Consider the following 144,179-nt stretch of genomic DNA (forward strand, 5'->3'; position numbering starts at 1 on the left):
GGCGACAGTCCCCGTCCTATCAAGTGGGTAACAAGGTTTGGCTATCTTCTAAATACTTGCCCTGCCATCTCTCACTAAACAAACTCAAACCTTGGTTTTTAGGGCCAATCAAGGCAGTGCTCATTGTAAACCCAGTGGCCTTCCGACTTGAGTTGCCGCATTAATGGAAGGTGCATCTTGGCTTTCATACCTCTCAGTTGAAGCTCTATATTTCTGATCCCTACCACCATGTTTTTTTCTCAACTTCCACCAGTCTTGGTGGACGATGTTCCTGAATATGGGGTTCAGGATATTTGTGACTCACGATTCTTTCAAAAACGTTTTCAGTTTTTGATATATTGGAAAGGGTATTCCCCAAGCGAGAGATCTTGGGAAGGTGCTGTCTCTGTTCATGCTCCCATCCTGGTTCACTGAATTTTTGCCAATTACCTGATACGCCCGGGGCCTCTGTAGGGGGACATACCCGCCGCTCACTCCATTGCCTCCCTGGCATCCTGCATACAGAAGAACATCCTAAACACTTACCTGCAGCCTGGAGAGTCTTGCAAAGGGGCCATGGAAGGACACTCTTTGCCTCGCTTGTTGGGTGGGCTGGAGGCATTCCTCTTCTTGGAGGCCATATTCTTGTTCTCTGTAGTTTCTTCTTCCCAGAATTTCTCAGGAAGTGTTTTTATTTACCAATCCATCGTGGAGGCTCTATCATGTATTCCTACCACCATTTTCCAATCCATTTTGAAAGACTTTGCTTCTTTCTCTATGTCACTTCCTGTTTTTGGGTATATAAGGGGCAGAACTATCTTTCTCTTTGCTTTGCAAAACTCCTTGATCCTCCTGGTGTCTCCTCGCTCCTGCTGGTGTTTCCTCACTCCTGCTGGTGATACTTGCTCCTGTTGCAGTCCTGGTCTTCTGCTATCTTTACCAGTCATCATCAGCCTCTTGGGAGTCTGCAATCGCCATCAGAGTCTTTTTTTCCTTTGTGGTTTTTCCTCTTTGGTGATCTTTCTGGAGGGCACTATCTGTATTGATGTTCCACTGTCGGCAGCAACATGTCTACCAGAAGGAGTCACCCCTAACTTTGGCAGACAAGAAAAGTCAAAACCTAGACTCACAGATTTTTTCATCACTCCAAGGCTGGGAATAAAAATCTGTCTGCTGAGGAAACTGACAGCTGCTGTTAAGACTTGCATTGCTGGCACAGCCTACATCGACTTCAGAACTGCCGTTGCACAATGCATCCTCCACATAGGCCCCCTCATCTGTCTTTGACAGCAAGCTTGAAGACGACGTTAGACACTACATCGCAGCACCGTGGCTCCTTGGAATTTTGTATCGCCACAACTCCTCAATACATCCCCGACTCGGAACCAACGCATCCTTGCAACACTCCACAAACCAGAATTTAAGGTACTCCGCTCAGCGGGCTTACTTGGCCCCTGCAGCTGTCCCGCGCTCCATTGTGGTTGGCCCGAACTTGTGACTTTGCCCCAGGCTGATGCAACCAGATATCAACAGTTGGCGCTTTATGCTTTTTGGCGCTATTTTGTTTAAAAGCTTTCAAACTTAATATCTCCGGTCCATATTATTGGATTTTTGTCATTGTGGTCTTGTGTAATTGATTAAAAACAACTCTAATTGGCTAACTCAATTGCGGCCCCCTTTTATGGTGTGCTTTCACAGGTGTTACTGTTTGAAGGGTTGTACAAATACTTTACACATTTCCTCTGAGTAAGCCTGACTGCTCTATGCCAAGTTATCTGAGGGTTGAGCACAGGATCATCTAGGATTTGATTGTGACTTCACCCTGAGAAGAATTGTAGTTGTTTGAGAAGGGTTTCACCCCCCTCAACTAGTAACTCCATTTCTTACAGCACCACTTGAAAGGGACTGACCCTCTCATCTAAAGTAAGCAAGTAATAATAGCAGGATGCCTCACTCATGCTACTGCGGAAGACAGCGGCCATGTTCTGGGAGTCTACAGTGTGTGTATTTAGAAATGCCCTGCATGCACAGACGTGTTTATAGAGTAGTCATAAGAGCGTTGCCAAGGCAACCCTCTTTTATCGCACCAGAAAAAACCACACTGTGGTCGGTGTCGTGTGTCACATTCAAGGAAGATGACAATGAGTAAGTGTCTGCCCTGTTCGAAATAAGAGATTGTTATCTGTTTCCCGTCCAGGAACCTAGGGGGGTTGTTCAGTGAGGAGGTGAGCAGAGATGGCCGTGTCCGTCTCAAGGCTGCCAGCTGGCTTTGCATATCAGGGTTCGATCCTGGTGCTCAATCAATTTCTTAGAAAAACTCTGCTGACTTTTGTAAATAAAAAAAAAAAGATGAATCACACTACTTCAACACTTTGTAAGATCTGTGGCCAATTCCCTAAAGGATGTCCGCACACTTCCATGCAGCCCTCTGCCCTCTCTGCACGCAAACACGGGTCATTCTGCACATTCGAAAAATGTATTCCGCAGACTTTCACAAAATAAGCTTTCACAATTTTTTTGCACAGATTGAAAATATTCGATCATTTGTCAAACATACCTACCAATTAAAAGTTAAAAAAAAAAAACTTTTCCATGTACATCTCATGAATTTGACAAACGTTAAAAAAAATCTGTTAAGGATGTAGAAAATGTAACTAAGATAATTGTGGGCAAATTATACTCTGACTTTATGTTTTTGTGTAATATACTCCGGCACTACAGCCACAAAGTTCTGAACTTCGCACGGTATGGTAGCACAAATGTTTTTTAACCACTTCGCCAAAGGGGAATCCTGAACTTTTATATGACATTACATGTGAAAAACAATTCAACATTAATTTGCGGGGCGTTCAAAAGCACGGGGCAAGTGCTTTCTGACATGAAATTATGGCTGCTGACTTTATTTTATTCCGCATGTTATACCAAGATCTCTTATACCCGTAGACTGCACGCTAAAGGCAAAGGGTCACATATATGATCTCATTGCGCCGCTGTAGTGTCACTTTTTCTGACGCTCCGGTGGGGCAAACCTTAAAATCGCACCTCTGAGGCCACGCAAAACCACTTTGCGTGGCTTGCAATGGCCTCATAGATATGGAGTACGGCAACGTAGTGCAAATGGATGCGTTGCCTCAATCTGCGCTAGGGAGGCGTTCCATGGGCATTGCGGTAGGTGTTCTCGTGCAACACCCATGGATTTTGACGCTTCCCCAGATTTACAAAATCATGTAAACCTGTGGATGTGCCAAAACGTTATGCCTCCCAGGGGAGGCGTAACGAGGAGACATAGCTTTATTTCCCCTCATTGTTTCCTCTTTCCATATGTGCTGCATTCTGCAGCACCCATAGAAAGAGGAAAAAGACTCCCTATATTAATTTTGTTCAGGGAGGTGCCCCTTCCTGAACAAAAACTATCCATAGTGCAAGGGTGCCTGCATTACTGCTAGGCTATAGAAATGACTCAAACACTGGGGGAAATATTAGATGAATACGGTGCCCTTTCACTTTGACGTAGGGCAGCGTAGCAAGATGAATTACTGTACTGCCCTTTGCCAAAACTCTATAAATGAGGCCCAGATTTACCAAATTCTCACACAACGCAATGCAGCAGCCAAAAATGCTGCGCTGAATTGCGTGAGGAGAGAGCAGGAGAGCGGCATATTTACAGAGATATGGCTCTCTCCTCCCCTCTCCCTAGCGCCAGCGAAGAATGGTGCTGCAGAGCGTGACACACACACCATTGCGCCTTTGTGCGAGCATGTGTCCATGAGTCCAGCATAGATGCTGTACTGGAAGGGTACCATTCCAGTACAAAATAATATCCTTAGACTACATTTAAAACTTTTCCTACTTTGAATGTTTAATGTGCAGTGCAGCACACATGCACAGTCGGAAAAAAAGGAGATATGAAAAAATTTCCCCTTTTAAAACCTGATTTTAAATGGTGTTATTTTTTAAGCAAAACCCTGTCTCACATTTTTGGAACGCCCATGTACCACCACTTGGCACTAAGTAACGCAAACCAGTGCTAGGTGCTCCTTAATGTTATTTTTAGGCAACTTTCCAGTGCAAAATGACTTTTGCACTGCAAAGTAAATAACACAATAAAACATTTTGAGCTGGTTTGTGTCATTTTTGTGAAGCGTACCCAATGCAAAATGTTAGTAAATCTACCTCTAAATGTGCAACTTAGGGGCTGATGACGATGTTGGTCGGAAGGGCATCTGAGGACCTGTCAGAGGCGGACCATCCAACTGACTTGTTCTTGGATGCGGTTCTTCTGACCGACGCATTATGATGCCCAAAACAAAATTGCTTACCGACTGACTCGGTTACTTCGAATCTGACTGGATATTCCAACCGGGAAGCTTTCAGAAAGCCACTTTCGAGTCCTAAACCACAGCACACAACGAAACATCACAGGGCAACAGAACTTCAATGTACTCACAAAAGTATGTCCACAGAGAAAAAATGCACTGGCACCATGCCCGCACCTACATGCATCAGTTCCCCAGGAAAAATACACATATCTGAAATGCATTCAAAGACAACCACATCTCATGTCATAGGAAGTCACATTGCAGGAAGATACACCATTCATCCTAATTACCTTGCCATTTCCAAAACACCATAGCAAGAAGCATATTATCTTACCTGTATACTTTGAAATAAAACAACAGCATGTAAAAACCACACTGGAAAATAAAGTCAAATTATATGGCTGATCTACCAAGTACCAATACAATGCATCCACCCAATCAGATGGAAAACCTAGGCCTAGCTTGTTTACTATCTCACACCTCACTTTACCTGATGCATCAATTGGGGACAGATCAACACATATCTCTAAACAACAAATCGATTGCTACAGTCCAACCTGACCTGCACTCCCCCATCAGCCCAATCCCACAGTCCCACATCATGTGCCCTGATGAGTACAGCAGTGTTTGAGCAGGTATCCACCAAAGCCTACGTCCACCATCATATCAGCTTCACTGCAGGGCACGTAGCCAGGGCATCATAGAGAGACACAACCACAATGGGATGGTGGATGTCTCATGAATAACAACTTGGGAAGGATCCAGCACAGATCCAGAGCAGGACTCAGATTGATGAATCCCTTACATACAATCCCTGCCATGCACACAGGTCTGCTAGCACACACACCGTCCCTCAAATGCATTATGACGCAACTATCTTGGGGCCCCAAATGCTAGCCAGGCCAGGTTCACACACCCCTGGTGGACCCGAGCCATTCACCCACCACAGTTCACTCAGGCCAGCCAGCAGGGCATGGGATAGGATACCTACCTGTACAGTCAGGACATGGTATCAAAATGTCCCACTTGGAGTTACAGCACTCAAAAAGGTACAAAGTGATAACAGTCCACACGGAGCAGGCCTCAAATCAGCAGGTACACAAAGGATGGTTCATCATCCAAAATCTTGGTGAAGGAAGACACACCTTTCCAAACTAAGACAATTTCTCACATACAAAAGACAGAGACAGGGAAATGTGTTTTCTGGCGTTTGGCACAATGAATGTCTCTGCACACAAGTAACAAGAATTTTTCAACATCAAAAACAAAACCTTACTATAAGCTCATTATCATGTCCTGGACACAAGTTGGGATGGATTATGTTAGAAATGGGATCTCTGGTTGGCTAAGGCTTGCGCCAATGCCAGGCAGAGACCACCACTCTAAGTCAGGGTTGGGGAGTTACACGCCAAGATAACCCCTGCTCACCCCCTTGGTAGCTTGGCACGAGCAGTCAGGCTTATCCCGGAGGCATTGTGTAAAGAGTTTGCTCGCGCACACAGCAACAACACCCTAGGCCCACCACAAAGGAAACTCCACACAAGGTTATATATAAAAATAGCCTTTGTATTATAATAAGCACATTAGATAATAATCACACAATGTACACTGTGCTAACTGGCACTGGGCAGAATTTACAGGGGTCTATTTACACAAGACAGGGCCAATGGACCACCGTCAGAATCATCACAAATCACCAATTGTAAATGTAGAACATAGAGTAAATGTAGCGCACAACCAGTAACTACTGGTAACGTTAGGAACTTAGCATGAGATCCTGTAATGCAAAACAGTGGAGGCATAAATCACTTTGCGCATAAACCTCCTTAGGCATAAAACTATATTATGCCCAAAACCTCACTAGCATCACATATCACGCAATAGGCATTACAGTAGGCATCACAAGTGTAAAACCCTTGAGAAGTAAATGGACATAAAAAACAGTGTGCCCCAATCGGGGGCACAACGCACTGAATCTGGCCCCAGGCCAACGGGCCTCTCACAGGGGCTGAAGTGCCCAATGTCCAGAATTTCTGGGCTGGCTGCTCATGCAGCAAAGAAAAAGCGTGCAGGGGCACAACCTATACGCTGCAGCTGCCCACTAAGTGCTGGGCAGCTGGGAAAATGAGTCTGGGCACCAAACGTTGCAGCTGCCTGCGCTCTGGCAGAGCAGCTGTGGAAATTAGGCCAATAAACCAGCTCTGGCACTACAGTGCCTCTGGGCCCCGCTCTGGTTTTTTTTACACCAATTATGGGCCACGTTGCAGCTGCCCACTGCAAGGCGGGGCAGCTGTAGAATTATCCACCAAAGCCTACGTCCACCATCATATCAGCTTCACTGCAGGGCACGTAGCCAGGGCATCATAGAGAGACACAACCACGGTCGAGCAAGATGGCGGCCGTGACCTCGGCCGAGTGAGGCAGCGTTTCGCTCCGCTGGACCACAACGGACACCTGAATAACGGCACTACCCCGAAGAACTAACATGCTGAGAAATTGAAAGATAACAGAAAAAAGAAACGATAAGTGCTCATGGCCTTTATCTCTCACTTGGACATTGTTAGATTTGCTCTATCATCAAAACTGCAGTGGTTTTGGCGGGATTCTCGGCGTTTGGACCCTTGTGTATCCTGCCCGTCGTCTCCGGTCCAGCCTCCCTTTTCCAAGACTTGCGTGTTCTCTTCAGTTTACTCTCTGACTCTGGGGATGCCACTGAAAGCAGCCTCTAAAGCGGCAGCCTCTAAAGCGGCGGCTATTGCTTCGAAACCCCGCAGCTCTACCCGTAACGTGCTGGATGCAGACATGAAAGGTTCCGGGACCTGCCGGAAAAGTCGAGTGCCGACTGTGGACAAATCCTCCTCTCTTGATCAGGTAACTTTAACTACTATGTCTTCGGTATCCGCTAAGGGGCAGACACTACCTCACATTTTTGTCAAGCTTGGAGCCAGAGAAAAGGTTCCGAGGTCAACCGTCCCCCCCAGCCCGGGCGTTGCTACTGTTCCTGTACTGAATCTTAGTGGTTTGGCTGGTAAGGAGGGGGTAGAGCTACAAACATCTAACGCTCCGACGCTCTCCCATTCTGCTGCTGCTGTTATTGGTTCTGATACCTCACAAAGGTCTTCTTCTTTGAACTTTCCTGTTTCGTCCCCTCATGGTGTGACAAGCGCAGTTCATATAGCTGCTCCCGGGGACTCATCCGGACCTATAGAACTAAATAATATCCAAAAGGAAGCAACGCTGACTCCAGGTCCTCCTGGTGCTGCACCTGCTCTGGGCCAGTGCATTCTGGGTAATGTAGTCCAATCCTTCAATACATCTCCATCTGCTACTCTGGAGCTTCCTATAGAACACTTTCATAATGCTGGGGGGTCCGTAGTTAGTGAGTCAACAGAGAAGTTCTACTCAGTATCCGACCATTCACTGTCTGGGGAGGAGGACGACCCCGATCTTCAGTGGTCGGACTATGTTAGCGAGGCAGCCGACTGGCGACTCAGCGAGACTTCAAAGGATATGGTCGCTGGCACAGTGCGCAAGATCCCTGGTTCTAAGGTTTCTCTTCAGCATACTAAGCAAAGATCACAGGGTAATCCTCGAGAGGATCAATCTCAGCTTAACTCACAGGAACTCCTTAATAACAGTGGAGGGGACTCTTTTGAGACTCCGGAAGAGGTCTCTTTGGTGAGAATATACCGTATGATAATGTCGCATAGAGAAGCAACTAAGCAAGAAAACGTACGAACACAAGGTGTTTGCCGCAAATTGCAAAATTCCCTCCGTCGTGTTATTAAGTCCTCTGTTGAGACTACTGCAAGGGTTGCGGAAGCTGAAGAGCGAATTTCAGTTCTTGAAGATACTGTAGCAGCACAGAAAGACCTAGTTACTGAGGTCAAAGAACAGCGTAAGGATATCTTATGCAAACTCTCCGACCTTGAGAACCGGGCTAGAAGGAATCATTTTCGCGTCCTGGGGATAGAGGAAAATATGGAGGGTGATGATGTCCGAAAGTTCATAGTGGAGCTCTTCACTGATGCTTTTCCAGAGGTCACACAATGGAACTGGAACTTAGAGATTCAGAGAGCACATCGTTTTCCATTTACAAAGAAGAAACAGCCTTCTGCCAGCGCTAATAATCCCTATCCTCGTGCCATTTTGGTCTGCTTTAATAACTTCCTTGCTCGTGAACGTATATTTGACTTAGCCAGACCTAATAAAAAGCGATCTGCCAAGGGCTGCCAATTTTTCGTCCGTCCAGATCTTTGTGCAGAGACAGTCGATCGTCGTTGGCATCTGCGGCAGCAAATTTCTTTGTTCCAGGCGAAGGGGGCTCAGGCATTCCTGCTCTTTCCGGCAAAGATAAAAGTGATTTACAAGGGCCAAACGAAGCTCTTTTTCTCTGAAATAACTGCCAAGGAATTCCTGGATTCAATGTAGCTGTAGTTGTATTGTCTTATGTTTTTCTTTTTCTCAATGATGTTCAGGATCATTCCCCATTTGTTATTCATAAGGGAAAAATTGTAGGCTCAGCGGAGCGTGGGGTGACGCTTACTCAACCATCACAAGGACTTCGCTCCTGTGCTCCGAATGGAGGGAGAGTGGTATGGGGGGGGCAGTGGGTGGGTGGGAGGGTTCAGCAGGGTAGGCGAGGGAGGCAGGGTGGGTTCATCGGGTGGTGGTGGTGGGAGGAAGAGATGGCTAGGTTCACTGATACAGATTCTAAAATCAGGAGTATTTTATTGCATCCAAGATGTGGTCAACTCATTTATTTTTTAGAATGGATTACAGCAATACATCTCATAAAATGTTTAATTTATTTGTCAGATGCTTTGTTTTTTATAATGATCAATGGGAGGTTCTAGATTGACGTGTGCAACTTGGAATATCTGCGGGCTTAATGACCCTAAGAAACGCAGGATTTTTCATAAGATGCTACAGATGATGCAGGTAGACCTAATCTGCCTGCAGGAAACCCATATCCCCTGGGGTAGCAGAGGCTATCTTAAATTTCCGGGTTATGATCTAGTGGCTTCTACCCGACAAACTTCTACTATCAGGGGTGTAGCTATCATTCTAAAGATTGGGGCTGGGCGGGTTAAAAGGATAAAGCAAGATAACTCAGGCAGATGGTTAGTTGTAGAATTGTTGGTTAATAATTGTTTGCTATCTGTATGCTCAATATATGCATCCAATTTAGATGACCCGCAGGCTCTGAAGGATTTAAACTTAGAGTTAGCTACATGGCCACGCCCATTGATATTTTGTGGGGATTTCAATATTAATATCCCTAGTCAGCAAGACATCTTAAAGCACAGCGCATATATCGGCCGGAAGCCCCAAGTATATAAGGTGCTCCAGACGCTCTTGCTTGAACATGGGTTGGTAGATCTGTGGCATTGTAATCATCCAAAAGAAGATGGGTTTACTTTTTATTCAATACCACACAACAAAATGGTCCGTATTGATTTTGTTTTTATGTCTACTGAAGTTCTAAAGCATATCAAGATCCAAACCAACCCCCGGACTATATCTGATCATAACCCTATCATTTTTAGTTTTCCATGGGACCGTCCCGCTAATCAAATCAGACCATGGACTTTTGACAGGAAACTATTATTTGATAAACTATATCAGGAACGTTTATTGGTCTGGATCCCGGAGTTTTTTTAAATTAACAGCTTTACAGCATCAGTCGTCACTGTCTGGGATACTTTCAAAGCCGCCTTGCGCGGCGAAACCAAGTGAATTGCGTCTTATCGATGGCAAATAGAACAACAGTCTATTAAAATTAGAACAGCAGCACTTCAACAAGCAGAGTTAGACTTAAGTATCAACATTCGGAGGGGGGAGGTTGTCATAACAAGTCAGAAATTGGTCGCTCTAGCAAAAGCTAATCTGTTGGAACCTTTCTATGAGGACTTAGCAGCCAAGTATTTTCAGTTTCGATCCTCAATGTACGAAATGGGGGAAAGGGCTGGAAAGGTCCTAGCAAAACGTTTACAGCAAAGGCAATCGCTAGTCAAATTCTTAGGGTTAAAGATCAGTATGGTATAATTCAGGATACATCTAGGGGTGTTGTAAATGCTTTTGTTGATTTTTATTCGATTCTATATGCAGAGGAGCCAAGTATAATCGAGCAGCAACAAAACCGGTTGATACAATTCTTTGAACATCTTGATACAGAAAAGGTTACTACTGAACAGAATCTAATTCTTGCAGAACCTATTAGTTGGGAAGAATTCAAGGCTGCTATAAAATCCCTATCCAACGGTAAAGCCGCGGGCCCAGATCTTATTCATCTCGAATTTTATAAGTCCTTTTCACATTTATTTAAGCGGCAGTTATTAGAGGTTTTTCAACTTGCCCAGACGGGAATCATCCCTGATTCCTGGCGGCAGTCGATAATTGTTTTGTTTAAGAAGAAGGATAAGGATGAATTAAACCCCGCATCATACCGGCCTATAGCGCTAATAAATACTGATAGTAAAATCTATTCAAGGGTCTTGGCTCTTCGGTTAGCTCAAATAATTCTTCCCTTAGTTTCTGTTCGTCAGCATGGGTTTATCCCTGGCAGGGATACGACCGACCATATTAGGCGGGTTATAGCTCTTTTAGATTGGGCTAAGGTGACAAACTCTTCCCTCGGGGTCATCCTGTTGGACGCCGAGAAGGCATTTGACAGGGTCTCCTGGGGGTATTTGTGGGCTGCTCTCCGTTGGAAGGGTCTAGCGCCGGAATTTATTCAGGCTCTGCAAGCTTTGTATATATCCCCAACCGCCAAAATACGTATCTCAGGGAATGATTCGTGTTATTTTCCCATTACTAGGGGCACCAGACAAGGATGCCCCTGCTCTCCTTTTCTCTTCGCTTTATTTATTGATCCTTTCCTGTCCCTTATAGAAAAATCTCAAAATATTTCACCAATTACTGTTCATGGAATTGAATATAAAGCATTGGCATATGCCGATGATATAGTTGTACTAACAGATGATGTCGCTCGGTCTTTCACTGCACTAGAGACTCTGGCAGCTCAATTTTGCTCTATATCGGGCTATAAACTAAATATTGTAAAGACGCAAATCTTACAAACACCGGCTATGCCAATATCTCAAGTTCCTATCTGTACACAGGCAACATATTTGGGTATACAGATTTCGGCCAATGTTGAGCTGATTTCGGATTTAAATTACTCCTCTGTCACTGATTTGCTCCACAACAGGTTAGAAAGATTGGATCATCTCCATCTTTCATTATTCGGACGCTGTAATATCCTCAAAATGCTTGTTCTTCCTAAATTTTTATATTTATTTAGATCTATTCCACTTTTAATCTCTAACTCCACTCTAGTAAGAGCTGAAAGGATATGTCAAAGGTTTCTTTGGGCGTATCGTAAGCCGAGAAGGGCCGCCAAATGGACCTGTCTCCCGCAGGATCGCGGGGGGTGGTCAGTCCCGAATTTAACATATTACTATTGGGCAGCTATGATCCAACATTTTGCTCTTCCGATACTAGGAGAGACTGCTGAGATTCCTCTGCATTTAGCACCATCTATATATTCAATTGCATTAGGAGATGCCACAAAAGGAATATTAACACGCATTCTTGAACCAAGCTATTTTAAAAAAACTAGATTTAAGGTGGCGTGGGCATTGTTTGCGATCTGGCAAAAAATACGGCGTCATTTTCACATTCCTAAACTTAATTATTACACGTCATTAAACGCCTCCGGATTACTCCCAGTAATATTTCAAGAAGGGGTAGCCTCTATTTGGGCTTCTCAAGGTCCACGGGATATTGGAGATCTTGCTGATTTTGGCCTGATGTCTTCCTTTGTGTCTCTAAAGGACAAGTTTCGATTAGAATCTAATCATTTTTTTAAATATCTACAATTCAGAAGTTTTCTTGATAAAAAACTTTTGCTGAACCCAACTTTGTTTGATAAAATTGAAATTGTGGAATTAGTAAGAAGGAAGGTAAAAATTGGGTTTTTGTATCAATCTTTTCTGTCTAAACTTCCCGATGACCTGCCCGATCATAATGTCAAATGGGCGATAAAATTCGGGGTACCCTGTGTTGACTTAAAATTTCCATTGAAGATAGCTAGGTCCGTTCTGGTATCTGGTACTCTTCGTACCCAAAGTTATATGGCCATGTTCAATCTCTATCATACACCTGCAAAACTGGCTAGATGGGGAGTGGTCAGCGGGGGTAAAAGTTAATTGTGTGCAAGATGCAAATTTCCATCTGCAGATTCTCTTCATATGTTTTATGATTGCCCTGAGTTGTCACTCTTTATTAATCAAATTGAAATTTTTCTCAAGCAGATTACCCAATCTCCAATTAAAATTTCTGCAGAAATGGTAATTACAGGTTATCAATATTCTATGGCCCCTGAAAGATCAAGATACATGCAGGCTTTTTTGTTTATCGCAATGGCAATGTTGAGACTTTGTATTACATCCCTCTGGATAAATCCTGAACCGCCTACCTTTCCTCACTGGCAAGCTAGGATGCTAGCATGGTTCAAATTAGAGACTTCTGTACAAAAGCTCAGAGGGAAGAGACGACGTTTAATTGCCTCTAAGAATTGGGCGCCTTTTGAAGACTGGTTGACTAACTAATAATGTATTTTTGTTAATGTATTGCTGTTTATCCATATATTTCTATTTGTTTATTGTTTAAGTTTTTAATTAATAATGTTTTTCTTGGTTCTGTAATTTTTTATTTTTTATTTTTTATCTATGTCTGTATGATTTTTGCTCAGTGCCAATCTCTTTACCACCATCACGGGATAAAATAAAAAAAATATTTAAAAAAAAAAAAATTTAAAAAAGAGAGACACAACCACAATGGGATGGTGGATGTGTCATGAATAGCAACTTGGGAAGGATCCAGCACAGATCCAGAGCAGGACTCAGATTGATGAATCCCTTATATACAATCCCTGCCATGCACACAGGTCTGCTAGCACACACACCGTCCCTCAAATGCATTATGACACAACTATCTTGGGGCCCCAAATGCTAGCCAGGCCAGGTTCACACACCCCTGGTGGACCAGGGCCATTCACCCACCACAGTTCACTCAGGCCAGCCAGCAGGGCATGGGATAGGATACCTACCTGTACAGTCAGGACATGGTATCAAAATGTCCCACTTGGAGTTAAAGCACTCAAAAAGGTACAAAGTGATAACAGTCCACACGGAGCAGGCCTCAAATCAGCAGGTACACAAAGGATGGTTCATCATCCAAAACCTTGGTGAAGGAAGACACACCTTTCCAAACTAAGACAATTTCTCACATACAAAAGACAGAGACAGGGAAATGTGTTTTCTGGCGTTTGGCACAATGAATGTCTCTGCACACAAGTAACAAGACGTTTCAACATCAAAAACAAAACCTTACTATAAGCTCATTATCATGTCCTGGACACAAGTTGGGATGGATTATGTTAGAAATGGGATCTCTGGTTGGCTAAGGCTTGCGCCAAAGCCAGGCAGAGACCACCACTCTAAGTCAGGGTTGGGGAGTTACACGCCAAGATAACCCCTGCTCACCCCCTTGGTAGCTTGGCACGAGCAGTCAGGCTTATCCCGGAGGCAATTTGTAAAGCGTTTGCGCGCGCACACAGCAACAACACCCTAGGCCCACCACAAAGGAAACTCCACACAAGGTTATATATAAAAATAGCCTTTGTATTATAATAAGCACATTAGATAATAATCACACAATGTACACTGTGCTAACTGGCACTAGGCAGAATTTACAGGGGACTATTTACACAAGACAGGGCCAATGGACCACCGTCAGAATCATCACAAATCACCAATTGTAAATGTAGAACATAGAGTAAATGTAGCGCACAACCAGTAACTAATGGTAACGTTAGGAACTTAGCATGAGATCCTGTAATGCAAAACAGTGGAGGCATAAATCACTTTGCGCATAAACCTCCTTAGGCATAAAACTATATTATGCCCAAAACCTCACTAGCATCACATATCACGCAATAGGCATTACAGTAGGCATCACAAGTGTAAAACCCTTGGGAAGTAAATGGACATAAAAAACAGTGTGCCCCAATCGGGGGCACAACGCACTGAATCTGGCCTCAGGCCAACGGGCCTCTCACAGGGGCTGAAGTGCCCAATGTCCAGAATTTCTGGGCTGGCTGCTCATGCAGCAAAGAAAAAGCGTGCAGGGGCACAACCTAAACGCTGCAGCTGCCCACTAAGTGCTGGGCAGCTGGGAAAATGAGTCTGGGCACCAGCGTGCCCCCTGAGCCCCTCTCTGGGACTCTAAGTAGAAATGAATGGGCCCCCAAACGTTGCAGCTGCCTGCGCTCTGGCAGAGCAGCTGTGGAAATTAGGCCAATAAACCAGCTCTGGCACTACAGTGCCTCTGGGCCCCGCTCTGTTTTTTTTTTACACCAATTATGGGCCACGTTGCAGCTGCCCACTGCAAGGCGGGGCAGCTGTAGAATTATGTGAGCCCCAAACCTGGGGCTCAAAGAGAAGTAGACTCTGCCCCTCGTTGGAGCGGCCCACTGTTCCTGCGGGGCCGCTCGGTTATGCAGGCACCGGTCCTGTGCCTCGCTCTTGCTCCCCAGGTCAGCCCCACTCACCGGGACTCCTTCCACGGGGCTCTCCCTCTGGCGGCTCTTCGGGTCTCCGGGCTCCTCACTCGGCAAAACAGCAGCATGCACGGGGCTCTCTTTTCCACATGAGAGCCCCGCTGTCCACCGCTGCAACTTCCGCCCGCTGGGGGCGCGATGCCCCACCCACCGGGGATGCGCGGGGCTTCCCTTACCGACGGAGGCGGGGTAGGCTCCCGCCCTCCGTCCGGACTCCTGGCTTCCTCTTCTTTTCCTGCCACAGGAGCGCAGGGTAGACTCCTGTCCGCTTCCTGCTCACGCTCCGCCCGTAAGCAGGCAACGCCGACTTCTTCTCCTGGGTTGCTGCTCGTGGTGCCGGCGGCGATTTCTTTCCTCCGTCTCTGCCAGCAATTGTGGGGTGGGCTCCCGTCTCAAGCGAAGACCCTGAGGGGTAGGCTTCTAAGCATACAAAGCGGGGTAGGCACCCGCCGCGAAGGCACCAATGCGGGGTGGGCTCCAGCTCGGTTTGGTTTTAAACACAAATGGGCAGCAAATAACGCGGGGTGGGCACCCGCTCGGTTTCACGGCCCTGTGGGGGAATCCCCACGCCGGGATTCCCTCGTGTCAAAGGGCAGGTCCGCGCTGCAGAGCACACCCGCTCCTTCTCCGCCGCCCTGAGCAAAAGCGCTCTCAAGGAATAAAAATATAGCGCTCCCCAGGCGCTGCAGTACACAGTTCCAGGGAAAAATGAAAAGCTCTCCCCAGCAATAGAGAGCGAGCGCTCTTTCCAATAAAGGCAAAGTCCAGGGAAAGTCTTCAGAATGCAGGGGGGCAAAGGCTGGACCCAGGGGCCAGCTCACAGGGCCCTCCAGCAGGGAGGCAGTCCCCAGTGGCGGTCTCTCCTTGCACCCAACAGCAGCAGGCCCCCCTCAAGTTAGGAACACAGAGAGAGAACCTTTTCATGGGGTCACAGCCCCTTCTTATATACACATTTCCTTTGTCTCAGGCTGCAGGGTTAAGGAAAAACCAGATGCAACTGTTTTTGGAGCACTTTGTTGTGCTCAGCCCCTCTCCCCATTCACTGGACAGGCTAGGGACATCAGTCGCACCACAGGGGGCGGAGCCAGCATTGTGTAGGGAAGGCCCTGCCCTATTCAGGTCCCAGGTGCACTCCTCCCACCCATCTGGATGTAAATCTCCCTATTCACCACTGGGGCAGACCCATCCTGACTCCTGGAGCCAGGCCCACCAGCCAATCACAAGCCAGACAGTCACTTCACATTTATTACACAGACATGCCAGCTTCTAGAAGTGTCACTTCTACACTAGACACAGTCACGCCGCACACATCATCGCGCAGCATTCAATCTCACGAGTTCGCACATACCAAACTCGACCCTGCACTCCCCACGCATCAGGAACTACCATGGACAAGCACATTCCCTATGCATTCCTATGGGAGGGCAGGTCAGTCTCACTAAGGACATACACAGCGCGCACGCACTTTCCACTGGGACACAGTGTAAAAGCGCCTAGAGGTCTAAAACCACTTACACAACATAGGGAAAGGCTAGGACAAATGCAAAACGTTTTGGGGGTGGACCTGCCAGAAGGGCCAAGTCCAACAGATTTTAATCATCTTTCATTAAGCAGGCAATGCAGATTTGGTCAGAGGGCCATAACAAACATACATCAATGAGTCAAGCATACCACAACAGGAGCATATGGTACAAACAACAGGATAAACATAACAAGCTAGAACAGCACAGAGGGATCATGTGCATTTAGTTGGTCAGCCACCCACATACCTCACAGGCCCCACATGGGGGGTGAGACCGGGGCCTCTAGTACAATAGCCATTGTCAACAGTTGACGTTGCAGCATATTTTAACTCTAAAAGACACCCCTACACGTGAACAAAGGAGGAAATGTCATGCAGACAGTCTGCCTCACATGACAGAGCAGCTGCCTCATTTATCCATGTCTGGAACACTTCTGATAGGTCCATGACCACGTGTCTGAGACCCTCACCCTACAAAGGCCTACACCCATCCTGTGGCTTTTCATGTAAAAAATTGTCCAAAAGCGTAGCTATTGCAATCTTTTGGATGCATACAACTCACTCCCGTGCTGCGCAGTAGCCTCAGCCCTACACCATTAGCGAGTTGCCGCGCACAAGTGTTGCATTCTTGGGACTGCAGTGAACTAACAATGCCTGCAAATGGACTGGCGTGTGATGAGCATTTACAAATTCATTCTTTCACTGGATAACTTCAAAAACATCATCTGCAAGAATATCCCTCTCTGCATACACTCTAATGAAAGAAGGTTGAACCAACCCCTCACTGGGCCAAGTACATCTGTAACTCACAACGGAGGTTTGGAGCATACAGCCATGTCCAGAACATATATATCAATTACAAAATAGGTGCACCACCAGTCTCCAAACTCAACCCATGAAATGCAGGGTGTGGGTTAGTGGCCGATGCGCCGAACCAGTGTCTGTCACTCTCCACATGTGTCCCATCTCAACCATCAGTGTGCCATGTGGAAAGAAATGGACATCTACAATGTCATGATCTTCCAGCAACTGGACAAAAGTATTGTGCTCCCGGACCCTGATTAGGTCCCCCACTAAGCTCAATCCTGTGTCTCTCCATGCTGTCAGTCCTTCTCAACAATGCTTCAATGGAAAGGAGCCAGGACGTGCAAAATAAGAGACAAAGAATACTGGATCATGTCCCTCAGTAGCCACGGGCCCAATACCCAAAAAACACACTTTCACCAGGCTGTCAGCTCCACAAGGGAGCTGTGCCTCTGGGAGCAACATTGTTCCAGCAATCTCATGTGCCCTGCATTTTGAGAACATGCCCACTTTGTACAACTGCCTACCAAACAAACTTAACACTGGCCATATCCGTCCTTTTAAAATGCACAGCCTTGACAGCCTTCGCTTTGACAGATGCAGCCTACACAGAGCAACACTTGTCATGCCACTATTGCAGATCAACCATCGCAGCATGGTGTCAAATTCCCAGGAGGTGGCCCCAGGCACAGCCACCGCTACGTGCTGGCAAAAACACAAGGTGCGGGGGAATGTTACCTCCTCAGGAATGAAATACAGCCTTGCACTGTAATTGGAAGAGTCATCATAAAAACCGTCTGTGGATGTAATGTGGATATGACCCTGCTAAGATTCACACAATGAGAGAATTTGCATCATCACAGTTACAGATCCACAGTACCAAAGAAAATGAAGGTTACGCATCACACTCTGCCCATCTGCTATCACCTCTTGTGGAGGATAATCCACACAGAGGTCAAAAACACAACACTTGGCCCAGTTAACACACAAACTTGACACACCCTGCAAATTGGATTGTCTCACACATACATCTGGAATGACCCTGCAGATAGACTGAATATAGAGCAACATGTTATCTGCATCAATGGATACTACATGTACCTCATCGCCCAGTAGAACTCACCATGGTTAACACCCCTGAAAAATGTGTGGGCTAGTGGCTACATTGTCAGGGCAAAGGGGAGTTGGGAAAGGGGACAGCCCCGATGAGTGCCCCTGTACAATCTAAAAGAGGGTGACACTTGACTTGGGCAGTTGGCTTGGCATGAAAACAGATATGTATTGTTTCAGCTGCCTTGCTATATCCAGTTGTGACAGAGTGGCAAACATGTATACACAATCAATGGTAGTGTATGCTTTTACCAATTCTAGCACCAAGCAGGCTACGTAGGCACACCTCCCACGGACCAGCTACAGCACACTATTTTGCATAAGAATGTTAAGCATAGAGATCTATCGGGGATAGAATCCTTTTGGACACCATGCACTAGATGCTGCTGGTGTACCAGCAGGAGAGGCACCTCTACTATACTAAGGATTAACAATTCTTTGCAAGCAGGGACAGAGGAGTTTGTGGCCATAGGCTCAGCTAGGTCACTGTTGGGTTTAAACAATGTACACCGAAAAAATTGCCACATGGATTGTGTGTGTCTCCAATCACTCAAGGTGGCCCAAGAGAGATACAGTCTCCTATGTTCAAGTACAAGCTCATAGGCATTATCATGACTGGGCAGGAGGATGTTCAACGCATGATTGGTTAATGTGGCAGTGCGCAGAATCACTCTGAGCATCTCTTGTACCAGCCAACGGGCTGTTGATCACTGCACGCTCTGCCAGAGCAAGTACAGGTAGATTCAATCCAGTCAGGAATCCGGAAATGTCTACCTTGCGTTCAGAATAGGGGGGAATGTATAGGACACAACAATACACTGTGAAGGATTCATGGATGGTTTCCTGACAAGTGTGCATCTGGGGCAGGTGATCCATAATCATCAACATCTGCTGGGTTGTTGCTTAGCAACATAGGAGGCAGGGCAGGAGTTGCCCTGACTTATATCACTCTGTGTGCATTCTAGCTTGTCGTGTTGCAAAGTAAAAGCAACACAGTTGCTCAATCAGATGGGTGTGGTGTGATTGAGCATCTGACATCATGGCTAACATCACAGCCTGCAAATGGACCATAGTCTATTGATGACCTAGTGATGCCTCTGTATACAGCAAAGACCTGGGGAGATTGGCCCTAGACAACACCAAAGTCCCCAACCCCCAGCCACTCAATACTGCTTTCAGTGCTTCCCACTCCAACCACCTAGAAGTGGCTGTGTCTCAGTCATCAGTGAAATCTTTGGAGACAGTATCAGGAATGAGAAAAGTGCACTGCCAAACAACAACGTAGGATGCAGTCACCATGTGTGGACTGGAGGGCGCTGCACACTACACCCAATGTGTACGTGCATTGGGTAATCTTCTGAGAATGTTATTCACAGCTATTCTGCCTCTAGCTCCTCAGGCTGTAGTGTGAGCTGCTAACAAATAATTCCATTCTAAATGTGCAGATTGTGTACTGCAGAGTAGTAGGAGTACTCATGCGTCTCAGGACGTAAGATCTACCAACAGTGTTGGAGGGACCAGTGCGCAGACCATTGTGTAAGATAAGCTAACTGCACTGGAGAGGATGCCGGGGTTGGGGGTGCCTAATCAATGGCTCTCGAACACAATTGCCGTTGCCGTCCTCAAGCCAGGGGATATGGGTACTGTTGGACCAGTCAGCCTTGGGGTCGTCTCCCCCTACTTTTTTGCCCTTGTGCCTCCCATCTTCACCATACCTTTTTGTTGGACTTAGGCCTCTGGGCGCCTCACCACTGCTAAACAGTGCTGAGGTGCAGTTGCTCTCCCCTTAAACATTGCGACGCTGGCATATCTGCCACAAGCCCCTTCTACTGCAGTGAGGCTTAACCCTCCATAGGCTAACATTGGGAACCACCCATATGGGATAATTTCTGACAGGGACCTAATAAGTCTGTCATGTTTGGTCTTGTTGATCTCGGGCGGGGAACTCTTTCCAATGATATATGGCGTTTGGGCACTACTCCTTTAGCAATCCCACTTTTCAGAAAGTAGATATTTTCCTGCCTACACTTAGTCTGGGGACTGCAGATTCCCCCCTCCCATCTACACACTGATAGCTGCCTGGGTTGGGAGGTGGGAGTGGTGATTTGCACCTTCTCCCCTTGAAGGGGCTGTGAATAGCTGCCCACTGTAGCCTTAACGTCCCTGTCTCTCGTCACTATGACAGCCAGGTCAGGGAAGGCAGGGAACATCCCAGAACTCCCTGGACTCTTCCAAAAAAAACCTGCCCCATACCCTTCCAGAGACTTCCACCACCTTCCAGTAACTAGACTGTAGGGTATATAAAGGAGGGTCCTGGCCTCACAATCTCTGCTGGAGTAAGGACTGCTGCGCCAGGAGGATTGCCACTTGTGAGGAAGCTTACTGTTCCCAGGAACTGCTGCCCCTACTTGCTGAGCTGCCCTACTGCCTGCTGATCCTGCCCTGCTAGGGAGAACTGGAAGTAACACCCCCAGAGTGTCTCCACCACAAACTGCTGGGTGCTCCCCTACCTGGTGGGGGATTCATAAGGACCACCACGCTTTCTTCATTGCCTGAACTGCTCTGCATCACTGGGTGTGTGAGGTTAATTCTATCACCCCTAAACCACCGCCGCTGCCCAGGACCGAACTGTGCTACATAGCGCTGTGGAAGAACTGAAGCGCTGGGATCCTGAAAATCTCCACCGCCGCCTGGGGCCCCTGAGGCACTGTGAAACGCTGTGGAAGGAAAGCGCTGTGCCCCTGATATCGCCGCCGCTGCCCGGGACCAGAGGAATGTGCAGTATATATTAAGTTCACTGCTGCTGGCCCGGGGTTTGATCGCGCTGGTGTCCGCTGGCCCGTGACCGGAGAAACGCGATGTGAGGCGATTTCACCGCCCCTGGCCCGAGTTGTCAGCTGCCTGCAAGGGGAAGTACTTTGTGGTTTTCCTTCATCCCTGCATGGAAGTGTGCGTGTGCCGGTGACCAGAGGGGCACCGCAAACCACCGCGAACCATCACCGCCACTGGCCCGAGTTGCCGGTACGATCACCCAAAGTCGCGCTACACGGCATTTCCTGGTTGCGGCAACCAGGATCATCCCGAGATGTGCAGCCGTCACGGAAGGAACCACCCAGCAGGACGTCAGCTTCCCATCAGCGGGGGGGGGGAAGCCACACCGGACCCCGGGAAGTTGTTCCGATTCCCCCCCCCATGTGGTGCCAACAAGAAAGGAGAGACTCTGGGCGGAGGATCGCCCTGAAGCCAACCGCAGCCTGAGACCGCCCCCCCCCAGGTAAATGCGCGCCCGCACCTCCAAGAGCCTCACGGGGTTCTCGCAGAACTACGGATTCCCCTGACCTCGGGCGCTTCGAGTGTGGGAGCCCCGCACGGAGTGATTCTTGTCTGGGGCCTTTGTGCAGCAACGCTGACTATGGAGTCAGCTGACTAAGAGGCACCGCCATATTACAGCTCATAACAGCGCTTTACTTGGTTTAGGACCCGGTTACACCGTAAAGTGTCCTGAGCCCCAGAGACACAGCACCGGCACTAAAGGACCATCTTATTTTGATCCTGAACTGTTTCCCTCATAACCTTCCCCACGCTTGAGCAGGGGCGGCCTTAGACATGTGCAAGCTGTGCACCTGCACAGGGCCACCAAACCCCAGGGGCCACCACGAGGATTCAGATACAATACATATTCGTGGCGGCCCCTGACAGGGATTTGGCGCATGAACGACTGAGGCGTGCTAAATCCAATGTGATGCACGCTGAATGGTTGTTTTTATACTCTTTTCCTTTCTGACCCAGTCTCGTCTTTGTGTGGGGTTGGCCTTGTTTCGGGCTCTTCTGGTAGGTCTTGTGCTTGTTTAGAACTTTTTTTCCAGGAGAATCGAGCTTGTTTTAATAGTCCAGATCTGGCACCTTCGGAGGCTCGCATGCGCGCACATGCGCAGTGCCCGCGAGTCCTGCAGGGAAGGGGTTACAGAAGCACCACGCATCACTGGCGGCAGGAGGGGTGGCAGCACCCGTGCCCGGCGTGCAGCGAGCAGCACCGAGACCGGCCGAGGCCATGCACCGGCGCGCCTAGAGACCCTGGGCTAGAAAGGCCGCCTTGCAGAGGATAGCATGCCAGTGTGCAACCTTTGGTGCCAGCTGCGAGTTGAGCAGCCCGAGGGTCAGGGCATGGGGAGGGGGAGTGAGGAGGTCAGCGTGTGCCACTGCAGAATGAACCCGAGGGAAGGTGAGCCATTGGACGAGGGTGTGGGGAGCCCTGGGGAGGAGGGCAGATCAGGCATAGGAATGTATCACAGCCCGTGGGGGTGAGGAGCCGGGGGCATGGGGAAGGTTGGGTGAGGATGTTATTGTAGATGGTGTGTGCTTTGGGTCTGGGTGGAGGTAAGCCATGTGAGGTGGCGAGCTGGAGGTATTCTGGTAGTCATGGGAAGGGAGGGCATGATGAATCGTGAGAGAGAGCCTCTCTCTCACGATTCATCTCTGAGAGGGCGCGGGTCGGAGAGGTGGTCACCGTGCGCCATGGGTAGGGAGTGGTACAGATCGGCGCTGTATGTTGAGGGAAGAGTGAGTAAGGAGTGAAGGGGCGGTGTTTACTTGTGGCTGAGGGGAGGCATGGTGACTTTTGGAGGTGTAACTTGGGAGGCACGGTCGTATTGGGGGGAAGAGGAGAGCAGGGTACGAGGTGTTAGACGTAATGTTAAGGATTCATTAAAATGATTACAATTACTTATCAACAATCATGAAAACAGAGTATGAAGCTGATACTTGTGATCTAATGAGTGGATCTGCCTGCACAAATCTTTTAAAACATCGAGTGTTCGAATGTACTTGGCATTTGGTTATGTCTGTTTATATGGTGTTGAGGCAGACATGAAATGCAAGCACCTATGGATGGACGCCTGGAATAGGATGGCAGTGCCTACCCATGTTAACTCAATCTAATGCCCTTTTGCAGAGACCTTGGTAGGAGACTGGCTTATTGATCATTTCTTTAATTACATTCCAGTGCTTGTCATGTGACTAGCAGAGAAAACTAGTTTAACTAGTCCTCAGTTTGCAATTGGTGAAGCAGCCTTCTCTGTCCATACTAGGGGCATAGTTACCATTGGTTCAGCAAGTACAGTGGTACTGAGACCCAAAATCCTCAGGGGCCCATTGAACCCTGATAATTGCTATATTTTACTTCCTGAGCAGCAGCCAAAGGGGCCATTTTCCTTGCTTATGCCACGGCCCATGGGGTCGTTGGTACGCTGTGCAAGTGATTCGTACGTCTGCTTGAAAGTTGTCTCCTGACTGGATGTTCCTTGCACATTAATTTTGCTTCAGTGAACCTCTAGTGCCTTTTCATAGCCTTAGGACTCACTGTAATTAATCCTTTTTTAATAGGTGCTCTGTAAAGCGAGCAGAACTGGTTGCTGGAATATGGCACTATACAAGAAACCTTAATTAAATATATTGTATTTTGTCTTTTGACAATGTGGTGAAGTGGACGAGTCTTTGGTTACCTGTAGGCTGTCTTCAGGATCAGTTAGTGACGTACTGAGACAGGTCTCTGTGTGCCATGATTTCAAGGTAGCTTACTCTCTTCCTGCTAAGGTCACTTCCCAAATAGATCATGAACTATTCTCCAGGCTCTACTGTTCTCAGTGGACTGAGAAAACAGACCTTGTATGCCAAGTCACATGATCTACCCTATAGTTTTATAACACTCTTCAAATAAACCTTCCATATGTGGCTAGTCCTCATAATGTGTCATACATGTAGTGGGAAGGGTAATTACTATCAATCAGTCAGGGTTTGTAAAGCTCAGCTGCTTCACACATAAGGGTCTCGAGGCGGTGTGGGATTCATGCTGCTGGATCATGCTGCTTGTTGGTTGAACAGCGAGGTCTTGTGGTCCTTCCTGAACTGCTGGAGCGATGGTGAGGCTCTAAGGTGTAGGGGGAGGGTTTTCAGGTCTTCACTGCCATGTGGAAGAAGTAGCGGTCTCCACTGTTTTATCAGCGGCTGCATTGGGTGGCTGCTAGGGAGATGGTTCTGGAACATATTTTCCTGGTAGGTTGGTGGAAATTCACTCGTTCATTAAGGTATGCTGGTCCTTCATTGTGTAGTCCAGGGAAGACATGGCTTGGCAGTTTGGGCTGGATTGTTCCCATGAGGCACAGGGTCAAGGCTGATTTGCATATGGCCATGTCTGAATTGGGGTGGTGTGGTGAGCAAAAAAACGATCGATTTAGGCCCAGATCTCTGTACTGGGGTGAATGTATGACATTGTTCTGCATTCTGTCCATCAACTGTTGTTTTTGCAAGAAAATAAAAATGACACATCAAAATCTTTCAGCAGCCGCCACTGCTGATTGTCTTCTTTTTTTCCCTACCCACTGCTAGCCTCGCCCGCTGCATTGCAAGCAAAATGAAGAGAATTCGAGTACACAAATCTGGTTATTCGAAACGAAAGAGAAAGGTGGCTCAGCAGGCTTTCGTAGTGTCACAGGAAGGAGCAATCCTGAACTTTATCACCCAAGGGAAACCTAAAGATGGAGAATCCTCTGGCCAGAGTACTGCTGATGCACTCGGTAAAACAGGCGCTGACGACCATAAAGAAGAACAAAACAATGATGATATCCATGAGAAGAATGATACTCATGAGCAGACCAATGAAAATGAACAAGGTGACTCTGAAATTGATACAAACATGCAGCAATTACCAACTCAGGATAAGGATTATTACAAAAGACCCTCAGACAGAGAAACTGAAACATCATTCATCGGTCCATCAACATCTGGCATTCTGAAGGAGGTTCAGAGTTTACAGACGGATGATGCTGGTATTGAAAAGGAAGCCAAAGAGCAAGACCATGTTACAGACCCGTGTTCTGAATATGATTTATGTGATTGGAGGGATCCTGCTTTGTGGCCGAACTCTCTTACGGACGCGCAATGTGTTTTTCTTGTTGAAAGGGGTCCCTCCAGAGACCCAGATTCTAAAACAAAGTATCCAAGTGATGAGCACTCAAAAAGTAAACGTTGTTTTTCTGTTACCATGTTACTGGTCATCTAACGCCTTTTCTGGACGTTTTATTAAAACACCTTCCTGAGCTCCGCCCCGCCCAGACCCCCTCTTCCGGGGCCCCCTACCTGCGCTCCCTGCACAGGGCCACCATGAGCCTAGAGCCGCCCCTGGCTTGAGGCAGGGAAAGTCCTTGCACGCGTTTTCCTGTGCTGCAGACCTGAGACTAAACTGGGAACCCCACAGTCTGCCTAACAGACTCACTTACCTTTGCCAGTGACTTTCTATATGCCTAGAACTAGGACTGAACTCCTACTGGGGCTACAAGTGTATTTTTCCTTCCCCCATCACGGACACGGTCAGCAAATATTGCCTGTAGGAGACTCATGATATATTTGTGGAATTTACTGATCTGACTTTGCCTAAAATCTAGATAAAGACGTTTTATATTTTTATAAACACCGGTGTAGTGTCTTTTTGTGTGTGTTTTACTGAGTACTGTTGGTTTATGTTGCACAAGTACTTTACATATTGCCTCTGAAATTAAGCTTTCCTGCTCTGCTCCAAGCTACCCTGTCGGAAGCGGTGGTCCCTACTTGGACTAGGGTGCATACCCCGGCCAACTAGAGACCCCGGTTCTAACAGGTGCATTTTGTGAGGATGAGAGATATGTCCAGAATGAAGTCTGCTTTGTCCACATTTGGTAATGAAACACTGCCCCCTGATCTTCAAAAATATCGAGGTCCTCTACAAAGACATATTGCCTTCAGGCTCCATGACAGTGTCTAATGGGCTAAATGGAACCCTGCATGGACCCACACAAGGGCTACCCTTGCGAAACCAGAGTAGAGGATGCAAAAATATTGGCAATGCAAACACTTATGGAACTGGGTCTAATGTTCCGGTGTCACATGTGTCTATTGTAACAGTGCAATGTTTTTTTCCCTGTGCATCCAGATATCATCACAATGCGTGTATCTCCCTTGGTGTCCCCATACATCTGACATTCAAAGTCGGAATGGCATGAGTAGCCATGTGTGTGTAGTGTACTGAGAAGTGTGGGAGGTGTTTCAGAAGTAGTCTGTCCCCAAGTGGACCGCCAACACACATCCTGGAGTTTTCACTTTGGGGGGCAATGGCCCTCTAATCAATGGACTGCCATTCAATTTGTTTGCATCATGATAATAAAATATGAGCACTGCACACCTCCATCACAGGGCAGTATCCAAGGGAAAGAATGAGCAATCAGTGACAACATCTATCTACAAAGGGTAACTTGGCACTTATGCCCACACACAACTCAGCCAAGGCAAGGCAAGGCTAGCTGGAGGCAACGTGTCCTGTGATGACAATAGTTTTTGCATATGCCAGTTGTTGGAGGGAGGACCACCGGGGGGTCGGGGAGACTACTCCAGGGCACCTTCCTACCGCGAAGTTATAGCCGAGCGCCGCTGAGAAGCCTCCTAGGAGAGGTCCTTCTCCTGTGATCGTACTAGGCCCAGTAACACCACCACACAGGACTTCGTATCAGTTGCTTATCTCAGGACTTTATCAAGGGTAGCACATTCAATATATTTACAGCGGGATCGAGTGATCCAGAAAGAGTCTCAATGTCTTTGTAGGGACAGGGTAGCGGGACAGTCTTAGTACCAGCCTGGTACGGAGAGGCTCTGCGCCAGACCTTGCGCGCTGGTCTCAAAGCAGCTCGGACGTGGGGAGCCGCGACGGTGTCTGCAGGGTTCGGGAGGTATTTCCGCTTGGGTCGAGCCGCGACACAGTCAGCAGGGCTCCGGTGGTAGGTCCGCTTCGGTCGAGCCGCGACGAGGTCAGCTGGGCTCTGATGGTAAGTTCAACAAGGTCGGGCCGCGACAGCGTCAGCAGGGCCCCAAAGGTTCGTGAAGGTCTTTAAGCACGATGGAGCCGCGACGTCGTCAGCAGGGCTCAGAGTGTGGTTTCAGGATGAGTCTTTCTCCGTGGGGTCAGCCGCGATCCGATCAGCAGGGCTCTTGACTCCGGGATACAACTGCCGTCTTGTTGCCGGGTCGCCCCAGTTATAGGTCTGGAGCCCTTTGATGTCCGGACCCTTGCGCCCGGGGGGGCGGAGAGGCCGGGTTGGGAGCGGCCAGATGCCCAGCAGCCACCCTCAACGCACTCAACACCGGCCGACGCCCAGAGTGCCACCAAGCCACACCACGTCACACCCACGGACCCTTCAGCTGCCACGCCTGCAAGTTCTCCTGCATCCGGACCTGCCTCGCACCAACACCCGCCAAGTCAAACACCAGCAGCACCCACCTCAAGTGCATCCTGCTCAACACCCGCTCCGTCCACAGACACGCCATCGAACTCTGGAACCTCCTAGACGCCACAGCCCCAGACGTTGCCTTCCTCACAGAGACCTGGATGAACGCCTCTTCAGCTCCCGACATCGCCATCGCTATCCCAGAGGGCTACAAGATCGTCCGGAGGGACCGAAACGCCAACCAGATGGGAGGAGGCATCGCCATCATCCACAGGAGCACCATCCGTCTCACGACCAGCACCGACAACACCCTGACCAGCGCCGAACACCTGCATTTCCAGATCCACACCAACCCGAAGACCACCCTCAGAGGCACCCTAATCTACCGACCCCCTGGACCACGCACACAATTCAGCGAGGACATTGCCGACTTCGTCAGCCCGCATGCCCTCCCCTCCGCTGACTACATCCTCCTGGGGGACCTCAACTTCCACCTGGAGAACAACAACGACCGCAACACCAGCACCCTGCTCGACAACCTCGCCAACCTGGGACTCAAGCAACTGGTGTCCACCCCCACCCACCTCGCCGGACACACACTCGACGCAGTCTTCTCTTCCAGCACAGACATCGACTTCAGCCACGCCACTGAGCTTCAATGGACGGACCACAGCTGCGTCCACTTCACCTTCAAGAGAACGACGACCCACCACCACCAGCAACAGGCCACCCGCAGAAGCTGGAACAAGATCTCAGCAGACCAGCTCGCCACCTCCCTGAGCCAGCACCCTCCTGCCAGCTCAGCGAACCCCAGCCAAGCCGCCGACAACCTCACGAAGTGGATCAGCAACTGCGCGGACGAACTCGCCCCACTGAGGACCCCGCCTAGCAGACCCGGCAGCAAGAAGGCCCCATGGTTCACCGACGAACTCAAGAGCTCCAAGAAGAACTGCCGAGCCCTCGAGAAAGTCTGGAGAAGGGAACCGACACCGGACAACAGGACCTCCTTCAAACTCGCCACCCGGAAACACCACCAGCTGATCCGCGCCGCCAAGAAAACAGCATTCAAGGACCGGCTGGACAACAACGCACACAACTGCAAGGAACTCTTCAACATCGTGAAAGAGCTTTCCAACCCCAGCGCAGGAAACAACGACATCACCCCGTCGCAAGACCTCTGCAACTCCCTCGCTTCATACTTCCACAACAAGATCGCGGACATACACAGCAGCTTCAACAACCAACCAACGCACACCATGACCGAACAACCGCCCCCCACCACCACCCTCCACGCCTGGACCCCGATCAGCACCGAAGACACCATCCGCACGATGAACTCCATCCACTCCGGATCACCGACCGACCCCTGCCCTCACCACGTCTTCAACAAGGCCGACGCTGTCATCGCACCCCACCTGCGAGACATCATCAACACATCCTTCGACACCGCCACCTTCCCTGAGAGCTGGAAGCACGCCGAACTCAGCGCTCTACTCAAGAAACCCACAGCGGACCCCACCGAACTCAAGAACTACCGCCCCATCTCGCTCCTCCCGTTTCCAGCCAAAGTCATCGAGAAGACCGTCAACAAGCAGATGGCCGCCTTCCTCGAGACGAACAGATCCCTCGACCCCTCACAGTCCGGCTTCCGAGCCAACCACAGCACCGAGACCGCCCTCATCGCCGCCACCGATGACATCCGAGCCCTGATGGACAAGGGAGAAACAGCGGCCCTCATCCTCCTAGACCTCTCCGCGGCATTCGACACGGTCTGCCACTGCACCCTAGTACGGCGCCTCAGCAACATCGGCATCCAGGACAAGGCGCTGGAATGGATCATCTCCTTCCTCGACGGAAGAACACAGAGAGTCCGCCTTCCACCGTACAAGTCAGAGGCCTCCGAAGTCATCTGCGGCGTCCCCCAAGGATCATCTCTGAGCCCCACCCTCTTCAACGTCTACATGAGCCCCCTCGCGGCCATCGTACGCAAACACAACCTCAGCATAATCTCCTACGCCGACGACACCCAGCTGATCCTCTCCCTGACCAACGACCCCGCCGCCGCCAGAGCCAACCTGCACGAAGGGATGAAAGAGGTAGCCGAGTGGATGACAACCAGCCGCCTGAAACTGAACTCGGACAAGACGGAGGTCCTCATCCTGGGCTCCTCACCCTCCGCCTGGGACGACTCCTGGTGGCCTCCCGCCCTGGGCACCGCACCCAAACCGACAGACCATGCACGAAACCTGGGCTTCATCCTGGACTCCTCCCTCTCCATGACCAGGCAAGTCAACAACGTCTCCTCGGCGTGCTTCAACATCCTACGCATGCTACGGAAGATCTTCTGGTGGATCCCCACCGAGACCAGGAAGACCGTCACCCAGGCCCTCGTCACCAGCCGACTGGACTACGGCAACGCCCTCTACGCCGGTACCACCGCCAAGCTCCAGAAGAGACTCCAGCGGATCCAGAACGCCTCAGCCAGACTCATCCTCGACATCCCACGAACCAGCCACATCTCCGGACATCTGAGAGACCTTCACTGGCTCCCCGTCAACAAAAGAATCACCTTCCGCCTCCTCACCCACGCACACAAGGCCCTACACGACCAAGGCCCGAGCTACCTCAACAGCCGAGTCAACTTCTACGCTCCCAAACGCCACCTCCGATCAGCCAACCACGCCCTCGCCGCCGTCCCCCACATCCGAAGAGCGACTACAGGAGGAAGGTCCTTCTCCTACCTGGCCGCCAAGACCTGGAACTCCCTCCCGACCGACCTGCGCCTGACCCAAGACCACCTCTCCTTCAGGAAGAAGCTGAAGACCTGGCTGTTCGAGCAGTAGCGCCCCCCCCCCCCCCCCCCCAGCGCCTTGAGACCCTACGGGTATGTAGCGCGCTTTACAAGTATCACTGATTGATTGATTGATTGAGAGGCGCCAGGCCCCAGAGAGCTGTGGGGCGATCGCACCTAGGTGTGGAAGGACGGTTGGGGGTCCAATCGATACTGCCCTCCGCCGGGAGTGGGAAGGGTCCACGTGGTATCCCCCTGGCCAGGGGTTGGCGCCTCGATGTCGGGCCTCGCTGGGACCGAGGCCGGGTGGAGCGGGGTCACGTAGGTGGTTACGTAGAGTCACGTACAATCCAAAATGGAGGAGCCCCGAGGTGCATGGGACCTCGTGCGGCTTAGCGAGGGGGAACAGGACCACGCCACAAGGCCAGCTCCAACACGCGTCCCCCCCAGCTGAAGGCAGGGAGAGTCACCCATCTTCTTGGGGGGTCTCCTCGCCGAGGCGGAAGAATCTGGACAGGCCGTCTGCATTGGCGTGGTCGTTGCCGGGCCGGTGCTCCACGGTGAAGTCCATCCCTTGCAGCGAGATGGACCATCGCAACAACTTGGGGTTCTCGCCCCGCATTTGCATTAGCCACCGCAAGGGCCGGTGGTCAGTTTGGACTCTGAAGTGGGTGCCGAAAAGGTAGGGCCGGAGCTTCTTGAGAGCCCATACCACAGCGAAGGCTTCCCACTCGATGGTGCTCCACCTCTGTTCTCGTGGCAGCAGTCGGCGGCTGATGAATGCCACAGGTCGGTCGAGGCCCTCGGTGTCCATCTGGGAGAGGACCGCCCCGACCCCGTACTCCGAGGCATCGGTCTGAACCACAAATTCCTTGCTGTAGTCAGGGGCCTGTAGCACAGGGGCAGCACACATGGCCGCCTTGAGGGCTTCAAAAGCGGTCTGACAGCGGGGCGTCCAGTGCACCGCCTTGGGCTGTTTCTTCGAAGTGAGCTCCGTGAGGGGCCCCACAATACTGCCATAATCCTTAATAAATCGCCGGTAGTAGCCTGTGAGGCCTAAGAAGGCCCGGACAGCGGTTTGGGTTGCGGGGGGCTCCCACGCCTGGATGGCATCGACCTTTAGCTGGAGGGGCGCCACCTGGCCACTCCCCACCTGGTGGCCCAGATAGGTCACAGATCCTTGACCGATCTGGCACTTGCTGGCCTTGATCGTGAGCCCGGCCCTTTGGAGAGCGGCCAGGACTTCTCCGAGGTGTTCTAGGTGCGCGGCCCAGTTGTTGCTGAAGACGGCAATGTCGTCGAGGTAGGCCGCGCTGAAAGCTTCTAGCCCGGCCAGGACCTTGTTCACCAGCCTCTGGAAGGTCGCTGGGGCGTTCTTCATACCGAAGGGCATCACCCGAAAGTGGTAGTGCCCATCGGGGGTGGAAAAGGCGGATCGTTCCTGGGCGCCGGGGGTGAGCTTGATCTGCCAGTACCCAGCGGTGAGATCAAAGGTGCTTAGGTAGCGGGCGGCCCCTAGGCGATCGATCAGCTCGTCTGCCCGTGGCAGGGGGTGGGCATCGGTCTTGGTGACTGCGTTCAGGCCCCGGTAGTCTACACAAAATCTGAGTTCCGGGGGAGTGCCGGGGGCGGCGGCCTTCGGCACCAAGACCACAGGGCTGGCCCACGGGCTGTCTGATGGCTCGATGACTCCGAGGGCGAGCATCTTGGCGACCTCGGTTTGTATGCAGGCTCGGACTCGGTCGGGTACTCTGTAGGCGCGGTGTCGCACAGGGGGGCTGTCCCCGGTGTCCACGTCGTGGACGCACCAGGGGGTCACCCCGGGCGTGAGAGAGAAGAGGGCAGCGAAGGGTTGCAGCAGCTTCCGGCAGTCATGGCGCTGTTCTGGGGTCAGGGTGGCAGAGAGGTGGACGCCCTCCAAGGAGCCGTCTTGGCCCCAGGACCCCAGGAGGTCTGGTAGGGGCTCAGTCGCTTTCGCCCCCATCGTCGGTAGCCAGCAGCAGGCTTAGTTCAGTTCGGGCAAAGTGGGGCTTGAGCCGGTTGGCGTGTAGGACCCGGAGGGGGTTCCTCGGGGACTCCAGGTCGACCAGGTAGGTGACGGGGCTCTTCCTCTCAACCACCTTGAAGGGCCCGGTCCACTTGTCCTGCAGGGCGCAGGGGTCCACGGGCGACATGACCCAGACTTGCTGGCCCGGCTCGAACTCGATGGTCGAGGCATTTTCGTCATACCAGCGTTTCATGTCTTCTTGGCTGGCTTCGAGGTTGGCTTCTGCCAGGGCCCGGAACTTCCGAGTCGGGTTCCGCAGGGTCAGGAGGTACCGGTAGTCGTCGGGGGGGCATCCTGGACGTTCACCTCCCAGCCCTCCTTGACCAGGCTGAGGGGCCCTCGGACGGGGTGCCCATACAACAGTTCGAAGGGGCTGAAGCCCAGGGATTTCTGTGGTACCTCTCGATAGGCGAACAGGAGGCAGGGCAGCAGGACGTCCCATCTCCTCCTCAGGGGCTCTTCCAGGCCCTTGATCATCCCCTTCAAGGTTCTGTTGAACCGCTCGACCAGTCCGTTCCCCTGGGGGTGGTAAGGGGTGGTGAATTTGTAGGTGACCCCACATTGTTGCCAGAGGGATCTCATGTACTTCGAAATAAAGTTCGTACCCCTGTCGCTCACCACTTCTCGGGGGAACCCCACCCTGGAGAAGATGCCCATCAGGGCCCGGCCCACCACTGTAGCTGTCACCGTGCGGAGGGGGATGTCCTCGGGGTATCGGGTGGCGTGGTCGACCAGTACCAGGATGAAGCGGTGTCCCAGGGCGGTTCGGGGGTCGAGGGGCCCCACGATGTCGATCCCTACTCGTTCGAACGGGGTGTGGACGGCTGGAAATGGTTGCAGGGGGGCCTTAACTTGACCCCCAGTCTTTTCGCTAGCCTGGCAGGTCTGGCAGGACCGGCAGTGGTGGTCCACGTCTCTCCGCATTCGGGGCCAATAGAAATGGGTCACTAGGCGGCTGTAAGTTTTGTCTCACCCGAGGTGTCCGGCGAGGGGCACGTCATGCGCCAGGTTCAGGAGGAACTCTCGGAATCGGAGGGGAACCACCAACACCCGGCCGGCTCCCAGTTCGGCGACTTTCTGCTCGCTTTACAATAAGTCATTGTCCCAATAGATCCAGTGGGTTCCCGTGGGGTCCCCCGAGGCCTGGGCGTCCGCTTGCTGTCGGGCCCCCTCGAGGGACGGGCAGGCCTTCTGCTCTTGCTGGAATTGTTCGCGGGTGGGGCCCCCGTCGTTGCGCTACTGGGCCAGCTCGGGGATCTCGCTGAGGGAGGCGGCCTCGTTGGGGGAAAGTTCGGATGGCCCGGCCTCATCGTCAGGTTCCTCCGTGCCGGAGGAGGGTGGCAGTTCTTGACCCGTAGGCTCGTCGGGGGCCGCGGCAGCAGCTGGTTGGGTGGTCATGGAACGGGTGGTGGCGCAGGCCCACTCGGGCAGCCCTAGCATCCCCAGATGCTCTCGGCGCTCCACCTGGGCCCAGGGGGAGCTCTCTAGGTCGTTCCCCAGGAGGCAGTCCACTGGGGCGTCGTCGCGGACAGTTACTTTTAGAGTGCCGGACACTCCTCCCCACTCGAAGCGGATCCTTGCCATCCGGCACAAGCTTTCGGTGTTGTCCGCGGTCCGGACAGGGCATAGGACATGCGGCAGGATTTGTTCGGGGGTCACCAGGTGGCAGCGGACAGCGGTCACACTGGCCCCAGTGTCCCGGAGGGCTTCGGCCCGTTGTCCATTGATGGTGACCCACTGCTGGTACTTCTGGGTGTTGCTTGGGATGGCAGCTCGGGGCACCATTTCTCGGGAGCCCAGGCATACGAGTGACATGGCAGCTGGTTCCCACTCGGGGAACCCGTCCTCGCGGTTTTCCGCCTCTTCCTCTCCTTCCCCCAGGGCTGCGGCGGCTATTTGTCGGGAGGGGGCCCAGCGGTCCTGTTCCGTCGGTTCACGGGGCAGGCCGGGTCGCTCGCATAGTGGCCTGTCTGTTGGCAGCCGAAGCAGGTCACTGTTGGTCGGGGTCCAGGCCTGGCGCTGGGGGTCCCCCTTCGGACCAGGGTCGGGGACGTGTGGTTGGCGGCTTGGCCTCGTGGCGGGCTTCTGGGCGGCCCGGCCGGGAATTCTCGACTGCGGTGGGACCCCCCTCCTCCGCCCCGCTAGCGAGGAGGTCCCGTGGTACTCCGTTGGTAGTCCCCCACGGGGTTCCGGGGGACCCGGGTGTTGACCCATCGGTCGGCTTCGGCGGCGAGCTTCCAGGGCTCGGTCAGCTTACTGTCCAGGAGGTGTTGCCTTAGTTCCACAAAGCAGTTGTTGGCGAGGTGCTCCCAGACAATGAGGTCGAACAGTTCGTTGTACGAGGTGACCTTGCTCCCTTTTATCCACCCTTCAAAGGCCCGGCTGAAGAAGTCCACGTATTCGACCCAGGTGGTACCGGGGAGCTTCTTGCAGTCCCGGAAGCGCTGCCGGTACATCTCGGCTGATAGTCCGTAGCGTGTGAGTAGGGCTTCCTTCATGTGGTCGTATGATGTCATCACCACATCGGGGAGATGCAGCAGGGTATCCCGGCCCTCGCTGAGGAACCTCCCCCATAGGCTGGCACCCCAATCCTTCCGGGGTACCCGATGGGAGGCCATGGCTACCTCGTAGGCTCGGAACCACTGCTGGATGTCGTCATTTTTGTAGTCTTCCTTGACGACATCCTTGGGGATATGAACCTTCGGCTCGGTTAGTGGCAGAGCGTCCCGGGCCCGGGGGTGCTGGTCTCCCCCGTTTTGGATTACAGTTCGAGTTCCTTGAGGCCCCTCTCGTGCTCGAGGTTTAGCCGTTTCTCTTCTGAAGGACTGGGTTTTTCTAAGACCCAGCGGTGCCAGGGAACAACACCTGAAACCTTCGCGGGTTACCTGTTCTGGCGTACCAAACACAGAGACACGGGACACTTCCAGCGACGTCAGAGATCAGCGTTTATTAACTGCAGGGATACAGAGGTCACAAGAAGTACACAGCGTGTAGGTTCTCGGAGACTGCTTCAATTTGCAAAAGTGGATCGCTCCTTTTATACACGTTTTTCCCATAGAACAGTATAGTGAACAAAGATTACAACTCAGTTCCCATAATAAACTTCAAAAGGGTCGCGTTCATGTTTCAGGAGGCCGGAACATAATTACAACAGTATTGCCAGTTCCCAACTATAAAAACATATCTTCTCTGCAATAAAACACATTCCATCCTGACCATAAACACATTAGGAGAAGGGACAAGAACAGATGCAAAGAAAGGACAAGGATGCATAACAGATTAGAGAAGAGTGTTAGGAGTAATAAAGGGAACTTGATAACGGGATCAGAGACACCGTGTCTAATGTATGCATGGCTGAAACAATAGACCGGCACGGCAAGATGAGCCTTGAGCGGGGCCATCTGCCTTCGTCGTGTCGTTCCCCTCGTCATAAAAGTCATACTCCAAAGAACACATGTCCCTCGTGTAAGCTTGGGAGTCCCGGGGTCACGAAGCGGACGAAGTCCGTTCGCTGGCTACTTGAGGGCAAGAGACAAAATGGATGCCGTATCTAAAATGGAACCCGAGGGGTCAGATGAACAAACCCAAAAATCAAACGAACCATACGTGGTTGCATAGCGAAACTGCGTACACCCACTATACTCGTCATTTGTGGTTCGTAGATACCCAACTCACCCATATTCGTCATCACCCAAAAAGTGTCGTTCCGTCCCACACGGAACCTCAGACGCTCCTTTTGCCCTCATGTAGGCAAGCACTAGTCAAGATCAGAATCTATTTCAATATTCATCAGATCGTTCAATTGCTGCTGGAACATCATTCTATTCATCAACGTCTCCTTGGTAACAGATGGTCGTCTTATACACGTTGTAGCACATAGGCCACATAAGGCAGGACCACACTGTACACAAAGACAACACGTGAACAGAAACGTTACAACAACTCCTACGATCATCAGAATCTTCCAACCCCGAGTTGACATCAGGCCCCAAAACCATCCTAGAAGCGTCCAATTACCTTCGTCCACGTGTATGGACTCGGAGATCTTGTGCAACTTCGAGATGGCTTGGTAGACAGTTGGAGCATTGTCAGGAATAAAAATGCAACAACTCGAATGGATAACTTTGCACACACCACCTCTATCTGCGAGAACAACATCTAGAACCATACGGTTCTGCAACGTCATGAGTCTATCCGCCTGAAGTTCAGCTGTGAGATTACCAAGGGCACTTGCAGCAATATTAGCAGTCGACTCTACTACACGTGTCAACTGTCTTAGGTTCCTACTATTAACCATAGGTCCCCAAAACGGCAAGAAACCCTTAAAGAAGTCTCCTGCTTCTTGACCGGCAGTATCCTCTTTGCTAATAACGCCTCTCACAACTCTAGTCTTGTGATAATCTGAGGCAACTGTGAAAGTCGGCGGTAAAAGATTCGCAATATAACAGGTACCCGAAAAATCACGGGGTAACCATGTATATGCGCGTTCATAACATACAAAATAAGTGCTCTTAGCGGTCAGAAAAACAGGGGAGGAGAGCATCGGCAGAACATACGTGTCAGTGCAAGCACTGTTCCCAAGTTGTGCTCTCGGATTTCGACCCATACCTTTCAAGCAGAAATTACCGAGGTGTGGTACAATCCATATTGGGGACGAGCTCTTAAGCTGTCTATCACCCACTGACGTACTATACTCAGCCTCGCTCAGATCCTTATAAGCCTGTACCTCTTCATTTGGGATAAGCGATGCATCAAAAACATCTCTATCTAAATCCGCTATCGCTATCGCCAAAGGTTTGTGATACGGCCCAGGACCAAAATTGGCAGAACGTGGCTCTCGACTGGGGTAGGAATCTAGTGCACTACGGAACATAGTTTGGAATGCTCGAGCCGAACCCTGGGAGCTGTAAGGAAGGACCAAATATGGAATACCCCTATCCATGGTATGTGGCATTAACCCACACACCCAACAATTGGTAGTATTCATCACCAACTGATGCTGATGTAGAAGTTGAACGAAGGAGTTATTCATAAATTCCGCCCGCCTAACCTGTTCATGTTGAGGCAGGGGATGAAAAGAATGTGGGGAAACAGTGGTGAGGGAGCTCAGTTTAGGAGAAGAGGTAGGTGAAACAGAAGGTAATAACAACTGTACTCCTAAATACACTCCACCCACCAATAACATAGATACAGTCAGGAACAATAGGAACACCTGAAACAAAAAGCATTTGGTACATACAACTCTTCTTAATTCCGATCTCTGCGCCGACATCCTTTCTACTTCCAACAGCTTAGAGAATACCATCCTCTACAAACCGTCCGTGACGTACTTGACGCACTTCGTTCTGAGTAGCGATTATCAATCCCCAGGAGTTCCCAGGAATCGACAAAAGTAACCGACCTAGCGTCAGAAACCTGCTAAACAGAAAGGAGTACCCGCACGGCCCTACGGTAACCCGGATGGAGAGGTTCCCTCGAAAAGTTCAGATTACAAATCTCTGAGCCGTGGGACAGCACATAAAAACTTAAAAAGAAAGGATATAATTGCCCATAATGTTCATAACATCAAAAGCAAATATACAACTAATTTTTATTAGTCCTTGAACGAAGAAAGTATCGACTTCTTCCAGGTCGAGTTTGCTCTACAAACAATTGTTCAGCTGGCGCAACAGTATTCGATGAAGCGGGCAACGAGTCAGACCTTGGGCTCTCTGCTACCGATGACTCCACATGTGGGTTTGGCAGTGACAAATCATTCCCCACAGGTTGAGCGTCGCTAAACGGCACAAAGTGCAAAGGAGTCTCAGTTTCTGTTGCCGAAATCCCAGTCCTCACCCAACCATCCGTTGGTAAGGGAATCGGTACCTTTTTCGTATGGCTGGCGTGCACCCAATTCTTCCGGCCCTCCAGTCGAACCGCAGTCCTCGTCGTTAATAAGACTTGAAAGGGTCCTACAAATCTTGGCTCCAAGTTACGCTTCCGACCAAAATTTCGGGTAACAACCCAGTCTCCTGGCCGGAGCTGGTGTCCAGGGCCCTCTGTCTGCGCCGGTAGAGCTTCAAAGACCTGTTGATGGATTAACCGTAGTTTAGTGGTCAAATCATGCAGGTAATCAATTAACATTGGATACTCAAGACTATCAAAAGCCCTTGGTCTCGGGACCCCCCAAATATTCGCAGGGCGGCCGAACACAATCTCATATGGGCTAAGCCCTACTCGAGAGTGTACGGTCGCTCTGGTCGATAGGAGAGCCAGAGGCAAGGCATCAGGCCATGATAGACCAGTCGTAGCCTGGATCTTGGAGAGTTTTAGTTTTAGGGTACCATTGTACCCTTCAACCAAACCCGCTGCCTGTGGATGATTAGCGCTATGGAATTTTTGACGAATTCCAAGACCCTTGCACACACTCTGCATTACACTTCCCACAAACTCACTTCCATTATCCGACCATACAATCCGTGGCATTCCATACCGAGGAAAATATTCCTTCAGCAGGATTTTTGCTGTGGACAGGGCAGTGTTATCCTTAAGAGGATAGGCCTCAATCCATCTGGAGAACGCACAAACCACAACCAAAACATACTTTAGGTTATTGCATCTCTCCATATGGATAAAGTCCAGCTGGATAACCTCAAAGGGACAAACAGGAGGAGCAAAATGACCAGGTGGAGTGGGAGTGCCCTTGCCAGGATTGTGCATCAAACACACCATACAGTTCTTAACCACTCTCTCGGCACACTTAGCAATACCCTCATTTCTCCATACAGGGGACAAAAACCTACATATTCCTTTCGCACTGATATGTGACAACCCATGAGCCATCGTTACAACAGCTAATACGTACGCATCTGGTAACATCCACCTCTGGCATTCCGTCAGGTCAACCCAACATCCATGCATGTCCAACTTTCCCGTACTTTCTTTCCACTTAGTCTTTTCGGCTTTAGTAGCTTCGTTCTGAATTGCTTTCACACTCTCAATAGTATTTTCACACATACCAGTCTCCATCGGCCACCTCACTGAACTCGTGACATACATTCGAGTCGCAAGATCCTTAGCCGTTTCCTTAGCAATCTCATCCGCAAACGCATTACCACGACCAACATCATCCGTCACTTTCCGATGTGCACTACATTTAACAATCGCCACTTGTTTAGGCAGCGTAAGTGCATCCAAAAGGTCATTCACAAGCTGCCCATGCTGAATCTTCGTACCATGCGATGTCATAAATCCTCTTTCTCTCCACAATCTTCCAAAGTTATGCGCAACACCGAATGCATACTGACTGTCGGTAAACACATTCACTCGCTTTCCTTTAGACAAAACACACGCTCTTGTCAATGCAATCAACTCTGCAGCTTGCGCTGAATTCTGATTCAATCTCGCAGTTTCCACAACCGTGCTCAACGTCACTACAGCATACGCAGTCGTCACATCACCATTCGGCAATTTAAAGCACGAACCATCCACATACAAAGTACCATCGGGATCTGTCAAGGGAGTGTTTTTCAGGTCCACACGACCTTTTGTTTCTTCCTCAGTTCGTAAATAACAATCATGTGGTGGCACATCATCTGATTCCATATTAATCGGCAACAATGTCGCCGGATTCAGTACATTACAACGTTTGATCTGTATATGACTTGCCAAAAGGGTCAGCTCGTACCCAGACAACCTTGCACTCGTCAGATGTTGAGTCTTTGTCCGATTATAAAGAGTATCAACTGCATGCGGAACCATCACCATGAGCATATTATCCATAACAAGACCTGCGGACTGCCGAATAGACGCCGCTGCTGCCGCCGTCGCCCTCAAGCAACTTGGCAACGCTCTAGCTACCGGGTCTAAGGTGGAGGAAAAATATGCACACGGGCGCTGCTTGTCACCAAATTGTTGCGTTAAAACACTCAACGCACAACCTTCCCTCTCGTTAACGTATAATGTGAATGGCTTGCTGTAATCAGGAGTACCTAACACAGGAGCCGAACACAATGCATCACGTAGTTCAGAAAAACTTTTCTGACATTCCTCCGTCCATGGCAAAGGAGTCAAAACATCCTTGCATGTGAGAGCTATCAATGGCTTCGCTAACAGTGAAAAATTTGGAATCCACTGTCTGCAGTATGACGTGATACCTAAAAAGGCACGCACATCTCTCTGGGTCGTCGGCACAGTCATTCGAGCAATTGCTGCGATTCTTTCAGGGGTCAACCTTCTTCCCGCCTTTGACAATAAGTGACCTAAGTAGGTAACTTCTTGACAACAATATTGTAACTTAGAAGGTGACACTTTGTGGTGTAAGTCACAAAGATGCTGCAATAGTGACACAGTAGCAGTCTTGCAAACTTGCTCAGTATCTGCAGCTACCAACAGATCGTCAACGTACTGAATCAAAGCCGCACCAGTTGGCAGCACAAATGCGTCTAGTTGACTTTTAAGAGCTTGGCTATAGATCGATGGGCTCTCACAGTAGCCTTGAGGTGCGCGTTTAAACCGGAAACTGCGACTTCCTAACGAAAATCCGAACAAATCACGACTTACCTCAGCAATCGGAATGCTAAAGAACGCATTCTTCAGATCGATTACCGAGAACCATGATGCAGAGGCTGGAATCAGAGTCAGTAAAGCTGTAATGTCTGGAACCACAGGAAACTGTGGGACAACAATTTTATTTACTTCCCGTAAGTCAATAACTAGACGGTACACGGGAGGCTTGGACGGATCAGTTCGTTTCAGAATAGGCAACACGGGACTATTACACACGTTACCTCGTGTCTCTTCGATAACATCTTTACCGATCAGATCATAAATGATCGCTAAAAGTGCCCGTTCACCATCAAGGGAAATACGATACTGGGGTATGCGTGGTAAGCGCGCATCAGCTTTCAATTGAACAACATAAGGTGGGATGCTCAGTAGGCCCACATCATTGGGACCTGTTGCCCACAAAGAGACCGGAAGAGAACTCAATTCCGGCGGGAGCTTATCGATCGAGAGATACATAGGGGAAATCACATTCTCACCCAATGTAAGCTCCACACCCGTAGGAGAGCAGTATAAAGTCGCATGTAACCTCTTCAACAAATCCAAGCCCAAAAGATTCTCACCACAACCAGTAGTCAAAATCAAAGGAGCTTCTAACTCGTGAGACCCAATCGTAAGGGGCAAGGGGCGAGAGACTGGATTGCTAACGGGGGCGCCAGAGAATCCAACGGAAACATTCGTTAAGCCAGACAAAGGCGCGCCAGGGAGTTTCGAATGCATAATGGAACTTTTTGCTGCACCAGTGTCCAACAGAAAAGGCTCAACGACGCCCAATGTGGCTACTGCAACATAAGGTCCTCTCTGATCAACCGGAACTGATACTTCTCCCTTCCTTTGTCTATGGCTGTCCTAGTAGATACCATCCGTATCAACATCATGCCCAACGTAATGGTCATCCACATGATACTGTGCAGATCTACCGGACGATTGTTCACGTCGATCGAAACAATTCTGCGAGTCTGAGGAAGTGGCAAAACGCTCGGCCTGATTCTGAGTAACTCCACGACCTCTACCACGTGAAGCTTGTTGAGGACCACCACGACCTCCTCGAGCTGACACACCATTATTCCTATCACGGAGAACCGGACAATTAAACTTCAAATGGCCCTCCCCTCGACAGTACGCACATTGATTATATCCCAACACAAAACGAGGTGCGGGAGAGTCATTCCGTGTCTGCGATCTAGAGAACTGTGATTGCGATCTATTTGGCTGTTGCGAATCATTGAAATTTGAGCGCGGAGGATACGCTTGCTGCAATAGGACCTTAGTTTTAAGATCCTTTGTTTTCTTATCTGCACGTTCACTTTCCTCCTTTTCCCTATTTTCGTAATATTGGGCCGTAGCCAATATTTGAGCAGTGGTAGAAACAGCCCATGAACTCTCAGAATTTTTCAACTTATTGCTAAGTTCGGGCAACAAGTTCGATACAAACTTATCAACAAACAACCGCTGACCACCTTCTGAACCCATGTCCTGGCCACTATGATCGACAAATGCTTCCTCGAATCTCGTAAAGAAGTCGGATACGCTTTCATCCCTCTTTTGCTTGCACGCGGACAACTTGTCCCAATTGACGCGCATCGCCGGCATAAGCATTTTCATGAGGGTAATTATCCTCTGGGGCAATTCCACAATAAGCTGCTCAGGCTTAGCCCCACCAACTTGCTGAGCGTCTGCCGCTGTAAGGGCAGCCCAATCACCGCCCAACTCGGCCGCGTGATTCTCGTGACGAATTTTCGCCCAAATCGGCTGAGGCACTACATTGCCAAACAACATATCCATATCAGCAAGGTTCATAACAGTAGCATCCACCAATTGGGACAACTCCTTATAATAACCCGCTGGATTTTTACGGGGATCAGGCAAAGTTTGCTTCACCTGTAAGACTTCCGATCGTTTCCAAGGGAGATGTATCCACACTCTCTGAAAACGGCCTGGGACAGCAGGGTTAGCAGTAGGATCACCTGGCATCCATACTGGGGGAACTTCCCGCATCGGATATTGACCAGGTTGTGCCATCCACGCTGCAGTCTCTTCCTTAAACAATGCTCGAGGTTGCACTGTACATCGAAATGATAACAGACGTTCTAGAGCTTCTCGAACCTTATCACCCACGATCACACCGGTTGTGAACCGATGCTGGAGATCAGAAACCTCCGACGGTACATTATCTACCACATCGTAATCCCACTCCTCCTTCAACGATTTACACAATTCCTCAAACACGAATCGTTGAGTGGGCGCATTAAACTGAGAAAATGTCTCAAACACTACACGCGAAGAGTATTTAACGGGATTACGTATCCATTTACGTGCCATTTTTACCAGCGATTCACGTTCCCTATCATCAGGAAGCTGACTGCGCCGCTGAGCGGCATCAGAAAGGGTCGAGCCGGGTATTGGCCCAAAAAGCGGAGAATAAAGAGTAGCAACAGCAGTCAGGAGACGACTACGAACAGAAGGAGAAGAGGAAGAAGATGCAGGCGCAACAACAGTAGGGGTAGAGGCAATAGAAGTAGACGCGGCACCAGGAGTAGTGGGAACGACAGACTGAGGAGGGACTTGAAAAGGCGCAGTAGGAAGAGAAGCCGGTAAAAGAGGAGGAACGATTTGTGGCACAAGGGGTTGCGGGAGAGCGGGAGGAACAGCGGGCTGACCAGCGGCCGCCAAAACAGCAGGTGGAGGAAGAGGTAGAATCACAGGACCCAGAGTATCAGGAGCATAGGGAGGTGGTGATTTCAACAGATAAGACAATAGCGAATCCTCTACCGCTTCTTCTCCCGACTTATCGACATTAGACGGTAGCACCGGATAACATTTATCCACCGCCATACGATGAAGTCGAGCACTAACTTCCTGCTCTTTCTCATTTTTATCTCGCTGATACTGTTCAGCATCTTGCATCACCGCAATAACACCGTCCCTTTTATTTTTCTTACTCTGTTTGATTTCTTTCTGCTTGGCCTCTTTCCGCCACAACCGGAAGGAATCATACATGGCCGGCCTAGCCTTCTTTTTAAACAGTTTAGCTTCCAAATTATCTAAAACGGCAGTTTCGAAACTACCATGAGATGGCCAACTAAGAACACCATCATTTTTAGTGTAGCGGACCCAATATTCATTATACACGATAGGACCCACGCCATGGCGACTATAGAGCTCGTAAATTGGAGTTCCAACCGGAGGTATCGGACATGAATCCTCCAGCCGGGAATCCATTCTGCAACATTTGAGAAACCCAAACAAAGTACTACGGCTAGGCATCGCGCACACTAACCGAGTTTACAAACTTCAAGGGCTATCGAATTTATGATATCCTCGCAAAAAGTTTGCGAGACCCTCGGTTTTTGGCAATTGCAATCGTCAAATAAAACCCAACAACTAAGAACCACAAATGCTATGGTACCATGCAAACAACAAAGGAACACTGGGAGCGACCCACAAAAACTTAACTGAAAGAACAATGGCGTCACCAGGAAGGCCCGTCTATCGTCTCGCCGTACAAAGGACTACGCCAGGCGCCAAAACAGGTCGACAGTCAGGGCATCAGTCCGTCGCAGCCATCAGGAGGCGGGGATCTTCGCGGGAAAAGACGTCGGTCCACTTATTTCGACAACTGGATCGATGAAGCGGGGTGCACCTTCCCTCGGAGATTTCACACGAAGTTCCTCACGATCGTCGGGCTTTGGACCGGTACCGCTGATGTCGCCCCACATTGGGCGCCAACTGAAGGACTGGGTTTTTCTAAGACCCAGCGGTGCCAGGGAACAACACCTGAAACCTTCGCGGGTTACCTGTTCTGGCGTACCAAACACAGAGACACGGGACACTTCCAGCGACGTCAGAGATCAGCGTTTATTAACTGCAGGGATACAGAGGTCACAAGAAGTACACAGCGTGTAGGTTCTCGGAGACTGCTTCAATTTGCAAAAGTGGATCGCTCCTTTTATACACGTTTTTCCCATAGAACAGTATAGTGAACAAAGATTACAACTCAGTTCCCATAATAAACTTCAAAAGGGTCGCGTTCATGTTTCAGGAGGCCGGAACATAATTACAACAGTATTGCCAGTTCCCAACTATAAAAACATATCTTCTCTGCAATAAAACACATTCCATCCTGACCATAAACACATTAGGAGAAGGGACAAGAACAGATGCAAAGAAAGGACAAGGATGCACAACAGATTAGAGAAGAGTGTTAGGAGTAATAAAGGGAACTTGATAACGGGATCAGAGACACCATGTCTAATGTATGCATGGCTGAAACAATAGACCGGCACGGCAAGATGAGCCTTGAGCGGGGCCATCTGCCTTCGTCGTGTCGTTCCCCTCGTCATAAAAGTCATACTCCAAAGAACACATGTCCCTCGTGTAAGCTTGGGAGTCCCGGGGTCACGAAGCGGACGAAGTCCGTTCGCTGGCTACTTGAGGGCAAGAGACAAAATGGATGCCGTATCTAAAATGGAACCCGAGGGGTCAGATGAACAAACCCAAAAATCAAACGAACCATACGTGGTTGCGTAGCGAAACTGCGTACACCCACTATACTCGTCATTTGTGGTTCGTAGATACCCAACTCACCCATATTCGTCATCACCCAAAAAGTGTCGTTCCGTCCCACACGGAACCTCACTTCTAGTTCTCGATGCCGTTTCTTTTCTTCGATTTCCTCCTGCAGCCGTAGTTGCTCCAAGGCTAGTTTCTTCTCCGCCAGCAGGAGTTCACCGTCCAGCCGGAGTCGTGCGAGGTCCATTTCGTGTGTCCGGACCCTCTCCCGTTCTTGCATCTCTTCGTGGGATAGGCCGGCTTCCGGGGTGCTTCGTCCCCCATCTGTCAGGGTTATGGTCGGTGGCAGGTTTCCGTCCCGGGCCGAGGTCCCTTCGGCTCGGGGTGGAGTGGTCTCGGATTCTGCCCTGGCTTTCAGGGCTTTCTGCATTTCTTCCTTGGTGCCCAATCCTGTGGTTGGGATCCCTTTGTCCTTGCAGAATTGTTTCAGTTCTTTGTGGGTGTATTCTTCCAGCCTTTCCAGCTGGAAGGTTGCGGCCACGGTTGCTTCTTGGCCGTTCATGGTTCCCTTCTTTCCGTCTGGTTAGGTAGTGGGTGCGTTACTTGTCTGTACGATCGCGTCTGGGTCGGATCCCGTCGCTGGCCACCAAATGTTGGAGGGAGGACCACCGGGGGGTCAGGGAGACTACTCCGGGGTACCTTCCTACCGCGAAGTTATTGCCGAGCGCCGCTGAGAAGCCTCCTAGGAGAGGTCCTTCTCCTGTGATCGTACTAGGCCCAGTAACACCACCACACAGGACTTCGTATCAGTTGCTTATCTCAGGACTTTATCAAGGGTAGCACATTCAATATATTTACAGCGGGATCGAGTGATCCAGAAAGAGTCTCAATGTCTTTGTAGGGACAGGGTAGCGGGACAGTCTTAGTACCAGCCTGGTACGGAGAGGCTCTGCGACAGACCTTGCGTGCTGGTCTCAAAGCAGCTCGGACGTGGGGAGCCGCGACGGTGTCTGCAGGGCTTGGGAAGTAGTTCCGCTTGGGTCGAGCCGCGACACAGTCAGCAGGGCTCCGGTGGTAGGTCCGCTTCGGTCGAGCCGCGACGAGGTCAGCTGGGCTCTGATGGTAAGTTCAACAAGGTCGGGCCGCGACAGCGTCAGCAGGGCCCCAAAGGTTCGTGAAGGTCTTTAAGCACGATGGAGCCGCGACGTCGTCAGCAGGGCTCAGAGTGTGGTTTCAGGATGAGTCTTTCTCCGTGGGGTCAGCCGCGATCCGATCAGCAGGGCTCTTGACTCCGGGATACAACTGCCGTCTTGTTGCCGGGTCGCCCCAGTTATAGGTCTGGAGCCCTTTGATGTCCGGACCCTTGCGCCCGGGGGGGCGGAGAGGCCGGGTTGGGAGTGGCCAGACGGCCAGCAGGAGAGGCGCCAGGCCCCAGAGAGCTGTGGGGAGATCGCACCTAGGTGTGGAAGGACGGTTGGGGGTCCCATCGATACTGCCCTCCGCCGGGAGTGGGAAGGGTCCACGTGGTATCCCCCTGGCCAGGGGTTGGCGCCTCGATGTCGGGCCTCGCTGGGACCGAGGCCGGGTGGAGCAGGGTCACGTAGGTGGTTACGTAGAGTCACGTACAATCAAAAATGGAGGAGCCCCGAGGTGCATGGGACCTCGTGCGGCTTAGCGAGGGGGAACAGGACCACGCCACGAGGCCGGCTCCAACACCAGTGTTCTCCTAGAGGCCTTTTGAACAAACTGTCATGAACAATATGTAACAGACAGCAAGCTGCAGCTAACACATACTTCATCCTCAACTTTCATTAGGCAACTGTTTTTTCATACTTACATCCACCTAATCTCCACATTTGTATATTTCAACATTCCTCTTGGCCTGCATAATCTCTACTCGTGCTGGTCTGACCCCTCTCACATCCACCTCAAAGTATATGCTCATCTCTCAACCTATCTAAAATACACAAGATCCTCATAATCATCCTCTGGTACAGCTATCCTGAAAACCATTTTTGCCCTCCAAGCTCCACCCTTGTACACTATCTTCTACCCAGACTCTCACAATCTCCTACTGGTGCTGCCCCTCTTACATCCACACCTACATTCGCAACACCACTCTTCATCACTATGTACACAACACCTCTCCCATTCATACTATGTACACAATGTACTGTACTCATCACCTCCTCAGCAGACGTTAAACGCATCATGTCAAATGTACACCTGTTATCAGCATTTGGACCCTCACTAATGTCTTGTACTGCATTTTTATCACAATGTGCAGAATCACATCCAACTCGGACATTCACACTTAACACCTCACCACTTCTCTCACCCAGACACTTGCATTGCTCAATGAATATGTCCTCATTCATTCGCATCTCACCATTCACTCACCATACTCTGCTTAAGTTCTACTGATAGTCATTTCACAAACTACTGCATCCACAGATTCAAACACAACATACATGAACTGGACAACACCTCACATCTCACCATACAGCACCATAACTTACACAACTGGTGTATACCCTTGACCTACATGTATCCACTTTGTTACAAATAACACGTTTAAGCTTGTCTCACTGTGGCCCTGTCACATCCACATCTCAGTTCCATGCCCCATACCTCTATTGACTTCCGCAATTTAACATCTACCTTTATCAATGACACTGCCCTGTCACAGTCACCTCTCACCATAGTGCCACAGACTCGAGCTCTCATCTCCTGTCAGACTCCAACCTTGTCTACTTGGTTCTACCTCAATCACATCTACCTATTCCTAGCATACCTTGCCCAGGCTTTAACCAGTCTTACAAGGTCCCACACTCTGATTCCCACACCCAAGCATTTCTAAAAATCTACATTGTAAGAATGAGAATACTTCACGTCTCCTATACAAGAACTGCCTTTGACCTTAATTCCTACCTTCCACTCTCATAAAAATCCTAACCTGGCCTGCTCCCATTAAGTATGAGGCTCCACACCATTTACAAAATGGAAACACAAGTCTCTCTAACCTCTACCCTTGTTAAACTAGCTCAGCCCATGCAACATTAACATTGCAAAACAGATCTGCAGCTAGGCCTCACATTCCAAGATCCACCTCCTCCCCTGTCTGTCAACTTAGTGCATGGGTGTAACACAGACTCCTGTCACAGCAGACTGGCTCACAACACTTCTGTACACTCACAGTCCACTCACCTTACCACATATAGTACAGGGCAATCCATTAGATATAACAGCACTCCTAGTTCATCTCTGTGTGATCTTGGTCAGCATGAAACATAGCTCAACGGTACTCCATTGTCATCTATGTACAAATGACAGCATACAGACAAATCATATGCTCAACTACAAATGATGTGCGGTTAAAATTGCAAAGTCCTAGCTTGTACAGACAAAGAAATTGTCAGGGGAAAAGTGTGCAAAAAACCCAACTCTCAACCATTCTCCACTCTTCTCACTCATCACTCATCTCTGTTGAGCAGTGCCATGATTACATTATGCTTGTCAGACATCAGATGTGGGGGCAAACCATAGGATTAGTGGGCATACCATAGAGTTCCCTGATGTTCATTCAGGCAGGGGCAGGTTGCAGTCACATACGTAGCACTCACAAGTGATGTAGCCACATGCCCTAATGAAGATGATGCATTCTGTACGCTGTGTGTGAGGGGTGACCACAAGGCAAGTGTGGCTTGAAAACCAATGCAGTTTTAAAAATCAACATTCCAGGCCATAAATGGAAGGTGTGTTTGTGCCTAACACATTGACATCTGAGGCCATTCTTAAGTGTCCCAGGTGAGGGGTGTTGTGTGTTGATTCTGCATCACCCTGATGCACTATGGATGTAAACCCAAGGGAGGGATCTGTCCACTTGTAGCTCATAACAGTGATAGCACACTAAAGGCAGTGCTTTATTGCTGGGCTCTGTAGTCATTAGCATTTGTGAGGCCCTGGGCAGCTAACCATGGGCAGCGTGATCCTGGACTGGCACACAGAATCCACCCTTAACTAAATCCACTCCCCACCACTCATTTTACCAACAACTGAGGTTCAGGCTGCTTGCATGAACTGAGAAAAAAAGGAAATAGTTGTGGTGCATTGTCATGCTTTAAAGCTTCACCTTCAGCAGCTGTGTCACATCAGGGGACTAAAATGGGCAATGGATGACCAAGCACACTCAAATCACATTCACTCAGAATGTACTAACAGGACTTGACATAGCCTAGCATTCTTAACCAGACAATTAGATGGACACAAAAAATACCAATTGAAATGAATAGACCTTGCCTAAATGTCTGAAACATTAATGTCACACAAAGACCATGCAGCACCCAGCTTTGTCCCAGAACAGGTAGATTAAAATCTTGGACACAACAAGCACAATACACTCCTGACATTATTGTGACAACTCCTAATCCATATGTAGCTAAGTCACATGTGTGTCACGTAACTGGTATGACTATTACAGCCTTTGGCAAATACAAACTGTCTGCCATCTTAGGTATAATGTTAGGCATTTCATATCCCATCTCTGAAACATATGCCTGAAACAACAGCATTTAGATCTTGTGTCCATATTTGAAATGCACTAGCAAGTTGCTCAGTTGGGTGGATAAGGTAGACACATACTCATGATACATATCCCTATAACAACACACAAACATACCCTTGTCAAACCAAGATACACAGTAGGTTTCATTGAAGCAACAAAATAAAGCTTATCACAATGCAAAAAACAAGTTGAACAAACAACAAAACCACAAGTCTCAAGTATCACGCATTGTGTCTTGTTTACAGTTAGCTTGTCACACATTCTCTCTGGCCATGTAGACACACTCAAAGTCACTTTTTGCACAAATACTCATTGAAAAGCTTGGACAACATATTGCAACTAACATCAGCCTAGGATAGACCATACATTCCCATACCTCTGCTTAACATACTCTGGTCTGGTGCATCAAATATATGGCTGTAGGAGCAAATGCACAGCTATGTGTGCCCCAATACAGAATTCAAAGGAACATCACATGAGCATGATGTGGCCGAAGTCCATTTCCCTAAATTGTGAAATGGCCAAACTTTCACACTCTAACTGTGGCACAAGGCCACAAGGAGACGCACATTACAATGCTAGGCACTGTACAACTCTACAATCACCGCATGTCATCACTAGCATTCTAATTGTGTGACAACCATTCATGCACCATACGCTGTATACACCTACAACTGTGTCTCTGTAAGAACTGTAAAACACTGTAACTTACTGAGACATGTGCTGGACACACACTATCCATATGATGTCCCCAAACAAAAGCAAGTTGGAATGACTAACATCTCATTGTACAGGCCCTGGACAATACAGACCACAGACACATTGGCTAACAAGAATATCTGCAGAAAGTGGAGTCATGGGAGGCAACAGGGTCGGGACACTGTCAGAATAATGCCTACCTTACACTCACCAAGGGCACAGGAAATGTATCATATGGGTCCACAGCCTTAAAGGGTATTGGCATACAATGGCATGCCACCTGTGGCAAGGTTGTCATTGGCACTAGTCTACCAGATCTATAGAAGACGTAGACATGGGTCCACCACTATCAAGTCACATACAAGTATTGTACCATTACTTTGTGTACATGGGTGTGTCCACAGTCACTACCATGTAGTCAAAGTCCATATGTATCCAGGTGTATTGATGAGACAGTTGTCTTTCAGCCCAGTACAAACATATGCATCATGCTTCTCCTAAACTGTTGTACTTTGCGACACTTGCACTATGTTGACATCTGAAAGCATGAACCATGTGGAACTGTGTTTTCCTAAACACAACTTTGTGACTTCATGTCACACTCATAGACCAAACCAATGTTAACATTGGCATCTATATCACTATCAAAGGAGAGAGAGAGGACTAGGTAGCTAGTCCGTATCTCCGGGGTTTATATGTGAGATCAAAAAGGACTAGCCTATTTGTGAATTTACATAGACTCAAGACTGTAAGGTAGGGTACAAACTATTTAGTTTGTTCATGAAGCCCTCACCCACCAACCTAGTTGGTGGCATGCTTCATCATCGGGCCCACCCAGTGACACCGAGTGTGTCCCGGGTGTGCTTCGACGCCTGTATACAGCGGAGCAGGTATGTATCTGAGTGTGCAGTGTAGTGACATGAAGGTGAAGATTTAAAAGCTATGCAGGGATCCCAGTACCCGAGGGTAAATTATATTTTAATAACTGGGTCACTGCTAGCATTAAAAAAGGCTGTTGGATGTTATAGGAATGTTAATTAGGGTTTCCTACATCCAGGTGTGGTCTACATGTTTCAGCCAGGCCTTTATGATTAAAATTGGCTTACAACGGTGGCCGCAGAGACGACTGGAGGCTCAACGCAGACACTGACCGAAAGTATCGGTCGATTCCTCTGCCGGACAACTCCATGGGGCATGTTTGGCAACAAGCCAACTAATACTCTAAGAGGGAATCCCCTTTTAACATGCAAAGCACCTTAGCGAGTGCTACACATTTCTCAAAATTACACAATCACTTAAATCTAAGTAATTTGCACCTACACACTTTGGTCCTGAGGGAAGCCAGTTTTAATCATAAAGGCCTGGCTGAAACATGTAGACCACACCTGGATGTAGGAAACCCTAATTAACATTCCTATAACATCCAACAGCCTTTTTTAATGCTAGCAGTGACCCAGTTATTAAAATACAATTTACCCTCGGGTACTGGGATCCCTGCATAGCTTTTAAATCATCACCTTCAAGTCACTACACTGCACACTCAGATACATACCTGCTCCGCTATATCCAGGCATCGAAGCACACCCGGGACACACTCGGTGTCACTGGGTGGGGCCGATGATGAAGCATGCCACCAACTAGGTTGGTGGGTGAGGGCTTCAGGAACAAACAAAATGGTTTGTACCCTGCCTTACAATCTTGAGTCTATGTAAATTCACAAATAGACTAGTCCTTTTTGATCTCACAACATTGGCATCTAGCCAAAGTAGGCACACAAATCTAGGATACATACTAGCCAAGTGCATGTACTCCATGGAACATATGCAATCCATGCTATACTAACATCATTGTATACTTACATCACTAATTACACATGAATGACAGCTAACTAGAAATCCATTTTGAGGATGCAGAAATATGAAAAAATAAAGAGAAAATGCTTTATTCAGCAAAATAAGTGTGATAGTGACCTAAGAAAAAGGCAAATGGTGAGTCCAATAAAGTCCATGGCTTCAATGGTCCACAAATATTATGGCCTTATTAGCTTGCCTGCACTTCTCCTGCAAAGGGACACCTCCCACAAAAGAGGCATCTAGGGGGCAGGCCAGGCAACAAAGGGACAAAACTAGGGAGGACTGGGTTGGATTTTGAGAGGGATGGAATCAGGAGGGGGTGGTGGGACAACTGCAGTGGTAAGGTCAGATGAGGGGGATGGGTCAACTAGAGTGGGAGAGTCAGATAGAGGGGGTCAACTGCAGTGGGAGGGTCTGATGAATGGGGGTGGGTCAACTGCAGTAGGAGGGCTAGATGGAGGGTGGGATGGGCTAGATGGAGGGTGGGAAGGGCTAGGCTTTACAAGTTTGGGGATGCGGTAATGGGAAATGGTATGTATGGGAATAGAGAGGGCAGGTGGCTTTTTGGGGCAGGATGTTTTGGGTGTAGAGGTACTGGGCTGGGATGGGGATGTATGGGTTTCTAGAGGCGGTTGTGACATGGGAGACTGGGGGGATTTTCTTTTGGGGTGGGATTTGGAGCTTCTATTTTCTTTTAGTGGGCGGGAGAGTGGTCAGATGGAGATGGCAGGGCCTTGGGGTGGATGTCTTCTTCTTAGGAGGGGTTTGGTAGGTTTGGGTAGGGAAAAGGTCAAGGGCAAAGAGGTGGTGTGTCTGGTCAGAGGGGGTAAGAGGAGAGGCAAGGGCAGTGGTTGTGAAGGGAGAGGGTTGTGAGGTCTGCGGCGTGTCTGTGGATGCATGTGTGGTGTTTGGTAGTATTACTGTGGTGGTGAGTGTGCTATCTGTCTTGTGAGTGTGCGTGCATGTGTGTTTGCCCTTGTGTCTATGTGTTTGAGTGCTGCGTGTGGCTGTTGATGTGGATGCATGTGTATGTTTGCGTACGCTTGAGTCAGGGAGGGGAGTTGAGACTGTGGATGGAGAAGAGGCAGGATGGGATGGGTTAGCTGGAGCTGGGACACTGCTGCCGTCAGTGTGGAGATCAGAGCCTGATTTGATCTCTGTAGGGCAGACATGTCAGAGTAAATGCCCTCCAGGAAGGATACCATTTGTGTTACATGATTGGTATACACCTGGAGGACATTCAGCACTGCTTTCTGCCCCACAGAGATCTGCCTCAGGGTGTCTATGGCCTCCACATTCAAGGCGCCAGGGCAGACAAGGGCAGGGGGTGAGGTGTCTCGCACGAAGGAGACGCCTCCCCTTCTATGGGGGGTGACCACGGACAGTGGACTGGGGAGCAGCTGGAAGGGTGGAGATGGTAGGGGTGGTGGTGGACTCGGATGCAGAGGATTCAGCCTTGGGTCATCCATCACCACATGGGAGTCCTCACTGGAGCTTGAACTGGTTGGGGATCCAACCGATGTTCTGTCTGACGTGCCCTCAGTGAAGCTCCCCTCACTCTCTGTGCCATTGGTTCCCTCCTGCTCAGACTCAGCACTGGAACCAGTCTGGTGAGCTGCTTCCTCTTAGTCCTTGGTGCTGCCTCCTCTGCTGGCTGTTTCTGATGCTGTGAAGAAGAAGGAAAAAAAATCAAATGAGTCGTCCATATGTTCTTGACACATACGTATCATCACAAATCTTCACAGATCAACCAACTACATCAATTGGACTTGTGCAATTATTTTTTATACAGTTCCGTAAATGCCACTGGTTAGTATAACAGTTAACCTATGCACCCTCACGCATGATGTTGTCAGCGACATTGGGTGTATCAATATCAAAAGCCACAACCACAATGTCAACTACTTCACTATGTACCAGCTCATGTATTGTCCTTCGTTACTGAAGGCCTTGTGTCGTGACATACCTGTCTCATCTAAGGCAAGGGAGTTTAGACCTCACAATGGGAATAGGAGTCATAGAATTGAATTGATACATAATATCCCTTCTGCTATCCCTAGTCATCAATTTGGAAACCATTGGGTCTAATGTTACCAGTCATATAACTTTATTGTCATATACCAAGCTGGCATAGTCATTGCATAAGTCATATCACACAGATAACAATGAATGTGCTCATTTGCCCTTTAGCTTTAGTTATTTCCTGTCTGGTCACACATCTAACTCTTATTGTGGAGACACCAAGGTAGTAGGCATAGCTAAGGTGAGAGGTACGTGGCCCACAGTCTTGTGCCATCTATGCACAGTGTTAGGAAGATGGCTCATAATGTTGTGCACATTGGAAACACATCACCAGTTTCACATGTGAACAATGCTCTACTTACTACCAAGTCCAATGACTGCATCTTCACAATGATTCAGGTGGATCACTATGCCACTGAGCCGTCTGGGTGCATCTTCTGTACATACTATTAGTAATTAACATATTTTAAAAAAAGTTTCATCAACACTGTGTACCATTCTGTCCAGACTGCAGAAGTCCACATTTGTAGAGGCCAAGTCTGAATGTCCCTCACTTCTTTTTGCCATCGTGCACACTATATAAAGCTTAAATTGCTCGTGCTTGCCATCTCATTTTGTTCAAATGCTTCCAAATGATGTACATGTGACATTTCTGAATCTAACAGTGATGCAGCGACCACCTTTGTTTGCAACAGAATGGAATGTGTCGTCACCATTACAGAGTCAGACACATGGACTCACTATTTGGAATAGAGAGAATGGAATCTTATACCCAATCTTGTGAAAGGCATGTGACAGGTGACCTGAGTTAGCAAGCCTGTGATAAGGCCATGGGATACATTGGTATACACTGAGCAACAGGACTGGGACCTAACATTGGCACACTGACCAATCAAAACTCACCAAGGTCTCAACATAGACATCACCTGCTACCTGGATGTATAGCATAGACTTTTATACTTGAGTGTCCCAACAACACCATACTTCACAGATTTGGTGTGACCACACAGAGAACAGTTCAGAAATTAGTCAATGTGCTGACACATGTTGAGCAATCTCAATATTCTTGAAGGCTATCTCCATGCACATGTTGTTGTAATGTGTTTCAGATCACATGAGCATGGCACTACTCCCACTACCCAGAACATATTATCCTCACTGATTCCAGATAAAAGGAGCATAACCAGGCATCTACTTATCCTTGTGCATATGCATCTTTTACTACTGAACAGTGGTTTTGGGTGTCTTACAATATGTAAAAAGGCCAGCAGGCTAAGATATTTCAACATGCATGGTTAGCAAGGTTGTGCAAAAATGCACATACTCACCCCCTCCTTGCTGCTGTCTGATTTTCAACTTCCCATCCAGGTCACGGAAGACCACCGCTAGGATGGGGAGCATGTGAGGGGGTCAGGGTTCGGCTCGTGCCCCTCTAGCATGGAGGTGACAGGCCTAGCTGGACTTCTGCAATCTTTTTCGTCCAGCCTCTCAGGTCCTGCCACCGTTTGCGACAATGGTAACTGCGCCGATTGGAGACCCCCATGGAGCACACCTTCCGGGCGATGATCCTCCACAGCTTGGCCTTCTGATGGGAGTTGAAATGTAAGGATGCCATGATGACAGACCCTTAGTTCACATGCAATATGTTTCTGAGTCCAAAACTGGTACACTTAGGTCATGGTCAGATTGGCAACAATGTCTAAATGGTAGCCAAGTGGCATTATGTGCAGTTCTCCTGTGTTCAATGATGACACTATCTCATTAGAACAGTGATAAGATGTTTACACCAGTACATACACTTCTACAGCAGTAGACTTGCCCAGATCCGTTATCTACACACATTGAAACTTTCAAAAAAACAGTTTAAATGCTTGTCTCTGAGATTCCTAATGCTAGTAGTGCATGGTTATTGCACATGCAATGTTATGTTATGTTATGTTAATTGCACTTGTAGAGCACGCGGTTATCCTGGGGCCTCGTGGCACTTAGTACTGGTTACCAGGGAATTGAGTGTATGCTACTGAGAGAAGAGCCATGTCTTCAAGCCCTTCCGAAAGGAGAGGAGATCCAGGGCATCCCTAAGATGAAAAGAAAGCTCATTCTAAGCTCTAGAGGCACAGAGAATGAAACTCCTACCTCCCCAATTGACTTTTTTAAATGTGGAGACTTGCACTTGTTTGGCTCCAGCAGACCGTACAATTCTACCAGGGACATACCATTGGAATTTGCGCCTAAGCAACTCATGACCAGTTCCATTGATGGCCTTAAAAACAGTACATAATGCCTTGAATCGAGTTCTTTGTTGTACAGGGAGCCAGTGCAATTTCTTAAGTTCTTATTTCATGGAAACAAATTTCGGCATTCCAGACAGCAATCTGGCCACTGCGTTTTGGACTAGTTGAAGCCTATTCATATGTGGTTTTTGGATATTAAGATATAGGCCATTGCAGTGATCCAAACGCGACATTATGAGGGCCGTCACCACTGTCTTGAGATTGCTCTTGGTCAAAAAGATCTTAATTTTTCTTATGATTCTAAGAACCATAAATATAACAATGCTGTGTGATCATCATTCACCTACTCCTCTGGTTTTCCATTGAGCTGCCTGTACAGAGGCAGGAGGGTGTCCAGCAGCATTTGATTTTCCTCCTGGGTGAACACTGGGGCCTTGCCCCCTGTACGTGCCATAGTAGCTAACAGAGGATGTGGACAGCAGCAGAGAGATGGGGAGCTGCAGGAGTAATGCAGTCAGTTTAGGCAAGTGAAGTCTCTAGGGAACCAACAGAATAATATCTAAACCACAGAGGCAGTCTTCATTCCATGCGGCCAAAGCAATAGGTCTGCGTCTGTTGCATTTTCCAAATCGGTCCGATGCATTACATTGCTTACAGATGACACGCCTACCGCGCGGTTAAAAAAATATCATCGGACCGTGAGTGACTTTGCTACATTGTCAATGGGAGGTTGCCGAGTCGGTTTCCAGTCAATGCGGACACAATCCGAAACCCACGTCTGTCACAATAACAACTAACAGCCAATGACTGCGTCCAAATTGGTTATGATGCGCCTACCGCGTCCTTTGAATAATCGGTCAGTAGGGCAGACACTTTTGGAAATGTATTTTTGTAAAAATACATGGCTGGAGGCAGCTTTTTCCTGTTGAAAAGGACATCTAACTGAATTGATCACACTCCCATAAGGATTTAACCTTGAGGGGCACATGGCACACTGACTGGGAGGCTAATACCATCAGGAAAACAAACAACTCCATTTAGCCTCTTCGGTTTGGTCACAGTCAAAATGCGTTTTTGGGGCAATACTATTACAGTCTTTACCTAGTCACTGCATTACGGGACAGTGTGACCCAGTGTGCAATATGTGTGATGTGAGACTGGAAAGGTGGTGTGTTATTCAAATCCTGGATAATGCATTTACCAAGGAATGACTATACCGTGAAATTAAGCAGCCACATAAGCTTAGCTTTGATATGTGATTTTCTAGTGTATCTTTGTGCCCCACACTGCAGCGGACAACCGCATTATATGGTACTCCTACATAGTAAATGGTTTGTGTATGTGATTGTATGTGTAATGCATTAATGGAAAAGCGCGAAATTCGAAAAACCCACCGGACTGTCCTGCTCCTGCTCCTTGACGGGGGTGCCGTCCTTTCCCTCCCGATTGCGCCACTGACTCTGTTGGTGCTCTGTTGGTGCTCCCTCGCTGGCTGAAGGCTGCCACTTCATCGCGTTGCCCGGAGCGGGGAAAACTACAACTCCCAGGTGCCCCGGCGCTCCCTGACGACATCGAAGCGCCCGGAGGCGCATAAAAGATTGCTGCTTCCCCCGCGTCGCGGGACGCGCGCGGGCGGGCGCCGGGCTAAGCCCGGGCAAAGGGCGGGCCGTCTTAGGCCGTCAGAGGACGAAGGAGGTCGGGTTGGGACTATCCCCTTATATCTTGTTAGAACCTTCATTGTCATCCGTTCTGGGGTGAGTTTTACAAAGCACTCTTTACGTAATTATCCATCACCTGTGTGAGCCATGACAAGAGGGCACTCTAAATCAAGCACGAGGGCTGCAGGCATGGGGACATTGGACAATTATTTAAAACAGGCTGAAACTGCCGTAGTGAATGAAATCGCACTGGTTGAACGCCGACTATCTCTTGAGCCCACCGGACATTTAAGTATCCCGCTACCCTCAGTTGACATTTCCTCCCCTAATGCCACACCGGCTGTATTGTATCCCCGTGTGATTCCTAGTGAGTCGATTGTGGAAGACTGCATTCCTACCGCCATCACACTTTTAAGTACAGACAGTATAGCCTCTTCACCTGTGGCCATTCATACTAGACAGTCTAGGATTAAAAATGATACTACGTTCAATGGGGGGAAAATTGTCACGGGTAAAAGAAAAGCTAATAAAAACCCTGTGGGAAATCGAAAGCAGGCAAAGCAACCAAGGACTATTACCTCTGTTTCTGGGTCGGAGCAAGTTAATTCTAGCTCTCTTCACTTAGATAGGGCAGATTCTAGTGAGAGTAGGCGTGTTAGTCCCAACGTAGGTGTGGACCAGAGCAGGGAGACACTTATGTCTAGTATTGTTACAATTATGGAAGCACATCTCACGTCACTTATTCAGCCCCTAATAGTCACTCTGAAGCGTATTGAGGACCGTATTAGTATTATGGAATCTCACCTTAGTAGTAAAGTACTTAAAACAGGCTCAAATATTGTAGTAGGGGATACATTAAGTACAATTACGGCTTCTGTAGATAACTTGTTGAGTTCCATGATTACTCCCTCACAACAACCAGTCCTTCCTGTAGTGTCCAACTGCTCAGGATCTAATACTTTCCAACCAGCTAAAGACAACTTAGGCAAGACATTAGGAAAGGAAGGGCAAATGCAGACTAAGGAGGGGGGCCCATATTTTCCTGCACCTCAGCAAGGAGGGGATTTTTCCTTACATTTACCGGCTGAGGCATGCCCCTACACCATAATCCTAGCCAATGTGCCCAAACTGGAGCGTGATAAAAAGGAACATTGGACCTCTCTGAAAAATAAGGCTCTTCACCACTTGTCTAATAAAACGGTTCTGGGTCATCATCTCAATAAGCATTTCATGATGATCAGAAGGGTACCATGGGTTGGAAAGACTGCTAAACATCTAGAGGGTGACTGTATTGTTATAAGCTTTAGATCCCCAGGGCTGGTAAATGATATTTTAAGACAGGCAGGGTCTGTGAGAATCCATAAAGACTACGTGAATATTCTCCCCTTGGGTTTCTTTTATCCTCCATCCCACATCAGATCAACGCTTTCTATCCAACCAAATAGACTCGGTCCTATCAACAACTTTGCTGTCCCTGTCTCTAATAGATTTGATGTCTTTTCCAATCTGGAAGAAATTGAGTGACTAAAGACTTGTGATCAAATTATTACCCCTGATACACAAGTTCCTGTCCCTCTAGCTGTGAAACTTCCAAATCATGTTTCCATTTTAGTAGGCCCAAATCTGGAATCACCGGGTCTTTCCTCTGAATTGATCTCCTGGAATATAGCTGGTCTAAAAATGTAAATTAGATGATCCTGCTTGGAGAGATCTAATTAGTTCGGGTGATATTATTGGTTTGCAAGAGACATGGGACACAGAGGACACGTTGTATATTGACGGGTATGAGAGTTTTTTCGTATCTGCCACCCCGACTAGTTCTGGGAGGGCGAAGGGTGGGCTGGTTACTTTAATTTCAGCATCTATACCTGGTTCATTCTCTCAACTAGAAACGGGCTCGTCAAATTGCTTGGCTATTTTTATCTTGATGAATGAGGGATCTGATTTTTTGGTAATTAATTTTTATAACTCATATGATAGAGTTGCCACGACCGATCACCTGGCCGCATTAAACAGTTTTTTAGCTGATCACAAGGAGACTAATAAACTTAACAGTAAGAATTGCCTCACTATAGTGATGGGTGATTTTAACATCCATGGCTGTCCACTTCAATGTTTCTCCTCGGATCCTTTGGGACCGATCGAATCAAGGGCTGCACATTTCGAACATACAGTGGCGGGAGATCTTCTCGAATCTATTTTGGCAGACCACGGTTTGTTTCTCCCGTCTATGGAGGGCGAAATTATCCCCACTTTTAAAGGAACTGGGAAAGACTCAGTCATTGATTATATTTTTGTTAGTTCTGCTTTTGGGGTTAATATTAAAAATTACATGACGACCTGGACCCATTTTAGTGACCATAACCCCGTGACCCTTAGTCTTTGGCACCTTCTTAAAAAACCTGTTAAACTTCCAACAACAGTGGATAAATCCGATATTCGCCCATCAGATCAGGATCGTAGAATTAGATGGAGCATAGTAATTCCAGGCGACTTTTACAACAACTTAAAAAGTAAGGTAGGAGCTGAGTTAAATACGTGCTCGGACCTCGAAGCAGGGGATGATGAGGTTCTAGCAGCATATTCAGCTATCTGCAGTCAGATCTTAGCAGATTTGAGCTGTCCTGGAAAACATAAGGATAAGGCCGAGCTAGGCTGGTTTGATAAAAGCTGTTCAACCGCTAACAGAAAGCTAAAGGCCGCCTTGAAAGCTAAGCCAGTAAACAGGATCTTGGTCTCGGGGTTGAGAAAAGAATACAAGAAAACTTTGGATGCCAGGAAAAAGACGATCAGGGAGGAAGCATGGGAAGAACTTTCCTGTGTGGATGTTATAAGAAATAGTGCAAAGTTTTGGTCAGTGGTTAATAAACCCTTCTTTTGTGATACAGGTAATGATCAACTAGACTGCGGCATCGGGAAACAATCGTGGCACTCTCATTTTAAATCAGTCTATGAAATGGGCACTTGTGGTGAATTGAGTATCTCTTCCACTATTGTGAACCCATATACTTTATTAGTCTCTAAGACAGAGGTGGTTGAGGCCATCGGCAAAATGACAAGTCATAAGGCCCCCGGCCCCGATGGTGTACCAGCGGACCTCTTCAAATCTGATCCTGAGACTTGGTCTATAGTTCTAACCAACGTTTTTAACCGGGTATGTGTCGCTGGGATTCCGGATACCTGGTCCGAATCAGTGATCATACCCATTTTTAAGAAAGGCAACAGGGGGGACCCCAGTTGCTATCGGCCTATCTCCCTCATTGATTCAGCTGTGAAGGTTCTGGGGCGTGTGGTCCTGGGCAGACTAACTGATTGGTTAGAAGACACAGCTACTCTCTCGTGTCTACAATATGGGTTTCGTAAGGGCCGCGGGACCATAGACCAGAGCCTGAACCTTCAACTTTTAATAGGCAAGTATACCATTGCAAAAAAAGGGGCCTTGTATCTGGCCTTTATGGACTTGTCCTCGGCGTTTGACCGAGTGAATCGTTCAAAATTGTGGGGGTTACTACTTAAATGTGGAATAGATGCTAATATTGTTTATTTCCTAGCGGATTTGCATAGAGACCTCACCGCCACGGTCAGATATGACCGTCTTGGCAATTCCACGGATAAGATAGGAATCACTAACGGCGTTAGGCAAGGATGCATTTTAGCCCCCCTGCTTTTTACACTATATATTAATGATTTGGGTTCTACATTAACTAAGTCATGCAAGGACATTCCCAGGGCAGGCAAATTCGCCATTCCAGCATTATTGTATGCTGACGATGCCGCGCTCTTAGCTCCAAAATCTTTTAGATTCTTTTGCAAAATTCATGATTGCACTTGACCTTGGAGTGAATTTCTCCAAATCCCATGTGATGATTGTGGGTACCAAATCAAAGAAAGTAAAGACTATGTTTTGCGAAGGTCATGTTTTATCACGGGTCACGAGATTCCCTTATTTAGGTGTCATTTTTGATGACAAGTCCACCTGGGCCCCACAATTAGCTGCCAAACGCAATGCTTTTGCTAGGGCCACACTTGCTGTTTTGGAGTTTGGACGCAAATTGGGGGTGAAGCCCATGCAAGCCATGTTGAACATTTACGTAGCCAAATGCACCTCCATTGCATTATATGGTGCTGATTTGTGGGGATTTAAAAATATCTCCGATCTGCAGGTTGTAGAAAATAGATTCTTAAAATCTTTATTATCCCTCCCCTGTTCAACATCGGGCTATATTGTCCACCAAGAGTGTGGGATTGACTACTTAACTGATCGCATAGCTATTGCCCCACTCCTGAAATGGATTTCAATTTGGCTAAATCCTGAACTAGAACTGAATCACGAAATTTTAAAAGACTGCCTATCTTTAGAGTATGGCAAAACTATCCCGTGGTTGAACCATATTAAATATCTAGCCAGGTACCTGGGTCGACCTGAGTTATTTGAAAATCCAAGCATTATAGTAAAGGGGGATTTAAAATGGGCTAAAGTCACCTATAAACAGAGGGCTATGTTAATAAGGGAAGAAAGGGAATTACTCAAACCCACTGTAAAGGCACATCAGTTGATTACTACATCTAACCATTTAGAGCCTTACTTGGGTATTGTTAACAAGATGAACCACCGTTTTTTATTAATTAGGTTCAGAATGAACAAATTCCATCTCTTACTTACTGATTCTCCTGGTTGGACCAAGGAGAAGGATTTGGGGATCTGTTCGTGCGACAGATTTTCCATAAAAGATACAACGCACTTTATCTTCTTCTGTAGCCACCTGTCTTTAATCCGTAAAAAATACATTTTTCCTTTATTAAAAAATAAAGGTTTTAGACAGGTAAAACCAGCACTCATGTACCTTCAGATGTTGGGTTCTCCATGGGAGATATTTAACATAGCCACTTTTTTAGTAATATCAATGAGATTGAGGAAAAAGATCACATGGTTATAGTGTATATCATTTCTGAATTTTGACTAAAAACCTATTTGTTTTTTAATACGTTTGTAATTTTATGTCAAATGTTTTTACAATGGTTGTATTGTTTTATGTTCGTCGTACTTTTATGGTTTTTGCTATGAACCGAATAAAATAACTTTGACTGACTGACTGGCATTAATGACAAGATGACAGTGTCCACCCTGTGACAGCAGTGTGCAGGATTTCCTTTGTGAGACGCTGTGTGTATGTGGTGTCCCTTGTGATTGTTCTCACAAAACTATTGCTAGGCTTATTTGGTTGTGAGTTGTGGAGTCTGTCATGTTTGCTTTACATGAACAGTGACAGACACTAGTAAAGTTTACACTACTGCACTCTAATTGCTGTGTCACCATACCTTGGAAACATGTTCACCAAGGGTCAGTATGCTGTGATATGTATGTGAGGACAACCTCATTCGTTGAAATGTGTATTTCCATTGACAACCAGTTTTAGATGTGGTCATTTTTGATTTGCAGTTTGTTGAAGTGCATATTGCTTGGGACATTGTGCACTAACACCAACTGTGTTTACACTCTACACATAGGTATCGCAGACAGCCTCCAGTGTACAGGCCCTTTCCAGACCTACAAACAATGGAAGAACAGGACATCATCAAGAAATATTGTTTCACAAGGGCAAAAATGGATGAGTTGTGCCAGCAGTTGTCACCTCATTTGCGGGCTGGTCGCACTTATCCAACAGCACTGACCCCCAAGGTGAAAGTGATGGAAGCATTGCTTTTCTTTGCCACAGGAACATTTTAGTACACAGTGGCAACATCGGGGGGAATGTCCAACCACATGTTCAGCAATGTCCTTCGGGATGCGTTGCAGGCATTGCTCCATTACCCGGACCACTACATCAAGTTTTCTAAACCTGGAGAGCTGTCTGACATCAAGGGTGATTTCTATGCCTTAGGACGAATACCCCATGTCATTGGATCTATTGATGGCACACATTTTGCGTTACCACTCCATCAATGTCCAGGCAGTGTGTTTGGCTCACATGTGCATCTCACAAATCTGTGCCAGTTTCCCTGGCTTTTCATATGACGCATACATCCTGCGAAACAGGGTCATCCCACATTTGATGAGTCAACTGCAACGTGACCGGGCCTGGCTTGTTGGTAGGTGATGTTGTATGTGTATGTCGCAGTGTGTGCTGGTTGTATGTCATATAGTGATCTGTTGTCAGACAACTGAAGTATTTTCTGTGTTCAATGAAGGAGTCTCCCCAACCCAGTCACCCCAGTAGAAGTGCACTTTAATGAGGGCCAAGGCCAGACCAGGCGGATAGTGGAGCAGACTTTAGGCTTCCTGAAGACCAGATTCCACTGTCAGGATAGGAAGGGAGGAGCCCTCCAATATCCCCTATTAAAGGTGTGCCAGATCATTGCGGCTTGTTGCATGCTACACAACATGGCAATATGTAAGGGTATACCTCGGATAGTGGACGACGGAGACCAGCAGGTGCCACCAAGGGAGGATCCAGGACTGGGCCATGATGACAGTTATGATGATGATGATGGCATGGATTTGAGACAACAGCTTATCCACAACTTTTTCACATGACTGTAAGTATGCAATGAGAGGAGGTGACTAACCTCAATTGTTTGTTGCTGTGTTGCTGGTGGACAATGTGTATGTATACTTGTGAGTGTCTGATTATTGTCCTGAGGTTTTTTCTAAGATGGGTCTTTGAACTGGGCAGATTAACATGTACAGTGTTACCGTGAAGCCTAGCTAGTGTTCACAATTACATTTTTTGTAATTTTGATGTCATAATTAGCAGAATTGGGCTACCGTATTCCTGATTTCCTGGCTCTATTCTATGTTTTTTCTTACCAGGGTACTTTTCTATGTCATCTACAGAGTGGACTTGCAAGTTGTGACCTCACCAGACACATGATGCCGTGACAGACTCCAACATGGAACTGTTGCTGAACTCCTTGGCACACACTTCCTTCGGACCTGATAGTCAGTTGTTTTGTTTTTAGTGCCTTTCAGTACTGTGTGATGTGATTTGACTTTGTGTTCAGGCACTAGGTTGTATCTGGAGAATAGACCTGTGTTCCACCTTGAGGTTTGCCTTGTCTCTTATCACACATCCAAAGAGATTTTAAATCGAAATTTGACCATGATAAGCTGGTTTGCTAACAAAGATTGTTGATTGTGCTGGAAAGTCGTGAATTCTTTCTACACAATTTACTTCCAGTGAATCTGTACTGTGTACTACGGTTTGCGTGATAACCTCTATCATGTTTGCGAAGGTACATTTAATCACAAACCCTTAGCTTACTTTTTGGAAGTATTTTGATACCAATGTTGTTAAAACTGATAAATAAAGCCACACAATGCTGGTGTGCTCACAAAAAAAATAGACCGTGTACATAGGAGTTGATAGTGCTTGTAGATGAAATTCCCCACGGTACAGGCACAGTTTTTTGAGTCCAAAGTCCAACTTTAACCCTCCATCCAATCTGGGACAGTTCTTGATGACAGTCAACAAAGTGAACGCTTGGCACACACTGGAGGATATCAAGGGTACATCATCACTTCCTGGGGGTGGTGCATTGTCATCCGACTCTCACATATCTTTCCTCAGATGCTCTTTCCCACGCTTCGCTGGGGGACCCACAGCTGCAGGCTCCTCGAGTAATGGGGACTCTCTGCCAGACTCCACGTCCCTCCCTGTAACTTGTGCAAATGCTGATGCACCAGATGTTGTGGGCACACAGGGAGGTGTGGTTAAGTGAGTTGCAATGTGGCAGAGGCTGGTACCATTGTCCCGCAGAACCCCAGTCATGTCATCAATTGTTTGATTAATAGTGTCCAGCTGTTGGTTTTGGCCTGCCCGTAGCTGCTCGATGTTATGAAGGATCCATACTACCTGGCCCATTTCTCCCTGGTAAGCCTGGTAGGCGTTTATCATCTGGGAGAGGTTTGGGTGATCATCATCAGCAGCACCAGCTGCTTGATGGCGTGGATCCACACAGCCCCTCCCACCATCCCTACCCACCCAAGCAGGCCCAGTTGTTGGTGGCACAGTCAACACTGAGCCTCCTTCCTCATTGACGGGGGTGTTGTTGTCGGTCAACTCCAGACTGCTCTTTGTTGCTGTGCTGTAGGCTGTGTCACAAGCTTCTGTGTCCTTCAGGGTAGGGGTCACTGGGTGTTGTCAGCTGAAGCGGGATTGGTCACAGTGGATCCTACTGTAGCTGCTGGTGCTGTGTGCTGACCAAAAATCTGATGGGACAGGTTGGTCCTCGTCGTCTGAGAATGTGTGAGAGTCTTCTATGCCGGAGAGCTCTTGTTCAGCCAGAGTCTGGGACTAGCTGTCCTCATTTCATCCAGGAGTGTTTCCAGCTTGCCCTGTGGGTACAGAAATGGCACAATCATTAATGTGAATGTCCACTGCACCTCAAATCATACCCATTACATAGATGACTGAACCTAACAATGAGTTAAGGAAGCTATAGTGGCATCCTTCCTCCACAATGCAGGCCTATGTTTTTGGAGAAAAATGCAATTCTGAGAAGATGTTGATTGGTGATCATGTCCACCTATGTGCATAAATGGGCATGTTGTGTTTAGTTCTCGTTACATGTCCAAAGACGTTGACTGGTACCTGACACTCTGTGGATGACCCTGGTGGCTTGGTGTTCTCCACATCTGTAGTTTAACAGTGACATGCATACACGTGCGCTCCCTACACAGTCACGCCGTAGAGATCTGGGACCTGATCGACACCCTATCGCCCGACATTGCTTTCTTCACGGAAACCTGGACAAACACCACCTCCGGCCCCGACATCGCCACTGCCATCCCCGACAGATACAAGATCCAGAGACAGGACTGCCCCCACCACCCAGGAGGAGGACTCGCCATCGCACACAAGACCTCCCTCCGACTCTCCACCTCCAGCACAAGCGACCCTCACGCCAACACAGAACACCTCCACTTCCAGATCCAGACCAGCCCCAGGACAAGGCACCCTTGCCTACAGACCCTGGGACCACGCACCCAGTCCGCCAGCACCATCGCCTACCTCGTCGCACCCCAAGCCATCACCTCCACGGACTACATCCTACTCGGAGACCAGAACTTCCAACTCGACAACCGCAGCGACCCCGACTCCACCACCCTCCTCGACAACCTCTCCAAACTCGGACTGAAACAGCGCGTCACCACACCCACGCACATAGCAGGACACACCCTCTACCCCATCTTCGCAGGAGGAACTAACATCCGATTCAGCCACACCACGCAGCCCCCCTGGACTGACCACCACTGCTGAAACTTCACCTTCAATACCACCGCCGCACCTAAACCCCCCCGCGCCCTCCACGAAGGAACTGGAGCAAGATCACAGTGGAACACCTCAACACCACCCTCCTCCAAGACCCCCCCAGAGCCACGACCAACGCCAACTCCGCAGCCGAAGAACTCCACCGCTGGATCTCCAGCTGCGCCAACAAGCTCGCACCCCTCTGCCACCAAGCAACACAACGCCCCCTGAAGGTCGCCTGGCTCACCACCAAACTCCAAGAAGCCAGACGGTTCTGCAGACGCTTCGAGAAAACCTTGCGAAACCGTAAGACCACGGAAGACCGGAACAACTACAAGAACGCCCCGAAGGAATACCACCAGCAGATGAGGGACACCAAGCAGACTTTCATCAAGAACAAGATCAACACCAACTCACCCAACACCAAATAACTTTTCAATGTTATACAACAATTCACCAAACTCCCCAGCAAAGCCACCGACGTGTCACCATCCCAGGAATTCTGTAAAAAGCTCAGCTCCTACTTCCATCTGAAAATCATGGCCCTCTACGAGAACTTCAGCGGACAGACACCGGACACCACCCCACTCCCCACCACCGACAACAAGATGACCGTCACTACCTGGAATCCCGCCACCGTGGAACACGTCACCGCGACAATGAACCACACCCACTTCGGAGACCCCACAGACCCCTGCCCCCCACACATCTACCACAGGGCCGCCACGGCCATCGCACCTGAACTAGGGCGGACCATCGACGCCTCTTTCAAAACCGACATCTTCCCTGATGGCTGGAAGCGGGTGGAAGTCAAACCCCTCCTCAAGAAGCCCTCAGCCGACCCGACGGACCTGAAAAACTACCAGCCGATATCTCTACTCCCCTTCGCTTCCAAAGTCACCAAGAGACTCGTAAACGCTCAGCTGACCGCCTTCATTGAAGAGAACTCCATCCTAGACTCCTCCCAGTCCGGATTCCGCAGCAAACACAGCACGGAGACCGCCCTCCTCACCGCCACCGATGACATCCGCATGTTACTCGACCAGGGACACACTGCGGCCCTCATCCTACTAGACCTCTCCGCGGCTTTCGACACCATCTCATACCACATACTCGCAGCCAGACTCCACGACACTGGGATACGAGGAACAGCCCTCAACTAGATCCGATCCTTCCTCTCCAGCAGGACCCAGAGGATCAGACTCCCTCCCTTCCTCTCTGAACCCACAGAGATCAACTGCAGCGTACCCCAAGGATCGTCACTCAGCCCCACGCTATTCAACATCTACATGCCCCCCTCGCCACCATCGTCAGACAGCACAGGCTCAGCATAGTCTCATACGATGACGATACCCAGCTCATCCTCTACCTCACGAAGAACCCTGAAGACACCAGACTTAGCTTCCAGGAAGGAATGAAAGATGCCACAGCCTGGATGATAGAGAGCTGCCTGAAGCACAACTCGGAGAAAACCGAGGTCCTCATCCTAGGACCTTCCAACTCTGCATGGGACAGCACCTGGTGGCCCTCCACCCTCGGGAGTCCACCCACCCCTACAGACCATGCAAGGAACCTCGGCATCATCCTGGACTCCTCCCTCACCATGACCCGCCAGATCAACTCCGTTGCCTCCACCAGCTTCAACTGCCTTTGCATCCTCCGAAAGACCTTCAAATGGATACCCCCCGAATGCAGAAAGACAGTCACCCTCCCACTCATAACCAGCAGACTGGATTACTGCAATGCCCTCTATGCAGCAATCAACAGAACTCTGCTAAACAAACTCCAAACCATCCAGAACGCTGCAGCCAGACTCGTACTCGGGACACCATGACATGAACACATGACCCAACACCTACATGACCTCCACTGGCTCCCCGTCGAGAAGAGAGTGACCTTCAAACTTCTCACCCATGCCTACAAATCCCTCCACAACATTGGACCCAAATACCTTAACGAGAGAGTCTCCTTCCACGTACCCAAAAGGAACCTCCACTCCGCCGACCTCGCCCTAGCAGAGACCCCCCACATCCGCAGAAACAGAGCTGGCGGACGAGCCTTCTCCTACATTGCAGCCAAGACCTGGAACAGAGTCCCAGCACACATCACACGCTCCCCGAACCTGCACACGTTCAGGAAGAACCTCAAGACCTGGCTCTTTGACTGTGCTGGAGCTGCCTCAGGGTCTTGAGACTTTCACAGGTGAGTAGCGAGCCGCGCTTTATAAAACCCCTGATTGATTGATTGACCCTTTAGTTCCCAGGCCTGTGTACTGGGCTTAGTCCATGTCTCAGCAGTTAAATAGGTGTGGCTGCCTACACACTCAGTCTGTTGCTTTACCTTGAATGTTGTGGTCATGGTGTGAGTGAAGTGCTTATTCTCATCTCATGACACACAAGTGAATGCCTGTAAGGATCCAAATGTGTGACTGCTTAGCTTTGTGCCTACGGAGATCATATATTGTTTAAACTGACTCCATAGTTAGATGAGATCACAACCTCTGCTTTCTGCTATTTTGTGGCTAAGTAATTTCATGAGCTAAGATTTGAGTGCTGAGGGTCTATTTGTGAAACTTACACTCCTCCTCCCACCCAGCCCAACCAGTCTACCCGGAACTCTGCTTTCCTGAAACTGAGTGGAAATGTGGTAGCAAGGTGGATGACAATGGGAACTGGTGTTTGTAGCACAAGGCCATGATGGGAATTGTGGTCAAGTCAGACACCAGTCTCCAGTATCAGTAATCTTGCCAGTGCATTCCCAACCACTTTCAGCAAAGCAGATTAACAGGTGGTCTGTTTGGGCTGTGTGGGAAGGTGTGTGAAAGACAGGGCTTGATGGGAAATGTAGTCATTGCAAACACTCATCCTCCCACCCAGCCTAACCAGCACAGCTGACAGTGAGGAGGAATCTACTTGCAAGATGACTGACACTGGGGACTGGTGTTTATTGCATAAGGCCTTGATGGGAGTTGGGGACAGGTGAAACACCATGCAACAGTGTCAGCCTTCTCGCCAGTACATTTCCATTCTCTCTCATGAAAACAGAATCACAGGTGTGCTGTTAGGGATGGGTGTGACGAGTGTGTGTATGGTATTGCCTTATGAGAGTTGGAGTAATGGCAACGCCCCCCTCCCCCCAAACGACAGAAACACTTCATCTGGACCTATGACTGACTGACAGTGTGAGGGATAAAAAAGGTAGATTTCCTGTATATAAGGAGTATCGGACCTATATTATGTTAGCATGATGTATCTATATGTACACTCCCTGTTTGATATATATACTTTTGCTTGGAGGAAACTCGTTTATTTCCTCCCTGTATATCTATTGCTAAAAGAGTAGGCTGAGAACCATACAGACGCCATCTTCTGAACATATGCTCGAGCACGGGCCGTGATCACACGTTGATCACGTGCAGTTGTCAGGCCCCAGTTCATTTGAGTTACTGGTAGCAGCTGAAGATAGGCTGTTCACTCGACTGTTCTAAGACTGAAGGTCGTATCTGGTTTTGGGGGTGATAAGCGCATTCCTGGAGGCGCCGTGTCTAAACTCCCAGGCACCAAGACGAAAGGGAGTTACCCCTCCTGACTTCATCAGTAATAGATAGTCAAGCCTTTGTACTGGTCTGATGTATGCCATATATGGTCCTTTCCTGGGGCTCAAGGGCCAACTGGTGTTTTTCCTTTTACAGTGATTGTATGTGTTGAACCGAAAAGTATATAACCTCATGTTTGAATACAAGCCAACAGTCTTCTCGGTGCACCTGATGGGTGAGGTTCGGAGAGGCTCCTCGAATGAATATTTTGCTTAATAAACGATTGAACCTTCTTCACTGCCAACTGACTGGTTATTTGGTAATGGTGTTGGGACTATTGGTAGGTATAGTCCTTTAGTTTATTTTTATGGTACATCAGTTGGCGACTCTGCTGGGACTCCGTGACAGGGTCGTTCTCCCCGTAAATGGGTGCTAAGGACAAGGGGTAATTCTGGTCGAGCGGATGGACGGAAAAAGGATCCTTTGAAATTTAGCCATCTTTGGTATGAACTTACTCCGCTCTCACGATCAGAGTATCCCCAGCTGCTAGTGACCCTTCACCAGAGTCCTACGTGCGTAACCCAGGAGCTGACCGTGTTGGTCTTCAGGAGTTGGCAGTGGAGAACACGCAATTGTACCTGTGTGCACCAGGTGAGTGGAATTGTTTTGGTGTTCTTGGTATGCACTGTTGAGCAGTGCTTTTTAAGCAGTTAACTGTGTAAGTATTTGGTGGACAGTGTACCACAGAGAATCTTAGGGGTCTGACGGGGAAGCATTGTGGTGGCTGCACGCATAGATGCTCCACGGACCTTTTTGTGAATAATAGATACGCCGATCGGACGCCTGGTGTGCGCCCGGCCGGACTGCTCTCGGAAAAGCCTGTGGCTGTACCTGGGTAGCCTTGGGAACACATCTGAAGCGGTGCTAATGAAGCGGGCTTAGTCAGAATAGTCCCAAAAGTGAACCAGGAAGGCTGCGGGATGGTCCGTAGGTCAGTCTGTGGATATATCTGTCTGACGGTCTCTTGGTAGTCTTTGGACTGCTTGATTTTGGTATCTGTCGGTCTTGGAATCTGAATTTGATTGATTCTCCACGAACAGGAGTCGACGGGCTCTGTTCTTTGTTTGAAAAGACGTAATTTTTTAATATCTTTGTATGTATATATATGTTATTGTCTTGTGTATGTTTGAATGAGCGTGAGGTGGTATGTTTTGTGAATGTTTGAACATGGCCATGTTTGGAAATTTACTTTTATGATCGAATGAGGAACACGTGACGACAATCACTATGCCGTGTTTTAGCAAATTGAGTTGTTCTGGATGTTGTTGTCGCCCTAATGATACGCGTTTGGCTGAAAGTCAACCTGCCCCGCCTGAGGGCAGCTCAAGTTATGATATGTATGTAAAGCATGGTATTACACCTCTTTTGTTTAATACACTATGGCATAAATATACTAAAGATAATGTGGAATTGCAATGGCCTTTAACCGGGCTTTTGATGAAAAAAAGATAAGTTTCCTGCAGGATAGATTATTTTCTAAACATAGTCGACAGTCCATGTTTGACTCCCTAAACCTGTGGCAGAAGGAAGCAAAGCGTAGACGTATGCGGGAGGAGAAAGTATGTAGGATGAGAGGAAATCAGATGATTACGCAGAAAGCTATAGCTTATGATAAAGCACAAACTGAACAAGGGATTGATTGTGCAGACAGACAATTTAGATTGCAAGTGGATAAGACCTATGTGGCTAGGACTGAAGCGGAAGATGAGTGAGAGGATTTATTGGATACTCGTCCACCTTCACCTTATGCTCCGCAGCGCACATATCCCGTTGTTCCCCCGACTCTAGTACAGGCCCCTTCAGCTTCCGCCCCTGTTGATTCCTCTTCCTTTGCCTCTCCAGGAACGTCCTCTGTTTTGTCTCCCTCAGTGTCTGAGACGCCTACTTTATTGCCTGTTACACTGCCGTCTTCCGTTATGTCCACAGCTGTTCTGTCTTCCCCCACCCCTGTGTGGGCTTCCCTTTCTGAGAGCACGACCCCATCTCCAGCTGTTCCAACTCCATTTCGTGCTCCGGGGGATTTTGGCACACGGAAGTTGTTTACCCATTCGGCGGTAGGACCGAATGAGAAACAGATGATTGAGAATCAGTCATCCCAGTGGATGCGACAGCCTATTTACACTATAACTGATATATGGAACACGCTTCGAGACTATGAGCCTGTTATGCAGAAACATGCTTTGAAACACATGGCTGCACGTATTATTACTCTCTGGGAACAGTGTTTTCCAGGAGGGATGGCCCCCCAAGTGATGTATGACATCCGGGATAGGGCTCATAAGTATGAACTTAGCCCAGATGAAGTGTATAGAAATGTGAAGATTTTAATTTTATTAAATTATCATGAACTGATGCATCAAAAGTGTTCCTCGTGGGACACTCAGCATCCTATGCGAGAAGTTTATCCTATCCTTCATCCTGAAATACCGGAACAAAAGAATGACCAGGGCGTGGTGACTATACCTTATGTAGAGGCTCGAGTGCAGGAGCAATGGGTTTACACCCCCCTGGAAGAGGAGTGAAGTCCTCTCGCTAAAATCCCAATTACCAGACCCCCGTAAGAATCTCACGGCTTATTATAAGGAACTCACAGAAGCGGCCTCTTCGGCCGTCATGACCTTAGCTGACATAGAGCTATTTTTTGCATGGTTAGTTCCCTTCGACGTATGGCGTCAGGTGCATGATCAGGACCATGCTCAAGAATTAGGCGGAACATGGGAGCAGATAAAAGATTGGGACAAGGATCGTAAGCCTGGGGATAAGCCGAAACCTGAATTATTGGCATTACCTGGCCGTATTATCACTTACATGCATTCCTTAATTCCGCCTCGTAAGGTGGATTGGGACAAATTGACCGCATGTAAACAGAAGAAAGGCGAAAGTGTTTCTGATTTTTTCACTAGATTTGAGGGCGTATTCATTGATTTTAGTGGACAGGATTTGTCGTTGGAAGGCGGTATACGATTATTTGTTAATCGTTTTGTGACCAATTTGTTACCAGAAGTCTCTGCACGGCTCCCTGGACCACCTCCACGCCCTCGGTAATATTGAGTATGGCCCAATATTACGAACATAGAGAAAATGAGTGTAAGGATAAGATGGACAAGAGAACGAAGGATCTTAAAACACGGGTGTTGTTGCAACAAGTTGAAGGACGAAGCCGAGAGAGAGGCGGTAGAGGGTTCGTCCCAAGGGGGGCGGGAACTGGACGAGGCAGAGGGCCGGCTGTTGTTTTGGGAATAAATCAGTGTGCTTATTGAAAGGAGGAAGGGATTGGCGATTTCAGTGTCCATTGTTGCTGGCCCAGAATGGGGCTATGAGAGGTAGAAGAAGAGGTCGGGGAAGTGTGGATCGCAGTGATATGCGACGAGAAGAAGCGACGCAAGTTGGACAAGAAAATAATTATTTCGATAATCCAAGATCTATTATAATGAGGAGTGTGCAATGGACGCGACTGAAGGGTATGCTTATACATAGGATAGCCATGGACAGAGTGAGGGCCAGGTGTCAGTACCCATTGATCAGCAAGGACCTTATGTAGAGGCGCATTTGATGGGGACATCTGAAAAGTTTTTAGTTGATACGGGTGCAATGAATAGTTCTATTTCTCGTTCCCTGGTCCCAGGGGCTGCTCTGTCCGGGCACACTAATGTTTCGGTAGGATTCTCCGGAATTCCGGTGGTGAGCCCCATCTCCAAACCTATTCCTTTTACAATTGGTCCTATTACGATAGACTCCCCGTTTCTTTTGACTTCCCATTGTGGCGAAAATTTGTTGGGCTTGGATTTGTTGAAGAAATTGCATGCTAAGATTCACTGTTCACCCGATGGTGTTTATTTGACTATTAATTCTCTTGGGAAGCATACTTTGCAGTGTTTCACTAAAAATGAACCTCTCCCTCCTGATTTTGCTGTTATTCCAGCAACATTGTGGGTCACTGGTGACACAGATGTAGGATTATTAAAGATTCTGCCCGTTTCTATTACTTTGAAGCAAAATTCCCGGCTTCCTCATATACCTCAGTACAAAATTTCTCCGGCAGGCAAGAAGGCTTTGCTCTCCATCATACAAGATTTGGTCAAAAGGGGTGTGGTGGAGTAGACAGCTGCTAATGTGTGTAACAACCCCATATTGCCTATCTTAAAGAGACCCCTGTTGATACATATCGTTCTGTGATTGATTTGCGTGAAATTAATAAAATAGTGGTGCCCCAATACCCTGTGGTTTCCGACATCACTACTATTCTCACTATGATTCCTCCTACTGCTAAATATTTCTCAGTGATTGATTTAAAGAATGCTTTCTTTAGCATTCCGATTCATCCTGATAGCCACCATATTTTTGGCTTCTCATTATCTGGTCGCAGCTTCCGGTTCTGTCGCGCTCCCCAGGGGTACACAAAGAGTCCTAGTATTTATAGTCAAGCTTTGAAAACATTGTTGGATGATTTGGTCTTGCCCCCTGGTAATGTACTGTTGCAATACGTAGATGATCTGTTAGTGGCCTCTGATACCGAGGACTGTTGAAAGAAGGCCACTGTACAATTGTTGTCTCATTTGGCTGCTAATGGTAAGAAAGTATCCCTTTCTAAATTTAAATATTGTCGACAGGAGATGACCTATCTCGGTCATCTACTGTTGAAGGAGGGGAGGAGATTAACCCCTGAGCGTGTGACTACCATTTTTAATATGTCTGTACCTCACACTCACCGTGATGTTCGTGCATTTCTCGGCATAACTTCTTACTGTCGCCAATTGATCCCTAATTTTTCCCTTCGTACTAAACCCTTTCTGTACTTAACCACTAAAGATGTGCATGAACCTTTACCCTGGACTGATGCTTGTCAAGATGCTTTTGACTCTTTGAAATCTGCGCTCTGTTCTGCACCTGTTCTTGGTACTCCTGACTACCGAAAACCTTTTGTGCTTTACGTACACGAGGTGGACGGTTGCTCACTTTCTGTGTTAACACAAGGATTTGGTGGTAAGCAGAGACCTTGTGCTTATTTCTCGGCAGTGTTGGATAACGTCGCCAGAGCACTCCCTAGCTGTTTAAGAGCTACTGTTGCGGTTGCGGTGGCTATTCGACAGTTGGAAGGGCTCGTTCTGAACATTGACCTCACAGTGATGGTACCGCACGCTGTGGATACATTATTGACCAAAACAAAGACCCAGCACCTTACGAGTGCGCGTCTTACCGGATACGAATTGACTTTGTTTGCTCCACACATTACGATTAAACGATGTGCCGCTCTGAACCCTGCTACGTTACTACCCCTCCCTTCGAATGAAAAGAACAATGATGTTAATGATTGTATATTTCGGACTGAGGAAGAAACGAAGGGATGGGTAGACCTGATTGACACTCCTCTATCTGACCCCCAAGGGGAGTTGTACGTCGATGGCTGTTGTTTCAAGTTACCAGATGGCAAGACAACTGCTGCATATGCGATAACTACTCTTCACACTATAGTTGAGGCTTCTCGAGTACCCTATCAGTCAGCACAGGCGGCTGAATTAGTGGCATTGTTTCAGGCCTGTGAGTTAAGTGAAGGACTGAGAGTAAATATTTACACTGACAGCCAGTATGCCTTTGGCGTGGCTCATAGTTTCGGCCGACTTTGGGCAGAAAGAGGTTTTCTTACATCTCATGGTCAGCGAATACAGCATGGCACCTTGATTTTGCGATTACTGACAGCATTGACGTTACCAGAAATAGTGGCTGTAGTCAAATGTAGTGCACACAAGGCAGTGGTTGATGCAGTGGGGGAAGGTAATGCCTTTGCCGATCAAGTAGCTAAGGAAACTGCAAAATCCAAATTGACCTCAATGTTTGTGACTAGTTCTGCTAGGTGGATGGCTGAAACAGAGATGTTTGATAATACCATGGAGAGTGTCCTTGAAATACAGGAAGAAGCTACCCCTATTGAACTGGCTCACTGGAGAGAGCGAATTGGGATATTGGATGCAGATGGTTGTTGGATTGATCTGACAGAAAAGCAGCGGTGGCTATTGCCTAATGCATTAGTGAATGCGGTGGTGACAATGGCACATGGTTCAGCTCATATTGGGGTGAAAGGTATTTGTGCATTATTAGATCCTGTATGGTACAACCCCAATATTTCGAGGACCGCTGCTCATTTGGTACAATATTGCATGGTTTGCTTACGACATAATCCATGGGGCAGGGAGCATGTTCTGAATGGAAACTTTGCACCACCATCTTTGCCTTTTGAGGTGCTTCAAATGGATTATATCCAGCTGGAGCGCATTAATAATTTGAAGTATGTTCTGGTCGTGGTATGCGCTTTCAGTAAATGGGTGGAAGCCTACCCGACAAAAGAAAACACTGCTTTGGCAACGGCAAAAGCATTGGTAAAGGAGTATTTCCCTCGCTACGGATTGCCTCGCGTGATCTGGAGTGATAACGGAAGACATTTTAATGCAGAACTCATCACACATATATGTAATGGACTACAGATTAAACAGAAATTCCATGCGGCCCGACACCTCCAGTCCGCTGGGTTGTTCGAGAAGTATAAAGGAATATTAAAGCTCAAATTAGCTAAAATTCAAGAAAGTACTGGACTGAGGTGGCCCGATGCTCTGCCGTTGGCATTAATGTCAATACGATTTACCCCACATTCAAGTTCTGGTTTGTCTCCGTATGAGGTCATTTTTGGGCGCCCTGCTAATGTTTGGGGCATCCCGTGACCCAGAACGTTTCATGATATAGAGTATCCTATGCTGACAGACTATTTGTATGCTTTGACTAAAGATCTTCGTTCCATTCATCAACAGGTTTCAGCCATTTTACAGCCCCTGCCGGAGGGTCCTGGACATCGCTTGGAACCAGGACAGTGGGTTCTGGTCCGTAATTATCAGCGAAAATCCAGTTTGGATCCTTGATGGTCTGAACCGTTCTAAGTCTTGTTGGCCACGCGGACGGCGGTAAAAGTGAACGGTAAGCGACACTGGATTCATGTGTCACATCTGAAAAAACTACCTCTCCCGCTTCCATATGATCAGCGAATCCAGGACGGGGTTCTGACTCAGGACAGTGAACAAGTTCCTCGATTCATCCCTTTTTCTGACGCCCAGGTAATTGGAGAAAGGCAAGGAGAAGGTGTACCGGGCTCGGAAGGGGTGTTGTCATCAGCACAATTGATCGCCCCAGATTCTGTTGTTCCTGCAGCTAACCCAGAGGCTCGCAGTACCCCTGTTTCACCGGATTCATCATCCTCTGTTTTGTTCCATGATCAGGAAGTACCTGGCCATACTCGATACAACCTGCGGTCCAGAAAACAACACAATACACCAGGTGAACTTGGTAGGAGATAGGGAGAGACTTGAGTGATAGGGTACAGACCTGTGCTATGAATGTCTGTTAGATACTCTTCTGGTGTACTGAGCGGGACACTGGACTGAAAGCGCCGAGAGCTTTGAACATTTGCTTGCTCTGTTCACAAAGAAAGATTGAATGTCATGTTAAAAGGGGCCCAGGCTGTGTTTTCTTCAAGGGTTGTGTGAGAACATAACTCCAACGTGAGAAGTTTGATTTGGTATTATCTGTGATGAACGATAGGAGCCTGCCTGTGAGGCTCTAAACGGACACAGGAAAGAAGCACCCTCTGGCAGGTTGGACTGCATTGCCCTAGTTTATTGTTGGACTTTTAGTTAGCATGTATCCCTTTGCTCGTTTTGTTCCTGAAGAGGAACGTCCTTTTGTACCACGCTATTTTCCTACATCTATACCTGTTTTTTCTAGTTGGACCAATCGTGTTAAAATTGCATTTATAGCTACTATAGCAATATTGCTAATAATATTGCTGGGAATATTCATATATTTAGAATTTCGCCACCCTATGCATACTGTTTTAGGAACAACTACCCCACCTCCGGAACATGTGTTTCATACTTTAGCCCCTCATAAGGAAAGGCATCGTCAGACCTATGTGAAAAACGCATTCATTGAAATGCTTCATCAAGCACACAGTGCTACCAATATACGAATTGTTGGGTTTGTGGTCTTTTACCATCTGTTATGCACAAGCACGACTTATTTATATCCCTACCTTTGTCTTATCTGGGAAGTTGTGAGTCTTGGTTCAAATTGCTTTCTATGATGTATATGCATTACACTGTGGACGCTCAAAGGTTTTCAGAGAGAGATTATGAAATGATTTTAGCATATATTGAGGTTCATCAAGGATTCAACCCCGATGGGAATAATGGAGAGGGAACCTTCGATCCGAATGCCTGTATGAATCTGTATATAACTCACGAAAATACCACTTGGTTGAAAAATGAAATTTTAGACTTTGTTGAATTCAATTTCACTCAATATTATCGACACTTTCAGGACCGTAATGTTACTGAAGATAGGGCTATTCCAGTGCCTGTATTAAACAGTACCTCTGCGTTTTGTGTTCAAGGAGCAGGGCACATATCAGTAGGGAAAAGCCGATGTAATTACACCTATCGGTTGTGAACCTTTAGCAGCCCTCCATTGTTAACCCCGCCTAATGTATATTTTGTTTGTGGAGAAAGTGCCTATACTTGGCTTCTACGAGGTTGGAATGGACTTTGCTACCTGTCCTTCTTGTACCCTCTATATTGCCCCTTCTGATTATCACAAGGATCACAGACTAGATAAACGCAGCGTGCTTATTAGAAGAAATAAAAGAGTGATACATACCACTGATATAGATTAGACTGATACTCCATTGCAGTATTTCATCGACATTATGAAGGGAGTGTTACCCTTTTGGGGGCCTGTGATTACTAGCCAAGAAGTACGACGTTTGTCTAGAGTAGTTGAAGGAGTAATTAACACTACTGCAGGAATACTGACCAATATAACAGTAGAGCTACAGGCGACCAGACTCTTTTCGCTTCAAAACCGTATGGTTTTTTGACGTTATCTTGGCAGATCGAGGAGGAGCATGCCGTGTGATCGGCAGCTCTTGCTGTGTTTATATTCCTGACTCCGCCCCCTCTGTTCATTTGGCTATACAGAAGCTACATCGTTTAGCTTCCAAGATATATGTAGAAACTGGTACGTGGTCTCTCTCTGGTTGGTTCTGGGGTTTGCTGTCTACTTGGGGAGGGAAATTTTTGATGGTGCTGGCATGTATAGCCGGTATCATATTAACGTGTTGTGTTTGTGTACAATGTGGACCTGCATGTTGCTCTTATTGCGCGACAAAACTCACTTCCTCTGTGTCTGGTTCATCCCCAACAGCGGTAAAAGCTCCGCTAGTTTAGCAGGAGCTCAAAGACCTAATACAGATCGATGAGGGAATATTTGAAGATTGAACTGTTTTAGTTAGCTACATCATGCTAAAAGGGACGTTCTGAGGGATAAAAAGGTAGATTTCCCATATATAAGGAGTATTGGACCTATATTATGTTAGCATGATGTATCTATTTGTACACTCCCTGTTTGATATATATACTTTTGCTTGGAGGAAACTCGTTTATTTCCTCCCTGTATATCTATTGCTAAAAGAGTAGGCCGAGAACCATACAGACGCCATCTTCTGAACGTTTGCTCGAGCACGGACCGTGATCACGTGTTGATCATGTGCAGTTGTCAGGCCCCAGTTCATTTGAGTTACTGGTAGCAGCTGAAGATAGGCTGTTCACTCGACTGTTCTAAGACTCAAGGTCGCATCTGGTTTTGGGGGTGATAAGCGCATTCCTGGAGACGCCGTGTCTACACTCCCAGGCACCAAGACGAAAGGGAGTTACCCCTCCTGACCTCATCAGTAATAGATAGTCAAGCCTTTGTACTGGTCTGATGTGTGCCATATATGGTCCTTTCCTAGAGCTCGAGGGCCAACTGGTGTTTTTCCTTTTACAGTGATTGTATGTGTTGAACCGAAAAGTATTTAACCTCATGTTTGAATACGAGCCAACAGTCTTCTCGGCGCACCTGATGGGTGCGGTTCGGAAAGGTTCCTCTATAGAGTATTTTGCTTAATAAACGATTTAACCTTCTTCACTGCCAACTGACTGGTTATTTGTTAATGGTGTTGGGACTATTGGTAGGTATAGTCCTTTAGTTTATTTTTATGGTACATCAAGTGAGAGGAGAATCGACTAGCAAGGTGGCTGACATTGGGGACTGGTCTTTGGAGCACTAAGCCATGATGATAGTTGTGCTCAATTCAGACACCACGGATCACTGTGAGCCATCTTGCTAGTACATATCCCCTCACAGTCAGGTAAACAAAGTCCCAGGGGTGCTGTTCGTGCATGGCAGGAAGAGTGTGTGTAGTACAGGGCCTGATGAGAGATGTGGCCATTGCAAATACTTCTGCTCCCACCCAGCAGCAAAAGACTACATGGAACTATGCTTTCCTGACAGTGAGTGGAAATGGACTAGCAAGATGGCTGACACTAGTGACTGGTATTTGGAGCACAGGGCCTTTCTGGGAGTTAGCTTCAAGTTCAACACCATGTAGCAGTGTCAGGTTTCTTGTTAGTCCACTTCCCCTCACTGTAAGGTAGGAAGAGGCCCAGAGGAGTTATCAGGGCTGGATGGGAGGAGGAGTATTTGGCCCTGTCCTACACACACCTTCACACCAATCCCAAACAGCCCACAATGAACTATGCTTACATCACAGTGTTTCAAAATGTACTACCAGGATGTCTGACACTGGTGACTGGTGTTTGACTTTGCCACATCTCCCAACCGAGCCCTGTGCACCAAACACAAGTCCACAGTGTGAGCCATTTTGGTAGTACATTTCCACTCACTGTCATAGGCCCAGATGAAGTGGTTGTGCTGGGTGTGAGGAGGAGTCTTTGCTGTCACTACAGCTCCCATTATGCCTGGGCCCACACACACCTTCCCACTCAGCTCAACCAGCCCACCAGGAAGAGTGGTGTCCTGACAATGAGGGAATGTTAAGTGGCAAGATGTCTGACAGTGGTGCCTGTTGTCTGAGTTGACCAAAACTCCCATCATGGCCTTTTGGTATGAACAGCAGTCCCCAATGTGAGCCATGTTACCAGTACATTTCCCTCACTGTCAGGAAAGCAGAGTTATAGCTGTGCTGGTTGGGCTGGGAGGGAGGATGAGTGTTTGATATCACTATATCTGCCATCAAGACCTGTCTTTCACACACCTTCCCACCCAGCCCAAACAGACCACCTGGGACTCTGCTTTCCTGACAGTGAGGGGAAATGTGCTGGCAAGATGGATGACACTGGGGACTGCTGTTCAAAGCACAATGCCATGATGGGAGTTGTGGTCAGCTCAGACAACAGGCACTACTGTCAGACATCTTGCCAGCACTTTTCCACTCACTGTCAGGACAACATAGTTCCAGGTAGGCTGGTTGGGATGGGTTTGAAGGTGTGTGGAGGAGAGGGCCTGAGGAGAATTGTAGTCAATGAAAATACTCCTCCTCCCACCCAGCCACCAGGAACCATGCTTTCCTGACAGCCAGTGGGGATATACTAGCAAGATGGCTGACACTGGGGACTGGTGTTTGGAGCACAAGGCCATGATGGGAGTTGTGGTCAGCTCAGACACCATGCACCACTGCCCACCATCCTGATGGTACATTTCCATTCACTGTCAGGAAACCAGAGTTTCAGGGGGGCTGGGTGGGAAGGTATGTGTGGGCCCAGGCCTGATGTGAGTTGTAGTGACAGCAAAGACTACTCCTCCCACACAGCCCTCCAAGCCCACCTAGAGGTTTGCTTTCCTGACAGTGCGTGGAAATGTGTTGGCAAGATGGCTGACACTGGTGACTGCTGCTCAGACCACAATGCCATGATGGGAGTTGAGGTCAGCTCAGACACCAGACACTAGTGTCAAACATCTTGCTAGTACACTTCCATTCACTGTCGGATACTCATAGGCCCAGCTGGATGGGATGGGTGGGAGGAGGCGTATTTGCACTGATTTATCCCCATCAAGCCCTGTCCCACACACACCTTCCCACACAGCCCAAACAGACCACAAGACCATGATGGGAGTTGTGCTCAACTCAGACAACAGGCCCAGTGTCAGCCATCTTGGCAGCACATTGCCACTGACTGTCACGGACACATAGTTTTAGGTGGGCTTTTTGGGCTGGGTGGGAAGAGGAGTGTTTGTACTGACTACAACTCCCATCAGGCCCTGTCCTACATACACCTTCCCACCCATTCCAACCAGCCTATTTGGGACTCTGCTTTCCTGACAGTGAGTGGTAATGTACTTGCAAGATGTCTGACACTGGTGCCTGTTGTGTGAGTTGAACACAACTTCCATCATTGCCTTGTGCTTTGAACAGCAGTCCCCACTGTCAGCCATCTTGCCAGTGCATTCCCACTGACTGTCAGGGAAACACAGGTCTAGGTGGGCTTGTTGGGCTGGGTGGGATGAGGAATGGTTGCTCTGACTACACCTCTCATCAGTCCCTGTCCCAGTCCCACCCATTCCAACCAGCATACCTGGGACTCTGCTTATCTGACAGTGAATGTAATTGTACTATCAAGATGGCTGACACTGGGGACTGGTGTTTGTAGCACAAGACCTGGATGGGAGTTTTGGTCAAGTCAGACAACAGGCGCCAGTGTCAGACATCTTGATAGTACATTTACCATCACTGTCAGGAAAGCAGAGTCTCAGGTGGTCTGTTTGGGCTGGGTGGGAAGGTGTGTGTGGGACAGGGCCTGACGGGAGATGGAGTCAGTGCAAACACTACTCCTCCCACCCAGCCCAAACAGCCCACCAGGAAGAGTGGTGTTCAGACAATGACAGAAAGTGTACTATCAAGCTGTCTGACTCTGGTGCCTGTTGTCTGAGTTGACCACAACTCCCATCATGGACTTGTGCTCCAGACACCAGGCACCAGTGTCAGCCATCGTGTCAGTACATTTCCACTCACAATCAGGGACAGCATAGTTCCAGGTGTGCTGTTTGGGTTGGTGGGAAGTTGTGTTTAGGATAGGGCCTAATGGGAGATGTAGTCAGTGCAAAGACTCCTTCTCCCACCCACCCCAAACAGCTCATCTGGACCTATGGGTACATGACAGTGAATGGAAGTGTACTATCAAGATGTTTGACACTGGTGCATGGCGTTTGGAGCACAGGGCATTCGCTTCAAGTTTAACACCATGTAGCATTGTCAGCTATCTTGCTAGTCCACTTCCACTCACTGTGAGGTTGGCTACTTGGAGGAAGTACAGCAGGTGACTGCTCAATCCTTTCCTGTTCAGTTCAGGAGATATTGCTAGCATGATGATTCAGTTGGATAAAAACTGCTTTACCAAAGCTTACATTTTCTGTGGAACTTCTGGAAGCATCCCAATAAACCCTCTCCCCTTGGAAAAATCAATCACTTTGTTCCCCAGCATCCAGGAATAAGAAGAAAATGTTATCTAGAAATCTCTAACTCATATGCCTCCGGATGCATTTGGGAAACTGCCTGGGGCCAAGAATGCATGACAAAGTTTGGAACATCTTTTCTGGTCGTTATGCAGCAGACAACAAGGTCCTTAAAACAAATTGGACAGGGAGTTCCAGAGGCATGTGAAATACATCAACTTTCTGTGACCCCTGGGGCACTTTGGTATTGCAGAGTGGACTGCAGAACTTGAATGTGGTGCTACCTTATTTGCATGGGATTATTTGTTGAAGAATAAAGGTGGGTGTTTCCTGCCAATTTCCCAAAGATACTATGCCATAGTTGTAGATATCACAGAATAAAGCTACTTCTGCGATTAGGGCAGATGAATGAGTAATAACAACAGTAGACCCTTGACTGAAAGGGCCTGTGCACTAAAATGTGCCGCGAGTAAGGTGTGGGATGAAGCTCATGGTATGAAAAGTGTTCCTGCATTGAGAGAAATTACATTGCAAAATCTGAGACAGAGAAGCCACACTCCTCAAGGGTCAGAAGATCCCAGCGCAGATGAGGCTGCCTCCAGCCCTAACCAATGTGCGTAACATCAAACAAAAGGGTAGTAAAGAAAGGCTGAAGCAATGGAATCAGACTATTGAGAGGAAAATATAGAAATTTAGATAGTTCCACCATTTTAATTAAGATGGTTCTACCGACAATGGATAAGGGCAGACAGATCCACCCATCTACCTTTGCAGACAGCTTTTCAATAGCCAGTCAGCAATTATCAGTAATTACTGTTTTTTTAGATCTGTGGATTTTGATCCCAGATATTTAGCCGAATCAGTGCTCCACTAAAGAGGGTACCATGGCAACAGTCCACAGGAATACCTATAATTTATATGAACTGATTCTAGTACGAGTCAAACTGAATAAGTTCCTGTATGATCAGTGGACTGTTCAGCTCCAGATGCTTAACAAAATGGAAACTGTACTCTGTGTACAAAGACAGCAGCAGCCACTTTCTGTCAAAACTAACTTCCTATGTGCTTGAAATGAATAAACACGATAGGTGAGTGGCACCACTACAATAGCAAAAAGCAGTGGGGATAGTAGACAAGTCTGCCGGTTCCTTCTACTAATATTTCTACAAATACTTAAGGTATCCGAAAGGGGTTGCTTTAGCTGCCTCTCAGAGCAGTGAGAGCAAATAGTGAAAGACTGCTCAGGGGGATAACAGAGACTCAGAACTCAAACAGTCATACAACAGACACAGTACTAGAGCATCTAAATCAGTACTTATTTTAATCATAAGAGAAGTTCTAATATTTCTCAGCAGAACTACTTTTCCCTTAAATAAGGATCCAGGGACAGAGTTCTACAATTTAATCTGTGGATTCTAGTCAAGTGCCATAATGTTGATAACAGCCTGATCCAGCTCCTCTGATGCCCCCAATATCTACAGTGCAAGCCCTTTTTTGGCTATTTGGGGGAGTTCGCTCTTAGGGCTCTATAACTTTTTCTATGTAAGGTATCCTCGCCAAACTGCATCCTTTTTTCCAATATCCTGTGGATTGTGAATGTACCCAGGATTTCTGGATTACCCTTCAGGGGACCGGGACAAAACAGACAAACTGTAGCCAAATTTTGAGTTTTTGTGAAAATGTAGGCAAAAAGTGTTCTTTTTTTCATTGCTAAAAATGGCATCAACAAACAGTTTGCTGTGCTAAAGTCTCCCTCTCCCTAGTTTTCAGGAACATGTAGAGCTTAATAAACTAAAACCTAATTTTGTAACACAATTTTGGCATTTTTCAAAGAGGTAGCCCATTTTTCCTATTTTTTTTGCTCTCAACCTACTTCCAGTTTGTGGTGGAAACTAGCGTGAAACCAATGGGTGATCCAGGAAATCTATGGATTTCTGAAAAGTAGACAACATTCCAAATTCAACAAAGGGTCATATGTGTAGATCCCTTAAAGGTTTTGCCAAAGAAACTAACAGTTGACATAAAGAAATATTGAAAATGAGTAGAAAAAAACATCATTTGTGACAATTTTTTCATCTGTAATTTTTTGTCACGATGGTTGATTTACAAAAGCAATATACCATTACGACCACTAGACCCTTTTGGTTGTGGGGAAATTTAGGGTGTGTTGGTTCTTCGAGAACCCAAGGTACCCAGAGCCAACAACTGAGCTGCACCATCCAAGGATTTTTCATTGTGTGCCGAATATAGACCAATTCCTATGGTGAAATATGTTGAGTGAAAAATGGGTACCAAGGAAACCTATGTATTTCTGAAATGAGCATGAGATATGGCGTTTAGGACCAGTGAATATTGGCACATCTCTGAATTTGTGGGTACCCGTACGAGCATATGATTTAGAGGGTATTCTTCAAAATGTCTTCTTTGTTACACAGTGGCTTACAATTCGAAGGCACAAATGCAGCAAAATCCAACTGGTAATAACAAATGTTCTACTATTCTATGCTCCCACAAGTCTCCCGATAAAAATGGTACCTCACTTGTATCGATAGGCCTAGTGCCGAAACAGGAAGCGGGCCGAAACATGAACGCATCACATTTTTCCCTGAAAACTGACCCTTTTTTGCAAGGCGGGTAGCTGTGGATTTTGGACCCTAGCTGAGGCGGCACCTAAGGAAACCTATCAAACCTGAATTTTTAAAACTAGAAACCTAGGGGATTCCAGAGTGGGACCAGTTGCATGGTTCTCACCATTTTGTTTTTAACTAGAATCCCTTGCAAATGTCAACTTGACCAAATAGCACATTTTTCTCACATTTCTATGATGGAAAGTTCTGAAATCTGCAGAGAGCCACAAACTTCCTTCCATCCTGCATTTCCCTAAGTTTCCTGATAAAGACGGTATCTCATGTTTGTGGGTAGGCCTAGTATTCACGACAGGAAACGGCCCACAAGTCAACAGGGATACATAAAATGTTTCCACTCAAAACTGATCCTTTTCTTCCAATGTGGGTGGCTATGGATGTTGGTCCCTAGCTCAGGCGGAACCTAGGGAAACCTAGCAAACCTGCACTTTATTGATAACTAGTCAATTAGGGGAGTCCAGGGGGAAGCGCCGTGCATGGATCCCATGAGGTTTTCTTACCCGCAATGCCCTGCTAAACTCAGACTTTGCCTGAAATCACGCATTATCCTTTAATTTCTGTAATGGAAACTTCTAGAAGTGTCAGAATTCCACAAAGTTCTTACCAAGCAGCATTATTCCACTTGTGCCAGTAAAAACAGTGCAGCACTATGTGGCTGGGCCTAGTTCCCATGACAAGAACGGATGAAACTCAGGTCAAACCTAGGTCCCCTTGCGAGGGGACTCCCATCTGATATTAGCAAGTCCATTGTAATTTCCTCTCTAACAGAAGGACAAAAACTTCTAGAGCTTCAAAATATATCTCCAGTAAGTGCAATCTTGAGAGGTCTTTATACGCTTTGTAAATTTCATCCAAGAGGCAATCTGTCCCAGCTGCTATCCTCTTCAGTAAGCCATCTGTGGTCCTCTTAATTTCTCATAAAAGGAGGGGACCAATTAGAGTATGTCTGTATGCATCAATCCATGCCATAGTTAAGTCAACCAATTAGTTCTTATTTACTTGAATGTATGCATAATATTTACACTCTAGAATCCCTTCTTCCAAAGGATACCAAATCTGTACCCAGTCACGCACTTTCCCTGTACTACTGGGTGGTACCATCATCACTTCGAAAGCCCACCTTTGAAGCAACCACATCTCTAAATTCCAGTAGCATGGAGTTTAGCTAAGCCAATATCTTAGCATCTTAGAGGACACCATTTTAATGGGAAAATTAGTATGTGATTTGAAAGGAAAACCCAAACTACACCAAAAATAATTCCCAGATTCCCCACTTTACTGTCCTAACAGCGTGATGCATTTCCTTCTATGGGAGAGAGGCCTGCAGCAGGAGAAATATCCCAGAATTGTAAGCAGGTAATACACAACATGACAGAAGAAGTTTCCTCAAACACAATAGTTTGTGCAAATAACAAAAACCCTTGCCAGTTAGTCCACATTCATACCATATACCCTTCAGGCAGACTGACAGAAAGCTAGCCCTTATCTCTGAGAGGACTTTCCTGAGAACCTCCACTCTTGAATGTCAAACATGTCCCTCAACACTAAGCGTTCAGTGACAATCCAGAGGTACACCACACCAAGCAGCATGGTTACCTCTGCCAGCAGAGGCCTTTTCCTTAGCAGGAAGTAACGCAAACAGTTCACACAATGTCCATTCCCACACTCTAAAAGGGGAGATTTGGCCTGTCCCTGAGTTCCCATTGATGTGGCAATTCAGACATTAACTACCGAACCCTGTGCCTGGAACCAATAAAAATGATAACAACAAGGTACCTTGCTAAGACTTATGCTATAGTGTATAATGTTTTTACAGCACGAAACTGCCTCTGAGGCAACAACTTAGCACTGCCACTTTTTCTGATTATTGGCAAGCTGTTGCATGCTCATAAGGCTGATACGATGCATTGGTGGAAGGTGCCCTATCTGAGATGAATGGAGTGTGTCATTTGAGGAATAGAAATGGAGGTAGTGCACCGTCTAATTTATTGTGCTCCAGGAGAGCAATCTGCCACTTTCAGCATAGATTTCAACTACGTTCATAGATTGCAACCTTCAATTTAGGTTTATAGATGTAATTCATTGAAGAGTTTGGTGTGCATTCAAGGATTTTTAATATTATTTGCAGGATAAGTGGAAAGAAGTGGAGATCTTATAATTCAGGGTAATAATGTCCCATGGTTTGAGAATCAATTACTCTCTAAACCCTTTGGAGTTAGTCATAATTATTCTCACCTACTCCCTTGTTAGGCTGTCAGGCCCACACAATCCTTTCATGTGGCCCTATCTTTGATGCTTGCTGTACAGACTGACTTTGGATCATCAGTCAGCAGCCATGACCAAAGTTCTGGGGTCACTATCAACTAGCTGATGGCACAGCCCTATAAAATATTTATTCAGGATGTGCAGTTTTGCAATAAGGCTCTACAAAGTTTATTATATCTCACCGCGATTGCCTTAATCTGCCCATTGGGTTGACATTAATGCAGTTTCTGACCAGGATTCCTAGGCCTAGTGAGGCTCTATGAAACGGTACTTGGGTCACTTTGACATGTCAGTGATACGCGATCGCAGCATCCTTGATGGTTGACTACTGTACCCATGATTCAGGCTCTAATGCTAAAATAGCATAAGTATCCTGCTTGGGTAACTTCCATTACTATTGCCACAATCTTCCAGCACTCTGTCTTCATCTGTTGCATGCTGTTATTAAGAATAAGAAACTGAAACCAGTTATTTAGGGCAGGCAAGGCGGATAAGGCCTTGATGTATCCATGCTTCAAGCTCTACTCACCATGCTGTGACTCTTGCCAGGGGAGGTTCATGCAAAGGTATTCTGAGCCTCCAGCTAAAGATGCTCAGTTCTTCTTTTCAGCATAAGCCAGATCCTCCTTCGTGTTAACTTCTGAAATTGCCTCTTAATCCTCTTGCTCTCACCTTCCACTCACTTCAGGAACAGGCCAGTGGGAGTGAGACTATGTGTAGTAATTGTTTCTGTTAACTATAGAGAGGGCAAGGTGGGAGGGAAGACAGTGCTGTCTTTAAGGTTTTTGGCACCCAACTAGACACATGCTGGGGCTCCCATCTGGAACAACTTTGAGGCATATTATCAAGGACGTCGTTAAAATTATCGCCGATTTAGCGGCAGGAAACTGCTGCTAAAAGTGGCGATAATGGGCTTGATAATATGCGCAGAGAATTCCAATAGAAGCCCATGTTCTGGTGGAACCTTTCTGAAACATTTTCCTTTGGCCGGGTTTTGCTCCGCCGCCCTCCCTGTGGGATTTCTTTTTGGCCGGGCTTTGCTCCGCTGTCGCTCCCTGTGAGATCCTCCTTGTGGCCGGGCTTTGCTCCGCTGTTTGCTGAGATCAGGACTTCATCCCCCAGCAGCCCCGCTATCACCGAGGATGCCGACGATGCTGCTAACGAGCGCCAGGAGGCGCATAAAGATCGGGCGGGGCCGAGGCCCTTGTGGAACCTTTCTGAAACATTTTCCTTTGGCCGGGTTTTGCTCCGCCGCCCTCCCTGTGGGATTTCTTTTTGGCCGGGCTTTGCTCCGCTGTCCCTCCCTGTGAGATCCTCCTTGTGGCCGGGCTTTGCTCCGCTGTTTGCTGAGATCAGGACTTCATCCCCCAGCAGCCCCGCTATCACTGAGGACACCGACGACGCTGCTAACGAACGCCAGGAGGCGCATAAAGATCGGGGCGGGCCGAGGCCCTTGTGGAACCTTTCTGAAACATTTTCCTTTGGCCGGGTTTTGCTCCGCCGCCCTCCCCGTGGGATTTCTTTTTGGCCCGGCTTTGCTCCGCTGTCCCTCCCTGTGAGATCCTCCTTGTGGCCGGGCTTTGCTCCGCTGTTTGCTGAGATCAGGACTTCATCCCCCAGCAGCCCCGCTATCATCGAGGACGCCGACGACGCTGCTAACGAACGCCAGGAGGCGCATAAAGATCGGGCGGAACCTCGTCCCGCGGGACGCGCGCGGGCTCGCCGGGAGAAGCCCGGCACAAGGGCGGGCCGTCAGAGGCCGAAGGAGGCTGGGCTGGGCCAGTTCTCTTGACTGTCTGAGTGAGGATATTTCCAGGAGATGTAATGTTATGTCTGAGGTTTGTTTGTATTGCAACCAGGGTGTATTTTTCTTTCCTCCATCCTTTTTATTTCTGTGATCCCAACTGTTTTGAAAAATTTGGTATAACAATTGAGGGATGTTATATTTTTCTACTGGTTTTTGCTTTGAGAGTGTGGTACTGGCTCATACCGAGAACTAATAGGCTCGAGATAATGGGCAAAACTAAAATAGTGACTAGTCGTCCTTGTACTAGACAAAATATGGCTCCCAATACCCCTCTTCCAAGCCTTACGGCTATTGAAAAAATGCTGCAAAAGACTATAGGGGTGGTGGCAAAAGCAATTAAGAACACTGAGCGACGTCTGTCTCTTACCCCAAGTTTAATTTCTTCTCCAATACTTGGGAATGTTTCTACTCCTATAGATAACTTGGTTTCGTCGCTTGCCTCCTCATTTGCTGAGCTTCCCCGTGCCCAAACTATTTTTGTGACCAGCCCTGTGGGTACCTTATCAAACATCACACCACTACCCCAGGTTTCCCAAGTAACATCTAGGACCCAAAAACCTCGGGGGAAAAAAAGAAGGCTAAGCCATGTACTAAACCTCCTACAAACAACCCTGCACCTAGAACACCTTGTAATTTGGGTCCAACACAATTGTCTGCCTTTCCAGCACCCCCGGTATGGGCTACCCATCTATTAATTGACTTACAAACTCAACTGGAATCACTCATCTATTCTCAATTTAAAACTCTGATGAGTAAGATTGACCGAGTGGTATCTTTAATTAATAGTAAACCACCTGGGTATCCATTTGCCCCTTCTGGGAGTGGGATTTCCCACAAGCCCACTGCGACTCCTTTGCCCAGTCATCAAGATACTAGTTCTACAGCTTGCCCATTTGGTTCTAACGACAGTGGGGCACGGGCACTATCTAGTACGAACATACCGCCTCCCACTTTAGGTTTAAATGTTCCTGATCTCCCCATACCTTCTAGTCTGTCTACATCTGCTCCTAGTATGCCTCCACCTCCTTCTACTCTTTTTATTTCAACATCGGATAAGAGGAGAGAGGGCAGTGCTTTTATACCTCAATTTATAGATGGGAATGTTCATAGTACTGGGCAACTACCACCATCCCTTTCTCCACATTTGCGTCCGGAGGCCTCGCCATATGTGGTGGTTCTCACAGGTGTTCCCCCACTGTCCGGTGCACACCAGGAATCCTACCCCGAGCTGAAGAACAAGGTTACCCATTGGCTGAATACTTATAGATCTTTACCAAGAGGGAGCTCCAGGGAAATTTTGTTTGTGTGAAGGGTGGGCTGGCTGGGAGTGAATCGAAAAGATAAGGGAGGGGATTGTGTTATTATTAATTTCAGGGATCCTAGAGTGGTTAATTTTATTCTTGAATGGCAAGACCCGTCTTCGCAGAGTCTAATCTTACCGTTGGCCTCTGAGTTATTTTTATCAACGGCCAGTTGGCTTGGCAAGGTCCGACCTAAGGAATCTCTATTTTGGTCCACATACTGCTGCCTGTAGTATTCCTGTTGCCAATTCCTTTGGCTGCTTGGACAACGAGGCTTGACTAGTTCCTTGTGTGGGGGGCACTGGTCCAGAGTGCAGAGGGAGGTTTCTCTACCGTCAGCTTTGTCAAAGCACCCGCGATTTCCCCTGGCTCCAATATTGGTACATCTGACGATGATGTAGGTTTGTCTCTAGCATCTCACCGAGGTCATCCCGTGAGATCAGAGATTGTATCTCTCAGTTCCCCCGATGATGCAAACTCTGGCTCTTTAATAGGGTCATGGAATGTAGCGGGGTTGGGTCCTAAACTCTACAATCCTGACTGGGAGGCTCTGATAGATAATTACGATCTCTGTCTCTTTCAAGAGACTTGGATGACGACTTCTCCGGTTAAGGTTGGTTTTGCCTCTTACAGTGTCCCGGCTGTGCAGGGTCCCAGGGGGTGACCCTCGGGGGGTCTATGTACTTGGGTGGCTACACATTTGGGGTGTACAGTTAGTGTTATCGATTCCCACTCCTCGGATATTCTTTGTACTATTCTGAAATTCGGGCATGGTATTTCGATATTGGTAATTAATATCTATTTACGCCCCATCCCTTTACAATTGGGATTTACCATTCTTAATGCCTTCAATGAACTTTTGATTTAGTTTTCTACACTCCCATACGAGATCATTGGGGGTGATTTTAATTGTCACTTTGAACCCCTGGTTGGCATACCCTCTATCACCTCTGAGGTAGATTTATCCTGGAATATACAGGATTGTCTTATGTACCCGGTTCTGCGTCTCACACCTCTGGCTATTGAGATTAACAAGCTCGTAGTATCTCATTCTTTGCAAGCTTGCAATGGTAGACTTGCTCCAGATGCCCCTGGGAAGCATACTTATAACAGACTGGGTAAAAGCTCAAACATTGATTACATCTTGGTAACTGTGGAGTTTTGGTCTTATCTTAAATCTCTCACCATAGTGGCCAGGGCCGATAGTGACCATAATCTCCTCAGTCTGGAATTCTTGCATCATTTGGATCCAGTTCGAGCCCCAGGGACTTTGATCCAATCTGCAGTACCCAACTTAATAGCGGTGGCTGGTGGTCGTCGCATTAGGTGGGCTAAGTTTTTGCCTACCTCAAACAAAATCGCGGCTCTATATTCACAGGTGGTTACCCATTTAGCCGAAGTATCTGTTCTCATGGAGGCCAGACAGGGTCTATTATATTTCAAAGACCTAGAGACTATCCACACCAAACTTTCTTCAATGGTCGCTAGTTTTTTCTATATCACGGCAAAACCTAAGCTAAGTGGGATGAGGAAACAAGCCAATTGGCATAATTCTAGCTGTAGGGATGCTAAATGGGCACTCTTATGGGAGGTGAAAAATGGGACTTCTCATAGTATCAGAGGAGTTAGATCCTTGTATAAATCTGTTATATCTGAAGCGAAAAAAGTGTAGGAGGTCGATAGGTGGGCTAATATAAAGGACACCCTGGCTAGTCATGATTCCAGGACTTTCTGGAATTTAGTCAGGTGTGGTAGATGTGAAGGATCCCCAGCTATAACACCTGGCCTCAGTGAGGAGGTTTGGTTGAGGCACTTTAAGCCCCTTTTCAGTGATCCGACAAGTGACACTGTGGTTGAATCTTCATCTTCTTTAACTAATACATCTCCCCAAGTCCTTATTGAAGTAGGGGTCTCTGATCCAATTCTCTGTACTTCTTCTGAAATCCAGGCTGCCCTACTGAGTCTTTCCTCTGGTAAAGCCCCTGGTTTAGATAGGATCCCTGGGGATCTATTCAAAAGTGAACCAACGGTTTGGGTTCCATTCCTGTTGATATATTATAATGCTATTCTTTCTGGTATGGCTATCCCTTATACTTGGAAGGGCGCAGAAATCATCCCTATCCATAAAAAGGCCTCCCCTTTAGATCCAGTAAATTATCGTCCTATAAGTCTCATTGATGTCCTTCAGAAGGTGTTTGCCCGAATTCTATTAACTAGGCTTGAAAGTTGGATGGAAGAATTTCATATTCTATCGCCCTTTCAAGCAGGCTTTCGCCCTGAAGTCTCTACAATTGACCAACTGTTTAGGTTGTAGCTGGTACACTGGAAAACTGTGTTTTTGGGGAAGGGTTCTCTCTACCTGAACTTTGTGGATCTTAGATCTGCCTTTGATCTGGTACAGAGGGATAAGCTCTGGTTAATCTGACTTGAGATGGGCGCTCCCTCATACCTTTGTGACCTCTTCAAGCGTCTCCATTCTGGAACGTTTGCAAGGGTTCGCTATGGTATGAATGGTGAGCTCTCTGTGCCCTTCCCGGTGGACAGGGGTGTCAGGCAGGGGTGTGTGTTGGCCCCTACCTTGATTAGCCTTTTCATCAACGGTTTGATTACACATCTTTTGGGGGCTAAGGATCTTGATTCTCTGATTCTAGCAGCTCGCAGAATACCAGCCCTAATGTTCGCTGATGACACCCTTCTACTTTCAAAATCTCCAATGGGAGCCCAGCGAACCTTGGAGGCCTTTTGTTCTTTTTGCTCCTCGAGAAATTTGGAAATTAACCTTTCTAAAACCAAATATATGGTTTTTAATTCCAAACCATCAACCTACCCCGTCCACACCTGGAGGGATGTTTTCTTGAGAAAGTTTCTACATTCGATTATTTGGGTACCACCCTGAATGATAGGATGGAGTGGGATTCCCATATGGTCAAGGCTAATCTTAAATTGATTAAATCATCAGGTGGAATCCTAAAGGTTTTTAATGAATGTTCTTATAAACCCTTGGGTCCCCCAGTGGAAATTTATAGGGCTCAGGCTAGGGGAGCGGCATTATACGGCGTAGAGCTTTGGGGCCATGTTAACGCCAGCTCTATGTCCGTTACTGAAAATGTTTTATTAGACACCTTTTAAACCTCCCTAAGAGTACTCCTTTGATCCCCTTAAGACTGGATTTGGGATTGTTCCCTATCCAGGAGACTATTCTTCATCGACCTTTGTATTACTGGAGGAGACTTTGGTCTACTCCAGAGTTATTAAGCTATAAGGAGGAGTTAGTCGACCTATTGTTTATTAGGTGATCGGGTAAAATTTAGTCGCTTAAACATGTTAAACAACTTTGCTACGATATACATAGGGAAGATTTGTGGACCTCACCAGAAACATCTTGCCCTCTGATTAGCAAGAGGGCATTGGGGGATATTCTTAAACAGCATCACCTGAATCTCCGTGATCTGGATTCTAGCTTGGGCAGGCTGTCTCTTAAATTTTTGGAGGTGAAGGATTACTATGTTTTTGAAAAAAATGTTGGATGACATCCAGCCCTCGCTAGCAAAAAAACTTTATCTCCAACTCAGACACGGATCTTTACCTCTGTGGGCTTTGACAAATAAATGGATGCCCTCCTCATCTAGGTGGTGCCCCTGCCCTGGTTGCGAGCATGTAGAGGAGACCAATTTGCATGTTATGCTCTTCTGTCCCTCTTATAACAGGGCACGATTTAAATGGATCATTCCCCATTGTAAACTAAGAGGTCTTAGGGATTATAGGGAAGTTTTTAGACTATTAGAACATGATACGACCCCCGTGTTTGTCTTTTCCACTTCGAGATTTCTTCTCTCCATGTGGATCGCAAGAAATGTAATAATCAAGGCAAACCATGTGTAGTATCATGATGTTCTACCTATTGATCTACTGTTCCTTTTTCTGGTCATTGACTGTTTTACTGTTTGATATTTTTAAAGCATATTTTAACTATTTTATTTAATGTATCATGGTTGAGTAGGTTCTATGAATTTTTATCATCATGTTTCTGTATTATACATCTGTGCTTTTATGGTTTTTAACCGAAATAAAGCTATATGAATGAATGATTAGAACTCATGGCCTTAAAGACGTGTGGGCTAAGTTGAAACCTAGCCAGGACGGGTATACGTTCTTCTCAGCTCCCCATTTGTCATTTGCCCGGCTGGACTATTTTCTAGTTTCTCCATCCCTTGTTCATGACTGTGCTATTGATACTGCTCCTCGACTTCTTTCAGATCACAACCCTCTTATTATTAACATAGAGGGATTGGTAAACAGTGGGTCAAGCTCTAACTGGACCTCTGAAAAAGACCTCCTGTACGATAATGACTACCAAGAACATATGAAAAGGTGGATACAGGAGTTCTTAGAGATTAATTCTGGGTCAGCCTCGGTAATGGTTGTCTGGGACACACTAAAGGCAGGTATAAGGGAGGAGACACTTAGATTTTCCATTAGAAGGAATAAAAAAGAGAAAACACAGGCTGACTCTCTACTTAATCAAATGATAGAAGCTGAAAGAAAACTAATACAGGCTGTCCAGTTGGAACTAGAATTGAAGAAGCACAGACCAATGTGGCGGTTGCTAAGGCAGAAATGGGGACCATATGAGCAGAAAGAACCGCTGCAAAATGGGCCTCGTCCCGTGAAAGGCTCTATGAATGCAGCGAACTTATTGACCATCAATTGGCCATATCCACCAGGCAACAGATTACTGCCAATTTAATTCCTTCAATCCAAACGAACTCTGAAGGGATAACTAATAATCCTATAAAAATAGAGGAGGCTTTCAGAGAATTTTATGAGAAATTATACACAGAAGAAATCACTAAATCTAGAGAGCTTAGAGAATCGGAGATTAATATCTATCTAGACGCTATTCCGGTAGTGGAACTTAATAGAGAGAGTAGCGTCCAAATGGAAATCTCCCCAGTTTGGGAGGAAATCGCAATCGCTCTAGCAAGCCTCCCTGATGGCAAGGCTGCAGGAGATGACAATATCCCAGTTGAAGTTTATTAAATCTTTTTGCTACAAATAAGAGACCTATTTACAAATGTAGTTTCTTCCATTTTTAATGGGTCATCTCCACCGCAGTCTTGGTCCTCTGCAAAAATAGTAATATTTCTCAAAAAAGATAAACCTGCACTGGTAATGTCCTCATATAGACCAATAACCCTCATCAATACCGACTCTAAGATCTTCTCTAAAATTCTCGCATCTAGATTGTCCTCAAATATTGAGCCTCTGGTTTCAAACTGGCAGCACGGATTTATACCGAAAAAGGGCACCACGGAACACGTTCGCCGGAACATCGCCCTATTTGATGCCGCTAAGGTAACAGGAGACCCGATCGCACTAATACTCTTAGACACTGAAAAAGCGTTTGATCGGGTCTCCTGGCAATACTTGTGGGGGGTCATGAGGCGGATAGGTTTCGGTCCCAGGATCCTGCAGGCCTTGTAGGCTCTATATCAGGGCCCCACTGCTAGAATTTCAGGGAGATAGGGATAACTCGCAGAACAAGACAAGGATGCCCTTGCTCACCTCTGCTATTTGCTTTATATATTGATCCTCTGATTAAAAAAATCGAATTTAATTCTGAAATAGTAGCGGTGAGAAGGTTTGGCACCGATACGAAGATTATGGCGTATGCCGATGATCTAGCCTTAGTAACCCCAGAACCCGAAAGGGCCATTAAGGCTATGGAACAAGAGGCCCAAAAATTTGGGACGATATCTGGTTATGCCCTTAATAAAACCAAAACTCAGATTGTGCTAAACGAATATATAAGCTGGAATGATGATAGAGTAACCCAGATTTACTCGTTAAAGAAAATCTGACCCCGCTTGCAGCTGATATGAAAAAGTCACTTAAAAGGATTAACAACATGCGCTTGACAATAGTGGGGAGGTGCAACGTCTTAAAGATGACTTTTTTTCCCAAACTGCTATATTTCTTTATGACCATCCCGTTAGAATTCAATAATATAATGCTGCATATATTCGATCAAATGTTTTCTCGGTTTATCTGGGCTTATGCACAACCAAGAAGAGCTTTTACATTTCTTACATTACCCAGAGAGAGAGGAGGGTGGGCTCTCCCTAATTTAAAATTATTCTACTGGGCTACTGTTTTGCAATATAGTTCTGAGCTATTACAAGATTCTCCTATGGAGAATCCCTCAGGCCTCCCATCTCCCTATACTATACTACTAGGGGAAATGGTAAGGGGATGCCTTTGGCGTCAGCTGGATTATTGCTATTTCAAACGGGTCAGATTTAAGACTCTTATGAATGCTTATAGTGTATTTTCTAATATACGCAAATTACTCGGACTTTCCAATTTAAATTACTATACTCCCACTCGTGATAATAGCAATCTGCCACTTATTTTTCATAATGCATATCTTCCACAGTGGTATCAAGTGGGCGTCTCCAAACTGGGAAATCTGATTCCTTCAGAAGGCATTTGGCCTTTCAGTATCCTGAAAACCCGGTATAATCTAGACAATAGCCAACTATATCAGTATAATGCAATTACAGGATATTTAACTAATAAAACTGGCGGTCCAGCTGGGTTCGCTAAGATGGTCCTGATAGATAAAATTCTAGAGCCCAGAATACCACGGATCGGAAGCATTTACATAATGTTAAATGAGCGGAGGCCAGATGGCATTAGTAAAATGGATGAAAAGTGACAGCAGAAATTGAATGTACCTCCTAATACCTTTTGTCACGCCCTAATCCTCGCACAAACACACTTATTGTCACCGAAGATGCAAGCTCAATTTTTTAAAACCGGCTTCTTCTTATACATTACACCAAGCAGAGTGGCCAAATGGAGTACTGGCAGTGGAGTAACTTGCCCGAGATGTGCTGAGTGTAGTGCAGACTCAGTACACATGTTTGCCACATGCTCAAAATTGGCCCCATTATATGATATACAACTGATGCCCGCTACTGTAATGCTAGGATTAAACAACACGCTCAATATAAAATGTGGGGGCGCCTTCTTGTCCTTGGATATGACAATCCTTCGGATTTGTATTGCCTCTTATTGGAAGGATCCGAACCCTCCCTCTTTTGCTCAATGGCAGGCTCGACTGCTCGCCACTTATAAGCTTGAGATAGCTATATATGCTAGGAAAGGTAGGGCCGGGAAAAAAACGGATTAGAGATTTGGGCTCCCCTAACCAGGTGGCTCAGCACATTGAATGTACAGGAGGCGTAGCCATGGTTGGTAATATGTAGCAATGTTCCCGTCATGTATCTATTTATTTATGTCTGTCTTCCATTTCCTATTCTCTTGGCCCCCATCCCCTCCTCCTCTCTGCTACTACATTTCCCCCACTTACCTGGATTCACTATCCTCCTCCTCTCCCATTCGTCTCCGGCTTATGGATTTTCCTGTGTTGCATCGTTACTTTTTACGTCTTTACTTTTTGTATAATTGATTATCGGTCAATTTGGTTAATTGATTTTCACTGCTTGTAATACATATTGATAATGGTTTCTTTGGACTTGGGATGGGGGCGGGGGTCTTTTTGGTCTGGAATTGAAGTTATCACATTGTAATCTTTTGTTTGGCAAATAAAATAAAAAATAATAAAAAAGGAATTAACACTGGGACCAGAGAAGCAGCTGTAGCACTGTGTAGAGGATGATTTAGAATAGAGATTTACAGACGGGAAAAGAGTAGCACCTAGCAGCACTGCCCAGATGACTTAGAATGAGGAATTACCACTGGGACCAGAAGAGCAGCTGTAGCACTGCCTCAAGGACTTACAATGAGGAGTTACTGATGGGGCCAGGGAAGAAGCTGCAGCACTGCCTAGAAAGCTAAGAATGAGGAATTACCACAGGAACCAGAGAAGCAGTTAGCAGCACAGCCTAGAGGACTTAGAATGATGAATTACCAGTGGGACCAGAGACACAGCTAAAGCACTGTCTAGAGTAGGGGTGGGCGGAATTTGCGAAATCCACTTTCGCAAATTATCGCGAAAATGTTAAAAATTATCGCAAACACGCGGAAATATCGCGAAGATGCGGACGTTTTTTTCCCGCATGTTCGCGAGATTTTCTGCATGGTTGCGGCTCGCCAACTTACCCATGTGGTTGCTCGCGGGCGCGGCCATCTTGTTTTCAGTTGTCTCGCGGTGCATGATCGTGAGACGAAAGACGTGATCGCGCGACGCATGACGTCACTGCGGGCGCGAACTGTCGCGAGACAGCGCAAATGGCTAAAAACAATACAACATCTCATGGAGAACGCGACCGGATCAAGAAAACTTGTCGGCGAACGCAGGGATTCAGGTAAGGTGATCGCGCGCACGCTAGAATGTATTATTTTACAGCGCGAGCAAGAACCAAATTATCGCTAAGCTGCGGAATGCGGAAATTTTTACATTTTCGCGCTTTCCGCGGAACGCGAAAATGTCAAATTATCGCAATTTCCGCGAACGGAACGAAATTTTCGCCCAGGCCTAGTCTAGAGTACGTAGAATGTGGAAATTACGGATGGGACCAGAGAAGCAGCTGCAGCACTGTCTAGAGGACTTAGAATGATGAATTATTGATGAGCCCAGAGAAGCAGCTGCAGCATCGTCTCGAGGACTGAGAATGAGGAAATATCAATGGGACCAGAAACCAGGCTAGAAGCACTGTCTAGGGCACTATGAATGAGGAATTACAACTTGGACTAGAGAAGCACATATCAGCACTATCTGGAAGACTTAGAAGGATGAATTACCAATGGGACCAGAGTAGCAGAGTGCAGCTCTGTCTAGAGAACTTAGAATGAGGAATTACCACTGGGAACAGAGACACAGCTGCAGCACAGCCTTGAGGAATAAGAATGAGGACTTACCACCTGGACCAGAGAAGCCACTAGCAGCACAGCCTAGAGGACTCAGAGTGAGGAATTACCACCGTGACCAGAGACACAGCTGCAGCACTGTCTAGAGGACTGAGAATGAGGAATTACCACTGGTACAAGAGAAGCAGCTGCAGCACCGTCTTGTTTCTTTTAATGTTTTTAAAGGTGTGAATATGTACATAGTTTATTGCTTAAAGAGAGAAGAGTGGCTGACACAAGAAGTCTGTGGTGGTGTCTGTGAACGGGTTGAATTGTTTTGCCACATGTTTAGAAAGAAGACTGCTCTCGTATAAAACAAGTATTTGTAATACAATAGGTCTCGCATTTACAAGATTTTAATCTATCTTAAACCCACTGTAGGTCGCACCACTCTATCCAGATATATACTACCAAAATTAATAGCTGTCAACATTGTGCAACAACAATCCATTATTATTATAGATTTTACTGGCATAGAGTAGTTTTGTAGAAAATGACAACATTACGCTTCCTTATAGTGCCTCATAAAATAAAATAAAGCACAGACATATTAACTTCACCCTTTATGGGATTGCATCCAGACTCGGCTTGTCTATGTTTATACATGCCAAGAGAGGAAGATATTGTAAAACCACAAATTGTGACTATCCATATACGGGTCTTGGACATGGCCAAACAGCCATCAATTACAATATATCATAACCACATCTTGAATATTATTGACCACGAGTTGTTTGGTCCAAACGTATTGTATATGTATTTTTAAATGTTTTTTACAGCCCTGATGAAGTTCTTTGTAAAAGAATGAAACGCGTTGGCTGCCTATGAACTGTGAAAATTTAAAGAAGAATAAAGAGGAATTTATTTGGAACAATACACAGTATTGGATGGACATTTATACAATTACTGTTTTTGTAGACTGGATAGAGTGGTGCAACCTACAGTAGGTTTAAGTTTGTTTTGATCTTGTGGATCACCCCCTGGAAATGGCGGGGGTAGTGGAGTTGCACACCACGTAAGCTTTTGTATTTGATTTTAAATTTAGGGGGGTACGCAGGAAAAGTTCTGAGAGAGGGGTGACCCAAACCCTTTTGGGTTTGTGAAGTTGAGCTGTTTCCTTTTGGTCTTAAGATTTTAAGCTATTGTCATTTACAACGGCAATACCTAAAATTCACTAAAATGCGAGACCTATTTCACTTCAAAGAAGCGGCTGCAATTGTCCCAGCTGCTTGAAAGTGGAAGCCGCATGGTGCGCTGAATGCTGCAGGAAAGCATGTCATGCCTGCAGTAGTAGTAACTCTTTAAAGAAAATAGTGCTTACAGACTAAATAAGACATACTGTGTAATAACCAAAGTAAAAGGGCCAGTCGCCATGAGAGGTTACAAATGCAGACAAGGCGGTACTAAGGAGGAAGTAACAAGCCTAATAAACACTTGGAAACCAGTGTTTACAAATGACAATGACACAAGCCAATGACAAATTTGGGCAGAGAGTGGACGGGGCTTCAATTCCATACTCCACTACTGCATGCCTCGCAGCAGAGCATACGCTGCCCAGGCTTGACCTAAAAAGCAGACATAGGGCAAGATTTAGAGTTTGGTGGATGGGTACTCAGTCACAAACGTGACAGATATCCCTTCAACCTTACTACAAATATCATAGAAAATAAGCCACTTTTAATAAGGTGCACAAGATATCCATCAATCTCTCCCACTACTACCTGGCACCAATGGTCTACTGGAGGGGCCAAGTGTAAAGAGGGCAGCTGATTCACTGTGATAAGGGTCAACAAGGGACCAACCGATGAATGGGGTGTAACAGAGGATGAGGCAACCCGATTGGCACACAATGACCCGGGTCATGCCCATGCAATCTGGGCATAGCACCTGATGCACGTTGGTATGAGTCGCACCAGGCGCTTCAGTTTTCAAACAGGATGAGTTGCCAATTACTCACATCCCTGGAAAGGAGGCACAACAACCAGTACACAATGATACAGGCTTCACCTAACCAGTCTGGTCCCACACACACAGGTACAAGTTCCGCAGAGCCACATGAAGTAGAATGAGGCACTACTATGGGTACAGCACCACCTCCGAGGGTCGCATCCTGTAAATCGGACACTACATGCAGTGAGCATGCAGTCAGCGTGTCGCACAAGAGAGATGCGTTACAGTAAACAAATGATGGACGGAATGCTGACAATGCAAATATTCTTCCCCATTCAAAAGATCTGGGTTAAATCCATTGTTCTTTTGCCCACTACGCCACCCCAGTTTGGACCCAGCCATATGCAAATCAGTCTTGTCCCTGTGCCCCATGGGAACAGTCCAGACCGAACTGCCAGGCCAGGTCCTCCCTGGACCGGAAACAAGCATCCTGGGACCAGTTTCAGGGTATGTCACCCTTCTTCAGCCAGGCTAGCTTGAATCCAGTGGCACAGTGAGCAAGGGACCCATGTCTGGGCATACCCATCCCACTTAGGGCGAAAAGTGTTAGAGCAAACAAATGATGGACAGAATGCTGACAATGCAAACATTCTCCCCCAGTGAAAAGATCTGGGTTAAATCCATCGTTCTTTTGCCCACTATGCCACCCCAGTTTGGACCCAGCCATATGCAAATCAGTCTTGTCCCTGTGCCCCATGGGAACAGTCCAGACCAAACTGCCAGGCCAGGTCCTCACTGGACCAGAAACAAGCATCCTGGGACCGGTTTCAGGGTATGTCATCCTTATTCAGCCAGGCTAGCTGGAATCCAGTGGCACAGTGAGCAAGGGACCCACGTCTGGGCATACCCTTCCCACTTAGGGCGAAAAGTGTTACAGCAAACAAATGATGGACGAAATGCTGACAATGCGCACATTCTCCCCCAGTCAAAAGATCTGGGATAAATTCATAATTCTTTTGCCCACTACGCCACCCCAGTTTGGACCCAGCCATATGCAAATCAGTCTTGACCCTGTGCCCCATTAGAACAGTCCAGACTGAACTGCCAGCCAGGTCCTCCCTGGATCAGAAACAAGCATCCTGGGACCGGTTTCACAAGAGAGATGCGGCACCATCGACAAAATGGGCCACTCGGGGTTCCGCAACTGGTGAATCTGCTCACCAAGAGCTAGACGCTTATGAGTGTCAGGGTCCCCGCCATATGGGAACCACACGCCTTAGATGTGGCCAAGATTTCTGGGGCTACACAGTAGGCAATATAGTCTCTAGACAAAAGTCTTAATTCCAGGCTCACACCAAGCTATCAGTTGGGATTCAGTAGTTCAGGCACTGATCTCCAGATGTACAGTTAGATGATGTAGGTCCTTCGCAGGAGATCTTTTATGTCCCAGAGATCTTTGGGCCACACTTCAGCAGGTTCTCTGCCCAGGCCAGCCATAATCGGACAGGTGTCCTCCATGTGCACCACAGAATCTTCTGGCAATCTGCACCACACAGTCCAGATTTTCCAGTACCAAATCCGCACAAGCGAATCTCGCCTTTTGCTGAAGGATGGCACCCATAGTTATACTGTTATCTGTCTTTGAGGTTCTGGGTGGTTTAGGAGGTTTCCCTTTGAACCACAGATGTCTCTCCTAAATTGTAGGCCGGTTTGCCATGGGGCCATGGAATGCAGATCTGAATCATTAATGGGACCATGATTCGGCCCTTAGATGCTAAGGGGCATATTTACAAGTTTGAAGTTTAGTTTGAAGTTTATTGGTTTATATAGCGCTGAATCACCCCAAGGGTGATCTCTGCGCTTGGACGGTAATCTTAACAGCCAGACCAGAGGGCTAGAAAAGGTGAGTTTTAAGAAGTTTCCTGAACTGAGAGAAGTTCGAACAGTTGCGAAGCTGAAGAGGTAGTTCATTCCAAAAAGCAGGGGCAAGATGAGTGAAAGCTTTGCCACCACTGTGCGTTTTTTTAATTCTGGGTGTGCATAGTAGGAGTTAAGAACCTGATCTAAGAGATCGTGAGGGGGTGTACTTGATTACCTTATTAGAAAGATAGGAAGGGCCTAGGTCGATTAGGGCCTTGAAGACAGTGCAGCCTATCTTGATTTTCACCCGCTTTCTCACGGGGAGCCAGTGGAGTTTTTTGAGAAGAGGAATACAAGGGGTTCTAGGTGGGACGCCCGCTACAAGGCGAGCAGCCTTGTTCTGCACTACTTGTAGCTTGTTAAGGGAAGCTTCATTGGCCGATAGAAGCAAAGTGTCACAATAGTCCAGTCTACTTAGTATCAGGGCTTGCATCAGCATTTTTTTAGTGGAAGGGGGTAGCAAGGGAAAGATCCTTCTAAGTAGACCTAGAATATAGTAGCAGGTACCAGCAGCGGTGTTGGCATGAGCGTCTAGAGTGAGGTTCTGATCGATTCTGATACCTAGGTTCTTGACCACTTCCTTAGGCGACGGGGCTATACCCAGCTCCTCGAGCCACCAGCTGGGCGACCAGCATATGGCAGCTTCTCCAAATAGCATGATTTCAGATTTCTCGGTGTTTAATTATAGGAAGTTATTCCGCATCCAGGTAGCGATAGCCATCATGCCCTCGGAGAAGATGAGTTGTATGTCTGGTCTGTTCTTGTCAAAGGTGAGGAGTAGCTGGGTATCATCTGCGTATGATATGGGATTAAACCCTAAGTTCCTCATGAGTTTAGCCAGGGGGTCACATAAATGTTGAAAAGGGTGGGGCTCAAACACGAGCCCTGAGAGACCTCCTTGGTAACTTTAGAAGGGGCAGATCTGTAAGGACCCAGGGTGACGGTCTGGGTTCTATCAGTTAGAAAGTCAGTCATCCATTTCAATGCATGCCCCTGAACCCCTATGTCTTGTAGTCTCTCCAGCAGGATCTGATGTGAAATGGTATCAAATACTGCTGATAGGTCAAGCAGCACCAGAAATGCTGCCTGACCATTGTCTAGTGCCATCCTGATGTTGTCGGTTACCTCCATTAGAGCGGTTTCGGTACTGTTTTTGGCCCGGAAGCCAGACTGGGAGACATCTAGCAAGTGAGAGGATTCGATGAAAGCAGACGGATGTTTATTTATGTGTCTCTCAATAAGCTTACTCTGTAGGGGAAGCAGGGTTATGGGGCAATAATTGGTCAGCTCAGAAGTCTGAATCTTGAGATTTTTGCGTATGGGGATTATCTGAGCATTTTTCCATTCCGAAGGAAGTCTGCCTGAGCTCAGGGAGCTGCTAAGGATGGAGCAGAAGGGTATGGCAAGTTGAGCCGAAAGTCTGGAAGATATTTTGGCAGGGATAATATCAAGGGGAGAGCCTGATTTAGTACTGTTAAGAAGGGATATAACTTCTGTTGGGACGAGAGGAGGGAAGCATTGTAATTGCAAGGGAAAGTTTTGATGGCTAGTGTACACCGCTATGGAAAGGGGAGAGTCCACATTAGATGAAATAATTTTCTGATATATGTTTTCAATTTTTTTAATAAAAAAGAGGCTATCTTATCACACAGTGACTGGGATGGAGATTCTGCAGTATCACAGGCTCTGGGATTCGTATAGGATTTAAGGATTTGAAAGAGGGTTCGGGAATTGTTTCCAGCTTGATCCAATTGGAGTGAGATGTGTAGTTTGAAAGCAGTTTTGATATTTTTATGGTAAGAAGTCAGAGAGGCCCTGTAACTCGCTTTATTTTGCTCATTGTGAGAGTCGCCAAATCCGCTCCAGCTTCTTACATTGGCTCTTTTCCGCACGCAAGACAGAGGAATACCAATTTGAGGAGGTGGATTTAGGAAAGTGGGTCTGGAGTTTCATAGGGGCTGCCTTATCTATAGTATTTAAGATGACAGAATTAAAATGGGATAGTTGTTGTTCTCCATTAGAAGTGACAGTGTTAATGTTCCAGGAGAGAAAAGGGGACAGAAGATGATCAGGTGTCAATTTATGCCAGGGTCAATACCAACGATTAATATGAGATGTGGGGCTGGGGGAGATAATGGGATTGGTAAGTTGAAAGTTCACCAGAGAGTGGTCAGATCAGAGGGTATGTTTCTCCACTAACAATGTTCTGGGAGTTAGTTAGAATAAGATCCAAGGTGTGACCAGCTACATGGGTGGGGCTGTTATTAATTATTAAAAGTCCAGAAGAGGCCAGGTCTTTTAGACACATCATGGCGTCATGGTTAAGGGCATCTTCACTATGAACGTTAAAATCTCCTAAAAGGAGAAAATTACGGGTGGCAATCACATGAGGAGAGATGAATTCTAATAGTTGACTGGTAAAGCCCAGTAGCGGGCCCGGGGACCTGTACACAATAGCTCCTTTCCAGCTGCGTTGGGGGTGTAGGTCAAGTCTAAATATGAGGCATTCAAATGCCTCAGTACATGACTGGTCAAGAATAGAAACGGATATGAATTCTCTGAAAATTAAGGCTATACCCCCACCGACTCGACCCGTCCTGTCAAGTCTGATGTAGCGCCTAAAGGTTTTGAAATTTGTAGGGGTGCATCATATTCACTGTTTGTTGGCATCCACGTATAATCAATGTATATTTAGATGTGTTGTGCGAAGTGTATTAAGAAATGTACCGATTAGATCGCAATGTAGAAGTGTAAGAGATGTGAACACATATTGTGAACGTATTTAGTAAAATGCATAACGATTAGTTCCTGTTCAATGCAATGTATTAGGCTAAATGTGTAACCTGATTGAATTAACTCATGTATGTTGTTTATTCATGTATATGAAAGTAAAAGCACTAATGTTTAGAATGTGATTTAATAGCGTGTTTAACCTAGTGGAGGTCCGAATACACATATATCGTTGAGAAGAAAGGCCTGGTATTTCTTATGTTAGCCGAATGCGGTAGGCCGCAATGATTTATTCTAGTAGAGGTTTTGGGCTGCAGTAAATTGTAAAAGTTAAAAGATGTGAAGTATTTCTCCATCCCATGATCTCACCGCAGGTGCAAGGACAGTTGGTTTGTTAGTAGAAAAGGTCTTTGTCTAAGAGTTGAATTATGGGGGAAGCCAGACATGGGAGTGCAGTGGAATGTGCCAATCGCAACTCCTAGTTCAGATGGTGTCTGGGACTCAAGGCCAAGCTGATGGACGATGGAAGATGGACAGAGCTGGATGGAAAACTACTGGAAGAATTCCAGGTCGAGGAGGTGTGCCGGAGGGCGTGTTCTGTGATTTGGGGTTTTGTATTAGGGACAGCGCCCCGAGGGTGGAGCAGAGAAGAGGTAGGCGAGGAGCTAGAAGGAGCGTTTTAGATCAAGCTCTCTAAGTGAAGACTTCTTAGGAGGCTTCACTTCTGACACCTTTTCACGATTTCTTGGGTCTTAAGGGAATGGTAAGCAGGAATGTCATCTAGCATAGAGTAGGGACAGAGATGCTTTGGTTTAATGATTCCCAATATCGACATGCGCTTGGTAGTTATCTACCTCATGCTTTTAGAAGCTGTACTCTTGTTTATATTTAGTCGAATGCGGATTCTTCGTAGAGTGGCATTTGTGTTAGTGCCCATTTACCTGTTGTATTATATGGCTACTATGGTTCTGTCGGGGAAATACAATTGCTTTGGGATGTTCACAATATAAATACATTACATGTAACATGTATCCATGATTTAGGAAGAGAAAAGAACAACACCCAAGCGAAATTTTCAATCAATATTTTAAGAAGTAACAAATAAATTGGGCTACAATGGTACAATTGAAAGAATTGTGAAAGAGGGGTGACATGTAGAAGTAAATACAGACAATACACTTAGTACACTTAGCATAACAAATAAAGGAATAGTTGGGAAAGTGCGATTTTTGGTAAAGTCCATATGATTGATCGCATACGCCTCCTGTTCATATGTGAATAGACTTTTGAACTGAGACGTTGCGTAGACTCTTAGTATGCGTCGACGTTTCGACCCTATGTAAGGCGCAAAACATTTGTAAGCGTCACGGCGGGTCTTCGGGACGGAGGAGTGTATGTAGCCTGCGGAGTAAAAGAACTTCTTTAAGGGCGTGTGCTAATGCGAACAAGTAATTAGATCAGTGTTCAGAAAGGCAATGATGCTTACTCTGCGCAAGAGTCATTAATCACTGCGCGTGTATTATGCTTTTTTTCCAAAAAACAGGGTTGATTTATGTTTGACCTGTGGGGTAATAATATCAAATATCAATGAAGTGATAGCTATTTACAGGGACCGGACAAACTATGGGCTTTAACCAAGCTCAGACAAATAAATCAGGCTTTGTGCAAGTGCATATGTGGCTCAGTGTACAAATAAAGAAGCGCCCCAGAAAAAGTTGCTCCGAACATGAGGATAACATAGAGGTACTAGCACGTCTCTAAGCAATTAATCCCTTCATGCCAATGAGGTGATTTAGCTGAAGCAAAAAAAAGAGGGATTTGAAGCAGAGCCTGTTTGGAAAGAAGGTAAAAAGCCAGGTGGTTGTCTATTTCAAAGCGAAAGTGAGGGATTTAAAGATGAGCCTGTTTAAAAGGAAGTCAAAGGACAGCTTAATAATTGCTGTTTGTCTATTCATGCCAGTTGGGTGATTTAAAAGTGAGGCATTTAATAAAGAGCTAGTTCGGAGGTAAATAATTTCCAGCATGAACATGATGCACAGTTAATTAGAACGTACCTCACAAGAGACAGGAGTCAAAGAGGTTTGGCAAAAGTCCAAGTAGTTAATTCTTTCAGTCAGTCGGGTGATTTACTGCAAAGAAAGTGAGGCATTTAAAAGACAAGTCTATTTTAGATTTACAGAAAGTCAAGGGCCATGGGGTTAAGACACTTACCACGATCTGCTGAAAATGACATCTCTCCAGCTCTCAGTGCGAAGCGATACTGAGGCGGGAGAATGGAGCCTGTTTATGTATGCAGATGAGCGTGGCTTTGACGTGCACGTTCACACATGACAGAGGGAGCAGGGATTTCACTACTAACACCTGTGTAGAAGCAAGGGATGTGATGTAAAGAGAGCAACTAGCTCGCTAACTCTGTTGTGGACATGAGTCAAGGGGAGGTGTCAAAATTGACATTAGACACAGACTAAAAAATGAATTACCACATTTGTAAGGTGTTCCAACAGTCAGAAAACTAATTCAAATAGCATTTAAGCACTGGGTAAATAATGACAATTAGCTCGATGCCCACATTGTAACATGTTTAAATATTAACACAAATGGAATACAGTTTATTTAAACAGTACTTTGGTCAGCAGAATAATGCAAGTTAGTTAGTCATATATAGTCACAAGGAAGCATATTCAGGGTATGCATAAACAAAAATCGTCACTGACTTTTTCCATAAAAATATTTCATTCATGAATTAAAGTACCATAGTACAAGTTAAATATGGTCATAGAAGGGTTTACTGCGCATGGTCATACAAAATCATATGCAATTGAAAGATTCTAAAGTCTTGTCATGTGCTTATATGTCTCCTCCTGTTCGTTTAACCCATTTTTAACTGAGTCTAGCAGGTGAATCCATCTGCATTCTTTAAAGTTGAGTGTTTGGAGTATGCTCCCGCCCCTGGGATGGAGTGTCGCCTTTTCAATTACCCACCATTGTAGGTCATCAGCTGTGTGGTTGTTTGTGATGAAGTTGTCAACCAGGGGGGCTCCCTGCACTTTACAACGGATTCTACTTTGATGTTGTAGAATCCTAGTTTTTACTTTCTGGGTAGTCTGTCCTACGTAGATTTTTTCACAGGGGCATTTAATGGCATAGATCACATTGTGACTGTTGCAGTTACTGTGATGTCGTAGGTGATATGTTCTTCCAAGGTGTTGAAAAGTCGTACCAGTTAGTGTAGATTCACGACCCTTACATGTGCTACACTTGATATGTCCCATTAATGGTGGTAAGTTAAGTTGTTGTCTCAGGTCTTGTGGTTCCTCCGTTGCAAGGAAGGAACTTACTACATAGTCTTTTATGTTTTTGGCTCGTTTAAAAGCAAACATGAGTTTCTCCTGTATTCCAATTTCAGTGCTTATTAGATTCCAATATCTAAGTACGACTTTCTTTATTTCATGACTGCGTGTGTTGAAGGTGGACACACACACCAGTTTCTGAATGTCTTCCGTGTGTGGTTGGATTTCCAGCAGAGTTTCTCTGGGTCGGTACCAAGCTCTTTTACGTGAGCGATTTAGCAGGCCCTTCGGGTAGCCACGATCCCTGAGTTTTTTATGAGAATGTCTGTTTCTTTGTAAAAGTCACTTCTTTTGGATCAGTTCCGCCGTAATCTTAAGAATTGGCCATAAGGCAAATTATCCCTGAGGCATCTTGGATGATGGGAATCCTATTTCAAGAAGGTGTTTCGTGCCGTTGGTTTGGTGTAGTGTGGTAAAAAGTCTTCCCTCCTCATTTTGTATTGTTATATCCAAGAAGTCAATGGTCTGATTATTATAGGACATGGTGAATTGTATGTCAGTGGTACGTCCATTAAGCCATGTCTTGAACTCCATTAGGCTTTGTTCACTGCCTGTCCATACCATAAGCACGTCATCGATATAACGCTTCCAGATTGAGATGTTATTTAGGTAAGGGTTGGTTAGGTCATATAGGTAAGTATCCTCATAGTCATCCATATACAGATTGGCCAGGCTAGGAGCGAATCCAGCTCCCATGGCTACGCCTTTGCATTGTATATAGTAAGTATTTTGGAAAATGAAGTAGTTCTTTTTCATTGCGATTTCCAGTAACTCTATCAGGAATTCGGTTGGAATCCAGACAGGTGTTGGTCGTTTGTCCAGTATCTTTTTCATGACCTGAATAGCATGCTCTTGGGGGATGCTGGTGTACAATGAAGACACATCAGGGGTAGCCAGGAATTGGGTTTCTTTATCATAGGGCTGATTTTCCATTATTTGTATAGTGTGCATGGTATCTCGGAGAAAGGAGCGTGTTTCCAATACAAATGGTTGGAGGAAACTATCCAAGAACTGGTTGAGAGGCTCAAGGATAGATCCACAGACTGACACAATAGGTCGACCAGGTGGGTTATGTAGATCCTTGTGAATTTTTGGCAGAGTGTATATGGTAGGTATTCTAGGGTCGGTTTTGTTCAAGAAATCGTATTCGTTTTTGGACAAAAAGCCTTCTGTCCGTCCTTGTTGGGTGAGTGTTTTGATGAGAGGACTAATCTCCATGGTTGGATTTTTCGTTCTTCTTTGGTAACTTTCAGTGCAGCTCAATTGTTTGTTGATTTCTGTAATATAGGCCTGAGTGTTTTGTATTACTACAGCTCCACCCTTGTCCGCTGCTTTGATAACGATTGAGGTATTTTTATTCAGCGACTGCAGTGCCTCTCTCTCATCTTTGGATATATTGTGTTTGATGCATTTCTTCTTGTTGAGGAGATCCATTATTTCTTCCATTACGATTTTTTCATATGCAAGGTCAAACATAACTCAACCCCGTTTTTTGGAAAAAAAGCATAATACACGCGCAGTGATTAATGACTCTTGCGCAGGGTAAGCATCATTACCTTTCTGAACACTGATTTAATTACTTGTTCGCATTAGCACACACCCTTGAAGTTCTTTTACTCCGCAGGCTACATACACTCCTCCGTCCCGAAGAAGACCCGCCGTGACGCTTAAAAAAATTTTGCGCCTTACTTAGGGTCGAAACGTTGACGCATACGAAGAGTCTACGCAACGTCTCAGTTCAAAAGCCTATTCACATATGAACAGGAGGCGTATGCGATCAATCATATGGACTTTACCAAAAATCGCACTTTCCCAACTATTCCTTTATTTGTTATACTAAGTGTACTAAGTGTATTGTCTGTATTTACTTCTAAATGTCACCCCTCTTTCACAATTCTTTCAATTGTACCATTGTAGCCCAATTTATTTGTTACTTCTTAAAATATTGATTGAAACTTTTGCTTGGGTGTTCTTTTCTCTTCCTAAATCATGGATACATGTTACATGTAATGTATTTATATTGTGAACATCCCAAAGCAATTGTATTTCCCCGACAGAACCATTGTAGCCATATAATACAAATACCCAGGTTCTGAGGGACACAGGGTCACCCCATTATTTTTCACATTTACCTGTTGTGCCTTGTGTTAAGGTGCCTATATCTGCAGATGTTTTTTCTGATTATAAAATCCCGAGAGAAATAGAGATTGAGTTTCGAGTCCTTAATTATGTCAAATTGCGGAAAGTATTCTCTGATAATTGTGTTTGCTCCCTCCACGCTATTGGGCAAGTAAAAAGGTTCAATCGACCAGAGTGGGTTCTTGGAGATAAATGGTAAACAAGAAAATTGGGCCCCAGCAGTTGGTAGCAGAGTCGGATGGTTACTTCTGATAGTGAGGGACGATTAGATTAGGATAAGTGATCCTTGAGACCCATAGACGATAAGTGATGGTGAATCATCAGATGGTGAGCAGCAGACGACAGCAGATGATGAACATTGACGGCGAGTAGCAGTGCGGCAGGAAGCAGCAGTTCGTGGAGTGAGTATGAATAGGATGGGATGTTGTAGATTGCGGTGTTGATTTGTTGTGTGATGTCTTGCGGAGTGAATGTTGAGTGATTGTGAGATCAGGCTGTGAGCGCGCGCAGCCCGGGAATTGTGGTGTAGAAGACACCCGTGGTAGATTTTGTTGACCACCTAAAGGAGATCGTGAGGTACCATCGATCACCTGGACCGAGATAGGGGGAGCGAACGTGTGAGTGCATGACAACTCGACGCTGGTCGTGGGTTGTTGTATGTGGATTTGAGTATTTGTAACCTATCAGAGGACAACTTTCTGCCCAGACGGGGACAGACAGTTGCCAACCGAGGTCAACAATTTCGAGAGACTGTGGACGAACAGTCAGAGGCTGTGGACGGACAGCCAGAGAAGTAACTTGTTTGGGACAAACTGTTATTTCAGTGTATGAATGGGACGAGTGCAGGCGTGAGACGTAAGTGTAAGGAAAGGGAACTGCTGCGAACGAAGGAAGGTGACGTCAGAGAGTATCGCGCTGTGATAGGCTGGTTGGTGTTAGTCGCGCTGTTATTGGAGGGTTCGACATCAAGGGGTAAACAGTGTGTGAGATCGAATTTTGTCAATCATGAAGTGTTTTAAGGTTTTTCGAGAACTGTTTAGAGGTGACAAACATGTGGTTACTCGAGAGGGAGAAGAAGCCCCTCCCGAGGATACTCCAGCACATTACATGGCAAAGAATGTGGGATTGCATACGATAATTTGGCTTGAGAATTGGCATAAAATGACTCAAAGTGAAGGAGAATTAGCATTCCCGAGGTATGGCTCATTCAGGTTAGCAGTGTTGTACCAGTTGAAGTCCGTGATGACTGCTTTACGACCTTTGCCAAGGCCAACACAATTTGAAGCACTACATGCGTGGATTAGAGCAGCGCATGATAGAGAAAGGGGAAGAAATCAGGAAAGGGTGAAAAAGTCGATCAGGGCTTTTCAGGATGCCAGATGGGATGCAGCGGAGAAAAAATGGAGGGTACAGGCAATAGAGGGAGATAGACTGTACCCCTTATAGATCACTTCAGAGGGGGTAAAGAACGTAAAGTCAGAAGACGAGGACAATAGTGATACGGATGATAGCCTATTGGAGAGGTTGTTGTCAGAGAGACCACCTCCGTATAACCCAGAGGTCCCAGAAGGGACATTGGTTCAGATAGAAGAGACTAGAGGAGTAACAATCCACCCAGGGATGAGAGTAGCAGGAAGGATCTCGATAGGAACAGAGAGCACAAGGAGCTCGTCCGAGGCTAGCGTAAAAGTCGAGAGAGATGTGAGGTTACCGGATGCTTTCAAGATACCGGTCACTATTGGACCTATTGTTTCGATTTACCACCCACATTCAGAGGAAGTTGCGAACCCAGAGCAGACAGCCGAGGGGGTAAGGAGAGAGGTCGCAGGAAGTGACCTAGTGGGTGCAAGGGCTCGGACTCCGGACCCTATAGAATGGAGTACACCCTTGCCAGCCATGTCAGACTAATCTGGGGAACAAAGAGAGCAGAGACCAGAGAGGTCGAGGTCTCTGATGGAGTCGAGATCAGATCTACGGTCATGGGTACCACCAGTGAGAAACCAAAGCCCAAGAGTGATGACAGCAGAGAGAATGGGTCGGTTTCAGGGATCGGTCCGCTCCAATGGGTATACCAAAAGAGAGTAGGTCACAGGACCAAGAATGTGAGGACAGCGGTAGGGAAGGGGCAGCCTGACGAGAAATACTGAGAGGAGCCCTGAAAGGGGAGATGATGATAGACGTAGTAAGGTTAAATGCGGAAGTGGATGAGATAGTAGGTGGAAGCTTACCCCTTGAGAGAATATTAATATATGTGACTCGGAAGGCATGAGTTGCACATGAGAAATTGTCAGAATTGGCGAGGCAATATGAGGTGGATTTGTCCAAAACGAAAACATTGCAAGGAGGTCATAGGTTGCAGTATAGTGATCAGGAACTGGAGGAGAAAAGGGTTACCGGACTGAGGTCCCATAGCAGAGATCTGATCACAGCCATGCGTGCATGGATGATGCTTGATAGGTGGGAAGAAAGGTGGGTAAAGAAGAAAAGCTCTAGGAGAACGACAGGAGGGACCCCACCTCCGGGTGGAGGGGTGTTGGAGATAGGGAATTTCCCTTTGAGGGAAGTGCAGAATGGAGGATACGTGCATGTGCCCTGGAGCAGGGGTGATTTGGCGGCGTTTACCAATGATTATCCGCGGCTTAGGGAGAAGCCCGCAGAGTGGTATAAGCAGGTTGACCGCTTTGTAAAGATTTCGAAGGTACTGTGGATCGATCTGAATACCTTGTTTGATATTGTAGTTCCGGGAGATTTGTGGGCAGCATGCAAGATTGCCGTTGATTGGCCGACTTACGAGCCTGATAGGAACGCGATCGCGAATGGTTCGGCAATGATAGTGATGAGGAAATACGAGCAAGTGATTGCCTGGTTGAAGTCGAAGGTTTCACCACAAGATATCGATTGGGTGAAGATAGACATGATAGTGCAGGAACCTAAGGAGACGGTACATGAATTCTATGAGAGACTCTTGTAGGCTTTTAAGCAGTACAGTTGGGCTTAGATGCGTTGGACACGAAAGATATGGGACAGTTTGTTTCAAAGTTTGTGTTGGTATTGAGGACAGAGGTTAGTCTCATGATACAGCAGCATTTGATCTGATGGCAAAATAAGCCGGTTGATGAGATTTTACGGTACGCCCGATATTGCACAGATGAGATCGAATTCAAGCACAGGAAGCTGAAAGATAATTTGATGCTTGTTCAGATGCAAACCGCTCAGGGACAGCCTAATGGGGGAGCGTTGCTAAGGAGACAGGGAAATTACCTGGCGGGAAATCAGAATGTTCAGGGGCAGGGAAGGCCGAGACCAATAGACCCTAGAACAGGTATGGATGTGGCGACATTGAAAAAGACTACAGCATGTCATCAGTGTCACCAGGTTGGACACTGGAGACGCGAGTGTCCCCTGAACCCATAGAATCAGATACAGCCGGAGGGAGAAGTAATTCAGGTCCCTGGGGCGGAGGCGGTACCGACAGTGACTAGACCCAGAACGATAAAAGGGGGGAATGGTGTTCCGCAGGTGCAGATTCCCCAGCCACCCAGAATACAGAATGTACAGCAGGGAGCTCGAACTTATTTGCAGATGTCAATGTTTGAAGTGAGTGAGGAAAATGATACAAGCCTGTTGGCACGATCATGTTCAAAGAGATAAGGTAAGTAAGTAAATATTTTATTTGTGCATGATTAATTAAAATCTTTACAAATCGAATAAAAACATTATAAAGGGAGATTAAAAAGTAGAAAAGACAGTTATCCCAAAAAATGTTTAAAAGTTCTCTCTGTCCCGTGAATTTGCCAGTGTGATTCAGATTGTAGTTTACCATTATTAAAATCAACAGTCCTCAGGCTCTCATGTATCTGACCCCAGCAAGTTCAAACATTTTTACGACCTGACAGTTTAATTTTGTTTTGCTGGGGTTGAAACAAAGTTTGACTGCCTGTCTGCATGGCCGGATACCGTGAATTTTAAAGGAATCTCGCAAGAATTTGCATCTCAGATCTTTCAATTTGGGGCAGATGCACACCACGTGGACAATATCTTCCTTTCCGGCTTTACACAGGCGGCATTGTGGTTGAAGATTTTTCCTTATCCAGGGCGGTAAGTGAGGAAATACAGGGATTATGCCCAGGCGCAGTTTTAGAAATTTGTCTTTCTTTCTTAGGTTCATGCCAACATTAAGGTATGCCTGTGGTTGCATTGTTCCATAATCATTAAGGATTATCCAGCCGTGGGCTTTTTCTGTCAGGGCCTCCTTATCTTCAACTGTGGAGATAAGTCTTACTACTTTTTTGGCTGTTTTTTTAAACGTCACGTGGTCTGTTGGGCTGCCCCACAAGTCGGAAAGACCCAGCACTTCAAGAGAATCAATTAAGTACTTCCTCGCTGGTGATTTTTGGTGCCGAAGAGTCTCTTCCCAGATGTTGAAGTTTAGAGAATCTTTATCGGCATTGCGTATCTTGTGCCAAGCAGCGACGTATGCACACCGTCTTTCCAGAGTTTGTTTCGTGATGCCAAATTCTAGTCGTATTTGTGCGGAGGAAACGTGTTTTTGCAGGTTAAAGATGAGCCTATAGGAGTTCGATATAACTATGTCCAGGAGGGTACCATCTTTCCCTTGAAGGGGTTCGCTCCCATAGGTGAGTGTTGGTTGCAATTTTGCACGAAGTACTTGAAGGAGCGGGTAGAAGGTCAGATCTGGGAGTTTTGTCTTTAAGGATTTTAAGGCAAGGGAGGTTGCCATTCCCTTGCCTCGCAGGGAGTCCAGCTGAGGTTTGAAGGTGATCTTCGAGTCCAGTATTACACCCAAATATTTGTAAGTTGTTACATTTTCCAATCGTTCTCCATTTATGTGCCAGTTGTTTTCCCTTTTCTTTTTGTAGTTTACTGCCATTATTTTAGTTTTGTCGAAGTTTATTTGCAGAGTGTTTTTATTTGAAAAGGAGTAGGTAGTGTTTAGCAAGTGCTGGAGACCTATGGGCGTCTGGCTGATGAGCACCAGGTCATCTGCGTACAGCAGGTTGGATAGTGTGGTCTTCCCTAGCTTTGGTGCGTGGCAGGAACCTTTGTTTAGTTCGCCAGGTAGATCAGCTAGGAAGAGATTGAATAGCGTTGGAGCTAGGACACAGCCTTGTTTGAGGCCCTTTGTTGTTTTTATAGGTTTTGAGAGGTGTGTGCCTGCACCTAGTTTGATTTTAATCCAGGTGTTAGAATGTAGTGCTATCAGTACATTTAAGAGGTGAGCAGGTATGCCCCATTTGTCCAGTTTTTGCCATAGCATGTTGCGATCTACATGATCGAACGCAGCAGTATAGTCGATGAAAGAGATATAAAGATTTGTTATTTTCTCTTGCTGATTCCATCAGTAGGGTCAGGGCCATGATGTTTGTGATTGTTCCTTGACCCCGACAGAATCCGGTTTGGGTATTCGGGATTACTGAGTTTTCTGTGGCCCATGAGGTTATTTCCTCTAGTATGTTCCCTGCAAAATATTTTGCTTCTACATCAATTAAGGCAATCAGACGATAGTTTTTTGGGTCTTTTTTGTTCGAGTGTTTGTAGATTGGACTAATTATTGATCCATGCCATGACTCGGGTAGTATCTGAGTTGTTTTTGCGTAATTGAATAAAGGTGTTAGTGTGACGCTCCAGAACTCTACATCGTTTTTGTACAACATTGGTGGTATAACGTTGGGTCCAGGAGCTCCTGTTGGTCTTCCTTTCGCTATTTGTCTTTTGATGTCAACTGACCCAATGGTCGGTTCGTGTGGGTCCGAATCTGTAAAGATGTCTAGGTCAATCTTTGAATCGTTCGTTCTCGAGAGGAGGGTACTGCGTTTGTTGTTTTTTTCTCTTTGGGCACCAGCGGTCGTATGATAATTGCCTGATCCTTCCGTCATATCGTCCGTACTCAAGCTTTTTGGCGCTTCCTCTTTGGTTGTGTCCTCCCTGTTAAAATGCCGAGCTAGGTAGTTTGTCCATGCTTCCTCTGTGATGTTTGAGTCTATGCCACGATGGTCTGGTTTTTTTATTTCCTTATTTATTCGCCAGAATTTAGAGCTGTTTTTTTGATTCGCTTCGTGGAATAATTTTGCCCATAGTTGATCGTTTTTATTTTTCTGTTTCTCCCATTTCTTCTGTTTGTGATTTTTTGGCTTCCCTCAAGGTTATCTGCAGTTCTTTGTTATCTGGATCTTTCCGTATCTTTCTCAGTGTGTGACTTATTATTCGTTTTTGGATCTTCATTCCCGGAGAAAGTGATGTTTCATTTGGGTTCCCCTTGGCGTGTGAAAGCTTCTTTGACGATCCTTTTGATAATTTCGCAGTGACTTTTTGGATGAAATTTTGCCATTCTTCTGATGGTGTATTTATGCACTTTACGGTTTGAGTGTGTATGGATTTTACGTCGGAACTTATGGTGGTGATGTTGTTGGAGTTGCATCGGAGTCGGCTTAAGTTTGAAGTTGTGTCTATCGCAAGACCTGTATATGGCTCAACGTTTATTAATGCTCTTGCTTTTATAGAGACTTCTTGGGGGAGGTGATCACTAAGGTCGTTTACCCCTATCCTAAATGTTGTTATCATGAGGAACATGTTTAAGGATGTAAAGGTGTAGTCCAGATGGGAGAATTGTTTATTGGAATGAAACGTTGGAGCCGGTGGATTGTCGTCAGCAAGACGCCCATTCAATGCCCTTAGGTTGAGGTCTTCTAGTTGTCGCAGCATTTTTTTTGAGTTGGTTGTTTTGTCGGTTTTAGCCATGCTTTGTCTTGGTACGCCCCATGCGGCGCGAAGTTCTTGCTGAATGTTATTATCATATTCTGTATTAATGAGAAACATTTTGAAGTCACCTCCGACTATGATCTGGTCGGAGGGGTCTCTTTCCTAGATTTTTTTCAGTACCTTTATCAATTCATTGGCTGCCTTTCGTTTTTGTTTTGGATGGATATAAGTGTTTATTATTATGACCTCTTGGGTGTGTTGTTGTAATGTTAACAAGATTTTTACCGTCAAAATTCCACTTGGGGGGGTTATATAAAACTCTGTGGTTCTTATTGGTCCTATTGTGGCTATGGATGCCAGGATTGCAAGACCTCCTGATCTGCGTCCGAAAGTAGAATTTTTGCTGGCAGGGAGAAAACATGAAGTGAACCCTTGAATTTCAAATGATTCTTCCTCCCAGGTTTCTTGGAGCAGCAAAAGGTCGAATGAGTTCAGATACTGTAAGAATTCAGGGTCTTTTACTTGCCAGACCGTTGTAGTTCCAAATGCAAATTTTTATTTGTTTGGCTTTGTCTATAAAGCTCTCGGTGTTCAGTCCCCTTTGTCAATTTGAATTGTTGGCTGTGTTGATGGTTCGTTGGATCGATGTACACTTCTGAGTGATGATTGGCAAATTTTGGTCATTTTGCATGAGTTTCTGTCCATTAACCGTTATTGTCCTGGCTTTGAGATGTGCTATCGGCGAGAAACTCCTTGCTCCTTTAAGCACGGAGTTGGTCTTTTTTCGCGCCGGTGAACTGGGTGGAAGTAAGAAAGGTGCCGGGTATCGAGGTTGTTCTGCAAATCGTAAGTTGATCCCCCAATGTTTAAAAATGGTTTTTTCTTCCATTATCTTTTTTACTGTCTCGGGTGTGTTCCAAGTTGTTTTTGTCGTCTCTTGGTGACAGAAGTCATTGCTGGGGATGAATTCGATTTGAGACAGGTCTGAAGAGTAGATGTTCTCTAGGCTTGTTATTGAATGAAGGAGTTTGAGGATGTTACCCCTGTTCAGTATGTCATCCCTACCAAGGGACGTATATTCTGGTACGAAGAGGATGACAGTAGAATTTGCTTGATTGGTGGCATTTTTGGGATTTGATTGGAGACGCGCGTGACTGTTTTGAATGGACTGGGGTTGGCGGCTTGGACTACTCATAATTGGGTTGTTTAGTTGGGCTCTTAGTGTGGAGTCGACTCTTGTTTCGGTTATGTTACTGTTAATTGTGCTGTTTGATGATTGAGAAAATTCTGTATTATTAATGATCTTTGTGGCAGGCATAGTTTTTTGTGTTAAGTTAAACTTGGCTATTGGGTCGTTGGTCTTTCTTAGTTCCCAGTTTTTGTGGTCGAGTAATTCTTTTTTTTTTTCCGGTTGAAGTTTCTGGGTTGGGCTTCTAGTTGTCTTTTGAGCTATGGCATGAAGAGAGTTAGTTGGCTGCTCTTGTGGTCTCTCTAGTGCCTCTTGTTGCGGTGTGTGTGAGCATTGCTCTGATTCCGTTGCTTCTATAAAACTTATGCTTTCTACTTGCTGTGGGTTGAGCTGTTTTTTGGTGTAGAGATTGGCGTTTGATAGGAACTTTTTCCTCCCTTTCCTCCCTTTCCTTTTTTTCCTTCGGATTTTGTTCAGTGCTTTGCTATTCACTGCTGTCAGGTCAGTTGAGGTTGCTTTTTGGTTTACGGGCTCAACATCTGGGTCCTTTAGCTGGGTTGAAGTAGATTCCCAGCTCTCTGCGGTTGAGTTGGTGGTTGCTCTCAGGGCCGCTATTGGCTTGGGATCCTGCAGTTTTTGTTTTGGAATTGATGTTGCATTACAATCTTGCATTTGGGGGATTGTTGATTTTATTTCTTGCATCAGATCCCCTAGCATGGATGGCATTGTGGCTAGTTTATCTAATATCAATTCCCAAGAGCATGGTTGGGACGGTGATTTGATCGTTTAAGTCGCTTCCTGGCCCCTTTTTATGAGACCGTTTAGTTCAGATATCTTCCCCTCAATGCCTAGTATAGAAGTAGCTATTGATTGTAGGACAGTAAGCTGTATGTCCATTTTTTGCGATTTTGCGATTGGAACTCTAGTGCTTTAGCTGATGTTTGCAGAGTGTTTATAATTATAAGCCATGGAATTTCAGATAGTGGATTTACCGTGCTTTTGCTATTGCCCTGGCTTAGTAAGGTGTTTGGTTCTTCAGGTAGAGTAGTGTGCTCTGGTCTGAGGTTGTAAGAGGCGACTAGATCTTCCCATTCCTGTGTGGCTATAAATGTCATGTCGTTTTCCGCGGAGCTGGTCGTGGAGTTGAAATCACTATAGTGGGGTAGAGTGCGACGCATTTTTGATTTGAGGTCGGTTGTCCCACTCTGGGCACTTATTTGCCCCCCGTAGTCTGCTTTTGTTCTAATTGGGGTCTCTTTTGTGTAGGAATGATGTTAGTCAGTTGAAGTTGTTGAAGTTGTTCTTCTGATGTTGTTTCTTGCTTGGTGCCCAGACTGTCCCGGGTTATGATATTGAATTGTTGCCCCTTTGGGGAATTGCTATTTATTTGGTAAGGTAACACGTCTTGGCTGTTCCCGCTGTTTCCACCCTTGCTGCCCTCAATCTTGGGTGGGCTTCGCAGGTTCCGATTCTGGTTCTCCTGGCTGTCCCGACTTTCCTGGTGCAAATTGTTGTTTTCAATTGGGTGTGGCTCCTCCTTAAAGATGGAATTTGGGGAGTTAGCTGCCTCAGTGGGTTCGCCCATTTTTGGTGTAATCTCTCTTATGCGGGCATCCGTATCCGTGTCGCGTTTGTTAGCCGAGCTTTGATGGTCTCTTCTAATGGCTCCTTGGTCTACCTTTAGCGGTGATGTTGTCGGACTCCTCATCGCTGGCGGTGTTTTTGTTACTGGTGGATCGTCTGATGTGGTGCAACTGCTCCCCCCTATAAGCAGTGATGCATAAATGGTTGCCCCGAGTAGGAGAGGAGTTTGCAGACCTTCTATACATCCAGTCTTCGAATAGATTGCTAATCGTGGGTCTTTCAAGAAGGAACATTTTGTATATATCTTGGGTTGTTTAGTGCATTTCCTTTTTATTTCTGGTATTCCTTCTATAGAAATGAGCTCTTTTGATTCGCTAAGGACCTTTAGATGTGACTTGGTCTTGGCGATTGGGAGCTGCGATGTTGGAAGTGATGGGCCTGGTGCAGCGACTGTTGGTAGTTCCGATTGTTGTTGTTGGTGTACCATGATAGAACTCAGATTAGTGAAGCTGCCTTTAGTGATATGTTGTCCCGCCCTTTTCTGTTACCGTTTTCATTTGCGGTTGAGGCTGGAGTTGATGAAGCCATTAGGTCGCTTCTTTCCATCTTAATTGAGGTGTTGTGAGTTTCCTCTTGGAGATCTTGAGGACCTTCTTGATGCAGTTGTGTATGCAACTCGAGTTCCCTCTTTTTCTTCCTAGGCTTTGTAGGGGATTTAGGATTGAGTAACAATTCCCTAACTCTGCCAGATCTCATTCCAGCTGCCTTGGAGGCTCTATTTAAAGTTATTGGTTTGGGTTGGTTGGATGTATTATTCCGTTGAGTTAAGGTTGAAGTAAAGTGTTCTTTTTTTTTTTTTCCTGATCTTGTTGAACTGTCAGAGCCTTTTTACCACCCCCTAAGGCTCCATGCAGCAGAGTGAGGGGCAAGCGAGGTGAGGCGCGCAGAAAAAGGCAAGAAGTGCAAGAAGCAGCACACTTGAACACAGTCAACCCTCGCCAGTCAGTCACCCCAAACCCCCCAGATCCAGATCAAATTCGCTTACCGCTTCCAAGTATGCGTGTATGCGAGTGAGCGCCTGATATCACCTGAAATCGCCTGACGTCAGCTGCGGCAAGGGGAGCGGCAGCAGGGGAACAAGGAGCAAGGGAGAGAGTATTTTGGAGGGGTAATCGCTGACAGTTACCTCAGAGGGGTGACAGGTCAAAGCAAGGCAGAGCGAGGCAAAGCAAGCGTCAGGAGGTTGCTCTTTACCGCACGCCACAGGGCTTCCGCTATATCAGCTGTGCCAGTTACAAATCCGTTTCCGGCTCCATGTTCTCCGCGGTCTTCCGTGCGCCTCTGCCCGCTCCAGGACAACCGCGGGACCGGTGAATCGGTAGTGGGTCAGCGGACGGTGGTCCTGATGATAATTTTTTGTTTTAGCAGCGGCAGCTCGCAGGTTCACAATTCGCAGCTCCGTAGTGCGCAGGCTCCTCCTCCTCCTCCTAGCGTAGCGTAGCGTAATATTGTCACAGGCTCACACTCATTAAAGAGATAAGGATTGCATGCTTAGGGCCATCCTAGAAGTAGATCAGAAAGGACCCTTTTTGGATGCAGACCTTGACGGTCACCCTACAACCTTTTTGGTTGATACAGGAGCTACCAGATCGACTATAAGATCGGCAGTGGTTCCAGGTCTAGCGCTTTCTGGACAAAGTATCCAAGTTGTTGGTGTGGCAAATAAGAAACTGATTAGCCCACTGACAGAGCCAATCCCAATCGGGATAGGAAACTTTAGTGATCGACACCAGTTCGTGGTGTGCGACTCTAGTCCGGTTTGCCTGTTAGGAAGAGATCTATTGTGCAAGCTCAAGCTGAACTGAACGTGCTGGATGAGAAAGACTTGTCAGCAGAGACTGTACTGAACATTGAGAACAATTCAGGGATGGCGGAACCTGGAAATACACATCGTAGAGCCAAAATAGTGATAGGCACACTGTTAGGGGTAGTGATAGCGGTTATATTTGCAGTAGTAGTGACTTCATACATGGTGGCCCATAGACAGGAGGGGGAGGTTCAGGGAGCACCCACACCTACCACTCTAGGACAGGGAGGGGTCACTATTAGGGATCAGAGAGCTCAGACGCTTGAGGAGAGTCGTATGTTTCACATAGATTTGTCCAGAGCTGATTTTAAACTTAATGCTTATGTTATGTTATGTTATGTTAAGTTGATTTATTGTGCGCACAGCTACTCCAGCCAAGGAGCGTCCCGGCGCAAAGACAAGAAGGAACACAGCATAACAGAAACGGGACCGCCTAAGAGAGATAACTAAAACAGAAAGGTCTTGATGGCTCTCCGGAAAGAAAGCAGATCGTCTAACTGACGGATTTCAACTGGGAGGGTGTTCCAGATTAGTGCAGCTTTCACGCTGAAGGAACGACCCCCCATCCGACAGAGTCTAAATCTAGGGACCACAACAAAAGCCTGGTCCTGAGATCGGAGGCTACGAGTGGGGACATAGAAAGAGATAAGATTGGACAAGATTTTTGGGCCAATACCTCTTAATATCTTAAAGGTCAAGCAAAGGACTTTGAAAAGAATACGCTTCCTTACAGGGAGCCAATGCAAAGAACGAAGGACATTCGCCACCGGGCAAAATCTGGGTAGGCCAACAATGGCTCTAGCCGCAGCATTTTGAACCCGCTGTAGGCGAGTTAACTCAGCCTGATTAGCCCCAGCCAGAAGAGAGCTAGCGTAGTCCAGGCGGGAGAGGATAGTAGCCTGGACTACAAGCTGTCTGGTAGGGGCATCAAAGTATTTCAGGACTGGTCTAAGACCTCTTAATAGACCAAAACAACAGGCTGCCATTTTTTTAGTATGTCCTATAAAGGTAAGGCCAGCGTCCAACCAGACCCCAAGATTTTTCACCTCCGACACAGGGGTCGGGGTGGGGCCCAGCTCAGAAGGCCACCACTGATCGCCCCAGAGCTCCACTCCCTTCCCAACAACCATCACCTCTGTTTTTGTGGCATTAAGCTGGAGGCAGTTTTCAGTCAACCAGCAAGCCACCGCCTTCAGTCCGGACTGAAACCTGGGGGCGTCTTGATGGACATCTCCGCTAAGGGTGACCGCCAGCTGAGTGTCATCGGCATATGAGACCAAAGTAAGGCCCCACTGCCTCGCGACATCGGCCAGCGGTCTCACGTAAAGGTTGAACAACGTGGGACTAAGCGAAGACCCTTGCGGAACCCCCCATGGCCAGAGGCTGGGAACTGGACGAAAAGGGAGGAATGGCCACACAGAAGGAACGATTGTCCAAGAAGGAGCGGAACCACTGCAGCGCCAGACCACAGACACCGATCTCCTCGAGCCGATGCAGGAGGATGCCATGTGATACAGTGTCGAAGGCGGCGCTGAGATCTAACAATATCAGCGCCGCCGTCTGACCCGCATCCAACCTAGCACGCAGATATTCCACCATGGCGAGGAGAGCGGTCTCCGTGCTGTGACCAGCACGGAAACCGTTCTGTGTAGGGTCAAGGGCGTTGGTCCGAGCTAGATGTTCCGACAGGGCCAGATTGACATGAGCCTCTGTCAACTTTGCCGGCCAAGGTAACAACGAGATGGGGCGATAACTTTCAGGTTTAGACGGGTCTAAGGAAGGTTTTTTAATAATCGGAGACACTACCGCCTGCTTCCATTTAGTTGGAACTACCCCCGACTCTAGAGAGAGGTTGACCAGGGAGCGCACCACAGGGCGCCCCAGAAAGGTCTGGTCTCGAAAGAGAGCAGGCTTTACCGGGTCAGATGGAGATCCTGATTTCACTTGCAGAGCAAGTTTGTCAAACCCGTCCGAAGTGAGAGGGGGAAATGAGGGCAGGGCGACCTGACGTAGTGCCTCATTGGAACTTCCCAGCGGAACCCCAATGCTAGGGAAGGTCCGATAGATGGCTTGGACCTTTCCCAAAAAATAGGAAGCCAGGGATTCACAATGGGAGACAGAACTCTCGGCTAAAGAAGTAGTCCGTTTGGCCATAAGATCTTTAACCGCTTTGAAGATAGCCTTCGACGGGTTGGTGCTGTTCCGGAATTCTTCAGCATAGAAGGCCGCACGAGCACGACATATGGCCCGGTGATAGAGTTTAACCGAGGCAGTATATGCGGCTCTTAAATCAGCCCCATATGTCTTCCGCCAGGCCCTCTCCGCCCGTCTACAGGCTCCCTTCAAGGCGCGTAAGGCCCCGTCATACCAGGGACTAGACTCGCGAGGGTTGATCTTAGTTGAAAGAATGGGTATCAACGCATCCAGAGCCCTAGTAAGCCAGGAACAGAAGAGATCGTACCCTTCGTCCACATTGTTCAGTGGGCCCAAAGGCTCCACCAACAAAAGATGGTGAAAGTCTTCCAACCTGAGTTTGCTCCAAGGTCTCCTAAGTACCCGTCTAGCTGAAGAAATGGAAAGAGTCACTGGTATAGGACACTGAATAGACACCAGGAAATGGTCGGACCATTCTACTGGAGTAACTGCAGTGACCTTGGCCTCAGTTAGGTTGGTAAAGAAAGGGTCCAAAGTATGTCCCCCGGTGTGCGTAGGCTGTGAAACTAGCTGGAACAATTGGAAGGCCTCTAGGTCCAGAGCGATGGCACGAGCCGTCAAACTGGACAGTGTGTCGAAATGCAGATTTAAATCGCCCAGTATAGAGAAATTGGCGCAGTCAGTGATCAAAATACCGACAGTATCTGAAAAAGCATTTCTAAACAACACATCACTGCCTGGTGGATGATATACCACCATCCCAGACAGTGTAAACTCAGGGTTAACAGAGACTTTGAAAGAGGCGCTTTCACAGCCAGCGATCTTAAGGCTATTCCACACACAGGGCAAACAAGACCTAACTATCAGCGCTATTCCCCCCCCTCTAGATGCTCTATTCAAGGTGTACATCGAATAGCCAGAGGGGCATGCCAGATTAGGAATAGCAGTGTCAGCTTCCTGAAGCCAAGTTTCAGTTAAAGCCAAGATATCCGGGGCTTCATCCTCAATGAGATCATACAGATTTTGCTGGTGTTTCAAAACTGACCTCACATTCAGATTCATTCTCCCCACCGAGGAAGAAGCGGCCCTGCTATGATGGGATACAGAGGGAGATTTTCGAGGGAGAGGCATTGGGGGGTCAAGAATCAGGCCATTGCATGGACAGCGGTACGGACCACAGAGAGGATGGACAGGCGGGCGTGCACAGCACTCTTATGCGAAGCTGTTGTATGAGTATGTTGATGCGATGGATGCGAAAGATTGTTATGTGTGCATGCAGTTGCCTGCTTCAGTAGACGAAGGTATTAGATACCATCATCTCCCATTGACATGTGGGATTTCTTGTAACCTGTTGCTTAGTTTGTTTTATGAAAGAAAACAGTTTGAGTATTTCTTTTCAAATTATGATACAGTACTTCCTGAAGTTCCGGGATACAAGCATTTGAATAAGTATGATTATTACAAGTCAGAGGATAGACTTCGGAAGTATTTCAGACCGACTGTGAAGCTAGATACAGCTTATGCTCATAGACATAATCTGACATGTTGGTTGTCCGAAACGGAAAAGAAGTTCATAGGGCAGATAGAGGATAGGTATAGAAAACTGACCCAGACACGAGATACAGGAGATAGTCCAGTGGATTGGACTGATGAGGAGAGATTGCACAAATCTAAGGGAAGTTATAGACCGATTGCATTAGATGAGGTTCAGAAGGGGAAATTGTGTGTTGCCCATCCTCAAACTCCTAAGGAGAAGGTTTTAGTGGGGCATAGTACGTGTGAACATACCTTTACCATGGAGGACTCTGCTAAGAACTTCTTGCAAGGTTCTGTACAGGTGATTCCGACTGTGTATTATGTGTGTGGGAGAAATGCATATGTGATATTGCCTGCGAATTGGTATGGTACATGTTATTTGGCAATCATCTTCCCAAAGATTTATCATACAGAAGATTTGAATCTACTAGAGACGGGACGTCATTCTAAAGTGCGTAGAGCTGCAAATGCAGGAGTGGTGATTGGTGATATATTCGGAGTGACTATACCTAGTCTGGGTGTGGTCCTGAATGATGTGAAAATAAGAAGACTGGCGACTGTGGTGGATGAATTGTCAATGAATTCGGCGAGGTCATTGCTGTTGGTGAATGGAGAAATGTTGTCGATGCGGAATATGGTTTTGCAGAATCGACTTGCGTTAGACGTATTATTGGCAAAAAAGGGCAGAGTCTGTAAATTGCTGAAGGTCCAAGAATGTTGCACGTATATTCAAGACAATAGTAGGGACCTGGAGAAATACATAGACAATATTACCACGATCCATAAGGAAATAGTAGATTTGACGGAAGAGAATGTGTGGGAAAAGATTGGTCAAGGATTTGGTCGAGTGGGAACTTGGTTTGCGAACTTAGGAATGGGATTTCTTGGATCTGTGTTGAAGTCAATCATAATTGCAGTGGTATGTGTGATCTGTTTGTGGGGACTCTTAAGAGCCTGGAAATGGTACAGAGGGAATAGGGTCAAAAGAGCTCTCAGAGCGAATGAGCAGAGAATGGCGAGATTGCAGGACCGTCAATATCAGAATCTTAAAAGGATGGAAGGGATCCGACATGGTAGAATGGTAGCGACTGCAGTTTAGATCAGCTTCTTATTCCAGGAGAAATTAGAATGATGGTGTGATGACAGTTGTCATCAAAGGGGGGAACTGATGTAGCGCCTAAAGGTTTTGAAATTTGTAGGGGTGCATCATATTCACTGTTAGTTGGCATCCACATATAATCAATGTGTATTTAGATGTGTCGTGTGAAGTGTATTAAGAAATGTACCGATTAGATCGCAATATAGAAGTGTAAGAGATGTGAACACATATTGTGAACGTATTTAGTAAAATGCATAACGATTAGTTCCCGTTCAATGCAATGTATTAGGCTAAACGTGTAACCTGATCAAGCTCTCTAAGTGAAGACTTCTTAGGAGGCTTCACTTCTGACACCTTTTCACGATTTCTTGGGTCTTAAGGGAATGGTAAGCAGGAATGTCATCTAGCATAGAGTAGGGACAGATGCTTTGGTTTAATGATTCCTAATATCGACATTAGCTTGGTAGTTATCTACCTCATGCTTTTAGAAGATGTACTCTTGTTTATATTTAGTCGAATGCGGATTCTTCGTAGAGTGGCATTTGTGTTAGTGCCCATTTACCTGTTGTGCCTTGTGTTAAGGTGCCTATATCTGCAGATGTTTTTTCTGATAATTAAATCCCGAGAGAAATAGAGATTGAGTTTCGAGTCCTTAATTATGTCAAATTGCGGAAAGTATTCTCTGATAATTGTGTTTGCTCCCTCCACGCTATTGGGCAAGTAAAAAGGTTCAATCGACCGGAGTGGGTTCTTGGAGATAAATGGTAAACAAGAAAATTGGGCCCCAGCAAGTCTTTGGATGCGGTATCCGTCCGGTCGCGCCAGAGCAATGGCTGGGATGGAAGAGGGTTTTATCCAAGTTTCTGTGAGAAATCCAATGTCGGGGCTTTGATCAGTTAGAAAGTCCGATATATTGGCGGCGTGCTTAGGGAGATAGCTGACATTAGCTAAAAAGCAGTTCCATTTAGTAATATTAGGTGGTATATGGGCATGGTCATGAGAAATATCCCTAAGCGGGTCAGAGCACATACCTGAGTTGGACAGGCCAAGTATAGGTTGTGAATTGGGGTAAGTAATGCTCTGGTATCTGCAGGCCACGCACGAAAAAGGCTCATCAGGTAGGCAGTGTGAGTGTGCTAGAAGCCTGCAAGGATTCTGTTTGAAGATGAGCAGTTTGTCTCGCGTGTAAAGGTACCGCGGGCTCAGGGAATCAATGTTGTCGGGGGCAAACAACCAGGGGTCCTGGCTCCTGGTGACAGACTGGCACGGATGGGCTCAGACGGGATTGCCTTAGGCGCGCCTGCTGCGCGCATCTGCTGCGGGTCTTGCCAGGCATCTCCTGAAAAGGATTCAGCCACTAGAGCGTCACCCTGTGGGAAGGTGGTGGGAGCACGCTGACTTCACGTCTCGGCGTCATTACCTCTAAGCATCTTGGTCAGTGTAGTTCATTATTCTTGACACAGGACAAAGTTCGAAATTTCACTTGGCTCAATTCCATGATTTTCATAGCGTATCCCTAGACACGTGTTTCTGGATTTCTCCGTCATCAGTAGGGAAAAAGTTCGTAGGTTGCTGGACGTGCTGCCGCTTAATTTTCTCAGGCACAATTCCACTCAGGGCATGCAGGCACTCCCGAGCTCGTCAGCTCAAGGCGGCTCAAGGGAGCCTTTTAAATTGTGGGAAGGTGGTGGGAGCACGCTGACTTCACGTCTCGGCGTCATTACCTCTAAGCATCTTGGTCAGTGTAGTTCATTATTCTTGACACAGGACAAAGTTCGAAATTTCACTTGGCTCAATTCCATGATTTTCATAGCGTATTCCTAGACACGTGTTTCTGGATTTCTCCGTCATCAGTAGGGAAAAAGTTCGTAGGTTGCTGGACGTGCTGCCGCTTAATTTTCTCAGGCACAATTCCACTCAGGGCATGCAGGCACTCCCGAGCTCGTCAGCTCAAGGCGGCTCAAGGGAGCCTTTTAAATTGTGGGAAGGTGGTGGGAGCACGCTGACTTCACGTCTCGGCGTCATTACCTCTAAGCATCTTGGTCAGTGTAGTTCATTATTCTTGACACAGGACAAAGTTCGACATTTCACTTGGCTCAATTCCATGATTTTCATAGCGTATCCCTAGACACGTGTTTCTGGATTTCTCCATCATCAGTAGGGAAAAAGTTTGTAGGTTGCTGGACGTGCTGCCGCTTAATTTTCTCAGGCACAATTCCACTCAGGGCATGCACTTATACAACTATAAGTGAAACGAATCTGTAGTACGGGTTCCAAATAGTGATCCGTGTCATACGGGTGAGATAACAGAGTGAGTCGGGTGATGACCGAGCAAAGGAGCAGAACAAAAGCGAGTGGAAAGCCCATTATTGGCGTACTTTCAGTAAGCCCTTCAAATCATGCAAGACCGTGGAAACTCCCGACATCACCCGACTCACTCGGTTATCTCACCCGTATGACACGGATCACTATTTCAAACCCGTACTACAGATTCGTTTCACTTATAGTTATATCATTTCCTTTTCTCTCTCCTTCCTTTGGGATCATATTTCTGATGTTAACTCACGTGTGTTTTTTCAATTTTTCATTTTATGACTTCAAGTGGAGCTGATGTACATATGATGTTTATATTCTAAAATATTACAACTTTGTTTTAACACACAAAGAAACCCCTCTTTTGGGACTATATGAATGAATATACTGGTCTTCATTGATGTTTCTTTACTTGTACAGCCTTGAGAAAGTCGTGGGACCAGCCTTCCCAATACGACGAAACACGTGTTGGCTGTGGAGTTTCTAAGGAATGCTTCTCAAATAAAGAAAGAAAATCAGACTCATGACCTTTTCAATCACTTGATTAATGTGTCTATTTCCAGATTTGAAAGAAATGTTGTAAATACTCATTTACGTGTGCTGGGGATTCAAAAGAATTGTATGTTTATATAGTACTTGCTGTAAGTCATTCCTGGCGTGCAGCTGACCTGTGAGTAACACCTGTAACAACCTTTTAAGCCGAGGACCGCACACAACTGGGTACAATATAGGTTAGGGGTATTATGCGGAGTGTGTAGATATAGTGCTTTATAACCTTCCAGCATAAGGTCCCACTCCATAGAAATGGGGTGTTTACATAGTCCGCGAGCCTCTTCGCGTCTAATTGCAGCACTTTTGGCACCGCACCAACGCACCACCTCCTCCTGTCACGCAACCAGAGTAGGGCTTCTAGGGGATTTCCATCTCATGGTAATCGCTCTTATGGCCAATATGAGGGCACGGTCAAGGAAACGCAGTTGAACTTTCAAAGCCCTTGTGTGCTTACGCAGGCCCAGCAAACAGTCCAGTATGTTGTCCGTGAGTGGTAAATGTGTGATCTCCCCAAGTGCAGTTTGGACCCGCCCCCAGTAATCCTGCAAGTGAGATCATGCCCATAGCAAGTGGGTAAAGCCCGCCTCCTCGAACCTGCACCGTGGACAGTGGTGCTGGACATCAGGGAACATGCTGTAGATTCATTTTGGGGTTAAATAGGATCTGTGTAACACCAAGCATTGTATAAATTTAAATTTGGCATTGCGGGATACACGTTCGGGGTGTTCTAGAATACTCGCCCATGCTTTATCAGTCAGTGCGACTTCAGTTGTCTCGGACCATTTTGTTCTAAGGGCAGTGAGTGTGACCGAGGCTTGTCATCGAATACCAACGTATAACCATTTAATAAGATGGCTACCCTCCCCCATGTAATAAAGAGCTCGTACCAGTTCGTGTTGTGGAGGCTCATTACGTTGGGGTGCCCACGTTTTCCTGATGTAATGAGAATTCTGCGTAGGTTAGATATAAATGATCTGGTACGCCAGTGGTCTGTACAGAGACATCATGATCTTTGAGGGTTCCACCCCCAAACAGCGACCCCACCTCCTGCCTCTGCCCAGATGCGTAACCGAACCTTTGTGAGTCTGCCACCAGTGATTGGTGTTCCCAATAGGGGAATATTACCGGCAGACTGGATCGCATCTGTTGTGTAAAGCAGAGCCTTCTTCCAGCAGCGGAGTGCTGTTTTTAATAAAGGAGGCATAGCAGGGGGAATTTTTACTTTCGGCAGTAACAGACTATTGAGGGCTCCTCGCTCTAAGTCTCGATTCTCATATCCTATCTCCTGCAAGTTCCTGCCCGCTGTCCAGTACGACAGCCATTGAAGATGACAAGCATAGTAATAGACCCTGAAGTCAGGTACTCCTAATCTGCCCTTGTGGGGCTCCAACTGCAGTTTCTTGAGGCTCACCCTGCGTCGGCCTGTACCCCAAATAAGCTCTAGTAGGATTGTGTCAAGTGTTCGAAAGGTGGACTGAGGAACCACTAGAGGTAAATTCCCCCAAAAATATAGTAGTCGGGGGAGCACCACCATCTTAGAGATGGCAACCCGCCCCATCACCGACAGTGGCACGGATGTCCAAAAGGATACACTAGAGCGTATTGCAGTATTTGCCTTTGACAGATTGCCGTCAAGTTGGTCCGCCTGTGATCTGTATATCTGGATTCCTAGGTACTTAAATGTGTGGTGTGTTACTGGTAGTGTGTATGTGCCAAAATGGAGCTCTTTTGGGTGAGGACCGTCTCTGAGATAGAAAGTGTTCATATTTCCTTTGTTAATAGCAAGCCCGGAGATACGTTCAAAGGTGGAAAAAATGGCGGGGAGAGGCTCCGCCTGGGCGGAGAGGTCACGTAGGTAGAGGATTATATCGTCAGCATAGATTGAGATTAGGTGTGTATCCCCAGGTGTCCAACGTCCTGTCTCAATGCTATCGCTAATGGCTCCAAGGCAAGGACAAAGAGCAGAGGAGAAAGAGGACACCCCTGTCTTGCGCCTCTATGTATAGTGTATTCTCCTGAAATATGATTTCTAGTGTGAGCTCTTGCAGTGGGGCCAGTGTACAGCAAACGCACCCAATTGAGATATTTTGGAGGGAGACCGAAGCGCCGCAGGGCTGCGAACATGTATTCCCATGTAATGGAGTCGAAAGCTTGGTGCAGGTCTAATGCTATACATCCAGCCTTGTCATAGTCCGCTTGGGTAGCCAGCATGTGATGTGAGCATCTGAGATTCAGGGAGATGATGCGTGTAGGAAGAAAAATGCATTGGTCTTTGTGAATTAGGATAATGAGGTAGGGCAGGAGTCGGTTAGCTAGGACCTTACTTAGGATCTTGTATTTGGTCGCTAATAGAGACAGGGGCCGGTAACTAGATAAGTTGGTTCCATCGCAACCCAGTTTGGGGAGTGAAATAACTAAGGTTTGCATGGTGGAATGGGTAATTGACCGGACTCCAAGGCTGTCTTGTATAGTTCTTCTAGCTTAGGGACGAGAGCGTCTGAGTATGTTTCAAAGAATTCTATGGGTAGGCCGTCAAGTCCCGGGGCCTTGTTACGCTTTAGACCTCTGATTGCAGCCCCTATTTCTTGTCTAGTAATGGGACCTGAAAGCGCTTTCTGTGTATCTGCTGTAAGACATGGGTATGTGAGGCCATTTAAAAAGTCATCCACTAAAGTGTCATCAGTGTGCGCAGGTTCGTTATAAAGATTACTGTAATAATTGCAAAAGGCATCGTTTATCTCGAAGTATGGGCCATGCCCTTGTTGGGTACATTAATCCGGGTGATGGTGAGAGAGACTGGACTGTCCCGCAATATCCGGGCCAATAGCGTTCAGGATTTATCAACTTCAGTGTGTTTCAATTTTGTAAATGTCCTGTCATCTATAACCCAGAGAGTTTCAAGGATCTCAGCATGCTGAATGCGTGCATCCCGTAATGGGGCCTGTTTGTCTGAGTCACTCGCTACAGCTCGTTCCAGCTCAGTCATGAGGTTTTCTATATGAATAAGGATTCTATGTACCTCCTGCCGAGCCCACACTGTCGACCTGCGCCCCTCACGACCACCTTGAGTGCGTCCCATTTGATTAGATTGGAAGAAGCTGTGTTCCAGTTCTCAGAAAAATAGTTTGTGATAGTTGCAGACAGTGTGGTGCGAAAGGGGGCATCCTCTAGTAGTTGGGGCTGCAGTTTCCAGGTGGGGACTGGGGTAGGCACCCTGCCCCATGAAAGGGTGATCTCTAAAGGACAGTGGTCAAAGAAGGTCTTGGCCAGGTATGCGGATTGATTTATTTGGGTAGCAATGATAATGGAGCAGAAGACCTATCTGTCCTAGTATGAAGTTGGTGTGCTGATGAATAAAAGTAGTATTCCCTATGTGTAGGGTGTACCATTCATTAAACATCACACAGTCCCCACCCATTTGTCCAGGCGTTCAGGGCATTAGCTCGCTTGTGGGCGCCAGCGCCAGGTAGCGGGGGATGATATCTATCCAAATTCACGTCCAGGACAGTGTTACAGTCCCCTCCCAATATCCAGGGATATGTGTCCCAACCTGTCGGGGCTATGCCTAGCTGAGTAAAAACTTGTCCTGTTGAATGTTCGGGGCATAAATGCTACCCAAGACCACTGGTAGTCCATCTGGGCAAATTAAGCAGACACGTCTCGTTATTCATCCACCAGATCATTGGCAGTTTGAGGTTGCACTGAGGGGAACAGGGTGATGCTATGCTCGGAGTCCGATTGAATGGTGCTGCCCTCTAATGAGTCAGACACGATCTTAAGGTTGTCGTCGCGGAAGGTGTTAGCTACTGCCAGCTCCACAGTCCTGCTGTACATCATCTGTTTATGTGTAGGACCAGGGGCGGTGGAGCTGTGCGGGCCCTTGGTGGCACAGCGAAGACCACAACCCTGTGATCTTGTGGGGCTGCGACATACAGAACCGGATGATCCATCTTGGCTCGACTCTAGGTCCATCACTTCTAGCCATTCCTCCGCATCATTCGGACTGTCGAAAAAATAGGTTTTTGGGTCGTGTATAATTTTTAATCAAGCCGGGAATAGTAATGCATATTTGAGCTGCAACACTCGTAGTTTTTTCTTCACTGCCTGAAAAGAAGAGTGTTGGCGCTGCACCATTACTGTGTAGTCAGGATAAAGCGAGATTCGGTGGTTCTCGAATTGGATCTGTGTTCTTCTCTCGCTTTTTGAAGTAGGAGATCACGGTCTCTGTAGTTCAGTATTTTAACTATCAAGGGTCATGGAGCTGCCCCAGCTCTTGGTGCTCCAGTAGTAATCCGGTGGGCCCTCTCTACACAAGTATGGCGACAAACCCTCCTGGGCCACATAGTCTCAGAACCAAGTTTCCATAGATTCTGCAGCTTTGGGGCCTTCGCTGTGTTCTGGAAATCCTATGACGCGTATGTTCTTCCGGCGGTTCCTGCCTTCCGCTTCTTCGTTCCTGTCTTGTAGCCCATGGACCTGTTGTTGTAGGTCTTGTATCTGTCTAGTGTGCTCCGTTATTTGAGGTTCCACACCAGTTAGGGATTTCTCATGTGTGTGGACCGTGTCAGCCAGTTTCACATGATCCGCCCGGGTAGAGTAAAACCCGTGGTGAGAGTTCCAATCTGTTGTTCAATTACTTTTCGGGAGTCTCTGAATTCCTTTAGGATCAGGTCAAGCTTATCCGGGGGGACCTCAAAGGACCCCGTGGAAGAGGAGCCAGGAGATGGGGGTCTAGCGGTAGTTACTGGAACATCTGTTGGTCCCCCTGTAACTGGATGATTGTCTAGCGTCTTCCCCTTAAGTCTCCCCATGGCGCCCACAAGTTCTCACCAGGCGTGCACTGTAGGACTTATGTTATGTTATAATACATTTATAGCACGCAAATATACTCAAGAGTGTCCTGGCGCGGGCGGTGAGCGTGAAAGTGGAGGTTCTGAGATTAATATGCTTATTAAAAAGTAGGTCTTTAATTGCTTCTTGAACAGCCTAGTAGCCTGAGTATTCCGAAGCTCCACTGGTAGGGAGGTCCAGGCTTCCGCTGCTTTGACGGAAAGGGAGCAACCCCCCAAACGAGTCCGAAGAGAGGGACCACTGACAATCGCTGTACGGCAGAAAGCAAAGTTCTGCGAGGGACGTAGAAGGCAAAACGCCTCCTAAGATACGCCGGCCCTAGTCCATGCAAGGCTCTATGAGCGAGAGTAATGGCTTTGAACTGAACTCTGTGGGCAACAGGGAGCCAATGGAGGTCCCGTAGATGCTGTTTCACACTTGATCTTCCTGGAATACCCAGCAGAAGCCTGGCTGACGCATTCTGTATTGTCTGCAGTTTTTTAGCAGATAGCCAGGTTTGCCAATGTACAGAGCATTGTCATAATCGATGCGTGACAGGATAAGAGCATGCGCCACCATTTCCTTGGCTTTTTTGTAAAGCGAAAACCTCTGATACCATTGATCACACTTTTTACTTGTCTCAGCAAGCCTATTTAATGACTGCGAGTATTTATCTCTTTTGTACAAGACTTAAATCCTTTAAAGCAAAAATAACATTTCTTCACTGTGTCAAGTACATGTCCTTTACATAAAACATACACAAAAAACTTTATGCAAACATTGAGAAATTACTTAACATATAATACATAAACTAAATGACGAATCCACAAATATAGACAAAACGTGAGGAAATTATATCTCTACAGCATTCAGATATCCCTCTTTTTTTATCAAAACGTGGGAACTCAAACTTATTTTTGCCTCTACGTAGATTACTTTCTGGTCCTATGCAGGGTCAGAGAGTAGTATTCAAAGTTAGTTATGCAGGGCATTGACTAGATGTCTTGCTTTTGTTCTCCTGGGGACGAAGGTGTCTGATTACTATCCCAAGTAAATCTAGTTGTCTGTTAGCCGACGCGTTTCGACCTGTGGTGAAAGTGGACCTGTGTTTTATTCAAGAGGTCTTCATCAGGAGGGCTCTTATATGGTTCCAAATGGACATCTGTCTCCTGTAGGGGTAACAATGTGTCTAATTGTAATTTGTGTTAAAATACTGTTTTTACTTTTGCTAAAAACTTTAAATGGGGAAACTTACGTACTACCAGTTGTAGATTACTGGCGTCTTCTTTTGCCTATAATACACAAATGTGAACATTCTGTGAGGTGTAGATTTAACTAGTAAGCTATGCGTTTCAGAGCTGTATAAAGCTGAACTTATATGTAAGTCCTTTTTACATACCTATTGTCTTAATTCGGTAGGGCAGGGGAAGCTGTAATCTGGTTCTGGTCCTTTCTTGTTTTGGGCTGTCGGATTCCCTATGGGTGCAAATGGGATGCAACCATTTAATCAAATGGAAACGAATCGCCACTAATTACACCTTTGTGGGTTTACTTGACTCCGGGCCGGTTCTTGTCTCTTATGCACCTTGTGTGAACCTTACAGTCAGTGATTGAATGGAATCGTGAGCGTTATGCCCGAAGGTGCTCGTGGTAGTACCGGGCCCAAGAAGCACCTATGTGCCATGCAGTTAAGGTTAGAATCATCTTTAGACACCGTGTCTCATGGGTGGACAATCTTATTTACGTAGAGGGTGAACATAGGGCGGCGAGCGCGTCGGGTGCCTTTCATAACTAAATGTCCTAGCGGTGATCAGGTGTGCGTTTAAAAAGGCTGCTGCTGTTAATTTAACATGCATAAACGTGCTCTCGAGTGTTCTCGCCTGTGTGGCGGGCTGTATCTCCGCGTTTTCCATACCTTATCGATTCATTTCGTTCGTGTGGGCCAACTCGTCTTTTATTCTGTTCATTTTCTTCGTTGAAGGGGAACTGTTCCAATAAGGTGATGGCTTGCATAGTGTCTTTAATGTAACTCGGTGTGTTGCAGACTAGTGGTTTTAAGAAAGTGTCTACATATTTTGCTGGTCTTTCAAGAATCGAGTTTACTCCCGATATAATGGGTCTGCCCGGTGGGTTGTTGGAGTCTTTATGCACCTTGGAGAGGACATACATTATTGGTGTCCGTGGGTTGTCATTGATCAAGTACTGGGACTCTTTATTTGTTAACCAACCTTCATTCTTTCCGATTTGTATGATAGGCAGTAACTTCTCTTTGATTAGTTTATTCCAATCTTCGTTGGTCTTCCGATAGTATTTGCTGTCTGCCAGTTGCCGTTGTACTTCTAGTTCGTATTTCTCCCTGGGCCAGATAACAATTCCTCCTCCCTTATCGGCTGGCTTAATTATGAGGCTTTTATTCAGTGACAGATTTTCTAGAGCGTTTTTTTCTTCTATTGTGAGGTTCCATTTGATGAATGGTTTCTTTTTTTCGAGTTCGCCTAGATCTCTTAATACATTTTTTTCAAACGCCAAGAGTTCAATGGGCATGTTGGAAGTACTTGGAAAAAAAGTCGATGGATTTTTCAAGCCTGAAAAATTTCGAACCGTCAATTCTTCTCTGTCTTGGAAAAATATCTTGAGGCGCATTTTGCGGAATTGTTGTATTATTTCCATTTTTATTTGGTTGAGGTCTGGTTTCACCACAGGGACGAATGACAACCCTTTCTGTAGTACTCTTATTTCATCTAGGGTTAAATCGTAGTCGGATAGATTGTATATGCAATCCGTGTTTTCTGTTACCAACGGTATACGTTTCTCCGGGTTGTAATCTCCCCTTGGTATTGATTGGATTGGGGATTGTACCATCTGTTGGCTCGTGTCCTGCCTCTCTGTCGGCTGTTTCCTCTGTCTAAAAAAGGAGCCGGTTGGTAAAATGGTCTTTGTTGGTTGTTTCTGGCGGAAGGTGTTCCTTCACTTTCACTTGATGTACCTGAAGATGATGTGGCGTCTGAAAATGTAAGAAAACGTCTCTTGCTTCTTCCTCCGTATGTTCTAAGGGCTCCGATGTTCTGGGATTGCTTGTGGTAGCCCTTATCCAAATATGGATATACTTTAATTTCTGAGAAATTGGTTATGTCGTTGTGGAGTTTTAATCTCTTTGCGTCTTCTGTGTTTTTCTTAAAGGTCGTGTTTTCTTTTTCCAATTTTGAGAGAAGTATTTGAGCGTTCTCTAACGCTGAGTTGTTAAGCAAAGCGTCTTCTAGTTCTTTAATCAGTTCTAGTTCCTTTTGACTCAGGCGTTCTGCAGTTTTGATTGAATGGAACATCCAGTCTCTAGAACATTTTGTTCCAATATGGCTGAATCCTTCCAGATATTTCGGTTGGTCTGTGAATATGACTGGAATGTTTTGGACTTGGAATCCAGAAGGTATTGTGCTGGCTCTTAGGTGTTCTAAAAGTACTTCACCATGTAAGGCTGTCCTTATCTGTTTTTTCTTAAGTCTTGTTAGTCTTTCTAAATCGGATTGGTGGGCAAGACTGGTGGAGTTGTTGCATAGATTAAAAGTGGATGGACGTTTTAAGAGTTCTTCAATATCCTCCTCTCTGAAGCTGACAGTTTTTGGTTCTGTCATTGATATAAGAAAAGTTGAATCTGTAATTGATTTTATCTAGAATGTAACTACACTTAGTGGCTGGGTACGTTAGTGTCTCCAAGATTATGAAAATGAGTTGACGTTGGGCTGTGTTTTGACTCAGTGTAGAAGTGTTAACGACTAGTTTGTTACACCTAGGTAACTTCTGCCTGGGTAACGGGAGCTCTTAATACTCGAAGGAAAATTATTTAACCTTTACCCTCGTGGGCCTGGTGCCCACTCTTCATGGGGATATGGAACTGAGGGGGGGATTCTATGAGGTTGTCAGAGCCCGGAATCAATTAATACTTTTTTGTAAAGCGAAAACCTCTGATACCATTGATCACACTTTTTACTTGTCTCAGCAAGCCTATTTAATGACTGCGAGTATTTATCTCTTTTGTACAAGACTTAAATCCTTTAAAGCAAAAATAACATTTCTTCACTGTGTCAAGTACATGTCCTTTACATAAAACATACACAAAAAACTTTATGCAAACATTGAGAAATTACTTAACATATAATACATAAACTAAATGACGAATCCACAAATATAGACAAAACGTGAGGAAATTATATCTCTACAGCATTCAGATATCCCTCTTTTTTTATCAAAACGTGGGAACTCAAACTTATTTTTGCCTCTACGTAGATTACTTTCTGGTCCTATGCAGGGTCAGAGAGTAGTATTCAAAGTTAGTTATGCAGGGCATTGACTAGATGTCTTGCTTTTGTTCTCCTGGGGACGAAGGTGTCTGATTACTATCCCAAGTAAATCTAGTTGTCTGTTAGCCGACGCGTTTCGACCTGTGGTGAAAGTGGACCTGTGTTTTATTCAAGAGGTCTTCATCAGGGCTCTTATATGGTTCCAAATGGACATCTGTCTCCTGTAGGGGTAACAATGTGTCTAATTGTAATTTGTGTTAAAATACTGTTTTTACTTTTGCTAAAAACTTTAAATGGGGAAACTTACGTACTACCAGTTGTAGATTACTGGCGTCTTCTTTTGCCTATAATACACAAATGTGAACATTCTGTGAGGTGTAGATTTAACTAGTAAGCTATGCGTTTCAGAGCTGTATAAAGCTGAACTTATATGTAAGTCCTTTTTACATACCTATGGTCTTAATTCGGTAGGGCAGGGGAAGCTGTAATCTGGTTCTGGTCCTTTCTTGTTTTGGGCTGTCGGATTCCCTATGGGTGCAAATGGGATGCAACCATTTAATCAAATGGAAACGAATCGCCACTAATTACACCTTTGTGGGTTTACTTGACTCCGGGCTGGTTCTTGTCTCTTATGCACCTTGTGTGAACCTTACAGTCAGTGATTGAATGGAATCGTGAGCGTTATGCCCGAAGGTGCTCGTGGTAGTACCGGGCCCAAGAAGCACCTATGTGCCATGCAGTTAAGGTTAGAATCATCTTTAGACACCGTGTCTCATGGGTGGACAATCTTATTTACGTAGAGGGTGAACATAGGGTGGCGAGCGCGTCGGGTGCTTTTCATAACTAAATGTCCTAGCGGTGATCAGGTGTGCATTTAAAAAGGCTGCTGCTGTTAATTTAACATGCATAAACGTGCTCTCGAGTGTTCTCGCCTGTGTGGCGGGCTGTATCTCCGCGTTTTCCATACCTTATCGATTCATTTCGTTCGTGTGGGCCAACTCGTCTTTTATTCTGTTTTTCCATTTTCCATTTCCTTTGCTGGCCTGGGTAGCAAGGGGATAAACTTTCTAAACGATTTGAGTGTGCCGAAGCATACCCCAGCAAGCCTCTTAATCTGCACGGAGAACCTAAGGTCCTCACCCAACCAGACACCCAAGTTCTTATCAGGAGTACCCACTGAGTTGGGCAAAGGGTACTCTGAAGGCCACGGAGTCTCCCTGAAAGATGGGGGAAAGATCCATATAGAAGGGCCTCCAACTTATCCTCGTTGCACTTCAGCTGTGCTTGTGCAAGCCATTTAAAAACGGTAGAAAGACAGTTATGAGCTGTTTCTGGGGACGAGTCGTTTTCCCTCCAAGTAAAGAGGAGCTGGGTATCGTCTGCATTGGCTATGATCTTGGCTCCCAGCTCCTCTGCAAGATAAATCAGGGGCGTGATATAGATATTAAAAAGCAGAGGACTCAGAGTAGAGCCCTGCGGAACTCCGGTGGACACCCTTCTGGGGGCCGACGAGAATGGTGGCACCCAAATATGCTGGGTACGATCCTCTAAAAAGGATTTAAGCGAATCCCAGTCGTGTCCCGACACGCCAATGTTTAAAAGACGGGCAAGTAGTTGTTGATGGGGCACCGTATCAAAGGCGGCAGAGAGGTCTAATAAAATCAGAGGTGCTCTGCCACCTGCATCCAAGCACTCCCTTATTGCCTCCGACATTTCGTCGAGAGCAGTCTCTGTGCTTTAAGTTGCCCTGAATCCAGATTGGGCAGGGTGAAGTACCCCAGATGACTCGACAAAGGCGCAAGCTTTCTAAAGACAACTTTCTTGCACACCTTTGCTACAGCTGGAAGAAAGGAGAGAGGGCGATAACTAGCAAGAATGGTTGGATCTAAAGAGGGCTTTTTCAGAAACTGTAACAATTTAGCCTGTTTCCATGACAATGGAACAATGGCGGTCTGGAGAGGCAGATTGATGATAGCATTTACCTCCGGATTAACCACCTCCGCAGCCCCTGCTAGTAACCTAGCCAGGCACGGGTCTGTTGGAGAGCCCGACTTAAGTGATTTAAGGAGTGATGCGGCGGGCAGAGGGGTACCTCACAGTGTGTCACAAACACTGTAACTTCGTTCTGCAGAGTATCAGAGTCGGTGGATGTGCGATCCAACCCCAAAGAGAATCAAGGGCCCAGGAAAATAGGCTGGTGAATGCCGATTACAAATGTGGGCACCGCTGTCCTGACACCTTACTCTGCTGGAGTGTGTCAAACAGAGTGAGTCCAGATTAGGTTCGGACCAGTAGCTGATATCGCACGCACTCCATTGTAGTACTCAGTCCCGAACACCAGATGAAGACCCTCTGCGATGCTGTCCCCAACGCCCCAACCTTAGGCCAGTTAGTGGTCAGAGGGAGGTGAG

The 144,179-nt window shown here is 46.8% G+C and overlaps 1 long non-coding RNA gene across 1 annotated transcript; it reads left to right on the plus strand.

Annotated features, from left to right (window-relative positions):
• Positions 1-6,766: 6,766 nt before the first annotated feature.
• Positions 6,767-65,464, plus strand: LOC146809054 (uncharacterized). The gene is made up of 3 exons (XR_014965520.1): positions 6,767-7,169; positions 64,042-64,623; positions 65,369-65,464. It is a non-coding gene; the product is annotated as an uncharacterized LOC146809054 (long non-coding RNA).
• The last annotated feature ends 78,715 nt before the right edge of the window (positions 65,465-144,179 follow it).

This window comes from Triturus cristatus, chromosome 7, assembly GCF_964204655.1.
Source record: "Triturus cristatus chromosome 7, aTriCri1.1, whole genome shotgun sequence".
In the NCBI taxonomy this organism is placed as follows: Eukaryota; Metazoa; Chordata; class Amphibia; order Caudata; family Salamandridae; genus Triturus; species Triturus cristatus.